The following is a 144,179-nucleotide window of genomic DNA, read 5'->3' as shown; positions in this document are numbered from 1 at the left end:
TTGGAGACATTTAACTTTGACAATGATTCCATTTTCCCTATACCCTCTGGAAGTTCTTTGAGCACATTGTGAGACAAATCTATTTTCTCTAGCTTTACATGATGAACAAATGACTGTGGCAAGGAGTGAAGTTTGTTATGTTTCAGCAATAGTGTCTTTAAATGGAAGAGAAGTCCAAAGCTATCAGGTAGGGTTTCGATCTGATTATGACTTAAGTCCAGAAAGTTAAGGTGGGGCAACCGCAGAGGAAGTTCAGGTGGTAGTTCTGTTAAAGCATTGAACGACACATTCATCCTTTCGTAAAGGCAAATTGAGTCCCGTATACTCCAAGGTATCTCTGAAAGACATGCTTCATGACAATCTCCATCTAAATGCTGAAAAAAAAAATAAAAAAATTTAAGTAATAATTGATAAAGCTCTTTTCTGTACATATCACATATTACAAAAGCATAAAAAGAAATGTTCATTTTCTGAATTTAAGTAATAAATATAATATTATGAATTTGTGATGCTCCATGTTTTTTCATAACTTGGTCATGTAACAAAAAATTGTAACAAATTTATGATATTTTTGTTCTCTAAAACATCAACATAATGATTTATAGAATGGATGTTAATCAAATTCACATAAATGAAGATATGGACATTCCTAAAATTGAATCAGTTTTAATATTATCAAATATAAGATCCTTATATTGAACCTACATTTTTTTTAAACTTAAAATAGCGTGCACAATAATCAACTTACATCAAAACTAATACATAGTCATATTATTTTTATTATGAGGAATTATTCTATTTTAACAAACCTTCAAATACTGCTTGTATGTTATTCTCCTACTCAAGTTGAGTTCTTTCCGCTCATCATCCCGAACTGGGGCAAAATCATGGGACTCTATAGCTCCCATATTGTAACAGGAAGGAACTTTCTGGTAGGTTTAAATAATTACTTCTAATCCCATAATTATTAAATGTTATTTTCTTGATCTAAAATGAAACAGAAACAACATCATCAATTTATGTAATAGTGACGATAATTAGTTTAAAATATTACATGAACATTTTCGTTATTTATCATTTTACGCTTATCTTAGTTTCCGTTATTTTAGTGGACTGTTTAGCACAGGAAAATACCATGCACTGTTATTATTGTAGGAGTATTGAATTGTTATCCCTGTAGAATATAGTTCTCTGTCAACACAGTTGACCTTTTTACATTGTTATAGCTTGTTTCCATCTACCTCGATCTCTAACCCAAAATTTTAATAAAAGCATTTGAAATTTTAAGTGGATAAAGTAAATGCCTATTTACCAATGTTTTTTAGAGACAAAAATATAATCGATCTGTAAATATGTCTATTTGCATCCTTGTTCCTTCACGGGTACTATACTATATCCATTCGCCTTGGACTATCTGATAGTAAAACTGTGTGGCTTTGAAGGTGCATCTCTCTCTCTCTGTAGTCTTCAAATGAAGTCTTTGCAGTCTTATGAATTGGTAAGATTTTTTCTCTTGAATGCCTATAGTTTTACTTTGAGATAGTCCAGGGGTGGGTATATCTGTAACACATATAGTCTGATGCTAACCCTTGCTCACTTGGAGTATCGAGGATGATTTATTTTATAATTAAGGGCCTTAATTACAAACTGGCTACTAAAATGAGTGAACACCAGTTCTTACAATCAATTAAATCTAACACATACAAAAGAGAAGAACATGACAAGATCACGATGGCCGAGTGTACATGTATCCACAGGTATGTGCTTATCGACATCGACTTGTGTTTTGGGGCGCAAAAATCAAATCTACACGAAGATGTTGACATGGATTAACGGTCCAGTGTACACTTCAATGAAACATCATTCAATTAACATATGTCACCTTTTCTATTGTACTCTGTCATCACATCTGTCCAAATATTGATAAAAGCATGTTGACAATCTGACAGCTTCCACGAGTGCACCTGTGGACTACGTCATCATATTGTGTGTACACAGCCGGAAGTAAAGTTTCAGCATAAATGATTTAGCAGACAGCCTCCTCATCTTGATAATGTGCATAATTCCATGGTATAGTGAATTCAAATATGTTTATAGAAAGCATAGAGAAAGCATGAGTATGCATTATTACCATACGATGTTAAACATTTCATTTCATGTTTCAGAAAATTGGACCTAGCATAGGGTTCAATATTACCGGTCGGTGCTATATACTATGCACTATGGTGCTATATACTATGCACTATGGCAGAAAGTGTATTAATTTCTCTGATTGCTTTTGTCCATTTCATCTAGAAATCAAGATTATTAATATTGCAAAATAAATGTGTTTAGGCCTCAAAATTAGAGTGGCCTGTATTATTTGATAAATATGAATGCAGTTCACAGACTAGAAGGGTTCTGTGACTAGCAAATTAGACAGAAACCTTTAGATTTTATTCAAGGTAATTTAATAATAGTTTTGTAACAGGAGAGGAGAAAATGTAGCGGCCAGACCAGGATTCAAACCCGGGACCCTCCGAACACTAGCGGAGTGCTCTACCAACTGAGCTACCTGGTCACCGATGATCGACCCACTCCCATCCCGCTACACTTTAAAGGTCCACTACCTTTCCAAATCGACTTTTAATTTTTTAAATGAGAATGTAAAACGAGATTGATAATTTTGTTGGGTCACAAAAGTTATAAACTTACTGTTAATACTTCATGTATCATCACCTTCTGAACAATTTAATTAAAATTAATAAAATGATGATTTTCATAACGCGGGCTGTCTTATATTTCCTGCCGTCGTCCTAAATACCGCGTGGTAGTTAACAATTACTGCACCAGACGGCAAAAATTCAGCAAAATGACTCTCCACTATTATCATATGTTACGCAAGAAATCTTGCATATGGTTGGTATTGTAACCTCATCTTAGGCCATCGGATTATATTTTCTGATGTTATTAATGTTTTTGAGAAACCTTTATGTTTTGCTCTGGAAAGGTAGTGGGCCTTTATTAAGAGCAATTTTACATTATTCCCTGACCCTTACACATATAGCTGAGCTTAGATAATTAAGGTCTTAATTGCATAAGGTTTATAAGGTCATTTGTGCTATTCTGACAGGGGAATTTTGGGTGGACCAGTAAGTTTGACGTTGAAGGTTCAATCATGGCTGTTTGCAATTAGATGTACAGTAACATTCTTGGTGGTCTAACATTTATTATTTGGTATGTAATGAGACCACTCCAAGTGCAACTCTCATTATATGTGATATTACTGGTTAGCCGGTTTATTATCGGGCATATAATTATTCGGCTAACTAGACAAGACATAATGTTTCATAAGTGTCTTGTCGTGCTATACAATCACTAACTTGGTAGGAGTGTTCAAGTGCATGCAATAGGAGACTGGTAGATACTGGCTTTGTTAGAGATTATACCCCAGTAATAAGAACCTTGGTTGGTATGTTCGAGGAAGAACATGTGTAGCAGATTTTGATTGTACTTATCTTCACACTATAAGGACCAACATTTGAATTCCCCTTTTACATAATGTTTAACTGACACATCTATTTATCATCACAATATCTTTGTGAAAATTGTTTGTTTTAAAATAAAACTTGAAAACATGCATACACATATCCAATTTTTCAGAAGACTCCATTATGAATATTTACAAAGTGGAGGTGTTGGCTGCCATGGTGATGCTATTTCACCTGGCTGTATGTCCATTCACTAAGGTGGAGGAAAGCTTCAACATACAAGCCATGCATGATATACTGTACCATGGTCTGGATATCAAATCTGTAAGTGCTATGGATGTGTTTTCTAACTTTACATTTCATATATATTTATATATTTAGCTTACATAATTCTTTCAAATAATAGATATTAATTAATTTTAATTGGTCTAAATTTAAATTTTCTCTTTGTGTATATAATTACAAACGTTTAATTCGTTAGTCTATTTTATAGTTTATTGTTTTTAAAACTATTTAGCTATTTAAAGTTATATAACACTTATGGAACATCCATTCACTTAAAAATGAAAAGATAGTTGCACTTTTTCAATGAAGAAGAGTTTTTTGTTGTTGTAGAGATTTTTCTTTGTTTCTCTTCTCAGTATGACCACCTGGTATTTCCTGGTGTAGTACCGAGGACATTCCTGGGACCGATGGCAGTGTCTATCACAGTGGCACCATTGGTCTCTATTACAAACTTCCTACAGATCAGCAAATTCTTCACTCAATTTATTGGTAATAAATAAATAACAATTTGATTCACATGGATCTTTTAGGACTTTCACATAGAGCTACCTTTCTGTCACTGTCATTATTTCAGAGAATGATATACATATTTCAAATTTGATTTGACAGAAACATTTTAAAGCATTTTGATCCTCTAAACACTTGTAACTTCTATCTAGAATCATAAGCTTTGATCTTGATCAATTGATTGTCTTTATCATGGTTAATGTAACAATCCTTTCCGGTTGATGCATGGAAGAATTATAATAAATAAATATTCAGTTTTGTAATCCTCAAGTTACACCTTTTAGATGAAGTTATTGAAAATTTATCTCCTGCTTTGTTGAATTTTCAATGTCAATATGTTTCTGATAAACGTTAATTTATTGTATTGTAGTGAGGTGCTGCTTAGGAGCCTTTGTGTTATTTGGAGTGAGTCGATTTGCTGATGGTGTGTTTAAGAAGTTTGGTAGCAGTGTAAAGAATTGGTTTTATATTACAATGATGTCTCAGTTTCACTTCATGTTCTACATAACTAGACCTTTACCCAATGTGTTCGCTCTCTCTCTAGGTGAGTGGAAGTTCGTTAACAGAATTTAATTACAGGTACATGTAAATGATTTATGAATAAGTGTGCTCTCCATTGAGAGAAAGATATTTCACATAATTAAGATTCTGCATTCAGAATATTGATTTGATAAAAATCAATTTCCATGTATCACTTTATTTTCAGATATTAAATATTTGGTATGTCTGTAATGTGATTATTTTTCCAGTTATATCTGACTCAATAGTCAGCTAGAAATTAAATTACATTTTGTATTATCATTGCATAGGTAAACTTCAACAATGTTACATTGTAAATATGTATTTATTTCACATGTTATACAATCTAGGAAAAAACACCTGTCTATAAAGACCATCAAGAAGACAAAGAAAATGGTTTTTATAGTTAAATGGATAATATAGATAAAATTGTGTTGAATATTGCCATTTGGGAACCCAAGAAAGTGGTCTAATTAATCATGTGTTTATTATACAGAAAATGTTGCTAAGGCAGTTTGACATTGTGTGAATTACCTTTACAGTAATGATGGCGTTAGGATCTTGGCTTAAACAACAACATGGCCGTTTTATCTGGTACTCCGCTGCTGCCTGTTTGATATTCCGTGCTGAACTTGCTCTCTACCTCGGCTTGGTAGTACTGATGGAGCTGGCAGTTGGGAGGCTGTCACTCATCAAGTTGTTGAAACATGCCATCCCATCTGCCATCCTTTTTATTGGTAAGTTTCTTATTTTGAAAAAAACTTTGTCAAAAAGAGACAATTTTTAGCTACATTTTTTTCAATAACAATGGTCACAGTGGCAGTGTGGTTAAAATGTCTTGATAAACTTGTATTACCAAAACCCTCCACCTCTTTGTTGTGAAATTGAGTATCATGTAGGGCAGTTGCTAGATACTGACCACTAGTCAGTCGCTTTTCTCCAGGTACTCTGGCTTTCCTCCACCAATAAATCTGGCACATCCTGATTGACCCTGTCTGTTAATAGAATGTTAAAATGAATCAAACCAAACCAAAATCATTGATCAATATCTTTAAAAGATGTAGTTCAGCTTTGCATATTAATTACTTTTTGTAGGAGCTATTCATTATTTGGAATACATGTATTTAGAAACAGAAGTAAAGATATGAGAAATTGTAAACTGTATGTAATTTATTGTCCTCTATCTTAGAAACAAATATTTTAAAACCCAGAAAAATGGAATGAGGATGTGGTATCTTGGGTAGATACCTATTATCGGTATATTGTCTGTGAATAAAGACAGAAAAGATTATTTATGGTCCATTGCTCGCTGTCACTGATGGCTAAGAAACAAACTGGTCTGTGCTAAGTGTCTGGAATTATTTTGTCTTTAAACAAGACAGTATCCTTTGTTGTCTATGGCATATAATTGTTCATATTTTGTTCTATATAGTTGTCACAAGTTACTACTATAAGGAGATCCAGTCTGGAATAGCATATACATGTAACTGTTAAATGGAGCATAAACTATGCTAATAAAACAAACTGAAAGATTCAAACTCAAAAGTATGTATGTATGAAGACATTATGTAACATCTAATTAAGTTATATAATATAGCTTTTAATTTTGTTGACTTTAGGTTCAACGGTTCTGGTGGACTCGTTTTTCTGGCAGAGATGGTTGTGGCCAGAAGGAGAAGTACTTTGGTACAATATCATTCTCAACAAGAGTTCTGCCTGGGGTGTATCCTTACATGGGTTATAAGCTTGTCAATACTGCAAAAACAAATTATGGAAATACATACCAAGGGGGAAAAGATTTTAAATGATTATTGATTAAAACTTTTATCATAAAATTGTTTTGTCATCAAAAGTAGCACATTTAAGCCAATTTCAATCTGGTTCTTTGATGTTTGATCAAAGCCTGTAGCAGTTATTTTATCTGTGATCAACTAATACTTATTTCGGTCTTTTTTGTAGCTCACATTGTTTAGATCTTAAAAAAAGAAACATATCATCAATCAAAAAGCTGTATTATCCATGAATAGGAAATTAAGATGTCATAATGTCAAAGTGACAAATCTGTTATTTTTCATCAACAATTAATATTCCAAAAAGAATGAAAACTACTATTTGCAGAAATTACCTTGAGACTCTTTTCCGGAAATTTGATAGAAATCTCTCTTCAAATGTCCAAATATAAACGAGTCTTTAAGAAGAAGTTCCGATAGAGATTACTCACAAACTTTCATAAGTGGGGACGTAAGGATGATATATAAGTGTGATGTGATATCATCGTAGGTTCATCATAGAAAACATACATTTTTATATGTGAATACTATTAGTACCAGCTATTGAATGCTACTGACCTTAACTTACTATCAGACTGAGCCTTTCCTGTGGTATTTTTACTCTGCCATACCAAGGGCTATGGTCTTTAGCATATTCCTAGTCCCCTTGGGGCTGTATTTCTCCCCTAGACTACGACCGCTCATCTTTCCAGCCGTTGGCTTTGTCTTCCTGTACTCTATATTGCCTCATAAGGAGCTGCGCTTCATCATTTATGTTTTCCCAGTGTTCAATGTTGCTGTGGGGTTAGCTTTGTCACGTCTGTGAGTATTTATTTCAATGTCAAGGATGAATGGGACTAATGCAGGTACCACTTGATACCGATAATTGACCGATCGCCAGCTGTCAATCAAACTGCACATAACTTTGCATTTTGTATTGTGTGTGCTACAATGTTTGCTCTGACATTGAATAGAAACATGTGCGTTAACAAGCATGAGGCGTGGTTATATTTCACCTGGTGATCAGTCAATGTTTGTGCGGGACTAGCATCTCTGGTGGTTATGGAAGGTAAATAATCGCAATCTTCCTGCTGAAATGACGTTAGCGCTGGATATAATCTTTTAACATGATTCCATCACCAATAGATAAAACAGTTCTGCACAAACGTTTTCAGGTATCACATGGTACATAAATTAATCGCATTGTATTCGTTTCAAATATTCAGAGATGTTTACAATTGGTCATCAGACTTTCAAAGGGGAGACAATTTTCTCTATTGCAAGAAGTATATTAGATATTAATTTACTGGGTAAGCAGTTCTTTTTAAAGATTTATGTACCTCATTTATGTGAATGTCTCAAAATTACAGAACTGTCAGTGGGACTTGTCTAATAAACTATACCCCATTACTATAGTGTATCTTTAACACTTTATATTTACCAGATTATAATAGGGTAGCATATTTATGAATTAAAGTTATTGCTGAAACATTTTTTGTCAAAACATACCTTTGAAATTCTTTTCCAGATGGATGAATAGCTCCAAGTCAAAAATGCAGAAGTTAGTTGCTGTTGGTGCTGTGCTCCACCTGTTGGGTAACCTTTCCATGTCGGCAGGCTTCCTTTACATCTCGCGACACAATTACCCTGGTGGTGTGGCTATGAGATACTTTCATCAACTTACACCACCTCACAGCAGTGAGTAACATGTCATATCTATATGTAGTAAATCTGTTTGATTCACACAAACCAGCTTAAGGTGTCCATAACTAGGATTACATCATTAATGTTCCAAGACTCACATTTGGCAGTTGCAAAAAATACTTGCATTAGGTTTAGATTTTCTTGATGTACCAGTTTTTCTCCACAATCAAAACCTTGCATTTAATCATTGGTTTTAATAATCTAAAAGCAAAGTTGTTGTAAAGTTTTGTCTAGTAACCCGGACAAAACTACAGGTAAAATTCTAATTAGCTTTTTGAATGCAATATTCCAATGAGTCCTGAAAGTCTTTTTATTTTCTGTATGGTATCTTTATTTCATAAATGGAATAAAAGGCTCCTATAATCAACTGTTGGTGATGTTAGGCTAAGTGCATTTTTGTGCGATGAAAGTTAAAGTATTTTCATCTGTTATACAGAGGTTCATGTTCACATTGATGTGGCTACAGCCCAGACCGGTGTGTCCAGATTTACTCAGCTTAACAACAACTGGATGTAAGTATCTCTAGTCTCTCTCTAGTCTGTTAGGGAAAGGAAATCGGGGGAGCCAAATTGATGCCCGAGTCGGGAGTCAGGGGGAGAAAACTTCAGTATTCTATTGTTGGTGTCGGAGTCAGGGGGAGACAACTTCAGTATTCTATTATTGGTGTCGGGAGTCAGGGGGAGACAACTTCAGTATTCTGTTATTGGTGTCAGAGTCAGGGGGAGACAACTTTAGTATTCTGTTATTGGTGTCAGGAGTCAGGGGGAGACAACTTCAGTATTCTGTTATTGGTGTCGAAGTCATGGGGAGACAATTTCAGTTTTCTGAAAGTAAATTTAAAAGGTGTGTAGATACATGTATGTGATTTGTTGTTGCAGTTACAACAAGACAGAAGACTTGAGCCCTGGGGGCCCTGATATGATGTCATATTCCCATCTGTTGATAGGAGCTAACAGTGTAAAGGACAAAGCTCTCTACCCCTACAAAAGTACACACACAGTGGAACTGGAGATTCATGGATTTGACGGGTTTAAGATCACCAGAAATCCATCTGCACCATTCAGCTTAAAAATGTCACCAAAGATTTATATCTTGAAAAAGAAAATAAAGTAGAGACTTTTTTTTCTCCATTTTTTTTGTTATTCATATTGAATATTGACATTTAACTAACTTTTTTATATTTGGAATAAATTTACAATGCAATATCAAAGTGTGTTTTAATTTTGACTGAAGAATAATTTAAGTTTGAACTTCAAGTAAAATATAAAGCAACAAAAAAAGTTTGTAAAAAATTACTTTATAAATAGACAATTGCATCACAATCTACGTAATGTACACATTAAATAATCAGATCTAACAAAATCATTTGCAATGATACAGAAACAAGGTTCAACATTTACATAAATATTAATATACAGTCTAATAAAAAAATTATTTTACATCTTAACAAATATGAAAGTCTCATTCACAACCAGAACCAATTCATTCTGTAAGCTATCATATATAAAATACTTTATTGGACGGTTTAATACATGTAAGTTTATATTATACACAAACACCATGCATCAAAATATCACTTATTTAAACCAGGCATGAGCTATTCTAGTTCACTTAAGTTTTGACAGGTTTTGCTAACACAATTTTATAAATAGTTTCCATTGAGAAGTTTCTTGTGGATTCATAAGGATCCTGTATACTAAAGCAACCATGGAGAGAAGTGCTATATTTTGAAGTCTTGGTGTCTGAAAGTTTCTTTACATAAATAGCACTCAACCAAGTTTTTGAATTAAATGTTCAAACGAGGTGTACTAAAAGAAAATCAAGCATATTTGATTTTATGGTGCAATCTGAATTCCATTACTAACTTGGTGGTTCAAAAAAATCCACAGTGCTCCTAGTCAGTGAATATTTAAAATAAAAAGGCTGTATCACACTTTTGGTATATAAATTTCCATATATAGGACGGTATTTAATCTCATTATATATATAAAGCACTACAATGACTTTGTGTGTATAGTTTGCTGTTCGAGGATATACTGTATATCCGATAATTTTTAAAAGCAATACATGCAGGACATATCACAAGGATTTTATCATTGAAATAAAAGAGGTGGGTTAATTATATACATGTATATGCTAGTATAGTTAGCTTGCAAATTTTCCGATTCATTAAAATTTGAATCATGAAAATTTCAAACCATGAAAACAACTGTTTATACCTTCATCGATCTTTTACAGCTTTGATAGGTAAAATTTGTCATTTTCCATTTGCACTTAGGATCACAGAAATATGATATGAGGCAATTATACAAAAACATCACAGTACAGCAAGCCTGTTTTACATATCACTGGATTCATATATCATTAGCTTTCAGTGTACTATGAAAATTTTATTCTATCAGTCATTTTGATTCCTGCTATATATAGGTCCCAACTTCTTCACTTCACAAATGTGAACATATTCACTAACATTTTTTTCATTCATAAACCTAACAGACAAAATTTAACCACATTAAAAAGTTCCTTGGACGGATGAGATATAGAGAGGAATGTGTAAAGTTTGAACACTAGCTAGGAAAAAACCAACATGATGGATTTCTTTCATGATAGATGGTGAGATTTTGTCATTGAATCTCAGTTAAAGCACTAGAACACCGAGTTACAGAAGGGAGAGTTTCCATTCCTTGGTCACAATGGAGAACACTGTTGTATGTTTTAATGTCTCCAGAGAAAAATTCTTCAATTACAAGGCGTGATATTTTTTTTTTCTTTGTTCAGTCTTCCGTAGTTCCTCGGCAGAACGGACAGCTTCCTTTCTGAAGGTATTGTAGCTCAAAGTCATCAGTGTGGAAAAGCTGAAAGGATGAAAAGTAGAAAAAATATAATAAATTTCTAGAAATATATTAATACCAATAATGCAATTGGTATTTCCTCTTTTAAATAACAATTAATTCATGTTACAGCATATGTGTAAAATTTTCAGTCTTTCACATAAGAATCCAAACATAATTATGCATGTTTACTGTGACAGAGATTAATGTGCCATGAGTATGGAAAAAAATAAACTAAGGCTAACTTGTATACAAAATACATCTTGGTTCCCTAATGCGCACCCCTATTTGATACAGTGTTTAAATGCCCTGGCTACGGCGAATATGGTACATGTATATGAATCAATATCAGTTTTGTTATGTATCAAATTATAATGCTAAAGTCAGTTAAGCAACTAGTGACAAAATGTGAAATCAATTATTCACTTTAAAAAAAACTCTTGTCTAGTATGTTTTGTCCTACCCATAAATAGCAATGGTTAATTATGTCACACTAGTCAGTGGAGGTAAGCTCACAACAGCTTCTTCCAAGAAAAACCATCAACTGGCCATGGGCATGCTTTGTAATGAGCAAATGTCAAATTTTATTTTAGAATGAATACTTAGACATATAAGTTATAGTTTTTTGTTACTCTCACTAACCTTCTGACAGGAATGACACTGTGTGATGGTGACGTCGGGCAGTAGGGAGCGGAAAAACTGGTACCTTAGTGGTTTGGGCCACTTAAGTATGTATACTTCTGAGCGTGACATTGACTGTAGAACTGACTTTGTCACTACCACAGGTGAAAAATCGGTTCCTCCTTGCTGTAACACACCATAACAATATTATATCATTCTTCTCTGAAAACATAATTGGATTCTTCTTATTCTAAAAGATAGCAATACAAAAATGTAGTTTATGAGATTGCAATACAGCAATGTAATTCAATATGAAAATGCGGATGTGCTTGAGTAAATTCTTTTTCACACACACCACAATGTGTCACTTGCATGATTCCATATAATAAACACATAGTTTCACTCCCATGACTGTTCTTCTGTAAAACAGTTATACATATCCGATTGTGAAGTATTAACTCACCTCAAACGACATAAGTTTAGCTGTGAAGGGATCGTCATCTTCTTCTTCCGGAGGATCATCCCCTAGTCGTAGAGTTTGTGCAGCTAAGCATCGGTTAGGGAATTAATATATAGTTCATATAGCTATGAAAGAAGTAATTTTTACCATAATAGTAGATATTTTTTTGTACATGTACTTATAACTAGATTGACAGATATCCAAAACCTCCAATGAAATGAGTTTGAAGTTTATACTAACCAAAATACTTCAAATTAGAATTGTCTTAGATAAGAGCTCAAGTCAACAACTTAAACAAATGAAGGTTTGACTATGAAGGTTTAACTAGTGGGTTAGATTTAATATGAATTCCACCACACAAATTCATGCAATACATGTACATATCTTCACAAATATGTAGAATGTTATCAATGGATCTGCCTGAATATGTCTGATCATGTTCATAAGTTTAAGGATACGTCCCATCCTCTTCTCCTGCCAGTTCTTTTCTTCCTTCTTCTGTTTGGGTATAGAAAGGTCAAGGACAAGTACAGCCTCCTCATCAGTGAGTCCTGGTTCTAGTACAAACTCTACTAAAGGCAGCACCTCTGTAACCAGACAAAGGTCAAGGTCAACTAATCTGTTATCCATATATTACTACAAGACACCCACAGTGCTTTATCGCTCACCTGGTCTAATTCAGCAATAACAAACATTTATGTGACTTAGAACCCAACACAACAGTGTCAAGTTTTGCAAATATAGATTAAATCTATATGAACTAAATAGCTGTCTCATTTAAAAGAAAATTCAAAGCATATCAAGTTGATATACATATAATATACATGATATCAATTCATATTGTTCAGAGATCTAGCCATATTAACACCTTTTGGCTCTTTCCATCAGGATCCCCTAACCATATGTACAATTATCAATCCACAACCCATAAGGATGCTACCAGGCAAATTTGGTAAATTTCCATCCTGTGGTTTTCAAGAAGTTGATTATATGTATTGTAGACGGATGCAATGCTATGGTCTTAGACCAGGTGAGCTTATAAACACAAAACCATATCATAACAGAAAAGTTGGAGCTTTTTCTAGGAAAGACAAGTCACACCACAATTGTCGGAGAATCACAACTGACTTACGATAGCTTAATGTGCAATCACCAATGGGTTTTGTGGCAATGCTAGATCTTCACCAGAGGCTAAATAATGGCTGAACAAATATATACCATTATCTATTGATTTATTGGCTGAAACATAATATTACTGAGTAGTTTTAGTTTTGATATTGATCACTCACCAAATGACACAAAGGAATGTATGAAAGGTTGTCGACAGTTGATACAGCAGTCACCATTATTATTAAGGAGTGGATTGGTGGTAGAACATCTGTAGCACATTGGTAGTAGGTCCTGTCAAATATACACCATTATCATAACAAGCTGTTTGGGACTAACAAATTTAAAATTAATTTGTTACAAGCGTAATTCATTATACATATACACACATTGTAAATTTCCTTGGTGGGGAATGTTCATTATCAAAAACAAATGTTTGATAAATTACACCAAAACAATGCATTTGTTGAAAGCATGTTTGAATGTAATGACTTTCTTAAAATCCATCAAAATTCACGGATTGGAAAACTATGTAGATGTATACATAAGTGAACAAATAAATCTATCAAAAGATAATTTATGATCACATAATTGGCAATAACAGCATTAGACTCAGTTTTTATCCTATGATTTATTTATCATGTGATTCCTGCTGTATATATACTATATTGTCTATACATAATAATAACTTAGATATGAGGTGTATACATTCACACTTACATCACCGTCATGGAATGGTTTGGATCTGATCATGATACTGCCCAGATCTACAGTTTCCAGGAAGCGGGATGGAACACGTAGGGATTGGAGTTTCTCGTAGGCATATCGAGCTAGCTTGTAGGCTCCAAGGTTCTTACTCTGCTTGGCTAGGGCGTACAGTGTACCACTTGTTATCGTTAAGGGATATAATTTTTTCTTTTGTCCTGTATTTCTTCCATGTATCGTCACATTATCAAATGCTCATAGATTGACCCATTTCTTACTGTGTCAACTTTTTGATTCTGAGACTGAATAACAAGTACGCAATATATTTAAGAATGCAAACTGTTTGGTGCTTAAAATACATGAAGACATTAATTTAAAAGTAAAATACAACATGGAAATTTAAGAAGATATTGAAAATTAAATCCAACAGTGACTGTTATGTTGTTGCAAATAACGTTGATACAAGATCAACACCTGTTGTATGATTGTCTAGTTAGATATAGTTGGGAGATGAATACAAATATGCTAGATAATGAAAACAAATATGATCTCACCACCTGCTAAGATTTAACTCAATTACCCCCGAAATGTCATAATGGACTAGCCTAGTCTTTGATTTAGAAGAGTCTAAATGTGTCTTCAGGGGCGAATGAGGTAATTATTGTGTATTGAACAGTAAAGGATACACTTTGGAGATGCCGTGAGGAACGTTGGCCTGCATCATATGCAGCAGATATCTAGATATGTTAAATAACGCCTCAGGGAGATGGGATGTGAAGGGCTCATCCTGCAAAAGATAACAGCAAGCATGGGTTACAACTAACACTAGATAAAACAGTTATATCTCTCAATTGTACAACTTCTGTACAAGATAAAAACAGATATACCTTTCAATTATACAACTTCTATACAAGATAAAAACAGTTATACCTCTCAAATTTACAACTTAAAAGTCTTTTGTACAAGATTACAACTGTATAAATGTACCAGTAATTTTCGGAGGTTTAATTTTGGTTAAAGTTTGTTTAATGTCCTATCAACATCCATCATAATTTAATCTATTAGGGCAATGCCATGATTTGGTGCTAACAGCAAGAGCCTAGAAATAGATCCAAATTGCGTTGTTGGCTTCAACATGGTGACCATGCAAGAAGGTCTAGTGGGAAAATATGGGACAGTTTTACTATTGATAGCTTACTGTATATCTCTGAATGGAATGATAGGCGTAATACATGTCAGCTTTCCGTTGGTAGTCGTGGAATTTATTCAACATCTCCTCCTTCTTATCAGGGTCGTCAATTACTGCAAAGAGAATAAAATCAAGTCAAGGCACTTAATAAATAATCTTCAAACTCTGATTAGTTCAAGATTAACTTTCTCATTTAAATAGGTTAACCTAAGTATCATTTAACATTAGTAACAAAGTGTGGTAAAATTCCTCGTCATCAGAATTGGATAAAATCGAATCACATGCTTTTGGCCTAGATCAACAAATCATTCCAACTTAGTCCATGGGCTGATTTCTTAAAACATACTAAAGTAAAAAAAAAAATGACTTAACTCAAACTTTTTCACATACGTTACATATTAGGTGAAAAACAAAGCAGGGTCTTTGAGTTACAGATGTATACAATGTATACAATTTTGTTTTATATGGTTCATTTAACAAAATACAGAATTTACAGACTCATATGAATGGAAACATCTATTGTTGACAATTTTCTTAACATTTCTACTGTTTCACGCATCAGTAACTAATTTTGTCCTGCCATATCTGGTGAACTAATATAACAGTTAGCAAACTAGTCATCATAATCCCTTAAAGTTATACATTGTATGTGTCGTAAGTGGTCGAAACATGTGACTTAATATTTTTTTTTCTTCTATGAACCAGAAATGTATAAAAAAACCAACTAATTTGGTCCTGCCATATCTGGTGAACTAATATAACAGTAACTGATTTTGTCCTGCCATATCAGGTGAACTAATATAACAGTAACTGATTTTGTCCTGCCATATCTGGTGAACTAATATAACAGTAACTAATTTTGTCCTGCCATATCTGGTGAACTAATATAACAGTAACTGATTTTGTCCTGCCATATCAGGTGAACTAATATAACAGTAACTGATTTTGTCCTGCCATATCTGGTGAACTAATGTAACAGTAACTAATTTCTTCCTGCCATATCTTGTGAACTAATATAACAGTAACTGATTTTGTCCTGCCATATCTGGTGAACTAATATAACAGTAACTGATTTTGTCATGCCATATCTTGTGAACTAATATAACAGTAACTAATTTCTTTCTGCCATATCTGGTGAACTAATATAACAGTAACTAATTTCTTTCTGCCATATCTTGTGAACTAATATAACAGTAACTGATTTTGTCCTGCCATATCTGGTGAACTAATATAACAGTAACTAATTTCTTCCTGCCATATCTTGTGAACTAATATAACAGTAACTGATTTTGTCCTGCCATATCTGGTGAACTAATATAACAGTAACTAATTTCTTTCTGCCATATCTTGTGAACTAATATAACAGTAACTGATTTTGTCCTGCCATATCTGGTGAACTAATATAACAGTAACTGATTTTGTCCTGCCATATCTGGTGAACTAATATAACAGTAACTGATTTTGTCATGCCATATCTTGTGAACTAATATAACAGTAACTAATTTCTTTCTGCCATATCTTGTGAACTAATATAACAGTAACTGATTTTGTCCTGCCATATCTGGTGAACTAATATAACAGTAACTAATTTCTTCCTGCCATATCTTGTGAACTAATATAACAGTAACTGATTTTGTCCTGCCATATCTGGTGAACTAATATAACAGTAACTACAGAGATATATAAGCAAACCACAGCAATCACACACCCATCACCCTACTCTATAATTATAGTTCTGGTTACCGATTTATTGAAATGTAAAAAAATATAACTCATAATTCATAACTCATGATTCATAACTTATAAGTTATTTGATGTTAAGACAAGGCTATTCCATCAAGATATCAATATGAGCCAGTGATTCCAAAATACTTAACTTATCTAATTTACATGTTTAGATTTCATTCCTCATGTGTGTGTTCCACCCCATGTGGGATTCAAACTGAAAACCCACAAGTGGACGGTTACTGGTAATATGCCGAAACACCTTAGCCACTACGGACCACTATTACCTCAGACTTAGCTACACAAGCTCTTTACGTGGTATCCTTGGTTAGACACTGACTACTGAAATAGCCTTGAACAGACATTCAATGATATTGATCATAAAGAATTCATTTATTCCTTGAAAGAATAGAGTTGTGACACTTCAAATTTAGACACGCTTTTGGATATATACTGTACAACTTCAGAACGTGTTCAGATAATAATGGTTAAATAAAACACACAATTTCAACAAAAATAACTATTAATGGTAAAACAAATAAAACTGTGATTATAAAGAACAGTGTCTGCATATGAACAGAGAGTAAAACTAATACTAAAGCAGTTATATACAACTCTTCTTACCTTCATCATCTGAATGAAGAAATAATTTGACAACATGTATAAGTAAACTAATATCCATCTACTTAGTAACAAACACCATAGAGCAATGTATTCTGGTGATTTATCTTTGTGTTATAGAGTCACATGACTCTATGATATTTTACACATTTTTGCGATTATTTATTTTGATATCATATCTCTGGTAAATTATGCAAAATTTAATCACACACAAAAACAGGTCTGTTTATAGTATCTATAAATTGTTAATTTATTTCTTCTCTCATAATATTGAGAAGGTTTGGATTTGGATCAAAATTGAAAGATTGTATTTAAATTACTGAATCAGATGTGAAAAATTATAAACTACCACTATTACAGTACTAGTCTATTAGAAACTAGGTTACTGTAAAAATGACAAAACTTCAACGATTTAAAATTCGGGAAAATCTTTATATTTAGGTTGTTCGTTTATCAGTTGAGTTACAGACTATGGTTTCTCAAAGACTATGCTCAGTGTTCTGTAGATTATTTATGTGACTGTCTACATTGGTCTGCTGATATTTTGTGTCAATGACGATGTAAAGCCAAGAATGGTACAATTCAGTTTCATTAGATGTTCTTTATGCCCTGCATATATGTGGCGTATTTGTGTGTTCTGAGAGACTGTGGTAAAAATTGTCATGATGTCGTTTATATAATCACTAGTCTTCATGGTGATGTCAACGAGTTTTAGATGTAAAGCACAAACCATTAGAAATTAGTCTGAAGAAAATTGAAAATGGAGAAGAGAAGCGACCATCACATATGAATACAAAATGCGAAATAAGGTACATTGCCTATATAAATAGCTAAATCTTAATTCAAACTAAATAAATATTAAAAGGAATATGTTTAAGAAATAAATAAAACAAATTTAGACTACATAAAACTTAAAATTAGATACTTCATTTACCTTTGGCTATATCTAGACATTGCATAGACAGCTTCCAGAAGTAGTAGCCAGCGTCATTGAACCGACTCTCCAGCACAGCATTGTGGGTAAGCTGTTCCAGTACCTTAACAGCCTCGGTCTGAAGTCCAGCCTTGTGGAAAGCTGATGGGACAAGATCATTTCATTATTCAATTTAACTAAATAAGATCTAATCCACACACGTAATATTCAGGATATTATTGGTAAACATTGTTTATTAAGTCAATTAATCAACAGTTTGGTTGGTAATGGTAAATCAGTATTTTTCTTTTAGGTGTCTCTTATAAAACGGACTTGCTTTAATAATAATTTTGAAACTCTCCTATTTGTAAATATTTGTCTTTGTAGTCGTACCTTGTTGTGCCTCTTCAAACTTGTCGTTCTCAGCCAGCCATTGAGCGTAAGGTACATACACTTCTTCCTTGTATTCTGGATGTTTCTCCACCAGTGTGAAGGCCTGATAACATATACACAGACCGTATTAAAGACATATACAGAAAAATGTCACACACAAACCGTATTAGACACAGAGGAGTTAAGAAAGTCTCTAAACACATAGATAAAATAGTAAACACAAATTAACTCTATGTTTATCTTACTACAAACTCCGATTAATCCTGAATAAACTAACTATGTAAAGACTTTAAGCATAGATATAATTTCATTTTAGAAAATTAAAAAAAAATGATTTAGTTTGTAGCTAAAAATATAAAAACAGTGATCAATAACATCACTCTAGCATTTTGACTTTTAAAAGTTTTATTCAAATAAGCTTTTAATAAAATAATAATTTGTTGTTTAACCTGACACTGTCCCAGTGAGATTATCAATCTATAATCAATTTAAAGATGCCAGTACATGTATATCACAATTTTTTATGAAGGCATCTTGTTAGTAATAAAACAATAATATGATCAACATTAACTGTTAGAATAACAAGAGGTACTCACATCGTCCCAGTGTTTAGCCTCTACATGTAGATTAATCAGGGACTTGATGTCGCCCATCTTGCTGTACACCTCAGCAGCATACGGGTATTGTTCCATCTTGGCCAAATGGGCTGCCGCTCGGGACAGCGCCTCTCGGTCAGCTTTGTCCAGTTTACGTGCAACATCAATCATCCTGAAAAAAAGTTTTACCAAAGTTTTCAAAAGTTTTATAAAAAAGTTATGGTAACGATTGCACAGACAATACAAACAAAGCAAATTATTTTATATATAGCTTTCCATTAATTACAAATATACATGAAATAAACATCAATTAATGTCCAAATGACGTATGTGGTCAGTCAGCACTATGGAGGAAATTTTCATTACCATATTCACCTAATAAGAGCCCATTACCTTATAAATGCCTCTCCTCCTTTTGAGGCCTCAATTTCAATTGTAATGACAAAAATAAAAATCACAACTGTAAAGGTTTGAATTTTTTTTTTGTCTTAATAAGCACCTTTTCATTTTTTTCAAATTTTTAAACACCCTTGGTGCATATTGGGTCGAATACAGTATCTAAATCTTGATAATACACCTGGATCAACATAAACACTGGATGTCAGTCTGAATACAATACAAAGTGTACAATCTAGGTAATTTATATAATGAGGTTTCTTGTTGCACCACTTCTTGCCATTTTGACCACACCTCATATTGATAAAGACATGGACAGTACTACCGAGACCTGATCACACTTACATGTCAGCCCATCCATGGTCACCAATAATGTCTATGGCCTTACAGAACTCTCCAGCAGATATGTACATCTCGGCCGCGGCCTTGGGTTCATTGCTGCTCTTTGCCCAGTCTGCCTGTTTAGTGATCAGCATCTTCTTGTCGAGTGGATCACCAGATCCGATGTATTCCTAGTAACATTACATTATTGACCATGATTATTCTAACAAGAATTATGCATATTTATAAATATCGCCCGTACCGCATTGCTGATTTATTACATAACTATAATGGAATATTTAAAAACATCTAAAAGTAAAACAAAATGAAGGAAAAGTAAAAGTTAAAAGTGATGTCCTTCAGTTATGTTTAAAGTTTGGTTAAGATTGGACTTAAAATTTTTGAGATACAGAGCTCAATACAAAACTTTATAGTGAAATGTTTACGACAACGCTGACGCCGGCGGAAAAGTAACATCATAGTATCGTCTTCGCAAATCATCAGTGCAGGCGATACAAGAAATAGGCAAAAGGATCCAAATGACCCTGAAAATGTCTTAACTTTGATTCATGTTTATCATTATTTGTATCTTATTTGAGTTTTATCTCAATACAACTATGCTGTGAAATGCATATAGTTATGAAATCATGGATTTAATAACAAATTATTTCTTCATTCCCCATAGAACAGGAAATATGGAACTGTTGCTCACTTTCTAGATTGATTTCATAATATGAATGAATGAATAACATGTTTATATATATATACCTTTGCATATTCAAACATCCTGAGATCTGTGTACATGTTCATGGCCTTGTGTTCATGATTTGCTTTCTTGTAGAGTTTAGCCCCCTCATGGAACTTGCCTTGGTAACCATACACATCTCCTAGGAACACCATGGTGTCTTGTTCTCCTCGTTTCTTCCTTTCCTGTAAAAATTAATTAGTTTGATCAATATTATTTTAATCCTTAAATGCTATGTTAACCAAAATCATGCTTCCATTGAAAGATCTTTCTCTTTACTTTGACTTTTGTTTCTGATTCCACCTCCAGAACTTCATCAATAATTTGCGTTTTTACTCTCCCTGAAATTCCTGACTTAATTCTCACCAGTCATCTCACCGAGACTTGAAATTCTGTGTTTGAGATTAACATTAAACTTGGTCATTCCTAATAACATTTCATCAATAACGACTCTCGTCATACCAATCTTATCGTCCGGCCCTGACTACCTACCTCTATGTTGTGGATGAGCTCTAGATATCTCAGGTCCCTGATGCGGATGAAAGCTTTCTTGGCTGTATCAAAGTCGAGACCTTCCAGAGCCTCGTGGGCGAGCACCTCCCAGTCTCCGTCTGTGACTCCTAGACAGGCAACCTTGTATGCATCCCTATATACAACAAGGAGTTATAAACAAACTCACCATCAACATGGTAATTAACATCACATGTTGGTTTGGTAAAATGTTTTAAAGGGAGTGCTAATTACAATATCAACATTAGTTTTAATATACAGTAGATCTTGTTCAACTGGCCCTTGTCTAATGTGGACATGTGTATATCTGCCTATTCCAGCATAGTTGAATGGAATATCCTTCATAATTTATAGTAATTTAAACCTATGTAATCCAGAAACCTGGCTTTACCGATCAAATATGCTGATCCCAGAGACATCGGATCAGACAAGTTAAATTGTATACAGTATCCGCCTCATTTCATAATGAGAGCGTTTAAAAACTTTGTTAAAAATCTGTTTCATTGAATACAATCCTGACTGTTAATTTTAATCCTACAACAATGAAATGTAATAACTGTCATGGTAACTGAAGGAATAATTAAGCCGTGTTACGGTTCTTGACAGGTTTCTAGAGAAATCTATCAAAGATATTGTTTAGGAAAAAGATATTGTTTCACAGAACAATTACATAAGATAGCCTAGTTGTTGATACCTACTTGAAAAACTTTTTCTCCAGATACTGGTACATGGATGCTGACTGTGGTACATCTACTGAGGACATGGAGTACACATGTAGACAGAAGATCTTAGATCCACTGAATCCAACCACAAAACCCTGCAAAAAATTGACTCAAAATCATGCAAAACTTCTTCAAAATTATCTTACCATGAATAAACTAGATTCTTTTACTTCTTCAAAATTATCTTACCATGAATAAAAATAAATTATAACTGCACCATATGGAAATTGTTTACCACCAATCTAAAACAGCTGATATCTGTTGATTACCTGTAGTTTCTGTTGGTGGACAGGGAAGTTGCTGGCCTTGATATTGAGGAGACCATTCCCCGAGAAGCACAACATGTCCTCATAGTGGGTGTTCCAGGCCACACTGTTGGCATTTGGCTCCTGTAACAGATTACATTCAATAAGTAATGAAACCATCACACTCTGCGACCAGGCAGAACCCTCATATAAAACTTGATAACAGCCTACACAGGGCTTGTATGTTAGAAGATGTTGAGCTGACCAACCCACTATACACAGGTAGAGAAATGCCTGTTTGTGAAATACATCTGTGTTAAATCATTTTTCTCACTGAAGTATATCAACTAAATACATGTAGAAGTTATTATCAAAGTGAACTTTTTGCATTATGTAAACACTAATTAGTTAGTCTACTAACGAAAATGTTCAACAAAGTTGATGACTACATGTATATCATTTGAGACATAATATCAGAGCAACACAATGCCATTATAATTTTTATTTCCCTAGAAACTTGAAATGTCTACAAGAGGCCCATGGGCCTTAACGGTTACCTGAGTTGGATACAGAATGAAACAAAGACATATAAACACTACATATTGGCCCATCAGGCCCTTGATATCCGTCAGTGATCTTATAAATTTGACTTTTTTCAAATCTATGAAGAGTATTCATTTCCATAAAATCTGTGAACTCAAAAGAAAATGGTTTGAAATTTTAGTCATTTTGGCCGCGTTTGGCCCCATCCTACTAGGCCCAGGGGGTGCGAGGACCGATATGGATATGTTAACATGCAGTCAGGGTAATAATTCCAATATTGGATTTCCTATGAAAATTGAGCAAACAATGCTCATCTCAGGCCAATAATTCTAACAGGGGAAAATTTGAGATCATATTTCCTTTGTAAAAAAGACTTTTCAACCTATGAGCAAATAAAGCTCATCAAATGTGTTTTCCTTAGATAAAAAAGATTTTTAAATTTTAGCCATTTTAGTAAACTTGGCTACGCCCCTCCCCTCAGGGGTCCCCAAATGGATCATGACTTCCACAACTATTTCGTAAAACAAAGACCTTGAAAAATGAGCAAATAAAGCCTTAATGTGTTTTCTTATATAAACTAACTGAAGAGTAAACTTTGATTCCCTACCAATTGTGGAATTTCAGAAGAAGATTTTTGAAGCTTTAGCCTATTTGATCCCTTTTGGCCCCACCCCTCAGGCCCCTGGGGGGCTGAGACCATATAATTAACAATTTTGGTTGAACTTTGGCCATGGAAGGTATCTGCAAAATTTTAACAAATTTGGTTCACCAGTTTTGGAGAAGAAGTCCAAAATGTAAATTGTTTATCACCATACAACGCACGACAACGGATAAAAGGCGATTAGAATAGGTCACTTGAGACTTCGTCTCCCCTAATTCACAGCTGGTTATAACAAGAATTAATTAATACAGGCAAATACTAGATAAAGAACCTCAGGTATCAGACAACTCATAGTACATGCTGTGATACCAATGTAATCCTTTCTGCCACAGGATTAAGTGTCCTTGTTGTGTTACCTGTACAGCAATATTACCTGGAACAATAGTTCCTTTGTGTTGATGTCGTACACTAGACAGGTGCTGTGTTCGTCCACCACAGCCAGTTTGGTACGAGAGGCAGAAACGTCCAGACATCTGACAGATGTGGCCTGCTTAAGCAGCATGATCGGGAATGGATTGTCCACAAATATCTTCATAATCTGTTAAAACAAGGAGTCAAATGGTTGAGGAGTAAAAGTAAGAGCATTTCTAAAGTTAACAATACCTGACTTTCTGGGTTATATGTTCCAAGCAGTTCTCATTATTTCAAAAATCAACTTTTTCGCGATCATAGCAATATTCCACAAAATTGCAAAAATAGCAGCATATTAATAATTACAATAATGAATATGAATGATCATATTCCCATGTCTTTAGTATGACATCAATCCGACATGACTAATATGTAATTCTTTATATCTAATTAAAGGGCGATTTTAGATTTAACAATGCAAAATTGTAATGAGTCATTCATAAATAAATTGCATTAAAATGTTTCAATTTTTCAACAAAACATGTATCGGTGATTAGATTTATATAAAATTGTTAGCTAAATGAATTAAAATTAAATCTCATTTCTAAGCTCAATCAAGCTGTAGTATACAAAGCCTTTGTGATGTGCTCACAGCAACTCCTGTGAAGTGAGTTATCTCAATCAGTGAAAAACGGTAAATTCCAAGTTCCGTGAAATTTATAAGAATGATCAACTACCTAATGTATGAGCCATTATAACATTATCTCAACTTGATCTTTAAGCTAACTACAATAAACTGTGACCTTTATTAAATCCAGAATAAAGATGATGCATAATTTATTTTCCATATACCTGTGTATTTTATTTTACATCCTACAGTGTAACTTCTCAAAACCGAACCTTCTTAAAACCGATCACCTCTAGAAACCGAACACGGATGTCATGTACGGAATGAATTCCTCTTTATTAGTAGTATATAAAACTTCCCAAAACCGATCCCTCCCAATTCCGAATACCGGACCGATTTCGAGATCGAAATTGTCAAATGTAACTAAAATACACTTCTGAAAACCGGCCTTACCTGAGCGACACCGATAGATTGCATTGAGGTCTGATCAACCGACCGTGAAATACACACGTACCTGTACCATAGTTGTCGCACGCCATGTCCTGGGGCATGTATACAGATGTAGATATAGGTACACGGTAATTATACCTGAGATGGTGGTGTAATTATTTAATCATGTCTATTGTTTAGATATTTAACAAAGGTCTACCGCGTGCACGCGGTTTGTTTTACTGTGGGAAAACAAACAGAGCTAGTAATAAAGAGAAAGTTTCGTATTCAAATCACACGGGTTTTTTATTTACATTATGTAGTTGTCGGATAACGTAAATTATCTGTATGAAGAAGCCGAAGCCATGTATTGTTTTAGAAAATGACTATGTCATATAATGACCGGCATCGACTGATCATCGTGTAATTAGACCATATAATTTGATTCTTGACGTAACCGGAAGCGATCGGCCGTATGTAGGTTAGTGCAGACGAGAACATCCCAAGAACATTCACGCAACTAACTAACTAAACTACGTTTACAAGCGGTAACAAAGTCAAGATTGTTGTAATCCATTCCTTTTAAACGTATGATTCTCTCTTTTGTGATAACATTTACATTAACAATCAATATCAGTCGGTTTAACGAACACTAGCCATACATGCAGTACACTAGTGTGAAAAACGACTTCCGATCGATTAAATCCGGATCGTAATGATAGGTATTCGGTTCACTTCTCCAAACCGAACCCTCTCTAAACCGGCCAAAATTATATGCACCGACCATGATCGGTTTCGGGAGGTTCCACTGTATTAACAGTCAGGGTCATTAAAGGATGTGCCAGGTTTAGAATAAGGAGGAAAGCCGGATGACAAAGCCCAAAGACAACTTATGATCAGTACCTGGTAACTGCTAAATGCTGCTGTAAAATTTGCAATCCAGAGGTGTAACGTAATAATATGTCAAAACACCTGAACCACTTAACCACCATGGCTCATAATTAATGAAATATGATTACCTTCATGATTAAACTGGTTAGGGAAAATTTTTTCAAATAACACTACAACCTAACGCATTTTCCATTACAACTGCAGGTGACATGTCAATGAGCTGGTGACAAAATTAAAATCGGCAGGTGAGAGATTCCTGGAGAACTCAGGCTGCACTTCAAGCATGTGTGAAGTCTCTGACCAGGCCAATATGACCAATGTTGTGCAGTGATGAAAACTCAACAGAATCAACTCAACCAGTGGAAGTCAAACAAAATGTGCTATAATCATAGGCAGCAATCATTCAGGCAAAATAGATTTCTTTTATAGAAACTTCAAGTGATAGCAGGCAATTGCTGATCGAGGTTTGAAAATTTCTAATTTATCTCACAGCAATATTATATTTGTCTAAATGTTTTCATAGTAAACCCCAATATATCCACAAAAATATCGCTTTAATTATTTTTGGTATCACCTAAAAGTTTACATAAAATCATTTAATGAATTGTTAATTGTTGAATTTTCTTATCGCCATTCAACATCAGTAATTTAATGGCCTGACCTTTGCCCATACCAGGCCTACATTTACCTGTCCATTTTGTAGCCCAACCAGTAGTCCCTCTTTACCTTGTGGCATAAGGCCCCTTTCACAACTAACCTGTCCATTCTTGAGCCCCACAAGGAGCCCCTCGCGACCTGGAGGTCCACCTATGACCTTGATGTACCTAATTAAGGATTCCATGACCCATTCCTTCTCCTTAATACCCTGGAAGGAAAAGCTCTGTAGGCGCTTGTCCTGTAAATAACAAATCTTTAAGCTAAATTCTGTACACATTTGACATTAAACTCATTTTGTCAAAATCAATTATATGTCTAAATCAATTTATATTAAATCATTTCAAACATTTCTTTTCATTTAATTGATTCCTTTTCAATTTATCAGTATGAAATATGTAATAAATACCTCTAGAGATTATGTGATACATATTGAAACATTATAAAATACTTTTTACTTGAATTACTAAAGGAAAATTTCACCAATACTAATACAAAAGTACAAAAGTTCCAAATTTTTAAACTCAATTAACATAAAGACCCTATTTACAGTAGACCTCAATTATCTGTGACCTTGCGTCTCTATACCAACCTGTCCTAATTACCAATTCTAAAATCTACTTGGTCATTAAGCAAATCTGTTCCCTGATAGTTCCATTCCAGTTTGTGAGTATTCTGGACTATTATAGTTCTACTGTATACAAGATATTGATCCTGATCAAATTTTTCGTTCTACAATTTTCATGAAAGCTGATCTTATACACTCGGATGTGTTACCATGGCCAAGTGGACATAGAATTACTGAGATATGGTGACTGTAGACGTACAGTGACACAGTAACTGGAATTCAGACAATATGATAAACACAAACCTGACACAGAATGATGTTTTGTGAACAGACAACCAATAAATTACAGTCAAACTTCCTGTTGATCTTCTCCTTCACTTTATAATGCATATCAGCAGCGTCGTCAGAGTATAATTCGTATACCACAATCTTGTCTGGCAGTTGTACCTACAGAAGAATAGAGAAACAAAATGAAACAAATTACACTGTATACCATTTTTAAGTAAAACATATTCGAAGTTTATTTGTATCTTATTACCATATAAATAATGCTTGTTAACTTCATAATTCTTAACATATCTGTATTAAACAGATAAAATACAACTCAAACAAACCTAAATGTAAAACTGGAATAGCTTTAAACTTAACAACAGTCTAACTAAGCTATATGTTAACAAGGTCTGAGTGTACATTAATGTCATTTAGAAACCTTATATGTACATCTGTTAACTTTGATAGATTTAAATGTGTCTAATAATGTAACAATACTTACAGCTAACCTGTGTCTGTATATAGCGATCTTTTTCACAAGATCTCTACACTTGATTCTCACTGGAAATATACAGTAAATGCTGTCAGTAAATCATTTATCACATGTTATGATTCTATTTACTACATCATCAAATTAACTTTAAACTTATATCCATGTTGTAAATGCATTACAATAGTTTCCTAATAGAAATACTTTAAAGTACATGTACTTTTTTCTTATCATTTTTTTTAAGTTAGAATGTATTGCTTATGTATTAATATATACTTATCAGCAAGTATTTCATGTGTAACATGAATTGTCCCTTTAATAATACGATGTGTACCCTGTCACATGCTATAGCAGTGTTGTAACATTTACTTCAGCAGTGCTGAAATCGACATTGAGCATCAAGCTTCGACGTTCATTTCGAGGACAACTAGTACATTTTTAACAGCTTTTGCGCACTTATGCTGCTTCAATGCTTGGTCATTTGTCACATTGCACTAGTCATCTAGGAAACAATAAACCTACTGTAAATGTACTTTTAAACTCTGGCACATATGAGAATTTTCAAAATTATAATGGATTTGAAGAACTACGGACTGGTTCACTTTCATTACTTGGTACATTCGTTTAAATTACATTTTCAGCAATCAAAAAGAAACACGTTAAGTTAACAAGAACGAAACTTCAGTAAACAAGAACAAGATAAATCCAAACAGGACGAAATTTTAAAACAGTGTAACAGTGAGAACCTATATCTGGGACAGCGGGAGGGGTGAAAGCCCCTACTCTTTGTTTCATTTCTTTCGCTGCAAGGGTGAACATGCTTGGCCAACCACGCTGGTTTACTAGAAATATTTGACAAATACAATCGTAGTATTAATAATACAAGATATTTTAATAAAACACTTTGTAGTTAATTGACCACATCATTATGCCTTACTTGTATAATGCTATACTTTCAAGTATATTCAATTTGTAAGAATTACTCTGTATACTTTAAAACAAAAACAAAGCTAAGAACAATATATACCATATTTGACCAAAGAAGAGTCAGGGCGCATAAAAATTGAAAAAAAAATAAGAGGCCGCTTAATAGAACCTAATTTGGATAGCCTTTCATAATATTATTGCACAAAAGTAAGCTTTAAATCACCAATACGCATAAGAAATCAAATAAATAATCAGACACAAGTGTCATATTTTCAGTTTGCATTCGTGGTAAAAGAAATAGGTTTCAAAACAGGAAGAGTGCTCATTGGATTAAATATGGTAAGTAACAAGACATTGTGTGATAACTCTGTCTTTACTGGGTAAGCAAAAGACAGCTCACACATGCTTGAAAATAACGCCATCGATACATACAGAGATTATTGTTGTCGATATCATTAATTTTCAGGATGTATTGGGACATAGCTGAAATATTGGCACTACAAAAATAATTCTAAATAACTTATCAATTATCCCTCCTGTCATTTTGCTGGACATATCTCTGACTTATGTTTTATACCTTTCTGATCCGTGATGAGATGCTGAATGATAACGTCAGTCATGTTGTCTCTGTATGCATATCTGTCCTTATACAGGCCGTGTACGGTGCTAAAGATCAGCTGGTAGTAACCTATTGTTCCATCCTGGCAGCCAACAGCCTTTAGAAAGATAACATTAATTTGCATGATATGTTTTAATAAGTTCAATATCTCAAAATTTAATGAAACACAAATGGCAACCAAATTTTTGTTAGAAAACTCAAACCACATCTACAAACCATCAGCTATTGCCACATATAATTTCAGACAGTCACAGTGTGACAGTGATAACTGCAGTGATGTTATTTAGATATATTTGTTAACTGACATCATAGGTAATGATTGAATTAAAATATGATGAATTTTAATACATTCTGCTTGTGGGTCAGCCATAAAAAATATCAAGTGATTTCCACACTTGATAGTTTCAGGGGCCTGCAGTTTTATCAAAAAAGGAAAGGACATATTCCTCTTCCTTCCTTCCTTCATACATGTATATTTTAGAGATTATTTTTTCTTATATTCATATCGCATTGTGAAAATACAGCTACAACATAAATTTCTCTTGGGGAAGGGACTTTTACATAGTCCAAATGTACTAAAAACATTACTAGACTTACATTGCATGAATTATGTAATGTCTATTTCATAAAATGAAATTGAATTTTCAACTTGAAGGAAACTGGTTTTTTATCAAATATTATTAATGAAGACATAATGAAACATCACACTACAAAAATATGTATAGAATCGCCCTGTATACACATACCACATAGTTTGAGTCTGGCTTCACTGCTGCTCCCCAGACCCACGATGACTGTTCGCCGATGACACCTAATTTGACCCCCCTCCTTGGTGTGGAGGGTGCACTGTTTGTTGGCTCCCCCTATAACTACATACTCGCCCTTAGAGAACCAGCTAACTGTACAGGGATCGTATCCAAGGTTTCTATCCTTTCCAATCTATAAGAAAACACATTGTTTTTCCTAAATCAACACATTATAAAAATTTCCAAGGGAAATATAAATTATACCTAGATTTATTCCATACATGAAAACATTTTGGTCAATCTCTTTGATAGAAAGCTGTGCATGTAGTTAGGTGACATAAATACTGGTATGCATCAATTTCCATCATGATATTTTAAGGAACATGGCCAGACCTATAATCTTAAATCTGATTAGTATTTGATAAAAGGTCGACTGTTTCATCATTTTTTTAAGAATGGTAGGTATATTCAGTGGAATATTGGATTTCCACACTTGATAGTTTCAGGGGGCCTGCAGTTTTATTAAAAAAGGAAAAGACATATTCCTCCTTCCTTGATACATGTCTATTTTAGAGATTATTTTTTCTTATATTCATATCGCAATAATTAATTTTTCTTTGTTTTCATACCAAATCTGGCTTTCTGATTGGCAAATATTTTTTTTGCATACCACTATGAAAAAAAAATCCGAGAATGGCGCAAAACCCAAAATTAAAAAATAGTGACATCAATGCTTAATTGTGAAAATACAGCTACAACATAAATTTCTCTTGGGGAAGGGACGTTTACATAGTCCAAATGTACTAAAAACATTACTAGACTTACATTGCATGAATTATGTAATGTCTATTACATAAAATGAAATTGAATTTTCAACTTGAAGGAAACTGGTTTTTTATCAAATGTTATTAATTAAGACATTATAATGAAATCATCACACTACAAAAATATGTATAGATTCGCCCTGTTTACACATACCACATAGTTTGAGTCTGGCTTCACTGCTGCTCCCCAGACCCACGATGACTGTTCGCCGATGACACCTAATTTGACCCCCTCCTTGGTGTGCAGGGTGCACTGTTTGTTGGCTCCCCCTATAACTACATACTCGCCCTTAGAGAACCAGCTAACTGTACAGGGATCGTATCCAAGGTTTCTATCCTTTCCAATCTATAAGAAAACACATTGTTTTTCCTAAATCAACACATTATAATAATTCCAAGGGAAATATAAATTATACCTAGATTTATTCCATACATGAAAACATTTTGGTCAATCTTTTTGATAGAAAGCTGTGCATGTAGTTAGGTGACATAAATACTGGTATGCATCAATTTCCATCCGACATTTTAAGGAACATGGCCAGACCTATAATCTTAAATCTGATTAGTATTTGATAAAAGGTCGACTGTTTCATAATTTTTTTAAGAATGGTAGGAATATTCAGTGGAAATATTGTTTCCAAATGGTTACCTGTTTTCCTGACAACTGATAAAAGGAAAGTCTCTGGCCCCAGTCAGCAACAGCTAATACATCATAGGTTTCATCTCTATAAACAGACATTCTTTTAATTGTAAAATAATTGATATCAATCAAAAATTTAGTCGAATAAGTCGAAGTACTAGGTTACACAGGTAATGGTGTTTTCAGGTTGACGGAGCATGCAATGACTGGACTGACATAACATGACTGGATAACTTATCCAGACGTATATGTTCATATTAGTCTGACCTTTTAGTTATTGAATTGATACTTATGTAGTCAAATTTTGGTGTGTTAAATTTTGGCGCTTTCATATCGAACCCCAAACAAACCAAAATATGACTTCATCCAAAATACCCAAATTTACTGTATAGCAAAGTGGCATGTTCAAATTTATAACACAAGTTTTTAATTGCACAAGTATTACAATCTGTTATTATGATGTAAAGAATACTTTCATTTTCATTAAAGATATGAAATTTTCGGTCATATGTAAAATGTAGCCTGCTAAAACTAAGTTAAAAAATTAAAGACGTGATTATAACTTCTGTTAATAAAAGTGACACAACAGATTTGATATTTTGTGAAAACCAAACTCCAAGCAAAAACCCTCATGGCAAATTTAAGCTTACAATTCTAATCATCATTTATTTTCAACACTTTTTGTACTATTCTTTCTTTTTGAGTAGCAGCAATCTATTGAAAGCAACAATATTTTGTAGATAATTTAAATTCAGCAAGCTACTGAAAGCAATAAAATAAATTGGAGAGTTATCTCCCTTCCATCACACAGTCACCAACACCTTTAGCCAATACTACACACTTACTTTCGAAAATGTGAATAATTGTTAGTAGAATGAGGCCTGTCAAACAAATGTTTCCTTTTAATTTAAAAACTTATCTTATATAACATTGTAAATCAACAATAACTGCATGTCAAGAAAAAATAAATGTTAATTATCCAGTAAAACAGCTGTTTTGTTAAAAAAAAAATAGTTCTTTTTGCATTTAAATACATAATAGATTAAGGATGTGCCAGGATAAGATGGTAGAGGAATGTGGAGTACCTGAAAAAGAAACCCACAGGCGGTTAGAGGTTTTTCTCTGGATACTCTAGTTTTCCTTCCATCATCTAAACCTGGCACATCCTTAAATGACCTTGGCTGTTAATAGAACATTAAAGTATCAAACCAAATCCATTGAATTAATACTTATCATTGAAAGTGTCATATCGAGTAACAACTTTAAAGATTGGTTGATATACCTGCTGGGGTTCCACTGTAGAGACCAAACTGGGGACGTGGCTGCATTAGGACGCTCAATTTTTACTTTCTCCTCTCCACCCTTTAGTAACAACAATAAACTATGGAAATTTCTATTTCGACTTTTTGTAGCGATAATTAATAGGCAGCAGTCATACTGTGATGTCATAATTCAAAAACATACAAAATAACACATTTAAAAAATATTTTATATTAATATTTAAGTCTTCTTTAATATTATCTTCAAGTAAATCAGTGGCGTAGGAAGATGAAACGTAATGGGGGGCAAAGGTTCTCAATATTTTGTAATCCCCTTCCCCCTCCCAAAGGAGATACTTTATATACTTTTTCCATATATCATTGCATACAATCCTTGTACACATGTATAGACAGTTGCGTTGCTAACAGGAAATTAATGAAAATGCAAATTTTCTATCTCACTTGGGAAAAAAATATTACAATTTATGATGCTTTAGAAGAATTTGCGAGCGCCGAAGGCAAAAGATTTTGATGTTTAATGGGTCTGGAGGTCTCCCCCCCCCTGGGAAAATATTACGATTTAGAATGACTGAGATAAATTTTACGATGTATTTTTATGATTTCACAAGCACCTAAGGCAAAAGATTTTGGTGTTTGGGGGTGTCCGAGTGTCTCCCCAGAGAAAAATTATTACGTTCTACCATGGCTGAGATGAGTTTTACGATGTATTTTGATGAATTTGCAAGCGACGATTTTGAAATAGTATAATCCCTTGACGGATATTTTTGGTCTAGGTCGTGTATTAAATTTTCATCATTAAAGGTTTGAACATAACCTGCTTGAAAGTTTTAGAAGACGCCCCGCGCAGCAGAAAATTTAATAAAATGAAGTACGAAAAATGTGCAGGAGGACCATTTTTTCTATCAAATGTGCATTTTTAAAATATTTCACTTTGCAAAAATGGGGGGGGGGGAAAGACATGTTTGCCTCCCCCCCCCCCCCTGCTTCCTACGAAATTTAATTTGTGTTGTCTAATGAACAATTTACCATTTGTTTACATCGTACAACAGTAGATTAAAGATTTATTGACCTGTGACATCATCAGTTTTTAGGCTACATATTTGATATAACTGACCTTGTTGCGGATGCTGACTAGACCATTGTAGAGACCCAGAGCCAGGTACTGTCCATCATTGGTCCAACTGCAGCAGGTGATACGACTGTTCACTTTATGTTTGGACACATTCTTCTGTTCAGCTGTCCATAACCCTGATAAAAAATTGTTACCAACATTCAAATACAACAAAAATCATCACACAATGACATGTGTCGCAAAAACTGCATACTGGAAATCCAATAATAGTATAATTATTGTTTTATATTTAAGAAACAAATCATATTATTTAGCTAATTCATTCACTCCCAGAGACACATATGGACTCTGATACTATTTCAAGGACGGGACCATTCCATTATAAAGTTTCAGGGGTGATAGGTTAATAACTAAACCTGTCAGAGAAACACAGACCTGGACAGATAATATATGCTTCCTAATGCATGTACCTTTTTAACAAAAATAATAGAATTTTATATTCAACCAAATGTGTATTATTGTATATTATAGTTATCTTACCAAAGTCACTGACAGCACAACTGGCTAGCTGATGAGTTAACGGGTTGTATGACAAACACTGTATAGCATCATTATGTCTGAAACAAGGCACACACGACATTTCTTTAACAGATTGACAAATGGATTTTCACATATCTCAATCACAACTAGTAACCAGACCTCAGAGTTCTTCTTTAACAGAAGGATCTTATTATATAATGTTAACTTAAATATTATCTGTTCATTAATCAATACACCAGGATTCCTAAAAAGTCTTAACTAAACTTGATATCTAACTATGAAATGAGTCTTGATTAATCTGGTACAGTCAAAATTGCCTTAGCGACCTTCTGAATTCAGCGACCTTCTGTCTTAAACGACCTAAATTATTCCTCAAAAGGCGACCATAATTTTAGGATCCATGACACTCGATGTTCTGTATTTAACGACCCAAATCACACATGCATTTGTCTTCTATTCATATATAAAGCCAAGCCAGTTAACTATCCTGTAGGGCTTCCAACCCAGCCCCATTAAGGCAAGACAAAAGAGCTATCCATATGGCTTGGTTATATATACACGAGGTGTTCACTTTGACATAAATTAGCACTTCGGTACTGATGGCCGAAGCCGTCTGCATGTCTGAGCTGGATATTGCAAGGAAAATGTGCTATTTATTCACGATGTTTGTGATAAAAATCAAGAATAATCACTTCCAAAACCAACTAAAATAATGATGAAGAATGATTTAATCACATATGAACGACATGAATGTAGAAATATGGTACTGAAAATGTATCGGCGTAGCTAAGCATGATGGCAGCCATTTTGGGAGATAGCAACAGAGGAGTCGGAAATAGCTGATTTCCGGATTTTTTTTAAATTATTTTTTTTCACACTATTTTTTTTCCATTTTTTTATCTATAAAATAAATGAATAAAATGATAAAAAAAAAAATTAAAAAAAAATTAAAAATTATTTTTATTTTTTTCTGCTTTTAAATACATTGTAATTTTGTAGCTAATTATGATATATAAGTGGTAGGCCTTAACAAATATTTGTTTTAGAAATTTTTAATCTTATTCACGAATAAAAACAGAAAGATAAATAAAAAATAAATAGATAATTGAAAAATAAAAGTGCCTAAAATTAAATACATAATTAAAAGATGTATTAGATTATGTGATATATTATATATTTAATAATTTCCTATTATTGTGACTATTTTTTACAGTACAACAAGAGGCCCAGAGGGCCTGTATCGCTCACCTGGTTTGTAATGCCAAGTAATGTTCTGAATACAGGTTCATTGTTTCTTTTCTGAAGGAATTTTAATATTAACCTCTAAATCCCCTATTGGGCCCCACCCCTCCCGCCCCCAGGGGGTCAGAGCCAAAATTTATACAAGGTCTGTTCCATCTCCCCCAAGGATGTTTGTGGCCAAATTTGGTTACATTCCATTCAGAACTCTATGACTAGTAGCGATTTAAAGGATTTACCTCTATTTCCCCTATTGGGCCCCGCCCCTCCTGCCCTCGGGGATCAGAGCCAAAATTTATACAAGTTCTGTTCCCCCTCCCGCAAGGATGTTTGTGGCCAAATTTAGTTACATTCCATTCAGAACTCTATGACTAGTAGTGATTTAAAGGATTTACTTCTATTACCCCTATTGGGCCCCGCCCCTCCTGCCCCCCGGGGACCAGAGCCAAAATTTATACAAGGTCTGTTCCCCTTCCCTCAAGGATGTTTGTGGCCAAATTTGGTTAAATTCCATTCAGAACTCTATGACTAGTAGCGATTTAAAGGATTTACCTCTATTTCCCCTATTAGGCCCCGCCCCTCCTTCCCCCTGGGGACCAGAGTCAAAATTTATACAAGTTCTGTTCCCCTTCCCCCAAGGATGTTTGTGGCAGAATTTGGTTACAATTCATGTAGAACTCTATGACTAGAAGCGATTTAAAGGATTTACCTCTATTTCCCCTATTGGGCCCCGCCCCTCCTGCCCCCGGGGGACCAGAGCCAAAATTTATACAAGTTCTGTTCCCCTTCCCCAAAGGATGTTTGTGGCCAAATTTGGTTACATTCCATTCAGAGCTCTATGACAAGTAGCGATTTAAAGGATTTACCTCTATTTCCCCTATTGGGCCCCGCCCCTCCTGCCCCCGGGGGGTCAGAGCCAAAATTTATACAAGTTCTGTTCCCCTTCCCCCAAGGATGTTTGTGGCCAAATTTAGTTACATTCCATTCAGAACTCTAGGACAAGTAGCGATTTAAAGGATTTACCTCTATCACCCCTATTGGGCCCCGCCCCTCCTGCCCCTGGGGGACCAGAGCCAAAATTTATACAAGTTCTGTTCCCCCTCCCCCAAGGATGTTTGTGGTCAAATTTGGTTACAATCCATGAAGAACTCTAGGACAAGTAGCGATTTATAGGATTTACCTCTATTTTCCATATTGGGCCCCGCCCCTCCTGCCCCGGGGGGGACAGAGCCAAAATTTATACAAGTTCTGTTTCCCCTCCCCCAAGGATGTTTGTGGCCAAATTTGGTTACAATCCATACAGAACTCTATGACTAGTAGCGATTTAAAGGAAATGTTGACGGACGGACAACGGACGGACGGACGGACGGACGGACGACGGACGCCGCGCCATGACATAAGCTCACCGGCCCTTCGGGCCAGGTGAGCTAACAAAACTGTCAAAACATGTCCCACAATATACATTGATACATGTATTTAATTGTTTCGAAAGGGGTGATTCAATTAAGAGACCAACTGTCATACGTGACCTATTTTTCAATCTCCTTTGGAAGGTCTCTTAAAACAATTTTGACTGTATGTTAAACAACAACTTTCATTCTTTATAAATATTAAACAAGCTTACAATACATTAATAAGCTGCACAATGCAATTGTTCAAATAGATACTATTAAAAATGTCAGGTTTTATGGAGTTAACTTTTGTTTTAGAAAACAAAGGTAAATTATACTAACGTGTATTTCAAAATGCCTTCTAATTTACTGGTCCAAATGATGACACTTTTATCAGCAGATCCGGAGGCAAATCTTTTTCCATCCCTTGCATATGTTACACAATACACAGTGTCCTTGTGACCTTTGAGAGGTTGAATAAGGGTGCCATCATTGGTATCATACACCAACACTCGGTTACCAGCTGCTACGATCAACTGACTGCCATCAGGTCTAAAGCACAAGTCCCATATACTGAAAAGAAAAATGAATTTACATTACATCAAAAAACTTTACAACTGAAAGAAATTTTGTATTGCATAGTAGAATAATTGAATGGACAAAAAAAATATATCACAACTCTGAAAATAAAGTTAGAGATAAAGCAAAGAAAATTAAAGAATACAAAAAAAAAAAAAAAAAACACAAATAAAATGTAGCAGGATTGGCCAGAGTCAATCATTGGTGATACAAGCTTAGCTGTAGAGCATTTGGCTAGTGTCCGTGAGTCCCGGGATTGAATCCTGCTGCTACATTTTACCTCTTCTGTTACAAAGCTAATGCCAAACTGAAATACCCAAGGTAGTCGTATAAGGGTCTCGTATGTCTTTGATGGAAAAGACTTAAAAAGGGAAGAGTGAAGCGGGATGTTGTTTCAAAGGGGAAGTAGGCCACCTTACCCTTAATGATGCCATCTTTACTAACTTCTTCATATATAACACAAGATAATAAGGGCGCACTTCTAAGGTACGGTAACACATACACAAAAATATAAGAAAAAAACACAATTTTAAAAATTCAATCCTATACACTGACAGCTTCAGTTATTATTATTATTTCAAAAATAATAAAAAATGTTTAACTACTCCTGCATAACTAAGTTAAATATATATTTACTGGAGAGAGCAGTACCGGAGCAACGCACAAACCGGAACAGGTTAAACCGGAAGTACGAAAAAAAAATTTAGCCATTCATGTATGCTGGTCATTGATCTCAATAATATGTACTTTTGCTTACGTACATGTTACTTGAACAGAGCTTCGGTTTTTGATGCGCTTTGCACGTCGAAAGAGCTTCGCTCTTATTACATCATATACTTCTATAGTTTAAAGTGCGTCCTTTTTTTTCTAAATTATGTTTTCTACATGAAATATAAAATAAACAAGTAAAGCTTCACTCTTCCCATGCCGTGCATGATTCATATAAAAACTTCTGGCTGCACCTTTTAAGGCCTTGCCTTCAGTCATATTCGAACACTGAGCAATTTTTTTAAGCATTTTTCTTAATATCTTTTGGGTTTATGAAGTCATAGGCACAAAAATAGAAGGACATTATCCATGTATCCATAGGTATTAATTATTAAACTCGTCAGACGAGTTTAATACCTATGCATCTACCCACTTAGTTACTCCCATAACACGAGAGTCGACTGGTCAGCCGTTTTTTTTAATCGGATGTTACTTTGCTGACTGTCGACTCTCATTTCCGAAGGCCTATTTCTTTGATGCAGCTTCCGACGTCAGATGAAGGCGGAATGAAAAGCGCAATAATATCATTATTTCTTGCTCTAACAGTGATAACATTGACGTGTACTTACAGTTCATGTATTAATTATCCCATTTGTCTAGGAAAACCATAACTTGGGGCCTCATAAAATAGTATTTTTTTTTAGCAGATTAGATGATGAATCCCTTCCGTAACATTTTGACCTAGTTTTAAATATGGCGGCTGGTTACTACAAAAAACGGAACGTGAATTCAAGCGAGCAGCATGCAAGTAAAAGTAAAGGCAGATCAAGCGTTTTGGGGACTTTGCAATTCGTTTTTTCTATTTACCGGCCGGATCGCTTTCATCATGAAGTTTTGTCTGGGTCATGAAAGTTTACGTTAGGAGATGTAAATATTTGTTTTAGATGGATTTTACTGCTGATTTTGTCAAAATACTTGTTGATTTATGAAAAAGAGGTTGGTATTTGACATTGATGACGATAGCAATGCTCAACCATATTTTTTTTATGACTTTATGCAGTCAAACTGTATCTAATATTGTTTGCCTTGTCTTTCTGATCACAACACAGCAAAACAGATTGAAAATTGGATGAAAAAACAAATTTTTTATACATTTTTGAAAAAAACGAAAATCCAACCTCCCAAAACTGCTTTTTTGTTAAATTTGAAAAAAACATGTACCTCGCTCATTCTCGGAAGTAAAATAGAATTTTGCTATTACTTTTTGCATATATATATGCCAACTGTAATGTTCTACTAAAAAGCAGATCATTCTTTCATTTTTTTCTGCAAGATATTACAGCTTATATTATTTAATAAGTCCAGTAACAGTGCAGGGCAAGGGCTTGGTGGGAGTGTGACATCACTGTCGCTCTCAAATAGGTCTTGTGAAAATGGATTCCTACCAGGCATAACATAACCATAATCCATAATCATTTCTGTATACATGAATCATACATTTGGAGATTTTTTATAAGATATTTCATTGCTGAATGCTATAACAACAATGTATGTAATACTTGGCTGTCTTTCATATCAATCAAAAGGAAAGCAATGTTGGTATTAAAAGCATAAATTGCACAAAGTACATGTATATAAAAACATAGTGGTTTTAGGGACATCCATACAGATAAAATAACCAGGAAAACTAATCACCTGCTTTCTAAAATCATTTACCTTCGTGTTGTTTTACGTTCCTACCGACCCTCTTTTTTTGCAAGTTAATGGAAACACAGGTTTTTTTTTTATTAGGCCTAAAAATATACAAAACAACAATCTAAATGGACAACTATAACCCCTTCCCTTGTTTTACATTCCCCCCATATACACTCTTTCAAAAGGGTTGTTGTTGTTGCAAATTTTCTGAAAAGAAATTACTTTATAACTATTTGTTTACGTCCAGCACTTTTTCATTTACATGTACTTCATTAACCCCTGCTCTGGCTCTGGCACTGCTTCCAAAAGGGGTTTCTCTGGTTAAAAAAATGCTATGGTAAACGTTAAATTTGTTAAAATAGTGTTAAAATAACTTAGATTTATGTATTTGTAAACTCAAACGGACGGTTTCCATATAAAACTGTCGAGAAAATAGAAATTATGTGTGCCTGGGGTTTGAACGAGCTCTTGACACTTCGAAAGGCCGCCATTTTGGAATTAAGCGCGCCTACTGTCATTGACCCCATCTCGAAAAAATATACATTTTCGTATGTTTCCCGGGATTGTCAAATGTATTATTATATACTAAAAAATACAGAAATGGTTAAATATTACAACTAGAACAGTAAGGGCATTTGACTCGGCTGAATTCAAGGAAGTAACAGTATTTCAATTTTTCAATAAATCGCCGTATCTTACCCCTCTGCCATTTCTAACATATAAAGTGAGGTTAAACCACAAGGATTCCGAATGAACAGATTGGTGTCACTTTTGCGTTTGTAAAGAACAGTTAGGACACATTAATCTCCGGATAGTAAACCCATTATTTAGGGTACGTGTTTTCAAGCGTTTCGGAGATACCAAGACGAGTTACCTGCCCTTTGGTTGAGCATCGCTAATGACGATTTATATATGATTTAAACGTTTTATATTGCCACAATCCAAACTTTGAAAATGTTACCCTCAGCATCGGGTAAATGGCCTATCGGAAGTTAGAGGTTAGACACGACGTAATGTTCCAAAAGTGTCTCGTTGTTATATCTCTCTAACATTGTTGGAGTACCCACTTGGTCACATCGCCCCATTCATATATAACGAACTTTACAAATGGTATAAAGTGGTCGTTGTTGTTTTAGTTTAAAGAACGCAAGCGACTATGAAAGGCATACAGCAATTATCCTAAGATTAAGCATCTCATGAATATAGATATATGGTATCGAAATGTATTTTCGATACGTCCGAAACGACTTGGATGCATTTGTTTTGCTTGACCACGGACTGACGGTAATGCAAGCTGAACGTTAATTAAACTTTGTTTGCTCATTCTTCAACTAAATAGCTTCAACAACTAAGAAAAAACAACCTACCATTGTTCAAGTTTGTCTCTATCTTGAACTTTGTCAACCCAAGTTGGAACAGCCCTCATGTTTACTACAAATGAAGTCTGTTTTGGAATCCGGCGACAAAGTGCTCGTCATGCGCACTATTTATTTCCGGTTAACTATCGAAATCTCGTTTTTTATCGCATCTCAAATTAGATTTTTTTTACTTATTCGTCTCGTATCTCGATAATATGATTGTTTGAAATTTATTTTATTAACAGCTTATAAATTTTATGTACAGATATCATTAAAATTCAAGCTTTAATGAAACCGGTTAAATATTCTCAGGGGCCCACGAAAGGATATTCAAATATTTGAGGGACCGAGAGGGAGTAAATGTCATTTATTATGAATTCACAACAACAATATTTCCAATTGAATAGTACCGTAGCATAATCGACAACAATAATGTTGATGATCAGAATATGTTTTCGCTGACTTTCGCCTAATCGCATATCGATTAATTCAATCCGCCTGTGTAAACAAGTTCGGTGCGCTGCAACCGGAAGTACCATTGAATGCAAGTTGATGAAAGTGGGATATTCCCGATCGACACTGGGAGCTAAAATTGAAGTTTAACTCACAGGTATTATTGTTTTTCGTAGATGATAATGTATAAACAAGTCTCTTTTCTGTTGTGATATCAGACATACCATTCTGTATCATTGGAATTATTGCTCGTATTGCCTTGACTTGATAGATCCAATGTGAACTGGCTTTGTGACAAGTGATCTTTTATATAAGAAGAATGGGATATTGACCAGCAATTTTCCTCCAATCAACTGTGATAAAAATCAATCTGATTTAATATTACCATTTATTTGTTTCAGATTTTCACAAGTATTCTACACATGTTATAATGATATCGACTGATTCAGTCTTTGGTAGTCCTTCCGGTCAATAATTAGGTACATGATACCTAAAATAGATCTTCAATCAGAATTTTGTCATAATGCTATTCTCAACATAATGTTTTTACCCCTTTGCCATTTATGTTGAAAGCATTTACTTCTCAGTCACATAAAGCTTTCCCATTGATCCAAATTTCCAATGTGTACTGTATGGTGATGTATTATATATTGGACTAGTTTAGCATAATAGAATTAAACTGTTATCATGATCCTTGTATTACAATAATATTAGGTAAGCAATTTAAATTTGCTTCAAAACATTAGTGCGCATGGACAAAAAATATTATTTAATTTTCAAGGCGATTTGTCCCTTTATATTTATCAAGACACAAAAAGAACAAATAAAATTGCATTTTAAAGCCAAAGGATCAATTGAAAAACATAATTTCTTTACATGCATAGACATTCAGTGTAGCAAAGGTGTGAAACGCCAGGCGTACCAAACAGAAATAATGGTGTGCATGTTGGTCCGTTTGTTTACATACAAGAGATTTTGTTTTATAGACAAGAGATTTAACATTACGTCACTTCCCTCTAGTGGAGATCTTGGTAAGGGTACTCAGACCAAAAAGAAAGCACAGCAGCAGCATCCCATACTGTGTAATATAGACATACCTTCAGTATAATTTAGATCTAGCTAATCTTACATCAGCTGGGTATTATGGGAGACTCCTGCAGACACTTGGGACATCCTCAGAAGGTTCAGCTTTTGATTTTATGATTCTCTAGAGGAGTTCAAATTCTTGGTAAACTAAACTATTAAAAATAAAACACAAAAGTTGTACATGCATGTGCACCATGTAATGACTTATCAAATGGAACTTATGATGTTACATGTATTTTTATTGTCACCATATAATGATAGGAATGAAGTATAAAAAAAACTCAGGTTTTGTATTAATGTGTTGTGTAATATTGTAACATTTAATTGTCTGTGCATTTATAATCAAATGTAAGGGTTTGTCGTAGTGATTTTAGGGTACATATTCAGTCTAGTTGGAAAAGATTGTATTTAAAAAATAACCCCAAAAATCAAATGGTACAAGTGCACCTACATTTGATATAAAGATTTTATAATATCAAAATATAAGAAATTATATTTCAAAAGTAGTCAATTTAACTATATAAATTAACAGATATGTTTTATATTTCAGATAAATGCACCAATGGAGACATTTTCCTATATTTGTATTATCCATGAGAAGAAAGATCCAACTTAAAGTAATGAGTGTTTGACTGTGAAACATTTTGGTTGAAAGTTCATAACCAAATATCATGTCCTTGGAATCATTGCTGGGTGGGGAGTCAATGCCCCCAGAACAGGAAGCAGCAAATGGTGCTCCAAGCTTTCCTGACTTTAAATTATCTGTGGGATTAGCTTCCACTGGTACAAATCCTCTGATAAATCAAATGTTTTCTGATGAGGAAGATGAAGAGAGTATGGATGAAAGTTCAGAAGATTTAGATAAAATAGACCATGATGACTTTGAGGAAGATGAAGAGAAGGAACATGATGTAGAGGATGATGAGGAAGAGGAGGATGACGATGATGAAGAGGAAGATGGAAATGAAAATGAAAATGGTGATGAAAGCAGTGAGGGGAATAGTGTTGATAATCAGGTAGATAATGATGGTAAGATTAACAGTGTGTCAAAGGATTTAGTTTCTGATAGCGTGACAGATGACATTTCAAGTATTATAAATGATCTTGATAAAGATTTTGGTATGCCAGAGGACAATGCATCTAATTCAGTGGAAACTTCTAGTCCAACAGTAGAAAATGTACAGAATAAGGATGATAAACAGAAACCAGATGATGAAAAGCCAGACAGTAGCAAACCAAAGAAAAGGAAGCGTAAGAAGAAGGAAAAAGGGGACGGTGCACCAGCAAAGAAAAAAACTAAAAAAGTTAAAACCAAAAAACAAGGCAATATGAGGAAAAACATCAGGTAGATATCTGATTGTTTTTATATTGATTTTGAATACTAAATTAATTGTATTGACAAACTTGTAAAGACCTACTTGAGTTACATTATAACTAAAGGTCCATTTATATATTACCATATATGTTTTTGGATAATATAAACTGCTCTGAAAATTAACAATATATTCTAATTTGACATAACTACCTTTAAATGTCAAAATATTTCGTTGGTCCACACCAGGCTTCAAATTTAAAATATTTGATGTTGAGATAATGTAAGGTTTCTTTGTATTCTGACATCAAATTGAGATTAGTAAAACCTGGTAGTGGTAGTCTCAGAATTTCGGTATTAAGTACAAAAAATGTGTAATATGTCCAAATGTGTATAATATATATATAAGATTACAGTTTTCAATACATTGCTTACTAAAGAGTGCTAATTTATATTATTTCACAAATGTAAGATGTGACATGGCATAAATTCATGGTAAGAACATTTCATTAATTAGATGGTAAAACGTGCAATACTTTTCATGTTCATAACAGGGAAATCATTAAGGAGAACGAGCTTGAGACTACAACACTAGCAGCACAGAATGAAGAAATGGAAAGAAAGCGTCGACTTCAGGAGCAGCAGAAGATATTGGCAGCAACAGTTCCAGCTGTTCCTACCCAGGTGGCAGATGCTACAGATGCTGAGGAGAAGGACTCTCAACTTAAGTCTTTGTTGCAGAGCATGCGTAAGTCGTGGTTCTGTGTCTATATCTATTATTGATAGATCAAAATCATTATTTCATGCTCAGAAATATGAATATTATCTGGTCATGATTATGATATTGTAATTAATTGCGACTTTATAAAACTATATTAATTATACACTGTCATTGATAGTGACTTTTTGAAACTATATTGAGTATACACTAATTAATAGTGATATTAAAAAAAAAAAATTAGGCTAGTGCATTTGAATGTCATAAGCACAGACTTCTAATTTGATATCATATTCCTACTAAGATTTCCACGGTTAATCAAATCCAGTAGACTACATAACCTTTACCTCATTGTTAATGACTTCAAGTCCACAATGTTTGACACAATATTTTATCATGAATGACAATTGGCCACTTTTAAACATGTACCCTGGATGCTTACAATTTCAAAATTAAAAAGTTAATATCACATTAATCTTTAACTTTTGTTCAGCTGATGAAATGCCCTCAGAAACAAAGAAACAGGAGAAAGATGATGATCTGATTCTGGTTGATAGTGGGGATGATACAAAGAAAAAAGAAAAGAGTAAGTTAGCAATCTGTCAATAAGAATGATCATGAACTTACATAGAAATTTGTTTATGGATCGTTTGTTTTTAAACGAGTAGTGAGAGTTAGCCATTGGCTGACAGTTTAAGTTATATTTGGAAAAGATAAAATGACAATGAAATAAATCTTTCTTTGGTAATATTTGAACTTAAGTTTGAGTTTTTTACAGTGGAGGTAATTGACATCAGTAGTGATGATGACGATGACGCTGTCCAGATCACTAAAGACGAAGACAGCGATATTGATCCTGAGGATCCAAACAACGGAGGCAACCACATTAATGATGATCTCAACGTCGCTGACCTCGACGGCCGTGTCCAGGTCAACATTGGCCATCCTGCTGAAGATGACGACATTTTCCTCGCCCCACAGATCGCACGAGTGATCAAACCTCATCAAGTAAGTCATTGTTCACAGATAGTTACTGTCCATGTATTGCTAGATTAATTTTCTGGTGCTTTCTTTCAGTTATTGTAAGATCACACTTATAAGGATATTAAAGGGACAATTCAGTCTAAGAGAACATTAAAATTTGTAAATATATCGGAAAAGAACCAGTTCTAATGGAAATTAGATTAGTCTGTTTTACTGTGATATGCCTGAAAAGCCCATGGTTGTGACATGTGTGTAGATGTTCAAACTCGCTCGCTGTCCGCCATTACACATTGTGGTCGAACATTCTTGTATGCCGAACCCTGTCCCTTGCTCGTAGAGTAATGCAACTTTTGTCTAGAACTGCTCAAATCGCTCTGACAGTAGTTTGTTTACCTTATTAGGTGAATTGTCTTGCCTAAAAATCACTTTATCACCTTTTCAGTGGTTATGTAGTTTATTTGTTTAACGTGCGTGACTTTGGCTCGGGTATGGGTACAGCGTCCATATTGTACCTGCTTAATCTTATTGATCAACGATTTGATACTTCAACGATATTAATTAAAATACTAAACAATGACGAGGAATTTGTCAATATTTTATGTTATATGTTTCATAAGAAATGTAGAACAATACATTTATGCCATAGTTTGCTTCTTGGTTATGTAAAAGAATTAGCCTGAGTGAATTGTCCCTTTAATGATACAGTTTATTGCTGTCTTCAATAGGTAATTGTCTTATCCATTTTGAATTTTTGGTTTAATGGTATTGTGTATCCTATTAGAATATCTTTATCTGTCTTTTCCAAATTGTCTGTAAAGAAATTTTACCAGGTAATCACAAATTTTTCAGTCATTGATCACAAGTGGAAGAATGAATTTGGTAATTAATTTCTCATGATGTCATCTTGTTTTTCTAGATTGATGGTGAAATTAGTTTAGTTATAGTAACTTGGCTCTCATAAACATGATGGTGAATTTGATTAGACTTTAAAGTAACTTGTCTCTCATAAAATATGTTGGTGAAATTAGTTTATATAGGGCAAAGAAGTAATTCTAACAGTGTGGACAAAAGATTGTTGAATTATGAGGCGATCTGCCCCTTTGTCAAGACACAAGAAGAATAAATAAAATTCATGTTAAGGACGGTCACGGACGTACACAAAAACATAAACAATGAACACATATAGAATATACAGATAAACTAAAGGGACAATATCTAGGCGTATTGTCTTGAATGATCCCTTCGGTCAGTCGCTATAATTGGTTGCGATCGTCGAAGGCTTATTTAGTTCATCTATAGAAGGGCATATTATTTAGTTCATCTATAGAAGGGCATGTTATTTAGTTCATCTATAGAAGGGCATATTATTTAGTTCATCTATAGAAGGGCATATTATTAAGTTCATCTATAGAAGGGCATATTATTAAGTTCATCTATAGAAGGGCATATTATTAAGTTCATCTATAGAAGGGCATATTATTAAGTTCATCTATAGAAGGGCATATTATTTAGTTCATCTATAGAAGGGCATATTATTTAGTTCATCTATAGAAGGGCATATTATTAAGTTCATCTATAGAAGGGCATATTATTAAGTTCATCTATAGAAGGGCATATTATTAAGTTCATCTATAGAAGGGCATATTATTTGGTTCATCTATAGAAGGGCATATTATTTGGTTCATCTATAGAAGGGCATATGGTGAAATTAGCTTAGTTATATTAACTTGGCTCACATATATGATGGTGAAATTAGTTTAGTGTTTAAACAGTAACTTGTCTCTCATTAAGTAATATTTTCAATGTTAATGATTTCACCCTTGTATTTCAGATTGGTGGTGTTCGGTTCCTGTATGACAATTTAATTGAGTCCATGGAGCGTTGTAGGAGCAGCGCTGGATTTGGTTGTATATTAGCCCACAGTATGGGACTAGGAAAGACAATTCAAATGATATCATTCATTGATGTATTCCTACGCCACACTCAATTAAAAAGTGTTCTACTCATTGTGCCAATTAACACACTACAAAACTGGGTGGCAGAGTTCAATATATGGTTGCCGACACACGCTGTTGTCGGCGATGATCCCAACTTTATACCTCGAGCCTTCGAAATTTATCTGCTGAATGATATACTTAATTCTAGTCACGTAGGGCCTTTCATCGTTACGCTAGGAATTGGGAAGTTTGCAATGGGATAACTAATATTGGTAAAATCGTCAACATATTCAACACAAGTTTACAAACATAACAATTACATGAATGAATTTTAGCTGTTCTATGTTATCCAATTGCTGCGACAGAGATCTAGATGTGTAAATTACCACTCATCGTCATAAGTTATATTTACATAATTACAAGTTCACACAGCTAGACTTTCGGCAAGTAACACAGACCAATGTCTTCAGAGGGAATTGTGGATGGTCTTAGTAGACCAAATCAAATGCACTATAATGCCAACTCCCAGCTCAATGTCAGCTGTAAAAATATTTTTTAAAAATGTTACCAAAAAGGATACAGACGTTTTAGGGCTTTCTGAAAAGACTGTCTTCTGTGAGGAACGGCGTCATTGGACCAACTGTCACCGATAATATCATATATTGAGAAGTGCAATGATAAATTACTAGTCCTTCTCGTTAAAACGTCATTCCCCTTGACCTAACCACTAACGATTCAGGCTACATAGTTTAAGTGAAATACAATTACACAATGCAAAAAAAAAGTCTTTTAAACTTTAGGTAAAAAGTATTATTTTGTTAAAACGGCTCACCACACACGAGGCTTTGGCCTTTATTAATATAGATTTACTAGTGACAAATATCTGTAGGACTCGTTCGCACTCCCGCAGGTAAAAGTGGCGAAAAAATCAAGCTGTGAAAAAAAAAGTTAGATCAAAATGTTCGTGACCCATCATTTTCCGCCCTCGGTTACTTTACAACCGACTATATATGCAATTTCCGTGGTCCGAGTCAATGATCTTCTTTGTATTTTGCCTTACATGACTTCAGTTAATAAAATGCACTTACACTATCAATACGATCTGCTGTACATTATCGAAATAGAAAATATTCACAAGTATTACCCATCAATTACTCTGTTCTAATGGATATATCCAGACGCTAGCTAAATGATCCATCTTTCATGGGACTACATTGACCACCACACGTACGCACGTGTTTGCGTTTAGCTCAGTTATATTGATTCATTTATGCCCTATATAATGGACTACGAACATAATATGTACATTAGTACACATTTTTATACGATCATACTGACATCTGTACTTTTTTTGCAAATCATACTGCAACTGCCGTCTCTGTTGCTTCGTATTTCAGTTATAAAATTTATAGCAGCCATTTGCATTTACTACAATAGGCTCCTGCGATATTTGCTGGCCGATTTTGCCAAACAAACTGTTGGAGTACCTGGCATATTCACAACTGAACACGATGGCATGATTATTTGGTTCCATCAATGCAATTCACACGAGTTCTATGTCTTCTCCAGAAATATACATTTTTTCTAAAATTTTACTGAATTATACAAGCAGCTTCACAAATATCATATCCACAGTAAGACTGACAGTTAGCCAGGGTATATACCAACAATTAATGAAATTAGTTCTGTTCAATTGCAGCACAGTAATGAGTTTTAGGCTTGCAAAATATCACTGTTTAAAGCCTTTACATGAACCTTAAGATATAATCGTGCCAGGATTTCAAAGGGGTTTTCCCCGCCGGTTTATCAGAGAACATGACCCACAGGATATGAATCATGGGGTTTCCCCACGTAGTCAATGACCTAGATTTCGTAGCAAACTTCAAATAATGACATAATTAACGAATAACGTAATGGTTTCTGTTTCGAATACCGATATGTATACTGTAATTTAACTAGTATTACCTCACTCGCAAATGACCAAGGATTTGTAAATAGCTACATCTGTCGCCCTGGTATGACAAACAAACATATATATATACACGCTAAATATGGATTCTACTTAAGATTTCTAATCAATATGAACAAATAGGAGCAGCAATTTTATATATTTTTGTAAATTTTATATTCACGAATAAATAATTCACAACCTCTATCAGATCACAGAAATGAAAATAGAACACCGGTGTAACGTTGAAAATGGACCCCCGTTGAAAAATGACCTCGGGTCATTTCAACGTTGAAAAATGAACCCGTTGAAAACTGAACTTTAGCGCACTTTTCACACCGACCCGTTGAAAATAGACCCCGTTGAAAAGTGACTCTTCTCAGGAGAAGACTAAGATAGGCTATGCCTGATGTCTAATCCTATTGACATATGAGATCTTTTGTACAACAACATCACACAACACAACATCACACAGCAACACACAACACAACAACACAGAACAAAACACCACAACATCACACAACATAACATCACACACACACAACACAATAACAAACAACACATCACACGCAACACAACATCACATTACACACAACACACAACCACGCAACAACAACACAACACCACCTTACAACAACACAACAAACACAACCACACAACACACGAAAACACCACACAACAACACAACATCACACAACAACACATCATACAACACAACAACACACAACACAACCACACCACACAACACAACCACACCACAACACACAACCACGCAACAACATTAATTACAACACCACCCAACACAACAAAGCACAACAACACAACACACGACACCACCACACAACACGTACAACATCACATCACACAACACTACAATACACAACACAACCACAACACAACACACGACAACACACACATAACCACATGTACACACCTCACAAAACCACAATACAACACCACACAACACAACACCACACAACACATCACACAACAACACGACACACAACAACACAACACACATCACAACACACAACAAAAACACACCACAACACCACACAAAACACAGCCACATAGCATCCAACAGCACACAACACAACACACCAATAACACACAACATAACACCATTACACAACAACACAAAACACAACGATGATAACAATACAAAATTTCAATTCAAATCACGGTGATTACGTAATTTAGATACCAGCACAGAAGGGGGGGGGTGCTTACATTAGGAATGGCGATAACAGCTACATATGTGAATGCACTATGGTCATTTTCAAGAGAACATATCCGTTGAGAATTGACCCTAGACGCTGTCAATTTTCAACGGTATGTTCAATTTTCAACGGCATTCGGGGTCCATTTTCAACGTTGAAAAATGACCCGAGGTCGATTTTCAGCGGAGGTCCATTTTCAACGTTACACCGGTATTTCCATACGATACGTGGGCCGTTTTCGATTATGCGGTTTAACTGGTTGGATCTAGTTGCTCGTTTATTTATTAAAGACGGACCTGGTGATTTTATATTGCTTTCAGACGAGCTTTAACAAAACCCTCACAGGCCTGTATCAAAACCTGCAGGTCCGTCTGGATTTTTACTCGAAATAATGACATTAACAAACGGTCGCACCGGTTGTTCCGCATAAACGAAAACGGCCATGGAAAAACGTATGGGAATACCAGCTATAGATTGTTAGTTTCGTTTTCTATATATTTTCCATGTAGTGTAACAGATGGCATTGTACGTTGGCTATTGTGGTCACTGTACAGGTAATTGGGTACTAGCTGGAAACCTATTATTTTCTCTTTTTTTTTTTTTTTTCTAAACGATGTATATATAATATCGAATCTCCAGGGATGTAAACGATCTTTACCACACAGCAGTTCCATCGATTTGTGGAGTTCAATGTGGTTACCGAGGGTGAACAGAGTATGTTGCCATAGCATTGATGGACAGATTGGCGTAAAATATAGAATGTTCTCTAGATATAGCACCATCAGTTTTTGGACGAACATCGTAAAAGGCTATGACTGAGTATATAACAAGGTACGTTAAAATCAATCTTTATCGCCTTGTAATATATTAACATAATATAATATCATTGCAAAGTCTTTCTATGTAAACATATGGGTATCATATTGAAAAGTATACAATTGTACATCTGATTACAATATAAAATCTGTCTAAACATTGTTCTAGTCTGAGTCTATAATAAAACCATGTACACAAGGAAATTTAATAAACGAGAACATACAATAATAAGCAGTATCGATCGATTTTGAATAAAATATAATTTTCGATTATGTTACGGATTTCCCCTTCCTTCAACGAAGCACACGCGTAGCGTATTCGAATTTCATACATGTGAGGCAGTTACCAGGTACACAGAATCCTGACCTGAGAATATTCGATTTTTTTTCATTCCTTTGACACCCCATTATAACATCGACGATTACGCCAAAAAATACATGTTTGCTGAGGGTTAGTTACCCGACCGACCCTAATTTTTTACCCCCGACCCTAATTTTTTCCACTTTTCTACGAAAAAATTAAAAGTCGGGATTTCGATCTCCAGTTCCGGCCACCACTTCAGAGTGAAAGACAAGAAAAAAAAACCGACCTATTTTTTGCCAATGTAACCCTATATAGACATTTTTGGGGTATTTAGGGGGATTATAGGACGTTAAATTATTTAAACAAATAAATGAAACACGGTGGCAAGGCTATAAAGAGAAGTTGTATATGTATACTCGGTTTGACACATGATCCTATAATTACAAAAATAAAGTTGTAACAAGGAAGATAATTAACAATGAAAAGTTCCTAATGTATTTCCTAATGATTTGGAATAGCCAGCATAATTTAAGACGTGGCAGATTATAGAACGTAAAGAAAACGAAAGTCCCGAAAAAAACCAAAACACACACAAACTGGCCAGTGGTTAGTATATACCTGACAGGGATATGATATTTAGTTACAGTTTATATATATATTAACCCCCCAGATCGCATATATACCATTTTTGGATGTTTTACGGATCTAGATAAAAAAATCGGTAAAATCATACTCTAAACGGTGTATAGTAGGAACCACTATAGAAGTTTTGAGATGTATAGGACATTTATAAAAGTTAATGTTATGACTAGTGTAGCTGTTTATCAATGTGTATGATGGTAGTTTTCCGCTTGTAAATATATCGCTGAACCCTAATTAAGAGTGAATTTTGAAAGCGTACATGTATTTGCAAAATGAAAGAAAATATCATTGACCTGGAGTCATTATTTCTACGTCCTTGTTTTTGTTCTTTTTCACTAGGCTACAGAAATAACATACATCGCAGCCAGTCAATTAACCACCAGAGAAATATGTCATATTTTCATCGTGTGATACTCGCATTACTGTTGACTGAAACAACTTCAGGTAAGTTAAAATGATAAAAAGGTTTATATCATTAATATTAGTGATACAACGTTCAATCGTGTTCACAAAATGAACTAGAGATCTCAGTGTATGGGCCTTAACGGTCATCTAACTGATGGCACAATACGACACTGTCCTGTGACCTTAAAGTGCCACTACCTTTCCGAAACGGCTTTTAATTTGTAAAATGGGAATGTAAAACGAAATTGATTATGTTATAGAGTCACAAAAGTTATTAACTTACTGTTAATACTACACTTATCAACACCTTCTTAACAATTTAATTTAAACAAATATAATGCTAATTTTCATAACGCGGGTCGTTTTATGTTTCCCGCCGTCGTCCTAATTACCGCGCGTCAGTTGATTATCACTGCACCTTCACTGTTAACATAGTTTACGCAGGGAATACTTCATTTGGTTGGTGTTATAACATCTTCTTAGGCTATTAATATACTTTTTCGTATATTATTATTGTTTTAAAGAAACTTTTATTTTTTTCCCCAAAGGTAGTGGGCCTTTAAATAAAGGTCATTTATTTGAATAAACTTTGTATCTCTTAATTCATTACAGCATACTACAGTTCCATATCACGTCTGTAGGCTTTGTAGTTATTTAGGTATTGAAAAGACGTCGTTTAAAGATTTTAGCCTTTTTGAACAATGTATTCTGAATTAATGTCAAGGTCATGAATTTGAACAAACTTGGTAGCCCTTCCTTCCAGCTACAGGTCCAATATTAGGTCTCAAGACATTTTAGTTATTGAAAAGAAGTCTTTAACGACTTTAGCCTTTATGACTCCGTGACCTTGTATAGAGGTCAAGTCATTTTTTGACAAACTTGGAAGTCCTTTATTCCAGTATGCTACAGACCCAATATCAGTTCTCTAGACCTCTTAAGTTATTGACAAGAAGTCGTTTAAAGAATTTAGGCTTTTTGACCCATGTAGCATTGAATGAATGTCAAGGTCACTCATTTGAACATACTTGGTTTCAGGTCAGATGACCTAAACCCATAAAAATAACATTTAACATATAAAAAGAAGAACAAGGGAAGGAAACTAGCAAACACCTCTACATTCAATTCCACAGCATTGTTTTCATACGCCCCCAAAATAGGTATTGCTTTTTGACATGAATCTTCAACAGATGGAAAAAAAATATGTTATTTATTACACCACACTCCTACATGTATAGTCTAATACATAATTAGTAATATTGAATTTTATTTTTAACAAGTTTTATTCCTGCTTGGTGATATATAAATTGCGTTTCCAATACATTTACACTTATTTAAATATTTTCTGTCATTATAGGTAAACTGATAGACATACACGCCTCCGACAAATGTGGACAATATCTTGGGTTCAGTCAGGATTCAGAATATATCGTGAAATGGAACAATGATAAGGCAATATGTGAGGTTAAATTTGAAAACTCGCATAAAGACAATATAATATGCACTACAGCTTACACTTTTTCAGTCGATTGTGATTTTGAGCTGAGACTTACTGAAGGTCTTGGAATTTTCCCAGTCAGGGTAAGTCTCTAAATTAAAGATGCTCCAATGCCGACAGAGCATAAATGATACTCATCATTTGATCAATAATTGGTGTTTAATCGTCTATATACATGCATAATTAACACAAAGAATATTAAATAATTCATTTTGCTTTTGGTGCATGCGCAATCAGTACATCATCCCCATATAGGAGGACATAGTGCTACTGATTTTTTTTCGGGACGCAAATAACTATTTTTTTTCTAAATTACCTAAATTTTCTAAATAAAGAATATGTTTTAGAAACCTACCCCATGACTATGATATTAAAACTTTACTCTATGGCCCCCTAATATGCCCGATCAGTACAATGTAAATATTTTCGATACGGTTCAAAATTTTATCAGTCGCTCAAACCGTTTCAAGTATATATAAATACATATGTATCCATCAGTACTACTTTACTGTCTATCTCTCAAAATCAATCTTGTCTTTTTCGTATATTGGTATATATATACTCATGACCCGTGTTCCTCGTTTTACTGATGATCAAACTATGGCCGATTTCTTAACAAATCTCTGGTTTTGTATGGTTGAAAAATAAACACATTTTTTTCTTTCCTGAATCCCTGCACGCTTCCCTTTTCCTACCAAAGTACTGTATAATTAGCACTGATAACTCTTAGAAATCAGTACTGTCCTATTGCTTATGAGTTATTTATATGGAGGCGGATTAACATAAGTACATTGTACTTGTTTCTGTATCCAACCTTTTTGATATTGTACTGTATCGTTATTGAATTGAATAAGATATTGTTTAAACCAACTATTTTTAAATTTTCATCTTGAAGTAAAATTAGAAGCTCTAACTTTTCAATGGTGATAATGGTGTAAAGTAAGTAACTTTTGTAACTGAAGAAAAATACTTAATCGTTGCTTCTGTTTTTGACAGAGAAAAAATACCATATTTCAGCGGTGCAATGGAGCATCTTTAACATAATAAAGAGTAAACATTGAATTAATTTATTATGCAAGGAATGAAAATAACTCGGTTACAGTTTGTTTATAACTTGAAAAATTTTGTGATTGTAAATCAATAAAAATTGGAAATAATATGACAAAGAGTTTGGAATTGATATAAGGAATATTATTTATAGTAACAAACCCGTAATCCGTGCTAAAATCGCGGTTTAGCACACATAAGAACCTCGTGAAGAGTTGAACCATGTGTTTCCGAGAATCAAGCGTTCTCTACTCCATCAGCGATACCCGCCATACACATTTTGGACACAATCTCATATGAGGAACTGGTGGTATCAATATGGGACCACGACGCACATTTGAACAGGCATTAAACTATTGATAGGATTTTAACCAAATTTTATCAGAAACATCCTATGAGAAAGGAAACTTCATCTAAATGGAGTCTTTTTTAAATAGGAATTAAATTTCCAGGTGGGCGATGCAGGTTACAGGTTTGTGTTTTGAAGTGATTAATTTTCCGGATTTCTGATCGTCCGCGGAATACACAAAATTATATAAGTTAGTTTACAGCCTGTTTATAATAGTCTCTAATTTTACAGACGTTCACATGTCTCCACAACATCAGTAGTGTCCAATACTGCTCCAAGAAAGGCTTGAACATCAACATAGAGTTTTACACAAGCACAGCATCCTCTTCCGAGGTAGCGTCTTTCCCATCGTTTTCCGAGGTAGCGCTATTTGTCAACCAGACGACGCCTGTGGCGCGACGTAAGCAAAGTATCAAGGAAGCGTATCAGGCTCACACAGGAATATGACTGTATTTTGTGGCCGCTAGATAATTATTTTCTGACATCCTTCTTATAATAATATGGCGGCCGCCAGATGATTACAAAAAATATCATTGAAAAATATGTCCTATGTGAACTTTATACGCTTCCTATATGCATTGATGTAAAAATGTGTATTCCGTTCAGACTTCATTTCCGCATAATACCATGTGGATTTGAAAGAAATGCAGAGGAAATAGTTCTTTCAAGAAGAAATTATGCCAATACATGTACTAATTCAGTGTCCCTCTGTGGTATCTTTTCATGTGGACCTGTAATTGATTAGACTGGGAGACGTCACTAAAGAGATAAATTGCGTGCTAGCTTCTAAGAATAACGTATGTTTTTAATTCTTATCCATAACAGATAACTTAACATAGGGAAAGACTATCAAAATAGTTCCCAGATCGTTGTATTTTATAATACTATATTTTCATTCTGTTTTACAGCAAATCCGTTTTTGGTCCCTGTCGTTGGTAAAGTGGTCGTATCGTTCAGCATTTTGATGATACTATGTGTTTCCTCTGTATTGGTGTGGCGTAAACGACGTAAAGCAATAATATCCCGTACTGGAGGATATCAAGGATGTACGTCTCCCGACAGCAAGGAATGTAAACCTCAGAATGTCAAAACATCAACGATCTCGGTCGATATGACGTCAGAAACGTCAAAGATGATTTCTTCAGCATGATTACTAGACCATTAAGAATTCTGTCTTGACTGAAGATCGATATTACATTGCATTTTGCCATAAAATAAAGAATTCTATCTAAATTCCAAACTATCTTAAGCATTGTTAATTGTTGTGAGCATCAATCATTTTATAGAATTATGTTTGCGATCTCTTGGTAACATGTAATTTTAGATATGCTCTAATTTTTCTCATTGGCTAATAGACGCCACGTGAGATTCGATATACATGTATATTGCATAACAACTCAGTGTAATTGATGAAGTTATTGCAGGGTGGCGTCATATGGCCTTCGCTTTTCCTGTATTTGACATTTGTCAAAGAAACTACATATCTAATATAGAAATTAAGTACCTTTGATTCGGTTCATATGGTGTTATACCAACCTGGTAGACTTTAAAATAATGGGTTCATTCTCGATACTTCAGTGGTTACTATAACTGACGTTATATTCACCCATGGACTATCTCGAAGTAAAAACTGAAGGCATCTTAGCAGAAAAAAATCTGAACCAATCACGAGCCTGCAAAGATTTCCTTTGAAGACTACAGAGAGATCGACACCAAGCTTCAAAGTCACACAGTCAACCACAGTGCACCGTTATACGGATCTTTTGTACACCCAAAGACTGGGGTCTTCCCCGAACACCAACTCTGGGTAGGGTGGGGTGTTTACATAGGGATTAAGGTGTGTTGATAGGGAGTTATAGTCTATCTCAGAATTGTTCTCATTGCAAGATCACAGGTAAAAAATCAAGTCATCTGATAGGTGATAAGTAAATCAGTAACAGTTAATTATTGCCAAGCTGCTGTAGAATAGTGTTTAAAACAGTGGCATATTTCAGAAAAAAATCATACTTGCTCTGATATTTGAATTGTCAACATTGTACATTGAAATATCAACTTGTCTTTGTATTAGTAGACTTTGTCTGAGTCTATACATTTTTGTGCAATTTTTCAGCTTTATAAGTGTAAATATTTGATAGAACTACTGTACTAGATTTTTTAATTTCTCATCATTTCCTTAGAATTTCTGACTTGTTTTAGTTTTCAGTTTTAGGTAATATAGCTTTTGTAAAACATCCTACTAGAAATTTCTAATTTACTGTTCCTTATTGATTTATAATTGTGTTTCTTTTCAGTTTTAGTGTAAATATTCGATAGAACTACTGTACTAGATTTTTTAATTTTTCATCATTTTCCTAGAATTTCTGACTTGTTTTAGTTTTCAGTTATCACACACGGAATGGCAAACGCACAGATCAACGTTAAGTTCATCTTCAACAGAAGAGGCGGACGTAACCTATCCCATGACGGCTTCATCTACAGACTCGTAAAAATGGCGACAGGACCTTCTAGAGATGCTCTACTTCCGGCTGTTCAGCCTCCCTCTCAACACTGAACGACATACCAGTCAATTTCGGAAGACATCCTCACACACATGCCTCCGACCCAGCCAACGTTGTTGCCAAGCAGATCATGAACCAGGTTAGCAACCGGTGTGCAGAGTCCGTGCGACCCATACCATCTACCTTCGACGAGGAACTCAACCAACTTCGAGACAACGACTGGGATGACTCTTCCAAAGCTGTGGTCCAGCATCTGCCAACCTTCTACAGTGCCAAGTCATCACTTTACAGAGCTCGTCGTAAGCAGACTCCACCACTACCAAAAACCATGACCGACCTCAACCTGGATGGGAGATGGACAGAGACATCGACTGGTGATTTATGCACTACTTCCCGGAAAGAGCCAGACCATCTACGCCCGCTTCTTCACGTTACTTCAGGAGCATATGACCAACTTCAACATTCCCTTCCACCCGACTACTGCATTCGTCGACTTTGAGATCGCCACACACAAAGCTATCCGAAGTGTCTTCCCTGGAATAGATGTCAAAGGATGTTTTTTCACTTCACTCAGTGCATATGGAAAGGCTCAGTCAACAGGACTTCAGACACTGTACCGCGACAACGACGACGTGAGACTCCTTGTGCGCCGAGCTGCTGTTTTGCCCCTCATTCCCATGGAGCGTGTAGAGGACGTCTGGTTCCAGGCCCTGGAGGATGCCAGTGATGCCGACATCCCTCATCCACTCCTACCATTCACCGACTACGTGACAGAACAGTGGGTAGATGGAGACAAAACGACATGGAACCACTTCCTGACTGAGGGTCCACGCACTACAAACCACCTGGAAGCATGGCATGGGAAACTGAAGAGACGAGTTATGCACTCACATCCCAACATATACACCATTATACAGATGTTCAAAGACATGCAGAACATGAACGACATCAGCCGGATACAGAGAGATGCTGGAGCTCCAACCAAACCCCGCAAGAAGAAGTATATAAACATCGACAGACGCCTGGCAACCCTGAAAGACCGCTACCAGACTGGAACCATCGACTTGATGACATACGCCGACTCAGCATCACAGCTGCTGCATCTTGGTTAAATTGGCTAGAAATGAAATATTTTGCATACCATATGTACATCCAAATGTATACGAGACACTTTGATAACATATCTTACCATTATAGATTATTTTGGAAACCATTGAATTACCTTAGTGCTTAAATGATATAATAAAATATATGAGGATTTAATAAAACTTTAAATTTTGTTGATTTATGATTTTTTCAAAAATAGGCTTTGTGTAAAATAGTGCTTAAATTAATTGCTATTGAAAAATATAGATATTGTGCAGTGTGTATTATCATATGATTATTCTGGGGAAAAATAGTAATAATTGATACAAATACTTAAACTAATACGTGCAATTAACAAAATTGTACATTTATTGTATCTTATTATGTATCTTATCATATTAGTTAAAAATTACCCAGTTCAAAAGTTACCTGAGTTGGTGTTAGATTTTGAAACAGACTATAACTAAACTTCAAAGGGTTCCCTACATAAACACCTCCCTTTCTCTTTACCAGAGTTGGTGTTCGGGGAATTCCAAAGACTAAATTACCTGTTCTGTTGCCTCCAGTTTTGCTATGAAATAGCCCTCGGGTGGATATAACGGCAGTTAGTAACCCCTGGAGTATCGAGGATGCTTTGAGCTAAACCCTCGCTTATCATTTAATGCTACCAGAGCGTTACATATGAATCACAGGGACCTGGCACGAAATGTTTTAACCAACAGTATACATATATATAGTATAGTATCGATACTATAATATATATATATATATATATGTATAAGCTTACTTTTTGGTTAAAAAATTCCGTGCCAAGTCCCTGTGATATGAACCTCAAGAAAGGTCCATAGACAAATAATAATTAAGCATTGATGTCACTATTTTTTAATTTTATCGGGGTATGAAAAAAAAATTATTTGCAAACTGTGTGAATCCGCGTAGCGGATTCTCACAAAAGTTTGCAAACAATTTTTCTTTTCATAACCCGATAAAATTAAAAAATAGTGACATCAATACTTATAATTAATTTTATACTCTATTTGATAAAATGAAGTATGTTTAAATGTAACATTACAGTTAGCAATAGTTATCACGTCTAATTATGACTATTCTTACTATTTGTATGTGTAGTAAATTGATTGGGTTCATTGTGTATATATACATACTGAAGTGTTAATTTTTCCCCTGATTTTTATTTTTATTATTGTTATTCTTTTTTATTTATTTACTATTATTATTATCATTATATTATTGTCTATTAATTATTTTGCACCACTATACTGCACTGTAGATAGTACTGAATAGTTGTATGTACATCTACTCAACTAGTTGTCACATCACTTACATTATTCTTTGTACAGATTAAGCCATGTTGAATATTGTATTAAATGTATGTTATTCTATTTATGTAATCTTCAAATTGGAGGAAATAAAGAGAATAATAATATTAAGTCTGCAATAAGCTATAAACAATAGGTGTTATGAGAATGCCTTATGTTTGCAGATATACTATTTAAATCTCTGATGTATGGCTTGCATATGATTTGTGGAAGGCGTGGATACTTTTGTTTAAATTAACGTCCTATTACTAGTAACAGCCAGGGTCATGTACATATTCATGTGAACACAGGCCCCTTCAAAAGCACTTGGCACAAATCTTCAACTGTCCCTCTCTACACGTTTTAGTAACCAATTTCTGCCTTCACAGGCGTCTTCAGGTCGTTTTTTTCCATTTAAATCTGCCTTTGCAAGGAACCATTACGTTTTTTTTCTCTACAAATGTTTACATGTTGTTTGAAATTTGTCCCTGTAGGCCTTTTTCTAGGTCATCAGAGACTTCGTCTCAAGAGACATATTCAAATCATCTTTTGTCCATCGTTGTCCCTCATGTGTTGGGTATCATAAACAATTTACAATTTCGAATTCTTCTCCAAAACTGTTGAAGCAAATTCAATGAATTTTTGCACAAATCTTCTAATGCATAAGATCAATCAAAATTGTGAAGTAGATGACCTCAACCCCCGGGGCCTGTGAGAGTTAAAGATGACTTAAGTTTCAAACTCACAGGTTGAATCAAATACTCTTCATAGATTGAAAGGTCTTACAAATTTACTATAGTTTATATAAAGAAACATATTTATGAGCATTATTTCCTAAATTTTCGTAGGAAATGAGTAAAACTTGGTTATAATTATTAGTCAAAGATAGCATTTTAACATCATATCCATATATGTTAATTCTGAACTCACAACCTAGAGGTGGAAACTGGTAATAGTACTATAAATCACAAAGAAGGATCTCTCTTCTTATTACAAATACAGGATTATTCACATTCCGTAATAAAACCAACCTTCTTTAGCATGTACTTTAATTTCACAAATACAATGCAAGTAAATTTGCATATTTTCAATATCTACAATTCTACATCGCATATATTGATAGGTATTTTCACTGTATTTTTAATTTTGTGAATATTGATCTTTGCGAACTAGATTTTTAAATGGGAATCATGAAATTTAGTAGCGGTGAAAGAAATTTGGTTTACATTATACAAATGAGAAGGACGGACTAAGATGAAAAGTGAGTAGCCAGTCGCCTTATGACAGTGAGCTAAAAATCAAAGGAGACACACAGGAATTCATCTATAAATTTATTGTGATGAAATGAGGACAACATGCACACTAGCATAATGAATTGATAATGTAAAACAGTTTTAACAAATTTAAAAGCGCTCTTTCAGGGTTCTATCTGGACACAAGGTATTGGTCCATCATATGCTGTAAAGCTTATGTGACGCCTGATGGACGATAAGATCAGGTGTCCTAATCTATAGGACAAGACTTAACAGTTTTCAGTTATTATTGCATTATTTAAACGCACCATATATTGGTGTCATTTTAGTAGAGAAATTCGTCCTTGAAATGCGACACCAAAAAGTTGTTCTGGAAAATAACATTTGGTCCTCACTCCCTTCTATGGTAAGCAATCATAAACCATTTTTAATTTCTTCAAAGTTATGACCATAACATAATTAAAGTTGCATGGCAATCAACTTCATCTACAGAAACTTGGCATAAATTCCCTACCAAGGATATATGATAGTGGGTATAAATGTATTATATGGGTTAGAAATTGATTTTTGTCAGAACACTATCAAGATTACAACATTGCTGTATATCCTCTGCGTTTTTCTCAAGCGATTTTCTCAAGCATATTCTTTAGACAAAGGAAAATTGGTTACCTGCAAAATATTTTGATTTTACACTTAATTTTACAGTTTTTCAATTAGATAGTTAAATTTAAAAAAAATAATTTCTCCAGAATATTTCAATTGATTTAATCTGTTATGGCATTTTCCCATCTTAATTTGGGTCAATGTCAGGAAGTAGGTCACAGGAACCTACTTTAACTGATCTGCACCACAAATATGGAGTTCCAGTAATAACAAGTGATCTAGTTATACCCAGGACAAGTTTTTCCTTTGATGCAGGTCAATGGTCATAATGTAGGTCACAGTAACCTAGTTTTGGTACACACTACCTGACCTGTCACAGGTTATTAGTTACCGTTACATATAGCATAAGAGACAGAAACAAGATAATGTCTAAAAAGGACAGACGGAAATAAAACTTTTTCTTTCCTAGATTTATCATGTCCAAAATATATCTTTATATAAAATTTCAGGTATTAATGGTAGAAAACCAGAAGCAAATCATCAGGTTTACTACTTTTCTACTACTGAATACGACAGGACGGACGGAGAAACAGAAAGAAACAAAGACAGAATCTGCACACATTTACAGACGTTTATCAATAAAAAATGTCATAACTTTAAAATGACAAAATAGTATCTATCTAAATGACCACAATATTCACAATGAATAATAATTTACATGGTACAGACATAAACATGGTTATCAAAAGTGCATGACATGTACATACTGAGACTATTCACATTGTATAAGCATGTGCAAGGAACCCTGTTCTGTGTTTTAGAAAATGAACTTATCAATCAGTAACACTTTCAATAGAAAGTGTATAATATTCATGAAAGATGCACATGAAATGATGATACATATTATCAGCAAGCTATAATCAATTATAAATGACTATCTTGATAAAATATGGATCGTCATCCATCAATCAAAACATCAATATGATATTTAACTTACAAAACTAGTAAACTTTGGAGTCTTTCTCTCTTCAGAATATAGTATATAATTCCAACACAACAAAGAGTGAAAATGACGTGTAAAAAAACCCATCTATAAGTAGTCTAATAAATATATGGGTGATGCTGTTCATCAATACTTCATATAATATCTTTTTGATATCATAATTCACAACATTTATGAATAATTCATTAGTTTATGAATAATTCATTATTTTATGGCATAAAACATGTGCAGCACATTCTGAACATATTATAACACTATGTCATCAACCTTGATATCCTTAGTCATTATCTCACAGACACAACATGATCATGGATAGACATAACTCCAATTGGATTGGAATGATATATATTTTCATGTCATTATTTTATTTATATATTTTCTACCATTTCTGTAAAATAAACACAACAAGCACTGAGGTAATTTTGTTGTCACAGTGCAACAAACCATTGATGGGACTTGTCGAGAGCAGTGTCTCTTACATACTTTGTCATTAACCAGTTCATATTGGATATGATCGATTATAATTCTGTTAGAATGTCACCCAAGATGACGCTTGTGAAGAAATATCCATGTAGAGGGTTCCGACATGTTAGTTTATCTAGTCAGAGTAGATTTGATTCACAAGGATTATAATTCACTTCAATCACACACAGTGTTAACCTGGGTTTGGGGTACTCAAAGCATGGACAAATCAGAATCACAACACTGTGTAACAGTTAAAATACATTTTCAGAATAAATATTTGAGAAGGATGGAAGACATGTAATTATTTTTAAAGAAAAATTTGATAAAATAATAACCCAATTTTTTTGTTACCTACAACAATTAGTATTTTTATTGTAATTAAAAGTGGGGTCTATAGTACAGAAATCTACCTGTCACCCTTTTACCAAATGTAATTTTTGAACAGACAAAATTAGAATTTAACTAAATGAAAAAAAAATCATTTTAGGTGACATATTTTCCCTGGTATTTCATTTTTCTCTTTCTCTCTCTCTTTAAATGGGGGTTTATGATAAATATACTTCAAAAGACATTTTCAAGTTTTGAATGATCCAAATGATAAATAACTGTTGATAGATACTGACAAATCTGTTGAACATATTTAAGTATTACCCTGTGTATGCTCTGTACCATGCTGGGCGTACCCTAACCCAGACAGAAATCCCCTCTAACATTGGGGAGTATTGCCACTCTGGTCCAGGTTTGAACTATGGTCCCAGCTACCACTTTGGTTGTTAGCTGCCATATTCATGTTCCCACTTGGGTTATAATTGGGCATGTTATAGTTGCCCCCCATCTGTCCATAGTCATACTGGCCCTGCATGTGCATATACGGTGAGTTTCCGGTCATGCCGTTCTGCATGAGATACGGTGATGGCATAGGGAATGGGTAGGGTGCGAATGGAAATCCTTGCATCATGTTGGAGGGCATTGAAGACATCATCGGCGAGGAGGAAGTAGACATTGAGGAGCCAAAGTTAGATTTATCCATGTTAGATAACATATCTGAACTTTGACCTGATCCCATCGATCCCAGTGATGAAGAAGAAGACGGCATATTGAAATATTGCTGGTTTTGTTGCTGAGATTGAGAAGATATACCACTATCATTTGACATGGGGTTGGCATGTGGCATGAGCATTTGATTGTTCATATAGGGGTTCATGCCCATTCCCATACCCTGAGACATTCCCCCCTGGCCCATGTTGTAGGGCTGGTAAGGGATCTGTGGGGGTAGGTAAAAGTTTGACATGGGGTTCTGCTGGGTGCGTGTCTGTGACATCCCTGACATATTGGGAGCGATTTTTGCAAGTTTAGACTGCTTGTGTGTCCTTGTGTTATTTTCACTACCAATTTCAGTAAGCTGTGGACTGTGATCTTGTTGATTCTGCTGCGACGCAACCTGATGTTGTTGCTGGGATTGATTTTGTTGTTGTGGCTGAATTTGTTGAACTTGTGGTTGTATTGGCTGAACCTGTGGCTGTATCGGTTGAACCTGTGGTTGTATCGGCTGAACCTGTGATTGTCCAGATGACATCTGTGTATGTCTCTGTGGTAGAATTGGTTGCACATGTGGTCGATTATGTTGTGACTGCGGCTGAAGTGGTTGTACCTGGGCTGGACTTAACACCCCAGGAGATGACATATTGCCCCCTGAGGACATACTACCAGGCGACGATGATGCACTGTTATCTCCAAACGGGTCGGAGAGATCAGGCAAGAAACCCTTGTCCTTCATTGACGGTAAAAACTTGCTTTTTGTAGGTGGTAGATAACCCTTGTCATGCGACATGGGTAAAAAGTCCTTTTTCTGTGAGGTAGGCAAGAAACTGTTTTCATGTGATGGAAGTAAAAAGCCCTTTTCCTGTGATGTTGGTAAAAAGCTCTGTTCTTGTGAAGTTGGTAGAAATCCTTGGTCTTGTGAGGTGGGAGGGAAGTCTTTGTCCTGTGACATTGACATATAGCTTTGTTCCTTTGAGTTCGGAAAAAAGCCTTTTTCTTGAGAGGGCATGAAGCTTTCCTCTTGTGAGGTTGGCAAGAAGCCTTTTCTCATAGACGGAGATCCAAAATCCATGTCTTGTGTTTGATGGAAATTGTCGTCATTTGAAGAACCTAAGAAACTGTTCTCATTCGAATTTGACAAGAAACTCTTATCCTGTGAATTAGCCAAAAACGTTTTTTCTTGTGAGCTTGTTAGAAAGCTCTCTTTCTGGCTGCGGTTTGTTAGGAAGTCTTCTTCCTGCGTGGTTGGTAAGTATATATTGTCACGTTTTTTAGATATGACTATCTTGTCGGGTTTGGTGCTATCAGACGACGCTGGCACCACTTCCTTGGTCTGAGTTTTAGGTTTAGAGGTCGCACTAGAGTCCAATGTCTGTTGTTTAAGTAGAGAGTTGACTTGTTGAGACTGGGAGTAGATGGACGCCAGCATGTTTGTCGGTGTGTCTGGTGCTGAAGCTATAGTGGTTGTTTTGTATATGTTAACACTGCGCTGACCACCTCCTGACGTAGCCACGGTACTAGGCGTCACGATCACAGCCTTAGTCAGTGGTCGTGAACCTGTCAAAGAGAACACAAATTATTAAACGTCAAGAAACGAAAATTACCATCCTGCTAATAAAATATCTTCTTTTCAATTGTTTACCCTTTAAATTTTCAATAATCAAATCTAAACGATTGCTCCAAGGACATATAACACCACAAGGCCCTACAAAGGTACTTCTCACATGTAAGAAACTTGAACTAAGATTTTTACCATTCAGTGAATTATAGCATTACAATGGATGAGAAATCAAACACACACAAGTTTATTTTGATGTATGTCAAAGATCGATACCGGTAGATAAATTGAATTTACATATATATATATATACATCATAGAACAGCTGTCCTTTAGATGAACCATGACAAAATATGACCAAAAACACAACAAAAATCTATACTAAAACCATTTCCCTTCCTCCATTTCCACCACTTAGGGGAGGTATAAAAATAAATAATTTGGGAGGTATGAAAATAAATAATTTGTAACTGATGTTTAATAATAGGCTGTTTTAAGGTTATTGTAATATTTCCTTGCATTATGACAAGATAATTACCTGCAGAAGTTGGTGTGATGATGCTTGTACTTATTGCGGAGGTCACAGTAGATGTTGAAGAAGAACTAACGATGATTTTGGTAGCATTTGATATTTCTGGCATTTTGGTCCGTACTGAAAATATTTTCCCAGAACTGGTGCGGATGTAGACTCCTTTGGGAGTTTTAATGATAAATATCTGCTGACCAGCAGTGATCTTGTTTCCTGAAGCTCCTGCCCCTGCATCCGAACTGGTGTTGGAACCAGGCAACATGATATCTATAAAAGTCCAAATGATTTAAATTAAGTCATCATAGATATAACCATTATGGTGATTGCACAAATTCATCATTACTCTAACCTGTATCAGAGCAATGTACCAAAATATGAAATGTACATTTACCAAACAACATTTGCGACATACATACCTGTGGTTGTGATGACTTTGTGGACTGATACACCTGCCTTGTTGACCCTCTCTGGTCCCATTCCTTTAGGTCTCATCGGTACAGGTGTCGTGATGATGGGCTTGACACTCGCAATAGGTCTATTGGGGTAGACCCTAAAATTGACAAGAACACATGACCAAATCACAAATCTGACTAATAGAATCTTTCCCAATCTAGACAACAAAGTCACAACCTGAGGGGTAATCCATGAACGTCCAACCTGAGGCTTGCCGAGGGTTGGACACGCAGGAATTCCCTAGAGGGCTGTGATTTTGTTGTCACACCCTCATAGGTAGGGGATGATTCTTTTTCTCCAATATACAAAAGAAAAAGAAGAGATAACATTCTAAAAAGAAGCATTTTCACTGTGACATTAAAATGGTTCCATTGTTTGCACCACAATATTGATAACGTCATCGACAATGCATGCCACGGTCACACTGCATGAAGTCATGAAGTCACTTAATTGTCTTCAGGTTCAAAAGGTTAGCGCGCGCAATCTATCATACCCTAAGGATTAACAAAAAAATCTCCCACGGTTAAAACCGGTGATAAATCAGTGAATGGTGGGAGAATGCCATGTCTAAAAACATTGAAAGAGGATTATTATTTGGATTTTTTACTGCTAAGAACACCACGGAAAATTTCATCCAATTGCTTGTAAAGCAAGTATCAAAATATATAGGAAAATATTTGTTTGGTTATAAAATATTGGGTCTCATTCAAAATGATCAATGTAATACCCATAACAAGGCAAACAGTATCCCCCCCCCCTCCCGTCTAAAAACAGTATCCCCCCCCCCTCCCGTCTAAAAAGTACTATTTAATATAAAACATTTATGAGCTCAAATAGTTTTTCCTTAGCCCTTTTGAATGGCTACCTATAAGTCCTTTATTAACTGATTATCTCCCCTCTTGCTAGCTGACCGTTATTGCGAGCCAACCCCTTAGTGGTTACTATAGTTCAGTAATTATCTCCCTTTTATTTAGTAAACCATTACCGTGTGATTGCTGGCCCCTGCTGAGGGCCTCCTCCTGGCCCTTTCGGGTAAAATGCTGTGTATGATGGACGTGAGTAGCTGATATTCTGACGTTTTTGATTCACATAGTTTTGCTTGGCTATTCTCTTCTCCTTCTTGGAGAGTCTTAGCTCCTTCTTGTCGATTAGCAAAGACTCATGACTGAACGGCAACTGAAGTGATAAAGACATCATATAATTATCTAGAGTAATAGAAGTCTTATCAGTAAATATTGCTCCAAAAATTATTTCAGCGGTTTTGAGACCAAATCTTTTTATTCAAATCCACACAAGATAAGTCATATGGTATTGACTCAGTGTAATGTATAATACTTATCACAGCCTTTCTCATAAGTCAATATTTGATTCTATTGGGTCAGTACAACATTATATCAACCTCACTGAAAAGTGATAAATATATTTACCTTTGTAATCCAATGACCATTTTTCTTTAACATATTGACCATAACAGGATCAGTAAATTTCTCTGCGCAGTCACTACAATCTATTTCTGGAAAGTCTGTATCCTGTAGAAGGAAGTAAAATCAGGAGTTATTCATATGAAATTATCACAAAGTCAACATAAAATAAACATCATTCCACTACTTGGTTTCATATACAGAGTATAAATGATAATTTCGCTATTTCACAGGATATTGTTTTGCGAGAAAATTAAATATAGATAAATCATATACAGTAAAACACAGTTATAACAAACCTCTGAGGACCAACGAAATCACTTCATTATAAGCATAATTTGTTATACACACAATACAGATATCTTATAGGAATCATGATGGGGAATGGAAATTACTTTGTTATAACCATGATTTTGTTGTAAGCATGTTCATTATAAATATGTTTTACTGTAATAACAAATAAAATTTTGAATGAATTCAAATAAAATTTCCACATTAACATTTGATAATGTTACACCTGAAGAATAAATCAGCCACATAGTATTTAAAAGTCTCTTTTACTCTTAGTGTATTTACAGTATCGTCTCATTAAAGAGGGGAATTTACATAAATACAGTTAAACATTATCAATATCTGAAAGATTGCAGGAGTGTCTGGTTATCTTAGGCTAATCAGCTAAAATTCTATAAGTAAAGTTCGGGAGGAATTTAAGAATTTTTTCTAATTTAACAAGCTTTTAGCAATTTACTCATATCACTACAGATCTCACCTCATAATGGAGCAGATTGTCAACATGGCGTCTAGAGAAATGGTTTTGTGGGTTCAGTTCGTCCACCACACGATCTGAAAACAGATTATAAATAATGCTTATAAAACCAATTAAAAGGGACATTAGCATCCTTAGTTGTGTGATGGGGTTTTAAACATGGTTTCACTATGTTACTCTGTACTTCACATAAATTTCTGACACACTCCAGGATCAAATAAAATTGGAATTACACTCAAAGAATAAAATGGAGGTTTCTACTTTGTCTGCAATTGTTGTAAAACTAGAAATGTGTGTTGGGAAAATGACACGGAGACATAGCATGACAGGACAGATATTGGTGACACTTATACTTGCCCTAATTACAAGCACTGCCTTACCTGACATGCCCTGTTTGTTGATCTGGCGGTCATAGATCTTCTTCTCCATTGTGTTGTCGGTGACAAATCTGTAGATGTAACATTTCTTAGTCTGACCAAATCTATACACTCGACACACCGCCTGACAGTCATGGCAAGGGTTCCAAGAGGCATCCATCACCACCACACGGTTAGCTCCCACTAAGTTCACTCCCAAGGATCCAGCCCTGTATAATCACATCTCATATTAATCGTATAGTACACAACAAAATATTTGCTACTATTATACCTTACTGTTGTTTAGAATGTTCTGATTGGATTAAACTTGATCACATGACATTGAATAAGTTAGATATTTCACAGGAAGGCGAGGGTAATAACCCCGGGGAAAAAAACCCTTGAAAGCTCCACATGTGACCGGAAGTTGACGTTATCTGCAACGTCAACCAACAATGGCTATGCTGTCGCTTAATTTTTTGCAGCTCGACGAATTTAGAAACATTGTTAGGAAATATCTTTATGAGTTCTTTTACTAGATTTTTTTTCTTTTTAATTTTGTTGGGTATAATGAAATAATTTTGTCCCTATGTGTCGGGATACATCTAGAATCAATGACTTCGCCCTTGAGAAAAAAACTCTTTCCAGGGAGACAATTCTAGATGTATCCCTCCACAAGAGGGGCAAAATTGTATAGTATTAACCTCAATGTTGTACAGCTATCATTCATATTCAAAAGTCACTATTTTGTAAAGAAATCGTTTCGTTAGGATTAATTACAGAATACTTATTACTTATCTAACATCTTTTTTTAATTTCTATTATTGCTTGAACATCAATATATACTTCTCATTGTTGAACTATATACAAGCATGTGTGATATGTCCCCACTGTGAGGTGATGCCCAGTGATATGACGTCATTGGAGTATTAAAGATGTCGACAAAGTGGTGATGACATACCAGAAACCCATATTACGTTAAGGTAAGAATTACCTTGTTGAGAGTAGGAAAACCCAGGCCTGACCATCAGGTCTGTTGAATGCATTGATCATTTTTTCTCTTTCTGTTGCTCCAGTACTCCCATCTAGTCCTGCAATAGAGCAATTATGTTGATCATATACAGTCAGACAGATTTTTCTGCCTCTCCTGACAGAGATTTTAGAAGATTTATACAAACTCTGTTCCCTTACCCAAAGGATGTTACTTACAAAATCTGGTTACATTCCATGAAGAACTCTAAAATTAGAAGCAATTTAATGGAAACGTTGATGGTCAAATGCTATCTGGGTCAGGTAAGCTAATAAAATCCTGTGATACAGTTGAGAAGTGATACATGAGAAAAGAATACCACTGGTACATACTGTAATAGGAGGTGTTCTTGGTCCAGTTACAATCGACGTCTGGTCTTGGTACTTTAGATTTTGACAGGAAGTCCTCTATGAGGTTGAGTGTAAATAAACTTTGACTGGAAAAACAAAATAGTCAAATTAGTATAAATCTCATAAGATATGTAGTAAATCAAATATTCAATTAATATATTCAGTCTTTGTATATTACAGAGTTATCTACCTTGTGTAAAAATGATATTGAAAATGTTGCCTACATTTCCATCAATACTAGTAACTGTTATATGATAAATAGGATCTCACATTCAGCTGTCTACGTAATATACAATAAATAAAACTCATTAGATAATTTGATTGAAATTGTTTAATAAATTTTGTATTATATAGCCACTGGTGTAAGCTACTCTAAATATCAAACAATACAATGTCATTCCAACTGAGCAATAGTTACCTGAATACAAGCACTTTTTCTCCTAACGGGATAGCTTCCTCTAGTACATTAAAAAGCAGCACCATCTTGCCCCCTGTCTCTAGTAGACCGGCCATGTGGTTCTCCATCAAGGGCTCCGCCTAAAGGTTAAACAAAACTTATTGAGGTACAAGTCTACATGTTAATTATTGTGATGTGTTAATACCTGGAAGAATTCAGCTGTTAACATTACAGGAACAACAGGTCATTTAAGGATTATTTTCATAGTCTGGGATACTGTAAACCTGTTAAATTATTTTTGAGGCAACTTCATTTTTTTCGACCACTAAAATACATTTTCATTGTGATTTAATTTTGTGGTTTATAGTTTAAAAGCTATTGTTCTTGTTGAAAAGAAGCTACTGTTTATGTCTTCGCAGCGATTTATTTTTTCGGGAATTCTCATTATTCGTAAAATACACAGGATTTAGTTGTATGCAAAAACAACTTGGTTTACAGTATGCGTACATGTGTTAACAACTTTCTGTTTTAAAGACATGCCATATACTTGGATATGGTAAATACTGTCCTAATGTAATAGACAGTTTAGTAGTAAATATATTGATTTTAAGTTATTTAATAAACAAGTCATCTATATAAATACCCATTCATAGGAGACTACATCATCTTTCTTATCACTTGCAGGCTGTTTCTCAACAGCCTTCTTGGATTTCTGTGAGCCTTTCTTGGCCCGACCTTCACTGCCAGGGTCAATGTCAAGGTCATCTTCAACTCCCGCCACCTTTCTCTGAACCAGCAGTTTGTGTAAGACATCAGGGTGATTCCAGATCTGTCAAAGTAAAATGAGTGTGTGTGTAAATATCCTTTGAAATCGTTTTATGTAATACTGTTTATATTTTCCATAATCTAACTTTTTAACCTTGAAGTTTTAAAGTCAAATGTAGAGAACTATACTTGTACAAAAATTAGTTATGATGTTATACTAGTCTAGAGTGAAACATCTGACCTATAGAAGGAATTGTTTCAATTTTAGTTTGATTATGTTCAAATCATCAACAGTTCTAGAGTGAAACATCTGACCTATAGAAGGAATTGTTTCAATTTTAGTTTGATTATGTTCAAATCATCAACAGTTCTAGAGTGAAACATCTGACCTATAGAAGGAATTGTTTCAATTTTAGTTTGATTATGTTCAAATCATCAACAGTTCTAGAGTGAAACATCTGACCTATAGAAGGAATTGTTTCAATTTTAGTTTGATTATGTTCAAATCATCAACAGTTAAACACTGAATACAGATTTGACTTCAACCTAAGATAGAGATATGTTATGTTGTACATCTATCTTACCTTGCAACATGTGGCGAAGGCCTTTAGAGGATTATGGTTGGACCAAGCACTAGTTGTTGTGAAGTTTTCTACCACCGACTCCAGGAAGGTTTTGTACAGTGCTCTCTGTATGGGAGACATGCGTATGAGGAACACAAACTCCTGCTTCTGTGGCAAGGCCTGCTGTAAAACTGTATGTCCTCGTCTATAAACATAGAGGTGTAAAATCAAAACTAGGTCCCATTTATTTCCAATAATGTTGTGAATTTTACATGAAAGCAAACTCAGGTTAAGTCCTTCTCAATGAAGAATGAAAAAGAATTTTAATAATAAGTCAAAAATATCATTACAAATATGAGGATTAGTAAGCGATGGCAATTCAATTTTCTGCAATCAAAATATGATTTTTTACATATATATATATATATACAATCAAGAGCATGAAATGCTTGATTTTTACACCCGGTCCACCCCAACTGCGAATGATAAATATTATGAAGTTCCTTACCGTCAATCGATTGATTTGTAACACAGCGAGAAATTCTGTACCGTGTAGCGATAAACGCTAACACTCTACCGACACAACGTGGCTATTTTTAGACTCGAGTACTGTCGCCAAATCCACAGGTAAACTGGTACTGGATGCTACGCTCGGGCCTCTCATCCAGCTTAACGAAACTGAATGGCTAGTTAGCTTAACCGATCTATATATCATCAACAATGCGTCTGTATCTACTTAAAAACAAAACAAATATTCTTCAAATTGCATAAAAATTCACTTGACTAGTATTTCTTTATTTTAGATATTTTAACAAATCTTCATATTTCTAGTAAAACTGCATATGAAACTCCTTATAGATCTAGCTATGCTCATTACGTAGGGAACCGCCATAACATGTCCCGGCTGCAGGCGTGAACAAAAAGTCAAAACACACGTGGGATTTATAAGACGAGTCCTAAACTGTCCTATATTTAGGATTTTCAATAAGTGGTTTGTAATATTATTACAGCAAAACTGACAAGCTAGAAGGTTAGTGGCATTTTAACCGTACTGTTATATATAATTAGCCATCAGCTTGGATCTGGTGCCGTACAGATAGTGAGTTCACTCACGATGTGATTATTGCAAGCCAACGTAAATGCTATCGGAATGCTCTTTAAAGTTTGTTAATGATCTCAAACACACTTAAAACTTATTGTGGCAATATTAAAGTAACTAAATTATAATATTTTCAAATAGTTCTGATAACTATTCATGTGTAATATCTCCAGACATTGACATGTGTACGGATCGAATACGGCGGACTGCCAATGTTTTTGACATGTTCTGCAAGATATATTTCACTGTTTCAGTTACGGTGGCCAATAAAAGAAAACAAACACAGTGCAATTATATTATGTTATTTCTTCTAAATACAACACTTTTTGTGCAAGTTGTCAAGCATTTATTGTGAATGTTTTGCAATGAAATTACCACCTTTATAACACTGAATTTGTGGTTCCCCGGACATCGTTTTCCCCAAAATTTGAATGCGCAAAATATACCGATAGTAGATTTTTTTCAGTATTTAAAGCCATAAGAAAAAATACATAAGCAAAGTACACTGGTGTGTAAGTAACACAAGATTTTACGGTATTTGTAACATTTACGATTGTGTTTGGTATAGCTGATGTAGCCAGAGCGCCCCGCGATTTACCTGTGGATTTGGCGACAGTACTCGAGTCTAAAAATAGCCACGTTGTGTCGGTAGAGTGTTAGCGTTTATCGCTACACGGTACAGAATTTCTCGCTGTGTTACAAATCAATCGATTGACGGTAAGGAACTTCATAATATTTATCATTCGCAGTTGGGGTGGACCGGGTGTAATGGGCCTCAGAAGTTATTTGGACAAAAATCAATTATTCTTGTTGTTGAAAATTTTGTGATTTTCACATAAAGCATGTAATCTTGATATAAAAGCATCCATAATTGATCCATCTCTTGCTTTTCAATGGATCAAATTATCACTGTCATGCCAATGTCCCAAGGGATAGTCATGATCACTAAAAAAATGAACAGCAGTCTAGATCAAGTGAGAGATTTTACCTTTGGACAAAGCCCTCTAAGAGACTATGAAGTACATGAGCTCGATGTCGCATAGTCTTCACATCTTCATCAGTACTGTCCATACACTGCCCATTCATCACTGGTCGTTAGGTCGTACATAGTCCACCATACACCAGTACTCCATCAGATTGTTCTGTAGGGGGTAGCCCGTCAACACCACTCGCCGTCTGTTAATCACCAGAAATACGTGTACTATACTTATTCTCTAGTTTATTTATATATTGTGTTTATCTTTGAATATGTATTATGTACCATCCATTCCCCCTCTAGTGGAAATTACAAAGAGGAATTAGGTGACCCAGACTGCCTACCTTAACATTGCAAAAAGATTAGTTCAATCATTTGCCAAAGTAACATTAATCTGTATTAGCTTATTAGAGTTATCTACCCTTCAGAGTCCGTATCAATTGCCACGTCATGTTGATAAACGTAACATCATACTTTTCTGAGAATATAGTGTGAATTTCACTCAAAAAATAATGACGTCCCAATGGATACTACCTGCAGCAGAGGTAATTCTGTGATATGTAAAGACGGTATCGATCTAAAATCTTCTTTAAGAACAAAGTTTCTGACACAAAATGCGCTAAATTATGACCACTGGTAAAATATGTACAGTCACACATTACAGTAGTTCAATTGTCTGAGGATATGTATATACTATAATGGAATAGGTCTTACCTGGTTCGGATATTTTTCAGGGCCATAGAGATTCCAGCATGACTGTTTTTGATACGATGTCCCTCGTCACACACCACTAAGTCTGGACCGGGACTGACTAATGCTTCATGCATATCTACAATGTTTGTGGATACTTTTAACACAACAGATAAAATGATAATTTCACAAAATAATTGTATCACATAATAATGGTACAATTTGCTTTACATAAATACAACTTTCCAAGAAAAAACACTGAGCTTCAGTATAGAATGTTAAAACAGTTTGTGGTGTATATGCTATGCTCTTTAATTTACTGGTGGAAAAGAAATCCAAGAATATCAGATATGTTTGATGCCTTAGAAATTAGCCTACATGAAAATTTGCCTGTTACATGACAGTACTTACTGAGAAGATGAGTTTTGTTTCGATCCTCTTCCTCCAAATCTATGACTACTGGAGAAGAGGGCTTGCGACCAGGTTTCTTAACGTTTCCCATGTAACCACGGCGACTAGACAGCAGACGATACATCTCATATCCCATCACAAGTACTCCACCACTTTTATGCCATTCCGCTGAAATATTTAAGTTGCATTGTGTTCAATGCTGGCTGTCTTGTTATTGGCATTCATTCATCCTTGTAGATTCTTGAAAAACAGTTCCATAATTTAAATTTATAAAACAGTTCCATTGTGTCTGCCTATGCAGTTACTGATTTAAAATAATGTTAAATGAACCTTTAAAATACACATAACACAGCAATACATACCAATAACCTTTGCCCTGGCTGCTGTAGTTTTGTATCCATCATTCAGCAGATAAATTTCGAAGGCTCGGTTGTTCAGAATAAACCAAAACGGCCTAGACCTAAGGCCGATACTGTCTCTTTACATTACTAAACACCACGCGATACGCCTATGAACTGGGAATAAAAACCATTTTTCTCAACAAATACTTGTCTTATCGAGTAAAACGAAACACCAATGTAAAGTTTATTAAATTTCACAACGTTTATTACATGCTTTAAGAACGGAATATTTAAAGGATATGTCTTTAATTTGTGTTAAAAATACGACAGCTCATGAAATGACAGCCCGCTTCAGAAAGTAATACGGTGACCCTCGCACCCGCAAGCTACATCAAAGGCTGCGCCGGCGGATATCAAAGGAAAATCAGTCGTCACCCAACGTCACGGTCAGTGCCCAAACACAAAAGTTCCTGCCTTGTATTTCCCCCAAAACCCAGTGTGACTTATCCTTCTCATATACGTCCTTGCAGAAACATATATATATACATTAATTAATTAAGTCATTATTTTAAGTGTAAATCTTGACGGACTAGCATTTTTACACATACCTATGAGGGATTTGTCAAGATTCGTCTGAAACAATATTTATTCACCATACCTGTCTTTAATTCATAAACGAACAAATACATGTACACTGTATGTAGGTGCAACCAATCAACAGGTACTTTTACTTTCAGTTTCGTAATGTAGACTGAAAACGAGGCGACAAGAAATCTACGTCTCAAAGATGCTTTGATTTAACAGACCTCCCCATTCTTTGTCAAGCGTGCGATTGACACGAGTGCATTAAAAGCCACGTACAAGATATTTACCTAGCATGGCGAACACCGGCAGGCAGGGGTCCTCTCGGACTGTATTATCCATAAGTGTACTTACAATCTTGTTTGCGTTTTGTTTGATCAATCTTGTACGTAGCCATGAACATGGTCATAGTCACGAACAACCTGAGGAAAACCCGTCATTTAAATATTCGAAGCAAGCAAACGTAGATGATCATGACCACACACATGGAGGCGATCGTGGACATGGTCACGCTCATTCAGATCATGGACACGGACATGCTCATGGCCACGCCCACGACTCCCCACCAGCATCCAACAAGAACAGAGAGACTGGCCTCATGCTGTGGGTACAGGCCATTGGGGCCACTTTCATCATTAGTATATCGCCCGTCTTCATCCTCTTGTTTATTCCATTAGAAAACACAAAGGAGAGTTCCCCGTTGTTAAAGGTTTTGTTGAGTTTTGCCTCTGGTGGTCTCCTTGGTGATGCATTCCTCCATCTTATCCCTCACGCTGTGTCGCCACACAGCCACGGTGATGACCATTCTCACAGCCACAGTCATGGCCACTCCCACGGCGAGGATGGTGGACACTCACACGACATGTCAATCGGTTTATGGGTACTTGCTGGAATTGTGGCTTTCCTCATTGTGGAGAAATTTGTACGGTATGTCAAAGGTGGACACTCACATTCCCATAGCCATGTAACTGTTGCCAAAAAAGAAACAAAAAAAGATGATTCCAAAACAGCTGATAGTGGAAAATCAAACAAGAAAGATGATAGTGTCAGCAAAAAAGACGACAAAAATTCAGGTATAAACATGTTTTAAAAAACGTTTAATGCAACAATTTATGCATATTTCATGGTATAATTTCTTAGGGTGTTCCGATTAATTGGGTTCGTCGAGTATTATTGGTTTGGGATGTTTGACCCATTTATCAAGTAAGAAATCTGTAATCAAGTTTCATCGGAAATTTCCAACATCATGATATACGAAAGTGTATAAATAACCGATCAGTAACACATGCAAGAAATGTCATAGAAAGCTTGGCGCAATCAATCGCTTGTGTGTGTTGTTACCTATATCATTTCAAATATCAAGCGTCTAAACGGATTGAAGAGTGCATACGCACTATGTAGTAATATAACATTCAGAGGAGTATGATTTTATTTCTCCTTTAACTTGATACGTACTGCACAAATAAGACTTGTTTATACACCAAATAAAAAAATAATCAATTTTAATTGATCATCGATTGGTTACACAAACTGATGATCGATATAAAAAAAATCTGCCAATTCCCAACACTAATGATTTCAGAATCTTTCAAATGCACTAAAAATCAAAAGAGTGTACAAATATAGTTTGGTCATGCTCTTGGGAAAGAAGATGACACATGTTGACCCATGTTGTGAAAACAAACATTCGATTTATTTTAATTAAAGATGCTCCACCACCAACAAAGCATAAATGATTCTCATTATTTGAACAATAATTAGTGTTTAATCATGTTTTATATGTGTCTAATTAACACAAAAAATAATATAAAATAATTTAGTTTGCTTTTGGTGCATGCACAATCAGTACTTCATTCCATATAGGACAAAGTGCCACAGATTTTTTTTTGGAAACAAATAATTATTTTGAGCTCACCTGCCCAAAGGGCAAGTGAGCTTATGCTATGGTGCAGCGTCCGTCGTCCGTCCGCCGTCCGGCCGTCCGGCATCAACTTTTCCATTTAAACAACTTCTTCTCCAAAACTTGGAGACCTAGACTCAGGAACTTTGACTTATAGCATGCTGGGATGAAGGGCTACAAAGTTTGTTCAAATGAATGACCTTGACCTTCTTTCAAGGCCACAGGGGTCAAATAGGTGAAAATCTTTAACAGACTTCTTCTTAATAACCAAGAGGCCTAGGGACCTGATATTGGGCCTGTGGCATGCTGGGATGAATGGCTACCAAGTTTGTTCAAATGAATGACCTTGACCCTCATTCAAGGTCACAGGGGTCAAATAGGCTAAAATCTTTAAATGACTTCTTCTTAATAAGCAAGAGGCCTAGGGACCTGATATTGGGCCTGTGGCATGCTGGGATCAAGGGCTACCAAGTTTGTTCAGATAAATGAGCTTGACCATCATTCAAGGTCACAGGGGTCAAATAGGCTAAAATCATTAAAAGACTTCTTCTTAATAACCAAGAGGGCTAGAGACCTGATATTGAGCATGTGGCATGCTGGGATAGAGGGCTACCAAGTTTGTTTGAATGAATGACCTTGACCTTCATTCAAGGTCAAAGGGGTCAGATAGGCTAAAATCTTTAAACAACTTCTTCTTAATAACCATGAAGGCTAGAGACCTGATATTGGACATGTGACATGTTGGGATGAAGCGCTACAAAGTTTGTTCAAATGAATGACCTTGACTTTCATTCAAGGTCACAGGGGTCAAATAGGCTAAAATCTTTAAACAACTTCTTCTTAATAACCATGAAGGCTAGAGACCTGATATTGGACATGTGACATGTTGGGATGAAGCGCTACAAAGTTGTTCAAATGAATGACCTTGACTTTCATTCAAGGTCACAGGGGTCAAATAGGCTAAAATCTTTAAACAACTTCTTCTTAAAACCAAAGGCTTCCTTATTAATGTGACATATGAAGCGCTACAAGTTTGTTCAAGAATGACCTAGAGACAAGTCACAGGGTCAAGGCTGATATTGGCTAGAGACCTGTGGACATGTGACATGTTGGGATGAAGCGCTACAAAGTTGTTCAAATGAATGACCTTGACTTCATTCAAGGTCACAGGGTCAAATAGGCTAAAATCTTTAAACAACTTCTTCTTAATAACATGAAGCTAGAGACCTGATATTGGACATGTGACATGTTGGGATGAAGCGCTACAAAGTTTGTTCAAATGAATGACCTTGACTTTCATTCAAGGTCACAGGGGTCAAATAGGCTAAAATCTTTAAACAACTTCTTCTTAATAACCATGAAGGCTAGAGACCTGATATTGGACATGTGACATGTTGGGATGAAGCGCTACAAAGTTTGTTCAAATGAATGACCTTGACTTTCATTCAAGGTCACAGGGGTCAAATAGGCTAAAATCTTTAAACAACTTCTTCTTAATAACCATGAAGGCTAGAGACCTGATATTGGACATGTGACATGTTGGGATGAAGCGCTACAAAGTTTGTTCAAATGAATGACCTTGACTTTCATTCAAGGTCACAGGGGTCAAATAGGCTAAAATCTTTAAAAGACTTCTTTTTAATAACCAAGAGGCAAAGAGGCCTCTAATGTGCTTAGGGATGATATAAATTCTTATTTACTCTATTTGTTTAGTATGAACCATGTATGATTACCAGATTGCAGAGAGCGATTCGGGCCCATTGGGGCCTTGTTTATATTTTTATCTTGAAGTAAAATTAGAAGCTCACACTTTTCAATGGTGGTAATGGTTTAAAGTAAGTTACTTTTGTATCTGAAGAAAAATACTAATTCGTCTTTAATAGAGAAAAAATACCATTTGTCAGCGGTGGAGCATCTTTGAATTATTTTAAAGATGTTTATAAGTGTAGTATTACAGGTAAGCTGATAACTTTTGTAGCTCACAAAAATGATCAAAACTCATTTTATATTCCCATTTTAAAAATCAAAAGCTGTTTCGGTTTAGGGAACCTTTAAAATCATAGTTTCTGTAATCAATATTCAAATTTTTATATCTGATATTTAAGTACAAGTACAAATGTTTTTAATGATTTTTTTTCCATCAGCACCTGAACCAGTTGAGGATATAAAGGTAGCTGGCTACCTCAACCTTGCTGCAGACTTTGCCCACAATTTTACTGACGGACTAGCTATTGGAGCTTCCTTTCTGATGGGCCGTAATCTTGGCATCATTACCACTATAACAATATTTTTACATGAAATTCCTCATGAAATAGGAGACTTTGCTATTCTTGTCCAGTCTGGCTGCACAAAGAGAAAGGTAACACTCATTAATTTGTAAAAAAAAAATATAATTTACTTTCTTGTTTCTTTTACCAGTAAAGAGTGTTTTATCTGTTGATTCAAGGTAATCAATGAGCTTCTATTACCTAATAAGTCTTTATCTTCGGCTTAGGAGGATGACCTTTGAACTTTAATAGATAATAGTCAGAAAACTTGTTTGATGTATATATTCATTTTTGTTTGGTCTACAGAATAACTGTTCCAATGGTCAATATACTTTGTGAATTCTATAAACCCTTTACCTCAGAGTTTTCATTATTTACTGATGTGGTACACTGGTTTTGGTCCAGTTTGCGCACTTTGCGGTACATAAAAGATCATGAGTTGTTTACTTTTAAGATTTATGTATAGCATCTTGGCTTTAGCTTCATAATATTGCAATAGGCACTCGTTGAAAAGGGGGAAGTTTGTTTACTGTATATGTGTCATTGATTGTTACACTGGGATTGTTTACCTGATTAATGATGTTTTGTTTACATGTATTTGTTATACATTCATGTCATTGATTTGTTTACCTGTATCAATGATATTTGTTTACATTCATGTCATTGATTTGTTTACCTGTATCAATGATGTTTGTTTACATTCATGTCATTGATTTGTTTACCTGTATCAATGATGTTTATTAACACGCATGTCATTGATTTGTTTACCTGTATCAATGATGTTTGTTGTTTACATTCATGTGATTGATTTGTTTACCTGTATAAATATTTGTTTACAGGCAATGATGCTGCAGTTCTCTACAGCTATTGGAGCCATGTTGGGGACAGTGTCCAGTCTGTTGGCCGAGGGCGTTGGAGAAGCTGCGACGGTCTGGATCCTCCCGTTCACAGCTGGTGGTTTTATTTACATCGCTACAGTCTCAGTTATACCAGAGCTTTTAGAGGACTCGTCTCTAGGCCAGTCTGTAAAGGAGATTATAGCTCTTCTAGTCGGTATATATATGATGGTTCTCATAGGCCAGTTTGAGTAAAGGGGAAAAGGCAGTGCAATAGTTATCACTGATGGATACAGTAACATGATTCCTGTCAAAATTAAATACTTTACGGTTGAAGGTCATTTTTGCTAAGGTATGATATTCTCCTAATTTCATGGGACATTGTCACATCATGAAAATTTAGTAATCAATTAGTGATAAGTGAAAAAATAAGAAATGAGTGACATAGGTCTTATGAACAGTGTATACCTCTGCCATGTAACAAAAAAAAATAATTTGTTTAATTGTGTTGTTAATAAAAATCCTGAAATTCTTGATCCATGGATATATCTTGCTGTATACATATGAAAATTAAACCTTATCAATCTTTTGATCAGCTATTTGTCTCTTGTTAATAACATTTAATTAACTAATCCTAGCAATTTAATTCATAGAGGAATTACAAATCCAAATTCAACAGTTGGTGACCTTTGCGCTGTTTGTTCATGAACTCAAGGCAAAGCTTTCAGTGGTCCAGAAATAAGTTTGTATTTCATAAGTTTAATTTTTCAAATTTCAAGATTTCAACAAGGACCAATGTTTTCATTATTGTTTTGTGCCATTGTTGCAGTATGTTTGGTATTATAGAGAGGGAGAGAGAGGGGGAGGCTCAGGGGAGAGACTGAGGGAGAGGGAATGGGGGGGGGGGGAGAGAGAGAGTTCTTGAATTAGTATTAATTAACAGATTTATTGTTGTGTGATGTTACTTTCTATAGTGTAAAGAAAGAGAATGGAATGTATGCTAATAGTTATAATGTATACACTGTAATATGTATTGAAGTATACATATCATGTGTGAGTGAAGTATAAAGAGGCTTAATTATCTTTGTTGTTAGTAGCCTCAGGTGAGGTATGACAATTCACATTCTTATTTGACTGAACTTCTCATTACACAGCTAAAGGCAACTACTCTGAAAATAAATTTGGTTCAAAGATGTTTGACCTTCAATAATAGTTAAATTTAGATGTTTAAAAGTTGTATCTTAATTGTTTAATTTATTTTTCATGTATAAATTTTTGACCTCTGTTACTCCTAGTGTTTGTCTACTGACAGTTTATATCAAAGTGGTAATCACCAAGCTGACTGATTCGGAATACTTAATTAATTGGATTATATTTCAGTTGGGTGGTTATGTGGTTGAATACAGTGATAATGTATAGCCTGATGACGAACACTCTCCACTTTTCCTGAATCTCTTTAAGTGATGGTATATCTCTGCATGGGGTACGATACCAAGTAATAAATAGATTACATGCTTTGTAAAATGTGAAGAGTACAACCACAGGGACTTGGCACAAATTTTTAACCAACAGTTTTTGTATATATGACATAGTATACTGTTGGTTAGAAATTCGTGCCAGGTCCCTGTGAGTACAACCTGCTGTATATCACTACTAGATGGACAACATCAGCCTAATTTACATCTGATAGCACTGGTATATAGTAGTCAGATTCACACACAAATCATTTTAAATTTGGTTTTAACTGTTCTTAAGTGTTAATTTGTATGGTGTTGTAGAGTGCATAAATAAATATGTTTTGGATGTGTGATGGTATTGATAAATGAATTTATCTCTGGTTGTGGGAAATAAAACGCTTTAATCTACTGTTATTTAAGTTATGTACTGGTGAAAGGGGAGAGATGTAAAGCATTAAATAGTCTTTCAGCCTTGTGCTGCTTGTGGAGAATTTGAAACAATATTGACTTCTTCTCAACACTACTGAATCAAATTCATTGTTCAGAACCACGATTTGGCCAATAGTCAACTAAAGTTGTTCTTTATATAATACCAACCTTCCAGAAACCTGAGGGGTAGGTCCAAAAGGGATAATATTTACTGAAAAAATCTTCTCAAGTTCCAGATAGGGTAAAACCTACCTACTGGGGTAATACTTTTCCTTGATGGCAGGTCATTCTGATTGATCAGAGTTACTTCCCTTTGTATGAGTCCACCAGCACTGCAGAGTTACTTCCCTTTGTATGAGTCCACCAGCACTGCAGAGTTACTTCCCTTTGTATGAGTCCACCAGCACTGCAGAGTTACTTCCCTTTGTATGAGTCCACCAGTACTGCAGAGTTACTTCCCTTTGTATGAGTCCACCAGCACCTCAGAGTTACTTTCCTTTGTATGAGTCCACCAGCACTGTAGAGTTACTTCCCTTTGTATGAGTCCACCAGCACTGCAGAGTTACTTCCCTTTGTATGAGTCCACCAGCACTGCAGAGTTACTTCCCTTTGTATGAGTCCACCAGCACTGCAGAGTTACTTCCCTTTGTATGAGTCCACCAGCACTGCAGAGTTACTTCCCTTTGTATGAGTCCACCAGCACTGCAGAGTTACTTCCCTTTGTATGAGTCCACCAGCACTGCAGAGTTACTTCCCTTTGTATGAGTCCACCACAGATGCAGAGTTACTTCCCTTTGTATGAGTCCACCAGCACTGCAGAGTTACTTCCCTTTGTATGAGTCCACCAGCACTGCAGTTACTTCCCTTTGTATGAGTCCACCAGCACTGCAGAGTTACTTCCCTTTGTATGAGTCCACCAGCACTGCAGAGTTACTTCCCTTTGTATGAGTCCACCGGCACTGCAGAGTTACTTCCCTTTGTATGAGTCCACCAGCACTGCAGAGTTACTTCCCTTTGTATGAGTCCACCAGCACTGCAGAGTTACTTCCCTTTGTATGAGTCCACCAGCACTGCAGAGTTACTTCCCTTTGTATGAGTCCACCAGCACTGCAGAGTTACTTCCCTTTGTATGAGTCCACCAGCACTGCAGAGTTACTTCCCTTTGTATGAGTCCACCAGCACTGCAGAGTTACTTCCCTTTGTATGAGTCCACCAGCACTGTAGAGTTACTTCCCTTTGTATGAGTCCACCAGCACTGCAGAGTTACCCTGATAGATCAGAATAGGTCATACCAACAAAAGTGTGAACAGCAGGACCCTGGGTATCGGGTGTCCCTCGAGGGAGGGGTAAAGGCTTATTGTACATTTATATAGAGAAGACATTGTTGGTTCCTCTATTGATAGTAGTTTGATTTGAAACAATTTGTATCAAATGTCCCACTGCCAAAACAAGTCACAATTAATAAGGACTTTGTAACTGAAAGGCCCTTGTTATCTTTATAGTGATTTCACACTATCTGAAATCTCATATGTAGACATGTCATCAAGCCCGTGTAAAATGCAAATTTCCAACATCAGCATCACTTTCTGATAGCGTGAGAAGTTTTGATGACACTAAATTGGGTACAGCACTTCTTGTATAGTCTATATACATTAACACATAAAACAATAATAGTGTGACAATAAAAATATAAAGAACGTGAAACCAAAGAAGCATTTTAAAGAATGTGTCATATTAATTTATATAAGGTTCATTATCATTGTAACAAACAAAGTAACATGTGTTACTACATCCTTGATATCCAGGGGTTACTATCACTGACATTATATACACCCCTGAACTATCACATAGTAAAACCGGATGTTCAGTTCAGGAGAAAAAAACTGAATTGTTACATATATTCTGCTGTACTACAAGTCTTGGTAATAAATGAAGTTACATAAAGGTACATACATTGAATAAATGATGAAGAAAAAATACTATTGTGTTGTTTTTATATGACGAATTCTCCGTCTTGTTATCCCACCATCATCAGATGGTGGCTATTCGTGTCGCCTTTTGTCCATAATTTGTTGTACGTCCATCCTTCGTCCGTTGACAATTCTTGTTAGCGCTATTTCTCAGAAAGCACTGAAGGGATCTTTCTCAAATTTCATATGTACTCTATAGGTTTCCCTAGGGTCCTATTTGTGCATATTTCATTTTGGGGCCGATCAGTCAACAAGATGCCCGATAGGTAGCCATCTTTGATTTTGATATTTTAAGTTTGTTACTGCTATTTCTCAAAAAGTACTAAAGGGATCCAAATGCCCGCCATCTTGGATTTTGGTTGGTCAAAATCCGTCAATAATTGCAAGTGTTACAGGACTTCATTCAAAATTTGCTATTTAAAATTCCCGGTAAAATCAAAGTTGTTGAATACACTGCCACTAGGAGCGCTAGTATCTGCGAGCAATTTTTAAGCCAATCATATTGAGGAAGTTGACTGAAAGAGAATTTTGCAACCACGATCACAATGGCGAGGTGACCCTTGCCAAAAATCCATGGTTTCCGTTCGATAACTTTAGTGTTTATTGTCCAATTTCAACCAAATTTGGTATATTGCCTTATATCAATGAGATCTTAGATGGGTTCGATACTGGTCAAAATCCATTAATATTTGCAAGAGTTAGGGACTTGATAACTTCACCTACTTATTAACAATATTTTCAACCACAGGGACCTGGCACGAAATTTTTTAACCAATACTGTAATATACATATATATATTATAGTATCAAGGGTATGAACTCGGCGGTCGAGAAAAACAGACCTATTTTTTTAAACCCGTACTTTGTAGAAACTCCATTTAAACATCGTTTAGCTCACATACTTTAACCGTCACCGCCATGTTCATTTGTTCTTCGGAACGCTTCTTGAGTTTACACACAAGCACAACATAACGTAATTTGCATAATGTAGTCACGATATGTGTAGTTGAGAAGCGTTCCGAGAGAAAAATGAACATGGCGGTGACGGTTATTTGTTCTTCGGAACGCTTCTTGAGTTTACACACAAGCACAACATAACGTAATTTGCATAATGTAGTCACGATATGTGTAGTCGAGAAGCGTTCCGAGAGAAAAATGAACATGGCGGTGACGGTTAAAGTAAGTGAGCTACACGATGTTTAAATGGAGTTTCTACAAAGTACGGGTAATGACACCTCCAAAGGAGATTGTGGATGAACACAGTTCTGGGTACTGTTTACCACCTCAAGCGTAGATTTTGTGATTTTGGCTTGGTTTTTGAGGTACCCATTAGAGCCGAGACGACATTTCGACCGGACAGGGTTGCATATTTTTCGTAAATTTCCCAATTCATCAAGCCATAACTTCGTCAATACTTGGCAAATTTTGTTCATCAAGCACTCAATGGAAAGATAAATTATTTCTCTTTAAGGTAAGAAATCCGTCAATGTTGTATATCATATTTATTAAAATGATCACGGTTTTAAAAAAATAGGTGCGTTTTTCTCGACCGCCGAGTTTATACCCTTGATACTATAATATATATATATATATACTATTGGATAAAAATTTTCGTGCCAGGTCCCTGTGTTTTCAACTGTAAATAACTATTTTTTGTGATGCGTTCAGGCAACACATCCACTTCCGTGGAATTCTTGTTTAGTTACATGTATGAAGTTCTCAATGTCCGAAAAATATCATAAGTGCAAAGGGCAATAACTCTGTCAGTTACACTGAAATCAATCTGATTTTCAATCTCGTTGAGATCTTTCCACTGTGAGTCTACATTCAAAGTTTCATTAAGCTCTGTTTATATTAACTCACGATGTTCACAAGGATTTATATTAACCGATGACGTACAGCACATGTCACACCACGACGTACAAAAGACTATAGCAATAGGTCACCATAACCTGTTTATATAAAACAAACTGATAAGAATTTACTGTTGTTGATGATTTATTAAAAAATTGTGATTTATGAAAAAATAGAGATCAGACATAGTGTAGACATGAATTTCTGTATAAACGTGTAAAACACTCCTCAGCTACAACCAAATCAAACAGGAATGTCAAGTAGTAAGGTTCTGGTAAACAATGCATATAGTAATTACATACATCATATCATATACATATTTGATATGAGAATTTCATCCTGACCTTTCATTCACTCCTGGTATAAAACAATATTAAAGAAACGTGGTCTTTTTTTAATTTATAAACAATAGATAGCTGTACAGACTAATTAGGTAATTATAAAATAGAACTGTCTTTGAGCAGGCCAATTTAAATTCAGATCATTTATCTAAAACAAAGAAATGATGGTTAATCATTTCCAGAGAAAGGGGCATAACTCTGAAAATATTGGAAGTAAAGTATATCTTTATAACACTGATCTACACTGTGTATAAGCATTATTGCCACCAAGTTCCGTTGAAATTCCTCCAGTTAGTTAGGAGAGTTAGTTGGACGATCATTTTGTAACCAAGGGGCATAACTCTAAATTAAGTGGCAGTATTTTGTTCTGATATTGATCACACACTTCTACACTGTATGAGTAGTTTGTCAATCATTGTATACATGCAGTATACCCTCCTAACTTCATTGCAAGGATGTGGAACTACACTCAATATACGACTGAACACTTAAAGATGCTCCACCGCTGACAAATGGTATTTTTTCACTATCAGAAACAGGAGCAGACGATTTAGTATTTTTCTTCAGTTACAAAAGTTACTTACTTTACACCATTACCACCATTGAAAAGTTTGAGCTTCCAATTTTACTTAAGTTAAAAATATGAAAAATAATTAATTGTATCCCAAAATCCGTGTCACTATAGCCTATATAGAATGAAGTACTGATTGCGCATGCAGCAAAGGTGAAACAAATTATTTTATATTATTTTTTGTGTTAATTAGACACATATCTATACGAATAAACACCAATTATTGTTCAAATGATGAATATCATTTATACTCTGTCGGCGGTGGAGCATCTTCAACAGGAGGATCTGCACCATACCACACTGTCCTCATATCCTGTTCTCCCTGGCTACACGTCATCTCTGGTACAATTTGAGTAAGATGACCAAGCAATGCAAAGCCAGGTTATTTCTAACAGTGTACAGCTATATACTTTACAAATCATTTTGACATGGAAATCTCATCAAACTAGTAAATATATTTTTTTTTACAATTTTATCATAAACTTCAATGCAAATAAAAATCTTTGTCGACTATCTACATAATAATAATAATTTATAATGAGTTTACATATTATCTATGGACTTACCCTGGACATGTGTACACATATTCACATAAATAATTCTAGGCAGTAGAGTTAAACAAGAGGCCCATGAGGCCTTTGAAGGTCACCTGAGTATTGCTTTACCTTGGTATTAAAAAATGTCAAGTCAGGACCATCATGAACGTTTACATGTAGTATCTAATTACTATCCAATAAAATGGTTTGTGGACTAAATAAAGTTTACCATCTCCCCAAGGGTGAGACATCCAGAACCCCAGATTTATTTAAATCAATTTTGTTTGAAAAGACTTGTGAGTTTTCTATATGTGAAGGGAATTATTTATTGACTTTGAGAAGAGGATTTTTGAAGCTTAAATGGTTACATAATGTAAAACCTATTTGGCCCTGCCCCTCAGACCCCTGGGTGCACATGTCAGTCAGGGAAATTTTGTCAACAAAGTTCCACCACCAACCCATAATAATAATTATGACAATATTTGACTCATTTCCTATTACAAATGAACAAATAATGCTCAAAAATGCGTTTTCCCTATATAAACTATAGTAAACTTGCCCCCCTACCCAGGGGGAACGGGAGACCCCAGGGTCATATCATTCACAATTTTTGTAAAGTACCTTAAGACCTTTCCATCTATGAAAAGTCCTTGATTCTACCATTTCTAGATTTTCAGAAGATTTTTGAAGTTTTAGCCTATTTGAGCCCTTTTGGCCCCACCCGGAAGGCCCCTGGGGGTCAGTCATAGATAAAAATTGTTAATAGGATTCAATGGCCATCTGATAGTGATAATTATGACAACCTTTGACTCATTTCCTATAACAAATGACCACTGTACATGTATATAATGCTCACAATTAGTACCTTACAAGACATGCAAGACCTTTCCATCTATGAAGAGTACTTGATTCTACCATTTCTAGAATTTCAGGAGAAGATTTTTGAAGTTTTAGCCTATTTGACTCCTTTTGGTCCCATCCATCAGGTCCCTGTGGGGCTGGCCCTGACCATATAATTCACAATTTTGCTTGACCTTTAGTCATGGAAGGTTTCTGCAAAATTTCAATGAATTTGGTTCAGTGGTATTGGAGAAGAAGTTGAAAATGTAAATTGTTTATTGTCATACAACGGACGATGCAAGATGACGGACAAAAGACGATTAGAATATATAGGTCACTTGAGACTTATTCTCAGGTGACCTAAAAACAATTTCTAAACTATCATATATTATGATAGTGTCATAAAATTTACTAGAAAGATATGTCAGTCACATCATTCATACACAAATAAGTTTGGTGTTGAGAAAAATATACTTTCAACCTTGTCAATGACATATAACATTCATACCTGACCTCACCCACAACCGTGAACTAGTATTTTTCCTCAATAACAAAAACTACACTTACTTGACACTCATCATCTTTATCAGTGGGTAACTTATAAGGTTGACATGGTTTTTTCTAGGGTCAAATATTGAAGTCGGAAGTCCATTGCATCATATGCAATTTATTGATGTTGATAAAAACCACATTTGTATGGTAAATTTTGTGATTGTTGAGTGATATTTCAAATTCTTTCATTACAAATTAACATACACCCATACATGAACATCTATATATTAAATTTTGTTGGAAGTTAATTGTACATCAGTTGTAAAATAATTCTCATATTAACAGAGATCCCAGAAGGATCGTGGCGCCCACCAATGAATGATCTATGTCTGACATATAACAGAAGGATCGTGGTGCCCACCAATGAATGATCTATGTCTGACATATAACAGAACCAATGATGATCTATGTCTGACATATAACGAGGGATCTGGCGCCCACCAATGAATGATCTATGTCTGACATATAACAGAGGGATCGTGGCGCCCACCAATGAATGATCTATGTCTGACATATAACAGAGGGATCGTGGCGCCCACCAATGAATGATCTATGTCTGACATATAACAGAGGGATCGTGGCGCCCACCAATGAATGATCTATGTCTGACATATAACAGAGGGATCGTGGCGCCCACCAATGAATGATCTATGTCTGACATATAACAGAGGGATCGTGGCGCCCACCAATGAATGATCTATGTCTGACATATAACAGAGGGATCGTGGCGCCCACCAATGAATGATCTATGTCTGACATATAAACAGAAGGATCGTGGCGCCCACCAATGAATGATCTATGTCTGACATATAACAGAGGGATCGTGGCGCCCACCAATGAATGATCTATGTCTGACATATAACAGAGGGATCGTGGTGCCCACCAATGAATGATCTATGTCTGACATATAACAGAGGGATCGTGGTGCCCACCAATGAATGATCTATGTCTGACATATAACAGAGGGATCGTGGTGCCCACCAATGAATGATCTATGTCTGACATATAACTGAAGGGATCGTGGCGCCCACCAATGAATGATCTATGTCTGACATATAACAGAGGGATCGTGGCGCCCACCAATGAATGATCTATGTCTGACATATAACAGAAGGATCGTGGCGCCCACCAATGAATGATCTATGTCTGACATATAACAGAGGGATCGTGGCGCCCACCAATGAATGATCTATGTCTGACATATAACAGAGGGATCGTGGCGCCCACCAATGAATGATCTATGTCTGACATATAACAGAGGGATCGTGGCGCCCACCAATGAATGATCTATGTCTGACATATAAACAGAAGGATCGTGGCACCCACCAATGAATGATCTATGTCTGACATATAACAGAGGGATCGTGGCGCCCACCAATGAATGATCTATGTCTGACATATAACAGAGGGATCGTGGCGCCCACCAATGAATGATCTATGTCTGACATATAACAGAAGGATCGTGGCGCCCACCAATGAATGATCTATGTCTGACATATAACAGAGGGATCGTGGTGCCCACCAATGAATGATCTATGTCTGACATATAACAGAGGGATCGTGGCGCCCACCAATGAATGATCTATGTCTGACATATAACAGAGGGATCGTGGCGCCCACCAATGAATGATCTATGTCTGACATATAACAGAAGGATCGTGGCGCCCACCAATGAATGATCTATGTCTGACATATAACAGAGGGATCGTGGCGCCCACCAATGAATGATCTATGTCTGACATATAACAGAAGGATCGTGGCGCCCACCAATGAATGATCTATGTCTGACATATAACAGAGGGATCGTGGCGCCCACCAATGAATGATCTATGTCTGACATATAACAGAGGGATCGTGGCGCCCACCAATGAATGATCTATGTCTGACATATAACAGAGGGATCGTGGCGCCCACCAATGAATGATCTATGTCTGACATATAACAGAGGGATCGTGGCGCCCACCAATGAATGATCTATGTCTGACATATAACAGAGGGATCGTGGCGCCCACCAATGAATGATCTATGTCTGACATATAACAGAGGGATCGTGGCGCCCACCAATGAATGATCTATGTCTGACATATAACAGAGGGATCGTGGTGCCCACCAATGAATGATCTATGTCTGACATATAACAGAGGGATCGTGGCGCCCACCAATGAATGATCTATGTCTGACATATAACAGAGGGATCGTGGCGCCCACAATGAATGATCTATGTGACTATAACAGAGGGATCGTGGCGCCACCAATCTATGTCTGACATATAACAGAGGGATCGTGGCGCCCACCAATGAATGATCTATGTCTGACATATAACAGAGGGATCGTGGCGCCCACCAATGAATGATCTATGTCTGACATATAACAGAGGGATCGTGGCGCCCACCAATGAATGATCTATGTCTGACATATAACAGAGGGATCGTGGCGCCCACCAATGAATGATCTATGTCTGACATATAACAGAAGGATCGTGGCGCCCACCAATGAATGATCTATGTCTGACATATAACAGAAGGATCGTGGCGCCCACCAATGAATGATCTATGTCTGACATATAACAGAGGGATCGTGGCGCCCACCAATGAATGATCTATGTCTGACATATAACAGAAGGGATCGTGGCGCCCACCAATGAATGATCTATGTCTGACATATAACAGAGGATCGTGGCGCCCACCAATGAATGATCTATGTCTGACATATAACAGAGGGATCGTGGCGCCCACCAATGAATGATCTATGTCTGACATATAACAGAGGGATCGTGGCGCCCACCAATGAATGATCTATGTCTGACATATAACAGAGGATCGTGGCGCCCACCAATGAATGATCTATGTCTGACATATAACAGAGGGATCGTGGCACCCACCAATGAATGATCTATGTCTGACATATAACAGAGGGATCGTGGCGCCCACCAATGAATGATCTATGTCTGACATATAACAGAGGGATCGTGGCGCCCACCAATGAATGATCTATGTCTGACATATAACAGAGGGATCGTGGCGCCCACCAATGAATGATCTATGTCTGACATATAACAGAGGGATCGTGGCGCCCACCAATGAATGATCTATGTCTGACATATAACAGAGGGATCGTGGCGCCCACCAATGAATGATCTATGTCTGACATATAACAGAGAGGATCGTGGCGCCCACCAATGAATGATCTATGTCTGACATATAACAGAGGGATCGTGGCGCCCACCAATGAATGATCTATGTCTGACATATAACAGAGGGATCGTGGCACCCACCAATGAATGATCTATGTCTGACATATAACAGAGGGATCGTGGCGCCCACCAATGAATGATCTATGTCTGACATATAACAGAGGGATCGTGGCGCCCACCAATGAATGATCTATGTCTGACATATAACAGAGGGATCGTGGCGCCCACCAATGAATGATCTATGTCTGACATATAACAGAGGGATCGTGGCGCCCACCAATGAATGATCTATGTCTGACATATAACAGAGGGATCGTGGCGCCCACCAATGAATGATCTATGTCTGACATATAACAGAGGGATCTTGGCGCCCACCATGAATGATCTATGTCTGACATATAACAGAGGGATCGTGGCGCCCACCAATGAATGATCTATGTCTGACATATAACAGAGGGATCGTGGCGCCCACCAATGAATGATCTATGTCTGACATATAACAGAGGGATCGTGGCGCCCACCAATGAATGATCTATGTCTGACATATAACAGAGGGATCGTGGCGCCCACCAATGAATGATCTATGTCTGACATATAACAGAAGGATCGTGGCGCCCACCAATGAATGATCTATGTCTGACATATAACAGAGGGATCGTGGCGCCCACCAATGAATGATCTATGTCTGACATATAACAGAGGGATCTTGGCGCCCACCATTGAATGATCTATGTCTGACATATAACAGAGGGATCGTGGCGCCCACCACCAATGAATGATCTATGTCTGACATATAACAGAGGGATCGTGGCGCCCACCAATGAATGATCTATGTCTGACATATAACAGAGGGATCGTGGCGCCCACCAATGAATGATCTATGTCTGACATATAACAGAGGGATCGTGGCGCCCACCAATGAATGATCTATGTCTGACATATAACAGAGGGATCGTGGCGCCCACCAATGAATGATCTATGTCTGACATATAACAGAGGGATCTTGGCGCCCACCAATGAATGATCTATGTCTGACATATAACAGAGGGATCGTGGCGCCCACCAATGAATGATCTATGTCTGACATATAACAGAGGATCGTGGCGCCCACCAATGAATGATCTATGTCTGACATATAACAGAGGGATCGTGGCGCCCACCAATGAATGATCTATGTCTGACATATAACAGAGGGATCGTGGCGCCCACCAATGAATGATCTATGTCTGACATATAACAGAGGGATCGTGGCGCCCACCAATGAATGATCTATGTCTGACATATAACAGAGGGATCGTGGCGCCCACCAATGAATGATCTATGTCTGACATATAACAGAAGGATCGTGGCGCCCACCAATGAATGATCTATGTCTGACATATAACAGAGGGATCGTGGCGCCCACCAATGAATGATCTATGTCTGACATATAACAGAAGGATCGTGGCGCCCACCAATGAATGATCTATGTCTGACATATAACAGAGGGATCGTGGCGCCCACCAATGAATGATCTATGTCTGACATATAACAGAGGGATCTTGGCGCCCACCAATGAATGATCTATGTCTGACATATAACAGAGGGATCGTGGCGCCCACCAATGAATGATCTATGTCTGACATATAACAGAGGGATCGTGGCGCCCCACCAATGAATGATCTATGTCTGACATATAACAGAGGGATCGTGGCGCCCACCAATGAATGATCTATGTCTGACATATAACAGAGGGATCGTGGCGCCCACCAATGAATGATCTATGTCTGACATATAACAGAGGGATCGTGGCGCCCACCAATGAATGATCTATGTCTGACATATAACAGAGGGATCGTGGGCGCCCACCAATGAATGATCTATGTCTGACATATAACAGAGGGATCGTGGCGCCCACCAATGAATGATCTATGTCTGACATATAACAGAGGGATCGTGGCGCCCACCAATGAATGATCTATGTCTGACATATAACAGAGGGATCGTGGCGCCCACCAATGAATGATCTATGTCTGACATATAACAGAAGGATCGTGGCGCCCACCAATGAATGATCTATGTCTGACATATAACAGAGGGATCGTGGCGCCCACCAATGAATGATCTATGTCTGACATATAACTGAGGGATCGTGGCGCCCACCAATGAATGATCTATGTCTGACATATAACAGAGGATCGTGGCGCCCACCATGAATGATCTATGTCTGACATATAACAAGGATCGTGGCGCCCACCAATGAATGATCTATGTCTGACATATAACAGAGGATCGTGGCGCCCACCAATGAATGATCTATGTCTGACATATAACAGAAGGATCGTGGCGCCCACCAATGAATGATCTATGTCTGACATATAACAGAGGGATCGTGGCGCCCACCAATGAATGATCTATGTCTGACATATAACAGAGGGATCGTGGCGCCCACCAATGAATGATCTATGTCTGACATATAACAGAGGGATCGTGGCGCCCACCAATGAATGATCTATGTCTGACATATAACAGAGGGATCTTGGCGCCCACCAATGAATGATCTATGTCTGACATATAACAGAGGGATCGTGGCGCCCACCAATGAATGATCTATGTCTGACATATAACAGAGGGATCGTGGCGCCCACCAATGAATGATCTATGATCTAAGTCTGACATATGACATCAGAGGGATCGTGGCGCCCACCAATGAATGATCTATGTCTGACATATAAGAGGATCGTGACCATGAATGATCTATGTCTGACATATAACAGAGGATCGTGGCGCCCACCAATGAATGATCTATGTCTGACATATAACAGAAGGATCGTGGCGCCCACCAATGAATGATCTATGTCTGACATATAACAGAAGGATCGTGGCGCCCACCAATGAATGATCTATGTCTGACATATAACTGAAGGATCGTGGCGCCCACCATTGAATGATCTATGTCTGACATATAACAGAGGGATCGTGGCGCCCACCAATGAATGATCTATGTCTGACATATAACAGAGGAATCATGGCGCCCACCAATGAATGATCTATGTCTGACATAAAACAGAAGGATCGTGGCGCCCACCAATGAATGATCTATGTCTGAAAAATGACAGAGGGATCTTTTCTCTGCTTTTCAAATATTTTGAATATTGTCGACCTATCAGTCCCAAAATGCAATATGCACAACCAGGGCTTTAGGAGAACCTACATATCAAATTTGAAAAAGATCCATTTGGGACTTTCTGAAAATTGAGGTAACAAGAATTGTTAAAGGACAAACCATATACCATGGATGAAAGGCGATTTGAATCGCCCACCATCTGATGATGTTGGGCTAAAAATTCACAAATAAACTGTGTTGAGACGACATATATATATATATGGTACATACATGTTGTGGTAACAGCATTGATAAATACATCCGAGATGAACTAACAATAATATGGTACTGTGATGAACTTACATCCGAGATGAATTAACAATAATATGGTACTGTGATGAACTTACATCCGAGATGAACTAACAATAATATGGTACTGTGATGAACTTACATCCGAGATGAATTAACAATAATATGGTACTGTGATGAACTTACATCCGAGATGAATTAACAATAATATGGTACTGTGATGAACTTACATCCGAGATGAACTAACAATAATATGGTACTGTGATGAACTTACATCCGAGATGAACTAACAATAATATGGTACTGTGATGAACTTACATCCGAGATGAACTAATTAATAACAATAATATGGTACTGTGATGAACTTACATCCGAGATGAACTAACAATAATATGGTACTGTACAGATGAACTTACATCCGAGATGAACTAACAATAATATGGTACTGTGATGAACTTACATCCGAGATGAACTAACAATAATATGGTACTGTGATGAACTTACATCCGAGATGAACTAACAATAATATGGTACTGTGATGAACTTACATCCGAGATGAACTAACAATAATATGGTACTGTGATGAACTTACATCCGAGATGAACTAACAATAATATGGTACTGTGATGAACTTACATCCGAGATGAACTAACAATAATATGGTACTGTGATGAACTTCTGCTCTAGTATAATTAATTATGTTAATCAGTAGTTGGTTACTTTAAAGTTAATATCATCAAAGATTTATACCCAGTAAATGTCACACTCGTCAATCACAGATCTTACCACAGAAACATTCACAGGAAATTATAGGAAGCTTTAAAGGTACACGCCTTAACCAAAATGGCTTTTTATTTTAAAATGTAACCGTAAAATCAGGTTGATAATTTTGTCGAGTCCCAAAAAGTAATGGCTTCCTGAGTATACTTAATTATTATAAGTTCCATTACAATATCAAATGGACAAATTAAATGTTAATTTTCACAACTCCGGGTGTCTGATATTTCCTGCCATTGCCTTAATTACCGCACAGTAGTTAACTGTCATTACGCCACGTGGCAAACTAGCCATATGAACATTCTTTGTTATCATAGCTGATTTACACAGGGATTCTTGTATGAATTTGTTTGGTATTGTAACTTCACCTCAGGTCATAAAGTTAGATGTTTGAAGTGTTATTGATACATTTTTGATTTCTGTTTTTGATATGTGGTGAGCCTTTAAAGGGACAATTCAGTGAGGTTCTGTTACATAACCACGAAACAAAATATGACATAAATGTATTGTTCTACATTCCCTCTGAGAAATATAACAAGAAATATTGACAAAGTTCAAAACATTGTTAAGTATTTTGATTGATGCTGTTGAAATTCCAAAACGTTGATCATTACGATTAAACAGGTACAACATGTACGCACACGCATTAAACAAATACAATACATAACCACTGAGGAGGTGATGAAATTATTTTTAGAAAAGAACATGCATCTAATAAGGTATAAACACACTACTGTAGGAGCGATTTGAGAAGTTCTAGACAAACATTTCTTTACTACACTGGCAAGAGCCAGGGTTCGGCATACAAGACATCCGCGGTGGCCGAGTGGTTAAGATGTCTCGACATATTACCACAAGCCCTCCACCTCTGGGATGCGGGTTCGAATCCCATGTGGGGCAGTTGCCATGTACTGACCGCTGGTCGGTGGTTTTTCTCCGGGTACTCCGGCTTTCCTCCACCAACAAACCTGGCACGTCCTTACATGACCCTGGCTGTTAATAGGACGTAAAAATAAACAAACCAAACCAAACAAGACATCCGACCACTATGTGTAATGGCAGACAGTAAGCGAGTTTGAACATTTCACATACATTTCACTACAGTGGGCTTTTCTGGCATATCACAATAAAACCAACTTAAATGTAATTTCTATTAGAACTGGTTTGTTTCCGATATATGTGCAAATTTTAATGTACTTTAATGAACCCTAGACTGAATTGTCCCTATAAGAAATGTACTTTAATGAACCCTAGACTGAATTGTCCCTATAAGAAATGTACTTTAATGAACCCTAGACTGAATTGTCCCTATAAGAAATTTTGAAAAAATCTTTATTGTATATCATCAATAATCTTGATTTCCTTAGAAATAGGAAGCCACGATATGGAAACAATTCTTCAAGTAATTTTTTTATAAAATATCAATAAAACATTGTTAAAAGATGTGCCATAGTTAATGTATTACTGGTTTTTTTTCATCAGTGTATAATTTACGCTATACCATAGCTTGGCAAAATATAAACTGGTGAATATGAGTTATATAGGAATTATATCCCATTATGCATATATACGTATATATACGTAATCTGATAACAAGTAAGACTTGTAAATATTTTCATTAATGTATAATCTAAACATGCCGGTTCACCTGCGACTAATCTGAACATCGGTAATTGAATTAATTAAATAAAAGAAAATATATACTTCAATTACACAAGTTGTTTTACGTTATACATTGTTCGATACAGTGGTTAAATCTCTGCTATGATACATCATTGCTTAACTGTTACCCACTATACATGTAACACCTACCAAAGACCCCAATATATTGACACAGCTCATGGTTTTAACTTAAACACTTGATCTCCAATGGCGAAAATATCAAGTGGCAAAAATTAAATTTCAATTTCTCAGGTAAAAATGACGAAATCAGCGAGTGGCAAAAATAACCTGTTATACAGTACAGTATGGTAGCTTATATAGCCTTCCTCATAATTAGGGATGGACAGTCACCAAGTCTCATCATTGTCAGACATCGTAACATGTCCATCACAACTGTACATTTACACATACTATATGGTTCACATATAAACACAAAATATATCACAATTTTTACACATACAGTTTTTTGTTCATTGTGAAAAAATTATATATACATACGGTGTAATTCACATAAATATCACAAGATTTGGTTAAAACAATAATAACTATATTTACACTATGAAACAACTTAAAAACACAAAAAAAAACTCAGCACAAACATATGGAATTCTGTAAACTCTACATTACTCTAAATTCAATGATATTTTTTTCCTATCAATAAGCATCATTAAAAAGGCTATAAAAACCAGCCTTTTTCATTAATGACTATTCTAGTTCTCTCTCTCCTCTCTGTCTCTCTATCTCTCTACATAGCTTATTCCTTAAAAATACATATGTTATAAGTAAATCTGTTCAAGTTCATTAGATTTTGAGTACCGGTATACTTTCTTCTTCTCTTTACATAATTTTGTACAACATAGCCATGGGTTGATGCTATTTTTTCACATGTATATAGTACAACAATTTAAACCAATTACAACATTGTTTTTTATCATTAAAACAAGTGAAAGCTGCCTATAGTATGTAAATTATAATTTCGTTTGTATTTGTAATTGCTTTTTTTCACTTTGGCTTTTTGTTGTTTTCGTTTTTTTTTAATTATGCATCGAACTGCTGTTTAATGACTACAGATGTACCTACACCTGTACATATAACTTAAAACTATAAGCACACACTCAAATATTCTATTGTCTAATTTGCATAACACATATTTGCTATTCTATCAATTGTTAAGCTTCAGGACTAGAATAAAATAAAGATTTTTTTTCATCTTTTAATCTGAAGTCAACTCACCAAAAAAATCTGTAGGAAATGACTTTTTTCTATGAAGTATAAAGATCCAATTTCAAATACATTTAAAGTTATAAATTTTTATCCAGTTTAAACAGATTTCTATATCTACATGACCTATATAAACACAAATTTACAACTACCACTTCATTTCTGAAGTTTTGCATAATAACACCAATAGTTTAAAGCTATAATGCCGACTAACATTCCGATCTTTAAGAGTTACCTTCCTTTGTTTCACTGTATCACTCCATCAGTTAAATCCCTTCCTCTTTCACCAGGGCTCGAATTTCAAGCTGTTTAACTTGCTTTTTGCTAGTAGATATACCAGAATAGTAAGTGAAAAAAATATGCACTTGCTTATTTCAGCAAGTGGTTTTTATCAGGGACAACTGTAAAAATGGCATGATGATTGTGAAAAATTATTTTAATGGAAAAGATGGGGACCCAGTTCTTACTATAATGTTGTTGATATACATCATGTACTTTATATATACACTTCACATCATCATGCAAAAATAAAGGATTTCATATATAACAAAACTGTAATTTGAATACGGATATTAATTATAAGTAAATATATATTTTAGCAAGTAAAAATTTAGGGCACTTGCTATTTTTAGCAAGTGACAAAAATGTAAAATTCGAGCCCTGTCTTTCACTCCAGTATATATCAATGTGTGTCAGTACGTAGTAAAATCAAGGGAAGTAACTCTAAGTACTGACAGAGTAAAAACCAAGGGAAGTAACTCTAAGAACAGAATACAAATCCTGACTAGTATAACAACATAAGTTTAAGCGAGTTTAATTATGCTAGTACGTGAGAGCGAGTGAAGTAAGCCACTTCTGTGAGTTTGACCTTGTGTGCCTTAAGCCACTGCTTCCCTTGCTCATGTTGATCGTGGATCTGGTCATGCCAGTCTCCTTCTGGCAGGTAGATGTCTCTTTCTTTGGCACCTTTCTCCAATATTGGGGCCACCAAGAGGGAGTCTCCTACCATAAACTCAGAATCCACCAAAAGTGCATTTTCATCCCTTGGAGAGCCCCACCAGATTGGACGGATGATTGGGGCACCTGAATTAAAATTTATATATGCAGTACATAACAATCAGCAAAAGTAACAATTTTACATACGTACAATGATATAAACTCTGCATAAATTGATCATTAATATGTAATTATTTAAATGGATAACACAATTTTCATTCAGATCTAAATTAATTGAACTTGGATATGAACTTTGGTGCAGTAAGCTATTCTACTGAAGTATCACTTTACTCCTGTTGTTGTAAATGTATGGTACTAATTATTAGAAATAAAATACAAATGTTCCGTATAACTTTGCCAAGATGTACATTGTTAAAAAGATGCCCAGATATTGTTACAGAGATGCCCAGACATGGTTACAGAATTATCACTAACCTGTCATCTCAGCCTCTCTCATTGCCTTCAGCAGTAATGGAATCACTTTCTCTTTTCTTATCTTCATCATGTTATTAAATATCTCCACAACATCTTTATCATAGTCCCATGGTGTGAAGGCAAATTTCATGACAGGCATGAAAGCTGTTAGCTGCATCCAACGAATGTATAATTCTGGTTCAGGTTTGGACATGGTTAGTGTTCTATTTACACTATATGTCGTTCCACCGATGATGTCAGGCACAACAAACTGGTAGCCAAGAATTCCAAGAGTCAATATCGAAGGAATAACACTCCGCAGTCCGTTTTTATGGGACCAATGAGATTCTTTTCGCGATGATTTTGTGTACACAGGAAACTGTTGGCTGCGATAGCCACAGCTTACCTGTACTAGACCCCCAGCTGTCGGACTCACTTGTGATACAAACTCTGTAGTGAATGTTCCTGGATTTGCTAGCAGTCTGTGTGTTTTATGAATCTTAGGTAAAAAGTTTGATTCACAACCATGGAAATTGAATGACTTGATGCCAAAGTCTTTGACCATATTGGCCAGTTGTGTGGTGTACCAGGTGGAAGCGGCCTCCTTTGTGATGTCCACCATGCTCATTAGTCCGCTGTACCACCTCAGTAGTGAAGGGCTGCGCTCCTCAACATCACATATTAATAAATCAGCTTTACTTTTAAATGATTTCGACTCTACACTTACAAACGGGGTCATAGACACAATGACATCAAATTTATATTCCTTCAGATAACTTATCATTTGATGTGAGTTTCTAAATGCAGATTCATCAAAGTTAAAATCCCCAAATCTTGTAGAATACTTGTCATCAATTTCTATGAAATTGCTTTGAAGTTGAAGTGGTGCCACCTTATCACTAACATTTTTGGCATGTGCCAACAGCAGTGCCTGAGTGAGGTTTGGTTTAAATCTGCCCCACGTCGACCACACAATTCCTTCCATCAAACTTTTGTCAGGCAGGCCTAATGGCACATGGAAATATTTCTTCTGTAGCAGTTTGTGTATTTTACTAATACTGTCTTCTTTACAGACACTGTACTCCAGTACCGGAGTTTTGCCATCTGGATTTGGGTAGGGCGAGTTTGTATAGTCTGCACTTAGACAGAGCAAGTTACTTTTACTTTCATTTATGCTAACAAACAGGGGAACTTCACTGTTCACAACAATTCCAACACCGATGGAGTTTATCCAGAATCGATCAACAACATTCCCAAACATATTTCTGTCTGCATTTTTCTCTGTGTTTGATCTGAACAGAATGTCGTTTGATAGATAAGGCTGTTTGGGAACATCTGCAGTTTCAAGAGGCCATGTTTGATCATAAAGTTCAGCACCTCCGTACCAATGAGCACTCCTCAGAGAAAAGCAATCATGTGGAATGAAGTCGCGACTAGTTGGAGTCCATTTCACATGATGACAATTGTCTGTTTTTGATATCTGAAACAGAAAACAATTTTTTTAATGTCATTATTGAATCTAACAAAATTTTAACTTTATTTTAATCATAGACCTCATAGTTTGTTCTGTGACATGAAAACCAAATCTAGATCATCAGGTTGCTGTTGATAATGTGTAAAAGGAAAACCACGATTGATTAATTATAAAAGAATCACATATCCATTCTGATCTGTCAGAGTTACTTTAATTTCCCTCCACTTCACTCCATCTGTACAATCACAACGTTACGTTAATAACATCTCAAGAGAAATTTCCGACAATATTTAGAAATATTCCGAAAATGTCAAAATTCCCATGTCGAATGAGATGTTGCATTTGTCCATCAGAAGCATACTTTTACCCAAGACATTGATAATTTATTACTGACCGAATAAAAACAAAGGGAAATAACTCTGATAGATCAGGATGGATCTGTGAGTCTCCTATAGGGGTCAGATATTAGATGTCGGTAATGCCCATCAGAAGTTCCTCAATCAGGTCCGGTAGCACGCTAAATCTGGCTATATAGCTAGATTTGACTATATAGCCAAATCTGACAACACGTTACAGTGGACAAAAGTAAACAAACAGGTGAGGTCTGGTCACATTTTTCTCGTGGAGTATGAAAGCATGGATGACGAAACATGTAAATCGGTGATATGAATAATGTTTGACTACTTGTTCATTTGCAGGCAACTTTTTAAAATTCCATCGTTGCAATTATTTAGTATCCATTATCACTATTCTTTGGTAAGAAAACTATAGCGAGGCGAACCAATATGGCGTCGTTGTGTCGTCTGCAGATAAGCATCCACATGATGAAGATTCGGGCCACAGGTGCGCTTGGAGCATGCAGATCCCGTGCAAATAGCTGACCATGTGCAAAAAGTGCCATAGTAGGCTCATAAACAACAAGATATGTGGCATATTTCAAATGGGAAATTTGGATTTTATATCTTTTTCATCAGAACATGAGGATGAATGGATGCGAGTACCAAAAAATGCAACAACGGATTTTTAAAAGTTCACCGGAAATTATTTTGAATGACAAAAATATTTTGTTTTGCCAATTCTCAAGATTCGTCATTCAATTTTCGATGTGTACACTAATTTTGTGACCAGGTATGTCACTTTTGTTTAAATTTGTCCACTATACGTGTTGTCAGATTTGGCTATATAGTCAAATCTAGCTATATAGCCAGATTTAGCGTGCTACCGGACCTGTCAATATCAACGTCTAATATTATTGGATTACCAGATGGCTATATACACTGTAGTCTATGGAGAGCACCTAAATTGTCACTTTATGACAAAGTGAGATTATAGAATTCAATAGTTTATACACAAAAACATACAATCTTCAATCAGTTATATATTGTATATGGTTATTTGTAAATTATGAAGCCTTTTTCATACATTTTTTTAAAACAACTTAGTCCATTTTCATTTCACAGAATCATGCATTTGAGTAACATAATAATGCCTTGAAATTCAGGTTACTCAAATGCAAGACTATCCTGCATATACGGACCGGAGTTCCGAGTATCCCCAACCTGTATGTACAGTAATGGTATCATTTAGGGGGTTTTGAATTTACCTCTAGTTTTGCGTATCTAACCCAGTTAAGACACATGCTTGTCGCTTTGTTCTGGTCCGATTTACATGCTACTGTAAAAGTCGATCTGAGGGTCTCGGACACAATCCCTTGGAGATATGTACTCCGACCACTGTTGTACACGAAAATTCCTGTGGAAAAATCGTATTGGAGATCTCCGACTCTCTGCTCCACTACTCCGCTGGCGTAAAGAGGGGTTACTTTCTTCTTCAGGGCGCTCACTGTGTACCAAATGAGGAACACCATGAACAAAAGAAAGCATGCCACCTTCAAATATCTCAGCGTTCTGCCACGAAGTTGTCTCATAGTAAAACTTGTATCACAGTTCATCACAAAACACCATTCCTCATGTGCTTCCGGGGGTTTTACGTCACTTCCGGTTACACTTGCATGCTTTCATTTTCGTGAGCAAATCGGAACGATTGTATCAGTAAACTTAAAAGATGCTCCACCGCTGACAATTGGTATTTTTTCACTATCTAAATCAGGAGCAGACGATTTAGTTATTTTCTTCGGTTAAAAAAACCACTTACTTTACACCATTACCACCATTGAAAAGTTTGAGCTTCTAATTTTACTTTAAAGTTACTAAATCATTAGATTTACATAGATTTCTTAGAGTTTTTGACTTCCTACAAACGTTCTTATACCTGAAATTAGAAAGTTTTCAAAATTACAACATTTAATTTTAACTATTGGCAATGTTTATCAACGTTAAAATATCGCCAAACACAACAAGAAATTGTATCTGTCGGCATTGAATGTTTACAACGGAAAGAACCGAGTGCATCTTTGAGTTCGGAATCGAGGTCGCTGAAAATCTCATCCGGCTAATGGATATAGATGTAATAACACCACTAAAAGGCAACTTATATTTTATCGGTTACATTGGCCTGATTAAGCGTAATAGCCGATACAAAGAAACGTAATGGGGGGGGGGGGGGGGGTGCAAAGGTCCTCAATATTTGGACCCCCCTCCTCGCCCCGCACCCACAGGAGGAGATTGATTCTTTAATTCAACACACAACCATGTATACTTTATAAACTTTTTTTTCATATATCGTCGAATAGAATCCTTGTACACATTTATAGACAGTGGCGTCGATAAACGGAAACTAATGAATACGCAAATTGCCATGCTAGCGCCAAAGGTGCGATATTTTGGTGTTTGGGGGGGGGGGGGGGGGGGGTTGTTCGACAATCTCCTACGAGAAAAAAACATTACGATTTAGAATGGCTACGATGAGTTTAACGATGCATTTTGATGAATTTGCGAGCGCCGAAACCGCGAGAATTTGGTGTTTGAGGGGTCCAGGGGGTCTCCCCCGGGAAATACATTACGATTTAGCATTTTACGATGCATTTTGATGAATGTGGGAGCGCCTGAAGGCGCGAGATTTGGGTGTTTGAGGAGGTCCGAGGGTCTCCCCCCGGGTAAAAATATTAGATTTAGAATGGTTGTGATGAGTTTTACAATATATCTTAAAGATTTTAAAGCATTCTTAACATAATACTTTTTGTTTTATTTAAAGTTACCTGCATTAATAATTGGTAATTGTGAATGCCGTCATATCTATGCAACTCGATCTGAACATACTGGCTTCACACCATCGGTACATTGTTGTTTAACACAAAATAATAATGAATTAATTGTTTTGCTAAGTCATATAAAACAGATGAATCTTTTAAGAGACATTTTTTTTAAAATAGTACGTAGAATCCCCTGATTGACATTTTAAGTCTAGTTCACGAAAATGTGCAGGAGGACCTTTTTTTTCTTTCAAATGTGCAATTTTAGAACATTTCAGTCGGCGAAAACAAGAAATGTTTGCCCTCGTCCTGGGAAACGGGGAGGCAATTGCCCCCCCCCCCCGACCCCCCTCCAACCCCGCCCCCACCTCCCACACCCGCTTCCTACGCCCCTGTATCTACATTGTCAAGTAAAACAGCATAGTTCTATGAAGCTTTAGAGTATTTGATGGAAATATGACAAGAAGTGAGAGGTATTTTCACCCGTTAATTATGTATATATTATACATGAATACAGGTGTGTACATGTACATTATTAAGCAAACATATATATGTACATAGGTCTACAATGTATATGTAAGGTATATTTTGCTTTGAATACATAAAAGTACACATAAAATTTAGATATATAGTTAGGCTGATTTTTTTAAAAGTAAATCAGATGTAAAAAAGTTATATAAACTAGTGACATATAGTGGAATGTCCATTAGACCAATAGACACTATAACTAAGGATATATAGGGAATTTCCATTAGAAGGATATATATTATAGCTAGGGCTATATAAGGAAAGTCCATTTAGACGGACAAAGACTATAACTAGAGATATATAGGGAATGCCCATTAGACGGATAGACATTATAACTAAGGATATACAATGTATACGGAATATCAAATATTGATATAATGATAAAAGAAATACACGTACTTACTTAGTCCGCTAAACATGCCTATATTATTAGTTTTTCGTCATTTTTTCCTTGTTATAAAGTCTATATATTAGGCCATTTTTTTAAAAGCCTAATAATATTGGTAGGTTTAGCGGAATAGTACATAATATCATGACAAATGAAAATAAAATAATGGCAGAAGCAAGTATAAAACCATATAATATAATGAAAACCCTTCTTTATGGCTACAAAAACCTGTACAGTATAGGATTATTTACACTTAGAAACTCTTCACAAAACTTTTGCATACGTTTCAACGTTTATTAGATTAACACAGTAATCAGGAACCTGTAGTCGATAAATTTGTGTTTTCAGTCGATAGTAGATATGTCCATTAGACAGATGAGATTTCCTTCGATCGGATGTTTGGAATGTTCACGCGTCGCGCATGCACATAGGGGTTGTTTACACTCGCCGAAAGATAATAATATGAAATAGTGACTAGGTCGGTCCTATTTATTTTCAGTTTTTCTCCATTTTGAACAAAATTGTTATACAAACTTTTAAATATTGTTATTAACACAAAGTACACAACTTTTACAATTAATTTTAGTCCTATAATTCTTTTTATCTTTTATTACATGATTTTTTTAGCGATTTAGTCCCTTTAAATTATAAGTAAGAAAAATAAGTAATTGCATCCCGAAAAAACCCGTGGCACTATATCCTATATTGAATGAAGTACTGATTGTGCATGCACCAAAGGCAAATTATATATAAATTATTTTATATTATTTTCTGTGTTAATTAGACATATGAATACACGATTTGAACACCTATTATTGTTCAAATGATGAATATCATTTATGCTCTGTCGGCGGTGGAGCACTTGTATGAATATCTTTAGGATAATAACCTCAGAACGACATTAAAACTGTTTAAACTTGTAGTCCGATCAATGATTTTCATTAAAGGATTTGTGCAGCCCCAAAATTTTTTTTGATAATACGTCAGGATATTGCTTTGAATGAATGAAAAATTAAGTCCCACCCAACGATTCGCCTAGCTGTTAGGCGGTTGGTTTTTGGTCGTGATTTACGGGTATTGTCAACTACGGTTCAGAGATAATGAGCTAGGCGGTCACGTGGTCTTCAGGACTGGGCTGATAAAATGGGGTTTTAAAATCTCTAAGGATAAAACAGTAGCTATGTCTTTCTCTAGGAAAACTAGAAAACCAGATCTATATCTAGGCGACAAGCGCATTGAGTACGTTAACAAAGTGAAAATATTTAGGAATGATTTTAGATCAAAAACTATCATGGAGACCACATATACAATGCATTAAGGAAAAATGTAAAAGGGTCCTTAACACACTTCTATATGTTTCTGGCAACAATCTAGGCTCTAATAAAATCACACTTTTGAATATTTACAGAGCCCTGATAAGATCCAAATTAGATTATGGTTGTCAAGTACATTGTATATCATTCGGCCTCAGATAACGTACTCAGTGAGCTAGACGTAAATACAGCATAGGGCACTTAGAATAGCACTAGGGGCCATTAAAAACACTCGTCAGTTAGTTTATTAGCTGAATCCGGCGCATTGCCACTAAATCTCAGGAGAGAAACTCATTCTTAAGTATTGGATAGGCGCTAAGGTAATATCAATGGCAACTATAGAGGATAAATATAGTGATAGCATAAAATACTATACTGACGGGTCCAAAAACCCAACAACAGGTAGAGTAGGTCTAGGTGTTTTTCCTCTGACGACAACACAAACATATCGGTTAGGATCTCGGACAACTGCTCTGTGTACTCCAGTGAACTTATAGCTATAGCTATAGGCCTAGCATTACGTTTATTAGATCAGACCAAACCAGATAAGGCATTTATTCTATCAGATAGTCTTTCGGCCCTTCAATCTATTGAAACCGGAAACACTACTCGACCAGTTACCCTCAACTCTATTCTTTGTTCCCTACAACTCATATCAGATCAGGGTAGAACAGTAGAATTTGTTTATGTACCATCTCATGTAGATATTCCAGGTAACGAAGCTGCTGATAGGTTAGCTAGGGAAGCTCTTGGTCATAACGTAACTGATGTAGATGTCAGACTTACCAAAACTGAAGCCTACTCTCTCTCTCAATGTAGCTATAGATCAGAAGTGGGACAAAATTTGGGAAGACAGTTCTAATAATTTAAGGCAGATTTTAGACAAACCAGTTAGGAAACCTAGACTATTCGGACACTCCAAAACCGAGGATAGAATTATCACACGGCTTAGATTAGGCAAAACTAAGTTAAGATCAAACATAAGTATTATGGTAAGACACATGTCACCCAATTGTGAATTTTGTGGTAATCTAGAGACTATTGATCATGTTTTTTTCTTTTGTTCTAAACATTTTTCGGCAAGACTAGAACTTCTCAGGGAACTCAATAAGCATCATATTCCCATAAGGTCCATCAACCATTGTCTAGCTTCACTGGATAAACAGAGCATAGTCCACACACTTTTACTCAACTTTCTCAGAACAATAGATTTTTATGACAAGATATAACACGCATTATCCCTAATATACAACACTCACACAAATAGGAACATGGCATGTAACCAATTCAGTAGACCGTCACCATTTCCTTACTATGGGTTGCCTAGAAATAGGTCGGGCGGTGGACCTAATTGGCCAACATACCATCTCTCTCTCTCTCTCTCTCTCTCTCTTCTCGGTTTCCTTATACAACAAACACATACCTGGAACTAAGTACGTACCCCATTCAATAAGCCGTCACCATTTCCTTACTATGGGATGCCTAGAAATAGGTCGGGGCGGGGGATCTGAATGACCATCATACTTCGTCCAACCCCTCTCAGCTATCTTCATACTATCCAAGAGTGAAATCCATTCAATAAACCATCGCCATATCCTTACTATGGGTTGCCCAGAAATAGGTCGGGGTGGTGAACCTGATTGGCCTTCACACTCTGTTCTTTATTCCCTCTATATCTTCTACGTCCTCACTCACTACCTAAAATTCTATCTTTTTCCACCACCCTCCTTCCACTCTATCTTTTTCTCTCTCAACCACCCCCTCCCCCACACACACCCCCCTCTTGACCACCAATATCACAACAGGCATTCACCTACGATAGGAAATGGTGTTGATTGTATGGCTTCCTCCCTCGTCAGGGACAATTTAGCTATTGAACGATCCATATCAATCGCACTATAAAACATACCAAAATAATCAAATATATCACATCAAGCATACACTTACGGTAGGAAATTATGTTGATTGTATGGCTTCTTCCCTCGTCAGGGACAATTTAGCCATTGAACGATCCATATCAATCGCATAATGAACATAGCACTAAATTCCTCCCCATTACCTTCTGTCTATTCCTTTTCTCCACAAACATACATCAATACTGACACCACGTCACAAAACATATATAGGGATAATTCAAACATCACAAGTTCACAACAAATGGCATCGGGAGTTCACACACCACACATACAAATGTATCCATCGACAACCACCCACCCCCCCCCCCCCCCCCCCCCCCCCGAGCCCCATATACAATCCCCATTCCTGTCCTCATGTTTCTATCTCCCACTCTGTTGTCCACTATCGTAGAAATATTTATCTATTTATTTATATATCCATTTTTTTTTCATCTTTATCTATTTATTCTCCAAATTATCCATACATGCACTTTCGGCTCAACTTCCTCTTTAATTTCTATAATAACCCCCCATAGTCGTCCTACTAAAATTCTCTACTCCCTCACAAAACTAATGTCACAATATGCACAATTATATTTTTAAAAAAAACCGTCGGAATGTACAGTATTATGTGTCGAAAGAAAGGTATGGCTAGACAGAAAGAAGAGACATTGGCAAGATGAATAGTTTTCGTAAGGAGTAAGTCTTGGTTTGTGTTTTAATGTAGGGACACCATAAAAATTTCACGAGCATGCGCACGACAACCACTAACTACTAACACTTAGTCCGTCGGATGGAACTTAAAGACGGTGTCCCGTGTGAGGATGCCCAGCCTTGCACGATAAAAACCCTTCTGCGGTCTTTCGATGAAGAGTAGGTGTGATAACGCCGGCCCAGAGGTTAGGTATAGGTACAGGTTATAGTTTAGATATTTTTACATAGATAAATTAGAAGGGCTTCCAAATTATAGAATCTATATACCAAATTGATAGGCTACATGTAGGTTCCTTCCTTTCCCCCTGCTCTTGATGGGTAGGGCTAGTTACTGCTAGACGATGCCATGATAGGACATTTTAGGATCTAGGAGTCGTCTTCCAAATTAATAGATATATAGATATAGCAGACGACTCCTCACTCTATGCTTTCTCTATATACTTTGCTCTTCCTACTCCATTTCCTATCTTTTCTCGTGCCCCGAAACGTTATATTTAGCGTCACGGTACGTAAAACTATTCATTCACGGTATTCTGAAACGTCTTTTGTCTCATCATTGTATGACCCTACACTAGAATTAAGTGGTATCCTAAAACGTCTTCTGTCTCATCATTGTAAAGCCCTACACTAGAATTAAGTGGTATTCTGAAACGTCTCTTGTCTCACCCTACACTAGAATTAAGTGGTAATCTAAAACGTCTTTTGTCTCATCATTGTAAAGCCCTACAATAGAATTAAGTGGTATCCTAAAACGTCTTCTGTCTCATCATTGTATGACCCTACACTAGAATTAAGTGGTATCCTAAAACGTCTTTGTCTCATCATTGTATGACCCTACACTAGAATTACGTGGTATTCTAAAACGTCCTTTGTCTCATCATTGTAAAGCCCTACACTAGAATTAAGTGGTAATCTAAAACGTCTTCTGTCCCATCATTGTAAGGCCTACACTAGAATTAAGTGGTATCCTAAAACGTCTTTTGTCTCATCATTGTAAGGCCCAACACTAGAATTAAATGGTATTCTAAAACGTCTTTTGTCTCATCATTGTAAGACACTACACTAGAAGAATTGACAGTTTTCGACCAATATTGAACTCATCCGAGATCTCATTGATATAAAGCAATTCATAAAATTTTGTTGAAATTGGACAATAAATATTTAAGTTATCGAACGGAAACCATTGATTTATCTGTTTTGACGATTTTAAATCCCATAACTCTTGCAAATATTGACGGATTTTGACCAGTATCGAACTCATCCGAGATCTCATTGATATAAAGCAGTATACCAAATTTGGTTGAAATCGGACAATGAATAATTAAGTTATCGCACGGAAACCGTTTCCCGGACGCCAACGCCGACACCGACGCCGACATAGTGATACCTAAGTGTCGCCCTTGCGTTGCAGGCGACACAAAAATAATGTCTCGCTATAAATTTGATATTTTATAAGATTCAGTTTTATTGCCTAGTAGTTAGGCGATATAAAACAAGTAGGATAAAATACATACAGACATTTTAATAATGATTTGCACGATCATTATTTTGCTCCATTAGCAGTAATAGGCACCAATTGTAGCTCTAAAGAAGTCTTTTGAGCTACAATATTGCAGCTATTTAAGACACTACACTACAATTAAGCAGAGTTTTATTATGGAAACAAACAAGTCATAAATATAATTTGCAGATTTTTATTTAAAAACTTATTTTTAATTTCATTAAAATAAAATGGTTGAGAACTAACTTTCAGATATGAATAAACAGCATGCATACAATCAGGTGAAATAAAGAATATACTTTACATGAGCATGCAAGTTATTAAAACAATAAGTACCATCAATAGTCTACATAACATCAGCTTATACATCTGTATGTTACATGTATTCAGCATTTGTAATTACAGTTGTCTGCCCTTGTGGATAGGTATCGGATTGTGAGGTCATGTGTCAATGGATATATACAGTCATATTTTCCACTGAATATGAGGCAAGATTCACTCACAAAAAATGACGTCACAATCAATACACCGGGTATAGGTACCACATGTAGCACAATAATGGCAGATCGGACAGTATCCGAGATAATTCTATCATACATTTAAACTTAACCTTGTATAATATGACCAAATTTCTAAACGAATTTTATCTGATGATTTTTATAATAAGTAGAAGGTAAAAATATTGCTCATACTCTGCAATAGAATATTATTTTAGATCCTGTCTGATTTTGCATTATCTTGCTTCGAGTTGTACCTATCTTCAGATTCGATCCTATACAGTGTGAACTTTGAACTGTACACATCAACAACACTGTGCACCTTAGCATAATACAATATTGTCCAAAATGTATCTGAATGTCAAAATGATGAGAAAACAATTAAAACATTATTAAATAATAATTAAGACCAGGTAGGTTGATGTCAATATATTACATGAACACTCTGGTCAATTTAAGTCCCTATCTGATTTACAGAATAAATACTGTAAATGTGAGGGTCACTTGAATAATTTTGTCTGTGTATGTTTTTTTTCACATCATATAGTAGGAACTATGTTGTTAAAAGTCTGAAAGTGTATCTATCATGAAAATGCATGTAAAAAACACTGAAAAAGATTTTAAAATGCACATCACTTGTGGAAATATCTACCGTATTCAACTAAAATTAGACCCCCACCCACCTATTCTCTGGGAGGGGGTTCTTAGTTGCGGGCGAATACGGTAAGTTTATAGTACCGTAACATGTAAAATATAAACTCACATTTATATACTTTACATGGCAGTTTCTAAGTATCAATATTTAACCAGCTTGATAAGAACTGGAACAAAACCTACAGATTTATATACAAGTTCATTAAAACTATTTATTGAGTTGCTTAAAATTTGAAATAAAAAATCTCAGATGGCAATAAATTTTTATCACATATCATTCAATTAAAAGTACATTATACAATTAAATTTTCCTCCTCAAACATTGTTTTCTTTTAAAATATATGTAATAGTTTTGCTTAAAAATGTGAAAATATATATTTCTATTAAAATTAGGTAATGAAATGAGGTATTGGTATATGTATTATGATGGTAAAGAAAAAAAAAATATTTATTTCATAACAGCCCTTATTGAAATACCTCTATTAACATAGAAATTTGGTAGAAATTAAAATAAAACTGATTTAGTATAATTTCCAGATAAGACATTCCCTTTCCTATTTAAAATGAAATAGTTTTAAGAACAAAACACTGAGATATCAATGTGTTTCTGAGGACATCCATATAAAATGGTAAAGTAAAACATAATGTGATTAAAGTTAATTACAAAACTAAATTGAATAGAGTAATGTAAAACCAATATTTAATATTAAAGGATATGTTATCCTTAAAGATGCTCCACCGCTGACAAATGGTTTTTTTTCACTATCATAAACTGAAGCAGACGATTTAGTATTTTTCTTCAGTTACAAAAGTTACTTATTTTACACCATTACCACCATTGAAAAGTTTGAGCATCTGATTTTACTTCAAGTTAAAAATATGAAAAATAATTAATTGCATCCCGAAAAAATTCTGTGTCATTATATCCTATATGGAATGAAGTACTGATTGCGCGTGCACCAAAGGCAAAATAAATTGTTTGATATTATTTTTTGTGTTAATTAGACAGATATATACACGATTACACACCGATTATTGTTCAAATGATGAATATCACGTATGCTTTGTTGGCGACGGAGCATCTTTAAATATAATATTTATGGAAACAATTCTATAGTACATCTGGTGTAGGTGCCTACAGTATAAGCAGATCATGCGTACCTCAGTCTTTGTAAAGACACAATCATATCATTTATATAACAGAAATCACTTACAAAATAACACAAAAATGTACACCCCAACAAATATCACTATGTACCTGGCAAGATTAATCTGTTTTGTTTTATCATTTGACTGAGTTATCTGCTCTTGTCGGTCTGTTTTATCATTTGACAGAGTTATCTCCTCTTGTCGGTCTGTTTTATCATTTGACAAATCATTTGACAGATTTGTCTCCTCTTGACAGTAGGAACGGATTGTTAGCTTCATAACTTTATGTTGTTTTCTATGACTTTGCACTAAAAAACACATGATGTAACAATCAATACTGTTCTAAAAATACAGGATAGAAAAAAATAGATTAATTCATTCCATTCTTTTGATCTTTATGCTAAGATAAGCCAAAGATAAACTAATAATTTCAGCTCATAAAAAGATTAAATCAACAACTGGATAGTAATAAAATTAAGCTATATATATATATATCTTATATCCGTGCCCATCACATGGCATAGGAAATACTTATCACTTATACATATCTTATCATTAACAGAATTTTAGTCACAATCTATGAATGCTGGAAAATCCCAGAAATATCTTCACATACATATACATTTTAAACAAAAAACAAATTCATTCAAAGCATATATGAACATAATAACAGTTTCTGTGTATTATATTAAAGATATACATAAAGAGATTTATTATGACTTCACATTTCTTTGAATGCCCAAAATAATGTTTTCACAATTTCAATAAAAAATATATGCTATGAAGCAATTGTCAAGGTTATTGTTTTTGTGACTGACCTTGCTGCGTATCAATTTTATGCTACCTGTAATTAAATTTTAATCACATTTTATTTCCTTTTAATGAATTCCAATCAAAGAAAAGGTAGTGTAAACATTAAATTCTGACCAATTTGTTTTTTTTTGAGAATACCACTTAAAAAAAAAACAACAACAAAAAATCACTTGCAAATGAAAATACAGTAGAACAATTTCACATTATGACTTAACAATTTGAAAAAAAATAAACGTATCTTTAGAAAGTAAACAAGACACATGTCATAACATTTTGTGTACCTAACATACCTTCATTCCAACAATCCCGATTATATGGTGTAGAAAAAATACTTTTTATAACATATAAAAATACCGGTATGACTTAAAGTTATGTAACTATCAAGATATTTGGTCGGGTATGACGACAAATTCATCTTCATCATCAAAACTGTTGTCGGCGTAGAGGGGAACTCGCTGTAATCCCCCAAACCAGGAACACACATAGTTCTTTTTAATGTCCTTCACTTCTCTAATAAACAGTGGAAATATACACACACCGGTCAGGAATGTCTGTAATAGAATGTAAATCTGTTAAATACATTGTACAGTGATGGTGGGTAATAATGATCCAATACAGAGCAAATTATCCCATTCACCCCTGAAACTTCATTATGGATTGTTCTAGTCCTTGAACTAGGACAGTCCAATGTGTCTTTAGGGGTGGATTAGTTAAAGCTGAAACTTGCTGTCCTGAATTCAGTTTTCCTCGTCATTACATGAACTTTGTATGTTTCATTACACCTGCTTGTCAGAATACTGTCAATCATGTGTATGAAGTCAATCCCAATGGACATGGAAAAAGGGTCTTTATCATCAAGTAGTCTTAACAGATAAACTCGTTTCTGAAATTGGCCATTGATGACCCAGGAAGGTGGTCTTATTAAAATAAGCAGGTGTTTTTTCAAAAGAGGTGATTACCTCGTCAGGTTTTACTGTACACAATATATGCTTACCATTATCATGAAGAAGACAAAAACTGGGACCCAGTTACCATCAGCCACCTTCTGTATAGCTGGTACAAGTAACTGTGGATGAAACAGGTAAAATCATAATGTACAATTATAGTTAAAAGGATTTTTAAATGGCTGTTAATTCTGAAATAGCTTTTATTATATATCTTAATTTCTGATAGTATTCAAGATAAAGGTACATCCATATTCGCCGTAATAAGTGCCCCTCCCCCTAGAGTTGAAGATGTATAAAAGCTCTCATCCCAGAGGTGTACTTATGTTTTAAAACATGTGATGCCTCTAACATCAGCATTGTTTCCCAGATTACATGAACATGCCAGTCTTTTACATGTGAATCACGACATGATAATGCGTCTCAAAGGATAAAAGACATATACATGTTTACTGTAACAGATTAATGTACCACGAGTACAGAAAGATTTAACATATGGCTGACATTTTTCGTCCACAAATTAAATTTCATTTTTGTTATAATTATTTAAAGATGCTCCACCGCCGACACAGCATAAATGATATTCATCATTCGAACAATAATTTGTGTTTAATCGTGTATATATATGCCTAATTAACACAAAAAATAATATAAAATAATTTATTTTGCCTTTGGTGCATGCGCAATCAGTGCTTCATTCCATATAGAATATAGTGCCATGGAATTTTTTCGGGATGCAATTTATAATTTTTCATATTTTTAACTTGAAGTAAAATTAGAAGCTCAAACTTTTCAATGGTGGTAATGGTGTAAATTAAGTAACTTTTGCAACGGAAGAAAAATATTACATCGTCTGCTCCTGTTTTTGATAGTGAAAAAATACCATTTGTCAGCGGTGGAGCATCTTTACGCGCACTAGGTGCTTATTATGGCAAATACAGTATTAAAGGTGAATATATCTCAATAACATGTTATTTTACACCTTTTATTGATCATAATTACAACCGTTAAAGAGGAAACCAAAGGTATAGGTGGTGCTACAAACCTGGCCAATGGCTGCCCCAACACTTCCTGTTCCGTCAATGATACCAGTTACTGTAGCCAGGGCCTTCTGATTCCCAGCCACTGGACCCTGTCGCCCTGGTAACACAAATCATACACTCAAACCTCAACACTTAAACCAACAGTTTTGGGTATAAAACTGCACATAATATCAAGTCTGTTTTAACATTAAGTACATTTTTGTCGGGTTCTCAGCATGACGACTTTTACTGATGGAGTAATATAACATTCATTTTTCTTAAGTGAAAACAGTTTTAGTTTGCTGAAATCTAAATACTCCATTGTATTTTGATTATTTCTAATAGCATTAGTATTATATGTATAATTAAGGTGCATTTTAAAATAGAGATGATGAAACGGTACCTAAGTCTGCCGCTATAGCTGCACTGATAAGATTCGACACTCCTCCGACAAATAATCCCACAATAGTCATCAGCAAACCATTAATGGTCAGATTATTGGGCGATTCTGGAAAGTAAACATGAAATGAGAGTTTAATATAACCGAAACTTCAAAATCTTATATGTGTTTGTTTAAACAGACATTTTTTTCCAATAGAAATTTGGATGGACATGTTTCATTCACCAATAACACTAAGACTTGTGCAACATTTGCACTGCACCAATAAGAAAACCTATGATGGTACATATGTAAACATATTTTCAGTTTTCAAATGACAAGCTATGATGATCAGGCATTTGATAATATTGGTATTATATACTCTTTGACAAAAAAATGATAAAATGTTATTCATCTAGAACTAATTTGTATATTGTCTAAATGTTGGATATGACAACAATCTATTCAAGTTTTCTTATATTTCTAACAATATTTATTTTTTACTAAATGAATGTTTTTTGTTTTGTTTTCTTATACCAGGTACATGTATTAACTTAAAATAAAAATAATTTCAAGAGGCACTTTAACTGTAAAACGTTCTGTAAAAAGTTTTTTGTCTAGAACTACTCAAAATCGCTCTTACAGTAATGTGATTACCATATTAGGTGTTACTGCATGTTCTTATCTAATATATTTTCACCAACTCCTCAATGGTTATGTATTGCATTTGATTAACTACGTTACTTTAGCTCAGGTATGGGTACAGCATACTTGTTACACTTGCTCAATCGTATGGATCAACAATTTGAAATTTCAATGGTATCAATCAAAATATTTTTCAATATTTCTTGTTTCATAAGGAAAATATGCATTTATGCCATATTTTGCTTTTTTGTTATGTAAAAGAATTAGCCTCATTGAATTGTCCCTTTAACTTAAAGAAAATATTCAAGGGCACTTTAAGTTAAAATATGGTGAAGAAACACTTACGACTGTATATAAACAAAGATGGTATAGCCAGTACAAGCATTGGTATTACAATTATCGTCCTCTTCTCAAACCGATCCTGTAAACAACAGGTTCATGTGATACACTCCTACATAAAATTAAATATATTTTAAAAATGAAAATTAGAATCTGGAATAATCTTAAATCATTCCGTAGCAGTTGTTAAGCTCAATGACCTATTTATAAATCAATATGAAAATTATTTCAAATTAATAAATCAGTTTTCCTGTACATCTTTATTGTATTAAATCAATTTGGAAAAGTACCTTAAAAACCATATATTTTCCAAAATTCAACTTATCAACATTCATTGTAAGTGAAGGTGATTTAAGCCATGAAAAAGTCTTAATTAGAGTTTACTTACTGAAATGATTCCTGCTACAGTCCCACCTATATGGAGGAAAAGAAAACAATGGTTAGTCTATGTATACTACATATATATAGAAATGGAGAAATTATTTCACAGCTTACTCAACTCAATATTTTTGTGGGTCAATCGAATGATAGCGAAGCAGAATTTCAGAAATACCTTATCATTTCTGTAAAATAACTGGCTATATGGTATTATAATAGAAAAGAGCAGTTAACTTTTATGGAACATAGTGAGAACTAATTCAAAATGTATCATATAAATATGAACTTGTAATGAGAAGGTTTTTAAGGCTATAATCGCAGTAGCATTAAATTGACATTTAACATAGTCGTTACCATGTCTAGTTCATTAAAGACCATAAGCTTAATATAATGATTTCTTATAATACATCAGGCCAAAAAATAATATGTCTGTTTAGGGTTACCCGGCCGACCCTAATTTTTTTCCCCCCATTTTTCTAGGTTTTTTTTTTTTTTTTTTAAATTGGGATTTTGATCTCAGACTCCAGTTCTGCCCATTTTTTTAGAGTGAAAGAAAACTAAAGATTTTATTTTTAAATCCTCCTGACCTACCGACCCAATTTTTTTTGCCAATGTAATCCTAAACAGACATATTTTTTTTGTTTGGCCTAATTGAGATGAATACAAGCTGTACTACATCTAGAATGTTAAATTTTTCATTTTTCTTTAGATACACACAACCAAATCCTTACCTATGATGCCTCCGATGTCGTACCATATAGACACCTTGTCTGCCGTGGATTCTAACCAGTTAAATGAGTTAGCGAGGTAGAACGGCAGCCAGAAAAAGAATGAGTAGTTGACAAGCTTTAAACAAGCATAGGCCAAGGAATACTGTAAGTAAATAAAGCTATGTATAAATATCATTTGAAAATACAACAACACTTTTCCTATTATGAAACTTGGAACTGCACATTTAAACTAGGTCAATATTTTGTTATCCTATCCTAGGGTAGGTAAGAAAGCTACACATTCTCTATGATTACATGATAGGGCTCTTGAAAAAATGACGGGTGTATAATGAAACCTATACAACATTATTACACAAGGTTCACCACAAATCAATTTGCGAAAAGAAGTAAAATTAAGAAAATATGAACCTAGGTATACGGTATTCATATTTTTACTATGCATTTTATAAAAAAAATTTAAATTCAAGGAAAGTGAATTTTCGGCGTGGAAAAAGGGGATGGGCCCTTATAAGGTAGAATACAGTATGTATTGGACTGTACATACCAAAGCTACTCCCGGTAAACATATAGCCTCTCGTAACGTCACCGCCTTCTCTGAGTCGGCCTTGCTTATCTTGTCATTGGAACTTGAGCCTAAAAGAGGTTCTGTAAGAAACAACATCAAAATAATCATTACCATTAGACAGCACTGCAGCTAAAGTGTTCGTGTTTAATACCGTTCCTTTTTTAAAAGACAAGTAGAAAATGCACTGAATGCGTATTTACCCACAAAATAGGATTTTCATGCTCAAAGTGCAAAATTTGATTAGCTTCACATTTGCCATGGTGATGTCCAAATGGTATTGTTCTTATATCGTTGAATTTCTTCAACATTTCTTCATGAAACTTAACCAGTTTGATTGCATCTTAAAGTAATATGTAGTTAGCGTTCAAAATCAAATGACAATTAAGATTAGGTGTATTTTGTTAAGCATATTCATTAATAGAAAATATTTAACTATTAGTCCTGGTGTAGCAGAAGCAACCTAAGATACTAACACATGTGTACATATCATTGGTGCTATAACAGAAATAAACATAGAATGGGATATGGCTGTCTGCAATATATATTTTGAAAGAATATCGAGTAGACTTAGCGTGTAAGCTTCTACGGTATAGAATTACGATTGTGGTGTAAGGGAGGTAACTCTTTATTTTAGAGTATAAATATATTATTGTTATAGAAAGTGCAGTTATATAATTTAGATACTTCATAGGTGCACATAGTAATTCAGAACAGTGATTATGTAGTATTACATAACTGTTCTACTAATGTCTGGTTTAGATAATCATAGATTATAACACAACATTCTGTGTGGATTTATCAATTGCCTGTAAGTGCATACTTTGGTACATTTCTAATTCTGGGAGAAGAAATTAGAAATAGAAATTTCCTTTGGTGCTGAATTAATTCTATACTATTATGATGATTATAAATTATCTCTGTAGCCTCTAACTGTTTTTTGTACAGATTATAAAAACTTTTTCAATCATGTTACTGATTTCATCTTTTATGTGATGAGCACCTAACAGTCCAGCTAATTCAGAAAAGTACTGGTAAATGAATGTTTTTACACACAGAAACCCAACAGTAATAATTAGCAAATGAACAATTTTCAAAAATAAATAATCAAAATAATAATAAACAAAGATATGGAATACTCATGCTCGTATCACATGATCAAATGATCACCATTTTCAGCCTGTCTAAATTATACAATTGTAGGAAAAGCAAAATTTAAAGTACAATACTGGTAATTTGATCAGTAATGGTATCAAATCCGAAAGCCATTCTCCAACATGCATATAATATACTCCATACAAATTTAGCATGCAACAATCAAAGCCACATTTGCATTTTGCTGGATTGAAAAAATGCATGTATGATCAGGCTTATTACCAGACAAGGGTTTATGACAATGGTAAATGTCAAAATTACAGACACCATTTTTTTTTTTCATTTGTACTATTGATAGATTTAAAATATTAATAATATTGCATATTGTATCTAAAATTTCATTAACAAATTTATTTATTTAATATGTAGTTTGAAAAATAAAAATAAAAAAGAACAATTGATATGATGTAGTTTGAAAAATAAAAATAAAAAGAACAATTGATATGAAATTATACAAATACATCATACCTGGGTAATCAGGTAAAAAATATAAATAAATGAACAAACAGCTAAAAATTATATGAAGGTGACTATTAGTAACTAATATCTGATATTAAGAAAAACAAAAGATAATTTCATAAATATTTTAGTTTATTAACTGCAGTTTTTCTACTTATGATAATCAGGTATTTTATTTTAACAGATTCAAAGATGATTTTTGAGTTTAAAAAGAAAACACTGAACAAACAAAAGGTTGAAATAATCTAAAGCAAGCACATGGTTAGGTAGCAAGGAGATATATATACTATATATCTACTGTAACATTCATATCCAACATAACGTGTACCTTCAGACTCAGCTTCTAAGTCATGCAAATCGTCTGAAAGTAGGAAATTTATCTGAAAATGTCTCTTTTGTCAGTGAAAATAAATGGTTTATTATGTTATAACTGGAAACTTACGTTGTTGATCTTTGCTGATTATCTTTTATAGATTAGCAAATATATTTTTATACATAATGTGCTTTATTTTGGCAATATAAATTACATAATAAAATCAATAGAATCTTTCATTCTGACTCACACAGTGTGTTAAATATTAAAGATCAAAGATCATCGCTTACCTGGTTAATTAAGTAAATATCACAAAAACTCAGGCTTACAATTACAATTTTTACTATTTAAATTCCCATCCTATAGGGATGCTACCAGTCAAATATGAATGATATCCCTTGCTTAGTTTCAGAAAAGATGTGGTTTATATGAATGCAGTCAAATTGACCCTTTTGGTCCTGCTACTGGGGGCCGTAAGGAAATTAGCCCAACAATTGTACTATTTTGGATCTCCATTTTCCTTTGGTCATGTGAATCAGAATTTTATACATTGCAGCTAATGACATTTTACCTGAGATAACTGTTTATGATGTTATACACACCTGTTTCCACCTGGCTAGTGTTTATACTGCCCGTACTGTCATACACTTTCTCCTCTGCTGGGCAAAGTTTGTCTTCATCAGCCATCGGTAAGCCTGTAGCAGGATAACAAAACTGACTGTAGGTTTAGAACAAAAATCACACATTTTTGATCTGACTGAAGATTTATTCTTTAAAAAAGCTCAATTCAAAATAAAACTTAAAACATTCATTGCATAGATGTTCCTTACGTACATAATTATTTTTTTTGAAGTTAGTTTCATGTTAATCATCATTTAAATCTTAAGTGACACATCTAACCCAGAATATATGTTTTACACTGTAATATGGAATAACAATATCTAGAAGTTAACAATTTAACGTTTTTTAAATCCAAATTGCAGTTAATTTTGATACAAAATTATTCTTCAGATTTGATTATAGCATTCAAATTTAAGATCATTGGTATCAATATTTATAATATTAAACATATGATATTATATAATTATGATAGTAAACTTACCGACATCTTTTGGTGAAGGCACTAAAGCGAAGAAATTGAGGATGCCGCCAGCAAATAAGACTGTGGATGGAACAAGGAATGCATACTGGAAATAGAGAAATCAAATATTATTAGGAGATAGGACATGTAATAAAAATCAAATATTATCAAACACGTTTTTAGGATCTGTCTTCAATATATGTTCCGCTTTGTTAGTTATGTTAAAACATAGCATCTTATCTCAGGGAAAAAAAAAGAACTAAAAATAAAACTCTTAAATATTTGAATATTGGAGCGTGCGATTGGTGAAATATATTCAATTTAGAAAGTTTTTGCTAGAAAACAGATCACAGTCTGTGATATTAAATTTTTTCGCTGCTAGTCATTTGGACTAACAAAACCCAAAAATTTAGTAGTCCGGTTATTTAATCACTGGTCAAAATTAAATATACATGTATACAGCCGTTTTGCTTCAGTCATCATCACTTTACGATTTTTGATCCAAAGTACAGTCTAAATAGATGAGTTCATGAATGCAAATTCTCACAAAATGATGCATTCAGAATGAAATAATCGCATACAGAATACATTGAAAATGTGTTGAAAATGCAATTGACCATCCTTATTGAGAATAGAGCATTTTACACTGATTTTAATTGGGTGCAGAACCACTACGTAGTCCAATTGGACTAGTTCATTACACTTGTCACTAGTCCGGCCGTAAAATCACTAGTCATGGGCATCGGACTAGTGCTTAAAGTCGCAGACTGAGATCTGAGGCTAAACCTTTGAAATCATTTCAATATATATGTACACATATGTATGATGCTTTGATACTAATAGTTCAAAATATTAAAATATTAAATTTGGGGAATTTATGGCAAAGTTAAATTCAAACATCCATCTCTTATGGAGGGCTTAACATACTTACATCATAGCCGTAATCCAGGACGGACGATACCATGAGAGCACCGATGATGTTTCCTACAGAGGCACAAGCGCTCCACAAACCCAGTATAAATCCTCGACTGTTCAAACATTTTATTGTTTAATAATTATGAATACCAGTGTCCCAACTCGATAAAGAGACTGAGACATATAATATCTTACAAGAATTCTGCTTGATCGTAAACCAAAATAAAGTCAAATCAGCAAATGATCTTTCCTGAGGATATCTAAAGCTATTATTGTATTGGATCGAGACAAGATCAGAGATGCTACAGTGCTTGACTTTACAGATGTGAGCAACGCAGTTAGGCTATAAACTTGTCAAGGGCATAATTGGAATTTTTTTGAAATTTTAATGTTAAAATACTGTATGTAATAATAGTAACAACTTTGATACTGACCTTGACCTTCCAAACCAGTTCCCCATCACAGCGACCACTGTGGGCCAACCAGTGGACTGTAGCAGGCCATTCAGTATCCATAGCAACACATACATGTACTTATTATAGAAATGCAGCCACTCAAACAGACATCCGAAGATAAATACCTGAAGGAGGAGAAATATTACATTCAAATCTCAAGTTTGGGTGAATCATTTTGTGCTAAATACATGCTTGTTATAGAGGTGTAGGTGAATCGTGAAGAGTCCCCCAGAAGAAACTCTGTCTGTCTATGGATCAGATGTAGCAACTACCACCCTGTCCTCCCTCCCCCCAAATACTTAACCAATGTGGGTTCAAACTTGTAACACAGAGGTAAGAGACTATAGGTTTTAACATATTCCAAACAATCATATTACCTATTTCAAACATTACTTATACACAACACCAATGTCATGTTACGAGATATATCTTATGTTCATTTAGATCAATATTAAATATTACTTATTTTATTTTTTTTTCATTTCAGACTATAAACAGGTCAGCACAAATTTGCCTGCTTTATAAGACTTACACATATTGCAGAGGTACACATTCCAAAGGACAGCACATATCTCAAATTGAACCTTAGAAAGGAAAAAACAATGGTCATATAAAACAAAGTATATACCAGTAAGTAATTGTTCTTCAACATACCAGGTAGATATATAATAGTCTTACAGAGAAAATCAACAATTTATATATATGTGTTGTATCTAGTGATGTACCAATATCTGTGGCTGATATCTTTATCAGTTATTGTCTAAGGTAGGTGTAAGAGACCAGCAGGAAGATGTCACAGGTTGTGTAACCATAGAACCTAATCTTGACAAAATATTTATCAAATGATCTCCCCTGGACTGAAGCTAAAATTAACTTAATTATCTCAGATAGGGTAAAACTATCTGCAATTTTCAGGTAGGGGTGTTATATGGTTTTTGAGTTATGATTCTTTACTGTTGCAATATTCACAATAGCAAAATTATGTGACGTCATAAAAATGTGAAAGAAATTTGGCACTTCGCTGTATATTAAGTAGTTATGGGACAGATGGAGTTTTGAACTGTTTTTGTCTTAAAAAGTATATGCCACATAAAATCAAGATTTTTTTTTTTAAATACCTGTCTCCAAGCATGCCACTGATATATAGACCCTGAAATAAAACCGAGCCAATCAATAAGTCATTGTCACTGCATAAAACAATATATTTTTTACATAAAGAATTGTAATACATATAATAACACCAGAACTATAATAAGTATATTTATCTATCATTAAGAACATGGGTATAATTTATAAAAAAAAAAAAAAAAAATCTAGACCAATCACATTTTTCATAATCAGAATAATTATTCTACTTGTGACATTATCAAAATCACTGTATTACAAATATGAGCTATTGATTTACTTAATTCTATCTTGACTTACCATAAGTATTTTTTGCTTTCAAATATCAGTATTAAGTTTTAAAATATCTTATATTATATACAATGTACATGTATAATGCATTGTATTGTTCTGAAATAACACAAAATGATTTGAAGACGTACAAGAGCATAGGAGATCATAAAGGCAGCATCCAGAACTCCCAGGAATTCTGTGTCCTCTCCTTTCTTCTTAAACAGATTATGGGAGTTCCATACCTGGAAATATAAGCCATACATAGCTGTGACATAATTTAAAGTGAATAGTCGGGCAAAGAAAATCAGTCTAAATGCGTTCATTGGCCTTCCAAAAGTTCTCAGATATTAATACGACGGTCAAGTTCTGCTTACGTTTCCCAGTTCTGACCATTGAAATAAAGAAATGTTGAAATCATTGAAAGCGAGGCTGCGTGGAAATGTAACCACGGACATAGTCAGCAGGGAGGACGATTTAGGATTCCTATACTTTAAATTTATTTCTTCGTACGCAGACAGATTTTGACGAGAGAATTTATTTTTCTATTTCATATGAAATTATATTGGATACATTCACACCATTTTTACCGACTTTAGCCATCCTTGCCCGACTGTTCACTTTAATACAATGTAGAGCAAATGAATTTTGTGAATATTGTTTATTATAGGTAAGAATATCTTATAAAGCAAAATGAGAGTTCCACACCTGGAAAAAATAGCCAAACAAATTAAATGTAATGTTTTTGAATTTTGTGAAATACTGGTATAGGCAGGAATATCTTAGTTATCTAATATAAAATAAAAAGGGAGGTCTGTACCTGAAAAATGAGCTACTACGGTTTATATAATTTACCCTTGACATTCGATCATTTATTCCCCCTTCCATCAACATTTTCAGTATTTAAAAAGATAATTCATTGAGGCTAAATCTGTGACTTATCCACAAAGCAAATTATGAAATAAATGTTTTGTAATTAATTCCTTATAAAAACATTGACAAATTTCATGACATTGTTAAGTGTTTTGATTGATACCATTGAAATTCAAATTGTGTATCAATATGATTAAGCAGGTACATCATGTACGCTGTACCCACACTGGTGAGCCAAAGTCATGCACGTTAAACAAATGCAATACATAATCACTGAGGAGTTGATGTCTCAATGAAATATTTTTGACAAGAACATGCATGGTAAACACATGTACACTACTGTAAGAGCGGTTTGAGTAGTTCAAGACAAAAAATTTCTTTGCTACGTTGGCAAGGGCCAGAGTTTGGCATACAGAACATCTAACCACTATGTGTAATGGTGGACGTATGCGATTTTGAACATTTCACCACAGTGGGTTTTTCTGGCATATCACAGTAAAACCAACTACTAAAAGAATTGGTTTGTTTCCAAAATATATGCAAATTTTAATGTACTCTAGATTGAATTGACACTTTAAAGAAGAAAATCCATCCTCAGGGTGAAATAGCTATAGGTTATTATTAGTTAAGGTCTTACATCGTATGGTTGACAGGTTTCATTGTTACACTGTGACACATTGTAGGGTGAAGGGGTCCATTCTTCTGAAACTGTTGTCTTCACATTACTAAACGTTTTTCTGGTTGCATGGAAAAATGCATAGCTGTGCAATTAAACAATTAAAACATTAAAAAAATACTTGAATTGAAATTTAAAAATTAACTCTAACACAGTTAATTTAATTCTGAAAATATATAAAAGAAATTTTAATGAATAAACAATAGGTTTATACCAAGTAATTATACATTTGTCTCGATTATTTTCTAATACACATTTACATACATATTATACAGTGCTATCTAAATCTCTGATGCATTCGTTGTCATAATGTAAACATTGAAATTTTAATTAGTTAAAAAATCAACCCCTAGACTATTTGTTAATTATATACAGTAGCCTACTGTAATTAATTTGTTTATTTGGAATCATGAGCTGCCTATAAGACAAAGAAAACAAGAGCATTTAATTTACATGCCTCTAAATTACATAATTTGAGTTAAACTTTATTATAAGCTGGTCTGTATATGGCCAGACTCTCCTAACCAAGTCTGCATTTTTCAAATTTTGTTTACATCTGTCTTACCTCATGAATGTGAGAACAAAGGTAATAGCGTGATATATCGTCCACGCCATTGTGATTCCTTAGGTAGCCAAGGTAATTTATTACCAGATCTTCAAACTTCCAGACAGCCGGGGGTTCCAAGTCACAAAATCGCTTGTCTGTTGAGCCTTAAGTTGACGACGTGTTATGAGACAATTACACCCAAATTACCGTGCAAAATTGAGTGTGTCTGCGGCAAATCGAATACTTTGATTAAAGTCACAAAGTTGTCTTTCATCTTCTTACTCTATTTTTCCATTGTTGGGAAAATACATGTAATAACTTAAGCTTATTAAGGCCACTGTGCAGCACACATTCGTGTAGCCTTAATCACATGATTGTCATCAAAACACCCGCGTATGGGTCAGAGAAACGCTTGTATGAAATGTCGCGCTGTACGTGATTCAAACAGGTGCGCGATGTCGTTTGTAGACCGGATGTTTATTGATTGTGAGGTGTCATTTTTGACAAAAAACAAAAGGGCCAAAGGCGGGTTATCCTAAACAAAACCTTCCGGGTTAATATGGAGGAAAATGGGTGACGAAAATGTAATACAGTACGAAAGATCACTAGGGAAAGGAGCATATGGAACCGTATTTCTCATCAGGAACGAACTAAACGACGAAAGGGTAAACTTGAATAAACATGACCTAACACCACCTGTTATTTGAACATTTTCCAACTTTCGTTTTGTTCAAAATTGATTTCATACTTTTTATAGCTCTCTTATAGAATATATTTCTGATATATTTCTGAACTTTGACTTCAACTACTTCCTTAACTATAAAAAAAACCCACATGATGAAATGTGATTTCAATATCAATACATGACTTTAGCAGTTTAGTATGAGTCTTGAATGCATTATGTATACAGTAAAGTTTTTTTTTTTAATTTTTATTTTTTTTTTAAAAGAGATGTTTTATGAATTTGTTTTGAAAAATAGCTAGGTGATGTCAGCTAGATAATAAGGTAATTATATACATTAATGATTATATTTCAGGTAAAATACATGTTTTTTTTTAATCTTCAATATCATCATCCCGAGATTAAAAGAGTCCTCCCTCCCCTCCTCCATGGCTGGGGGGCCGGGGGATCCTTATTGAATTTTGATTTTGTTTAAGGAGCCTTGGTCAGTGATAAACATATATTTGGTGTGGAATTTTGCTACGTGTAGTTACTATTAAACAAGAAAATAAATAATACTACCATATTCGACCCAATAAGCGCCAATGTCCCTATAAATAAAGCGCCCCTCCTCCTTTTTAAAACATCAATTTCAAATGCATGGACATAAGATAAAGTAAAAAACAAAACTACACAAAACTGCATAGGTTTGCAATCATTTTGTACATCTTATTAAGCACCTTTTCCTTCTTTTTAAAATTTTTTAAAACCCTTTGGGCGCTTATTTGGTCAAATTATATATAAGTTACAAACATAGCTATTATCATTTCATATTAATATCTGAATCACTAAACATTAATATAAATATTTTTGCTTTGCAGTATGCACTGAAACGAATTGACTTCAAAGGTAATGAAGATGAGTGTATACAAGCTAGGAAAGAGGCGGAGATTCTATCAAAACTAAACCATATCAATGTACTCAAGTACATAGAGTCCTTTGAAGATGAGGACACACTCAACATTGTTACAGAATTCTGTGAGGGTGGCGACTTGGAAGACTATTTACGGGAGAGGAAGGGGAGGCAATTAGCCGAGCAACATATTATTTTGTGGATTCACCAGGTTTTATCAGGGCTAGAGGTCTGTTTTGACATATTTATGTTGAGTTCACTTGATTTTAAAGATTTCTTTTTCTTTTTCTCAATATAAAAAAAAAATTAACAAAAGGAAAAAGAAATGGTCTTTGTAAACAGGTTTTACTGTACATGATATTAAGATCTAAATCTTTATGATCAAAATGAAACTCTATTTGAAATCATAGAACTGTTGTTATCAAATGAATAATATATTTGTTTTGGTTATATATGGTGCCATTGTACATGTATGTATAAAATATCCCACTTAAAATTTTACTGTTACAGTACATCCATGAGAAAAACATTCTGCATAGAGACTTAAAGACCAAGAATCTGTTTTTGACAGAATGTCTGAACATCAAAGTTGGGGATTTAGGAATCGCCAAGTGAGTGTGAAAATCAAATCTTTTAATTTGAAAGTTGTTTAAGATATGAACACATATTTTATTTTTTGCTATTCTACAATACTGAAAATAATGTGTATTAATCTATGAATTAAGATAGACATTTTAGATAGTTATAAATTATTACTCAACTTTTCATATAATTTCAGAGTTTTGGAAGGTGATGCAGCGAAGGCTATGACATTTGTGGGAACTCTGACTTACATGAGCCCAGAACAGTTTCAGCATCAACCTTACAACCATAAGGTAGGTAAAAAATATTGTTAACCTCTCATCAAGTAACTGACATGTATAATGGAAAAGTCAAACATATTCATCTAACATCTCATCAAGTAACTGACATGTATAACGGAAAAGTCAAACATATTCATCCAATATTTATAAACCTTTTACAGGACACACAAATCAACTACAAAACCACTACAAAACCATAAGTCATGTGGAAACTTTAACCTGCAGACAACCGTAAAAACATAGAATAAGTTCAATTTGAAACATACAAACTGGTTTACTTAAAACAATATAACTATAGTCCCTACAAACAGGTATTTTTTAATGCTTTTATACTGTTACATTCACGAAAATACCGCAGTCTCACACAACACACACTTCTCACTTCACACACACAAGACACCACATACATGGGAGGCCATCCTAAAATGACTCTGGCTGTTGAGATGACGTTAATATCATGAACCAAACCAATTATATTGAATTAATTTCTGTATCAGGCTGACATATGGAGTTTCGGATGCTGTACCTACGAGATGGTTGCTCTGCGCCGAGCCTTCAATAAAAAGTCCTTGTTTCACAATGTACAGGATATTCAGAACGGAAAGGTGAGTTCAGAAATAGTCCATATTTTAATGTTAGATGTTTATAAAACTGAAATATTAAAAAAAAAAATTCAAAGCCATTTGGATGTTATTAAAAAAATTATGAGTAAAAACAGGATTATACAATACTTTGTATTTAATCTGTGGAAAACTGTGATGGTGAATTGAATATTTTAAATATATTTTGCTTAAATTTCTGACAGAATGAATATCAATAAATAGCTTGTAATTGAAATGTGCTTTTAAAGCTGTATACAATGTAATTGCAATCTGTTGTTAAGCTGTATACAATGTATTCTATGAACAGCTGCCAGAGTTTCCCCAAGGGTATACAGAATCATTGAAAGAGTTGGTGTTTTCTATGTTGAGGACAGATCCAAAACATCGACCCGGTGCGACCAAGTTATTAAAGGACAGTCTACTACAAGTAAGTTGTGATTTGCAAATTAGTTAGAAAATTAAACATTTTTTCTCTCCATCAGTCCATCAAAAGTATTAACCAATGTACAAGACTAAATTGATTAATTGATTTTATCATATGACTTTTATGTTTTCTCATTCAATAAAGCCATTTCATAAATTTTATTTATTACACATAATATCTGCATCGTGTTGGGTTGATTCCCATGAATGGTACATATTTTTACCCGTGAGAAACAGCCTTCTCTTTTACTACAAAATTTTTCTATGAAACAGTGAATTGAATGAAGACAACCCACTTGTCAATAGGTTTATAAACTTGTGTAAAATCTGTAAAAAATTGCACCTTCTCACGCCTGTTTGAACATGATAATCAAGAAAACATCTTTCAAATCTCCTAAATCAAAAAGTAAAAGTAAAATAAAACCATAATGTGATCATGAGATATATGTTATCAGAATCCCTGCAATATCAAGATTTTTAAAACAGTAATCGTGCAATTCTAGAAAGGTAGTTGAAAATTGCAAATCTTGTCAAGAAATTTTAAGTCTAATTAGAGAGATCCTGTATTTACATACATTAATTTTAAAATCATTTGAATAAGAACAGGAATTTCTAAACAGATTTTTTGTCAAATTTAAGGATGCTCCAAGTTGGAAAATACAAGATGTTGTGGTATTGTCAGAAATGGAGACAAAAGGAAAGCCAAACAAATCAGCAAGGTTGCGACGGAGGAAAGGCGTTGCTCAGGGAAAATATGCCAAGCCTGAGATTAGAATGTCGATGTCCTGGAGAGATATCAAAATGGAAATAGATAAACACGAGCATGAGATGTTGAGTAACGTTATAGATAAATTAGCTGAGGTTACGCTACGAAACAGGGCCAATGAAAGCTGTGATGATACTATGAGAGTGAACGAAACTGAAGAGGATGATGGAACTATGAGAGTGAAACGGACGTATACTGGTACAGGTGACTACGACTCGATGAGGATCAAAGATACTATGGATTACAATGATACCATGAGAGTCAATCAGACGTATACCGATGGTTATGACAATACCATGAGAGTCAATGATACATATTCTAGTGATTATGACGCTACAATGAAAGTTAATTATACAGGTACAAGTGATTACAATGGTACAATGAGAGTTAATCGGACGTATAAAAGTGACAACAATGATTCATTGAGAGTAAAAAATACAGGTACGAGTGAATACGATGAAAGTCTGGGAGAAAACGAAAGTAATGATTATGGTGATACATTTGTTACTGCTCGTTCGGGGAATGACACAATGAGAACTTATCTAAGTGATGATACCGAGGAATACTATGATGCTTCACAAAGTTTATCGTCAACTGTAGCGACAGAACTAGAAACTCTTCTGAGTACAAGTCCTCAATCATTATCCTCACTGAGAATCAGTATGGTATCCAAGGATTCGCTTGATGCTCAGGGAACTAGTGGCAGTACATCAGAAAGTGTGGAAGATAGAGTGTTAGCTAACCTAGAGGCTACAGTTGACTTCTCTAAAAATCCCATAGCAGCTGCCAGAACTATTGTTGAAGGGTTGAAGAAAAATCTTACTCCTTTTGATGGTTGTGATGAGAATGTGGAACCAGTTCATGATCAGGTATAGTTAGTACAGTATAAACTGTCAAAACCGATCCTTGTTTAATCAGAATCCCCGTAACCTGTCAAAACCAGCCCTTGTCTTATCAGAATCCCTGTAACCTGTCAAAACCAACCCTTGTCTAATCAGAATCCCTGTAACCTGTCAAAACCAGCCCTTGTCTTATCAGAATCCCTGTAACCTGTCAAAACCGGCCCTTGTTTAATCAGAATCCCTGTAACCTGTCAAAACCGGCCCTTGTTTAATCAGAATCCCAGCAGCCGGTCAAAAACGGCTCTTGTCTAATCGGAATCCAAGTAACTGTCAATCCGACCCTTCTTTCATTAGAATCCCTGTCTATTCCTGCATACCTGTATATAATTCTACAGTATTTTCCTTCCTTCTTTATCATATATGTATAACCTACAGAACCTGTCTATATAAACATGTAGTCAAATATGCCGGTCCAGGTCACATTTGGCCATGGTTTAGACAATATATGTTTTGTAAAAAAATTACATGTTTTTTATATCCCAACACCCGACAAGTGAACACTTGACATTTGATATGCTGATAACAAGTTGATTTTCTTTCTAGAAATTTTCATAATGAATGTGTTTATTTGACAATTTTGAAGGAGATAAATTTACTTAAATATGAAAAAAATCAGCTCATTTTCAATAGGAAGAAATGAATGAATTGAGATACGTACAGACTTGGAATATTTTTTTTTCTAAATGTCTAAATATATTTTTATTTTTAAATCGAGGATATTATAAATTCAGCCCTTTCATTTTTTTGTATCACTGTTAAATTGTTTGTATAGATGCTCTCTACGAGTCCTGATGGGAAAAAGAAAAAGAAAAAAACAACTTTTCTAGCCAAGCAAGCAGGTAAGTCCATTATCATGTCTAACCATTTTCTGAAAGGAAAAATATTGTATTTTAAGAATAATGAGAGTTCTGGTTCTTTTTGTTTTCTAATACTAGTATATGTATATTATTTTATGTTAAAGGCTCACTACCTTTCCAAAACAAAAAATAAAAATTTCTTAAAAACAGTTATATAGCCATAGTCGTGCACATTTTGTGTTTACATAAGCTAGGATATAAATTTGGAGATTCTAATATAAAATGCATCATAATATAGCTGCTAATTTCACCACAAAGTTTACATTGTGTTGCTTCATTTACACATGTTATAGAGTATTTACTTAACTCTAGTATATCCCATACATCTTTGTCGACTATATTGTTTGGTAATTGAATATTGTTATTATTATAGATCATATATAAAATGTTATTTTAACCTTGACTCAGTCGTCATTAAAAAGGTTCTCCACTTTTTAATTTGTTAGTGGTAGTGAGAAAGTGTATTTTTTAAGTGATTAAATTGTCTATAATGTAATTATGATTTCTTTCATGTTTCTGTCAGAGAGGAAGAAAAGTGAGACAACTTCTCCAGTTGGTAGTTTGACATTTTCAGACTCGGAGGTAAGTTATTTTATATCCTGATCATTAGAAGTTCAGATGTGTTTACAGTAGTATGTCTTAGCTTTCTTAGGGTTGGATACCGGTATTCGATACTGATATAGTATATTGTTACCCGTTTTAACAAATACCGGTACATACCCGTTTTAAAAAAAGTACCGATACTCATATCAGGTATTTCAAAAAATAAACACACATGATTTTCTAAGGAAATCCACATGTAAATAGTGATTAAATGAAGGAGACAGGTGGTGTATGTAAGAACATGGTCTTCAAATTAAAAGTCTTGCAGTTTTGGTTTATAATAAAAATCCATTTTTTGCACAACAACTTGTGCATAATATCAATGTTCAAGTCAATGAAATCTACATTTAGTATGTTGGATAACCAGTGTATTTCTTCAAAAATATCAGTATCGGTATTGTTAAAATAGCGTTAGTGTTTCATTGATACTGGAATGGTATTGTACTGTTTCAGTCTTAACGGCGCGGTATCCAACCCAAGACTGTTTGTCTATTTGCCTCTGTATACTGTATAGTTGCTTTCATTCATGAGGGATTAACTTTTGCTATATTCGACGATCGATTAACAGTCGTTAAATAAGCAACTATGCTAATAATTTGATGCAAAAAATAAAATGAAGATAGCACACATTGCTGATCTCAGCCAATATCAAATAATCGTTACAGAATACTGTCACGACAGGTCTATATATAGATTTAACTGATATGATCTCTTTTGGTTGCTACAGAATCAGGAATGTTAAAAACATCAAAATTACTGTTACATATTATGATGATTATTTCTTGGTTATTAAACTACAAATATTTCTGAAATAATTTGAAAGCACCAAGCAACTAAAGAAAGTACATATATTCCACAAACATTTCATGCTGTGTTGTATGTTCACATCTTATCCAATTGTTATACTAATCCATTATAGCTGAAATATGTACAGTAAAACATTGTTAGAACTTAATCTTTTGCATTCCTTGTCAAAAGTTGTTTGTAATATTTGTATGAGAAATTATGTATATTTTGCATTCCTTGTCAAAAGTTGTTTGTAATATTTGTATGACAAATTATGCATATTTTTCATTCCCTGTCAAAAGTTGTTTGTAATATTTGTATGACAAATTATGCATATTTTTCATTCCCTGTCAAAAGTTGTTTGTAATATTTGTATGAGAAATTATGCATATTTTTCATTCCCTGTCAAAAAGTTGTTTGTAATATTTGTATGACAAATTATGCATATTTTTCATTCCCTGTCAAAAGTTGTTTGTAATATTTGTATGAGAAATTATGCATATTTTTCATTCCCTGTCAAAAGTTGTTTGTAATATTTATATGACAAATTATGCATATTTTTCATTCCCTGTCAAAAGTTGTTTGTAATATTTATATGACAAATTATGCATATTTTTCATTCCCAGTCAAAAGTTGTTTGTAATATTTATATGAGAAATCATGTTTATAGAAAAGTAATTTTGTTGGTCCCCAAAGGTTGTTTTAACCATGATTTGTTTTAACCATGATTTTTTTTAACCATGATTTACTGTACTACTCATTTCTATATTCTCCTTCCTATATACATTTCCATATACAGTTGAATCTCATTATCTCAAATTCTTATATAGTGGTAATATACCCTAGAAATTCTATTCATTCAAAATTTTCTTTTGGTCATATCCAAACATCACTCTAACATTTCAAATGCTCTTAACTCAATTAATCTATTATCTTAAGTGTTAAGAAATTCCTATTAACATGTAGTCGTACCAAATTCCTATTAACCTGTAGTGTTAGCCACGACTTTGAGATAACCAGGTTTGATTGTTATTCATCTTCACAGGATATCAGGTAGAAGGGGAAATTTTAAATCCCAGACTATAACTGTACAACTGGAAAGCATTAAAAAAAAAAGATTTGAACCACATTCATTGACAATTTCAATATTGTTAATTTGTTTTCTCTGTAGACACCTATGTGTCGTTTTTATTGTCAAAAAAAATCAAAACCTGCATGAAATTCCACTCTGTGTTGTTTGTGAAATTTGCATGAAAATAGCGAAAATTGGTGGCTGTTGATCCTGTGACCTTGAACTTGGAATTTTGTATATTTAATTTGACCTTGGATAGAAATATACAGCACCTGTTGAACTTGTGACCTTGTACACACATGCTCAGAAAGCCACATACAAGAAGGACGGCCGTGACATCCCTGTCCCTGGTACAGTCCAGAAGGATGGAACGGAAGAGGAAGAACCAGTAGTGATGAGGTAAGGGATGTTAAATACAACATTTACTTCACAAACTATTAAATACTTTTTCATCCCATTAAATTGTTACATACTACCATTAAATTTGATAAAAGAAATTCCATTTCTACAAAACACATTTCTGGATAAAGTTCTTTTTTTTCAACTCATATTCCAATTCTATTTCAAATGACAAATGTTAAGAGGCCCAGACATATTACCACAAGCTCTCCACCTTTAGGTCATGAGTCCAAATCCCATATGGAGCAATTGCTTGGTACTGACCGCTGGTCAATGGTTTTTCTCTGGGTACCCTGGCTTTCTTCCACCTATGAACCTGGCACACAATTCCTTAAATGACCCTGGCTGTTAAACAAACAACCAAAGAAGGAAACATATTAAGGCTACAATGTAGTTCATCTGGTTATTTCAGTGAATTATTTGGGCCTAAAACCAGAATATACCTTGAATAATTGAATAAAAGCAAAAGAAATATACAGTGCAATGTAAAGGTCACTGAGACATTTACCTCAAGGTGAAAGGTTAAACAAATTTTTGTATTTCCTGCAAATTTTCTTGGTGATAAGTGTACTTTCATCATGCACCGTTCGTTGTCGTGCGCCGTGTGCTCCGTTTGCCATGCATAAACTTTTCATTCAAACGACTACATCTCAATAAATGAAAGGCCCAGGGTACTGATATTTGGCCTGTAGCATGCTGGGATGAAGGGCTACCAAGGTTGTTCAAATGAATGATCTTGACCTTCATTCAAGCTCACAGGGGTCAAAAAAGCTAAAAATTTTTAAACAACTTCTTCTCAAGAACCAGAAGGCCTAGGGTACTGATATTGGGCCTGTAGCATGCTGCGATGAAGGGCTACCAAGTTTGTTCAAACGAATGACCTTGACCTTCATTCAAGGTCACAGGGGTCAAATAGGCTAAAATCCCTAAAACAACTTCTTGTCAATACCTAAGAGGCCTAGAGACCTGATATTGGGCCTATGACATGCTTGGATGAAGGGCTTTCAAGTTTGTTCAAATGAATGACCTTGACCATCATTCAAGGTCACAGGGGTTAAATACGCTAAAATCTTTAAACAAATTCTTCTCAAGAACCATAAAGCCCAGGATATTCATATTTGGCCTGCTGCATGCTTGGATGAACGGCTACCAAGTTTGTTCAAATGAATAACCTTGACCTTCATTCAAGGTCACAGGTCAAATAGGCTAAAATCCTTTAAACAATTTCTTGTGAATAACGAAGAGGCCTAGAGAGACCTGATATTGGGCCCTTGACATGCTTGGATGAAGGGCTACCTTGTTCAAATGAATAACCTTGATCTTCAATCAAGATCAAAGAGGTCAAATAGGCTAAAATCTTTTAACGACTATGTTGTATTGTAGTAATAGTCAAATGACCGTTAAGGCCCATGGGCCTCTTGTTAAAATAATAATTAGGATAAATCTGAAGTAAACAGTCATGTACTCATTAAGTCTTAATAAGTGTATGACATTGTAATTAGGTCATTTTGGTCTGGCCTACTCAAAGGTTAAAGTTCAATAGTGTTTGGAATTGTCAGCAGGAATAAGCATGTTTTAGTTCACATAGAAACGTTTTTTAGAAGATTATGTTATTGATAATTGGATAATAGTTGTCATTCTCATGGAAGAGAAAGTAAACAAATTATAACTTTAATATAAGGTTTCTTTTAACACTGAGCGGCCATTAACCAACCAATATATTGAGAACCAGGTTAGTGTTTTCCTAGCACATGTATTGTATTTCATATTTTTGTATTATATGTCCTTTTATTATAAGGATAGGGATATTCTACCTTCGAAGCCACTTGGAGGTCACTTGGAAGAGCCTCTGATTTAATCGAATTCAGTGGCATCTCTCATATCTTTCATACCCAGTTTATGAAAATATATTTCTCTCTCATATGACACAATTTAGTTGCTTAAAATGTAACTTTTTCTGCTCTTATGCCCTGCCATTGAGTTGTTTTAATAACGTCATAATATACAAACGTCATTTAAAGTATAACTATTGTGACATCAAAAAAAAGCTGACCTACCCAGGCACTTGTGCAATAAAGTGTACCACCAGTATGTACAGGTTTATAACCTTTGACAGACTTGCATGTAACAGGAAGATATGGAAAGGAATAAATACTTCCCCCAGATACAGTGTATCAATTTATGTTTTATGTTAATGATTATTTAAATCAACCACTTTTAAAGATATATCAACTGAATGTTAATTTTCTACTTTTAAAAATTCAGGAATTCATTGTGCTGATGTAGGTATGCTTTTTGTTTGTAGATCAAAACGTGCCCGTGTACGCTCACGTCGTACAGGATATGTTCCGTTTGATAGAAGAAAGACAACAGATTCCATCAGAGGAATTTTAGGTAAATACAACACCATATGTTACTAAAACGAAAGTGTTGAGTTTAAAGTTATTAATTTATAACTAATGGTGTGAATTTGAAAATTAGAAAACCTGAGGTCATGATAGCAAACCTCTTGTTACCTTTGAACTAAGCCCTGCAAACTTTCAAAACAAAGAGCTTCTTAAAAAATTGTCTGAATGATTTTCATAAATGTTGATTTAATTGAAAGTGTGATATTTTGTCTTACAGCCATTATGAGCGTACCAGAAAATAAGGAAATCTGTGACGACCAAGCTGCCTTTCTCAGAGGGTAGGTATATATATGAAGTAACAATACATTTACTTATGTAAAAGGAGCGGGCTGGTGTGGTTTGTACATAGTGTTAAATACGGTCTCTGTCACTCAGCTGACGGAGCATGCTTCTTTGGCTCAGTCGTAGAGCTGTGATTTTTCACACCGGTTTGTTTACTTGTATATTTTCCCTGGTCTTCTACAATTACAAGGATTGTCAACAAAACTTAAACTGCTTACATAATAAATACTCCTCTAACCTATGCGTAGGTATCACAATGCTAAAATCATGGGTGATATATATATAGTATATGTGAAAGTTTCTTTAAATTCTTGAAATTTTTATTGCATTAATGTAGTACATGTCTGTGTGTATCAATTGGGTAATCATTTCAAATGATGTCTTTTTTTTTTCCAGGGAAATTATCAATGACCTTGGGAAGGATATGCTGGATAAATGCTTTGATCTAATGTCAAGTATACAAGATGACAATATTCTACAGGTATGGAATTAGTGTTTGTCTGTCATTAGCTCATGTATGGTAATAAAAAGAGTTTGTCTTCATTATAGCTGTGAATAATCACAGTGGTGTTTTAAGTGTCTTGTGTGTCTTTGAGGACAAAAACTTTGGGAAAGAAGGGAGAAGTGTAGTAGGACTGAACTGGGCCGATCATGGAAGACCAGTTAGCTCAACCGATAGAGCATTGAGCTAGTGCTTGGGGGTCACGAGTTTGAGCCCAAGTCTGATTGCAACATTTCTCCACTCCTGATACATATTTAATTGCTGAAGATCTAGATTTTGTTCCACAAATGATTAAGCCTTTAATGGTACAGTGAGAGCCACTTAATTTAAAATAAGTTCTATTGAAATACTGCTTAATAATTTCAAACGAATTCTAATCCCTGCTCACACACATCGTTAGTCTTTCTCCTTGCTAATATTGAAATCTAGATAATTTGAAGAGACATCCTGTCCCCAAAGACTTCAATATAACCAGGTTCCACTTTAGTTATAGAAATAAGTATTGATACCAGTAAAAAATAATTTTTGTAAAACTAAAACTGTTGACAATTTTTTTAAAAGTACAATGTATGTATTGCAGTGTGTCTGTTCCTGCTTATCACCAGTTATAAGCATGTGCCTGATTTTTAACAAACAATTAGCCCAGATGGCGCTTTAGATAAAATTGGTTCATTCAAGACTGAATTATTTCAATGGTTTTTTCCTCAATTATTAACTAATTTAATTGTTTCAGGTGGTGCTACAAGATTTAATTGGACCCAGGAAATATGAAGAATACAGAATGCACCTGTTTCTGCTGAGGATGTTTGAATTGAATTCTATTGCTTCATATTAATTCTCTGCAAGTGATTTTAACCGTCCCCCATATCCTTTAAAAACAAATAATCTTGCCATTTAAAATAACCTGGGCTTAGATACAGTATCTTGCTTACCATCAAAAGTTGAGCTTTCAATTGAAGTTTAACTAGATTTTATTTTTAACATATATTTAAGTTTAGAATCTGGCATTGAGGGAATATTATATCATTGTATCTGATGATATCATGGTCCAAGATTATTGCACTTCTATGTCATTGGACCATGAAACAGCCTCATTATCAAACAACTGACAATATCAAACTCTGTGGTTTGACAGGTTCCCAGAAGAATATTATAGAAACTGTTGGCAGCTCATTAAAACTTAATTTATAAGCTTTGATCAATGCTGAGCTCAAGTCGCTACAGCTTAATACTAGGATTAATTTCTTAACCCTTTGTAAATTATAGGTTGTGAATGTACGCCTATGATGTTCTCAGATGTCCAAATTATGTTTCTATAGCTAATTTACTTATCAGTGCCAAAATTGCTGATGCCAGTCATTGTAGTGTATAAGTTGATTAGTGGATGTCCAACCCCAACCCCTCTCCCCCTGCCCAACCCAACCCCTCTCCCCATGCCCCAACCCCAACCCCTTTCCCCCTGCCCCAACCCCTCTCCCCCTGCCCCCAACCCCTCCCCCCCTTGCCCCAACCCCTCTCCCCTGCCCAACCCCAACCCCTCTCCCCCTGCCTAAACCCCAACCCCTATCCCCTTGCCCCAACCCCAACCCCTCCCCCTGCCTCAACCCACCCCCCCAACCCAACCCCAACCCCTCTCCCCTTGCCCCAACCCCAATCCCTCTCCCCCTGCCTAAACCCCAACCCCAACCCCTCTCCCCCTGCCCCAACCCCAACTCCTCTCCCCTTGCTCCAACCCCAACCCTCCCCCCTGCCCCAACCCTCAACCCCTCTTGCCCCCTCCCCAACCCCAACTCCTCTCCCTTGCCCAACCCCCCCAACCCAACCCCCCTGCCCCAACCTCAACCCCTCTCCCCCTGCCCCAACCGCAACTCCTCTCCCCCTTGCTCCAACCCCAACCCTCCCCCCTGCCCCAACCCCAACCCCTCTCCCCCTGCCCCAACCCCAACTCCTCTCCCCTTGCCCCAACCCCAACCCTCCCCCTGCCCCAACCCCAACTCCTCTCCCCCCTGCTCCAACCCCAACCCCTCTCCCCCTGCCTCGACCCCAACCTCAATACCCACCTTACTAATGCAACTTCTATTTTTACTACATTTTTACACTTGGGTGCTTCTTAATAGATGTCATGACATTCCTGAAATGTATATTTTTGTCATATTCTCATTATTTGCTTTGTAGCATTGACAATATTACAGTATGTGAAATAGGATTCAGGTTGGTTGTTAACATATTCTACAAACAAAAGGTGCCCAGATTAATCTCTA

At 35.2% G+C, this 144,179-nt stretch overlaps 10 protein-coding genes and 1 pseudogene across 17 annotated transcripts in view; 6 read left to right on the top strand and 5 right to left on the bottom strand.

Moving 5' to 3' along the window:
- The window catches only part of LOC138336954 (uncharacterized), an 11,439-nt gene extending 9,458 nt beyond the window's left edge, over window positions 1-1,981 (bottom strand). The window contains exons 1-3 of the mRNA XM_069286595.1: window positions 1,883-1,981; window positions 810-987; window positions 1-374 (exon numbers count right to left, since the gene is read on the bottom strand). The exon at window positions 1-374 is cut by the window's left edge and continues 380 nt beyond it. Coding sequence (XP_069142696.1) covers window positions 1-374; window positions 810-908 — 473 coding nt within the window. The 5' untranslated portion in view covers window positions 909-987; window positions 1,883-1,981. The remainder of the gene's footprint in view (window positions 375-809; window positions 988-1,882) is intronic.
- Window positions 1,965-9,375, top strand: LOC138336956 (dol-P-Man:Man(7)GlcNAc(2)-PP-Dol alpha-1,6-mannosyltransferase-like). 2 transcript variants are annotated; one of them, XM_069286596.1, is made up of 10 exons: window positions 1,965-2,070; window positions 3,643-3,794; window positions 4,112-4,244; window positions 4,633-4,806; window positions 5,324-5,518; window positions 6,401-6,504; window positions 7,146-7,372; window positions 8,079-8,248; window positions 8,691-8,766; window positions 9,133-9,375. In XM_069286596.1, exons 2-10 carry the CDS (start codon window positions 3,654-3,656, stop codon window positions 9,365-9,367), a joined length of 1,455 nt encoding a protein of 484 aa, XP_069142697.1. In that variant the 5' UTR covers window positions 1,965-2,070; window positions 3,643-3,653; the 3' UTR covers window positions 9,368-9,375. The 2 variants fall into 2 exon arrangements, with proteins under 2 accessions (XP_069142697.1, XP_069142698.1); XM_069286597.1 differs by having other exon boundaries at window positions 1,993-2,070; window positions 3,646-3,794.
- Window positions 9,376-9,535: 160 nt separating this feature from the next.
- Window positions 9,536-41,588, bottom strand: LOC138336953 (intraflagellar transport protein 122 homolog). 4 transcript variants are annotated; one of them, XM_069286591.1, is made up of 29 exons: window positions 41,467-41,588; window positions 37,460-37,690; window positions 34,488-34,564; window positions 33,990-34,123; window positions 32,878-32,957; window positions 31,605-31,680; window positions 31,110-31,301; window positions 29,344-29,482; window positions 28,586-28,681; window positions 27,852-27,910; window positions 27,383-27,526; window positions 26,546-26,752; window positions 23,932-24,096; window positions 22,379-22,498; window positions 22,086-22,204; window positions 21,370-21,523; window positions 20,901-21,062; window positions 20,157-20,323; window positions 19,416-19,587; window positions 18,820-18,922; window positions 18,448-18,588; window positions 15,177-15,280; window positions 14,665-14,765; window positions 13,994-14,159; window positions 13,456-13,567; window positions 12,625-12,753; window positions 12,170-12,252; window positions 11,728-11,892; window positions 9,536-11,109 (listed from the first exon to the last, which is right to left on the bottom strand). In XM_069286591.1, the coding sequence occupies exons 1-29, from the start codon at window positions 41,523-41,525 to the stop codon at window positions 11,029-11,031; spliced, it is 3,738 nt and encodes a 1,245-aa protein (XP_069142692.1). In that variant the 5' UTR covers window positions 41,526-41,588; the 3' UTR covers window positions 9,536-11,028. The 4 variants fall into 4 exon arrangements, with proteins under 4 accessions (XP_069142692.1, XP_069142693.1, XP_069142694.1 ...); XM_069286592.1 differs by having other exon boundaries at window positions 26,615-26,752; XM_069286593.1 differs by lacking the exon at window positions 28,586-28,681.
- A 224-nt stretch (window positions 41,589-41,812) lies between these two features.
- LOC138304956 (helicase ARIP4-like) lies at window positions 41,813-48,210 on the top strand. The gene is made up of 6 exons (XM_069245374.1): window positions 41,813-42,067; window positions 43,547-44,341; window positions 44,863-45,056; window positions 45,520-45,612; window positions 45,805-46,034; window positions 47,842-48,210. The coding sequence occupies exons 2-6, from the start codon at window positions 43,668-43,670 to the stop codon at window positions 48,208-48,210; spliced, it is 1,560 nt and encodes a 519-aa protein (XP_069101475.1). The 5' UTR covers window positions 41,813-42,067; window positions 43,547-43,667.
- Window positions 48,211-51,345: 3,135 nt separating this feature from the next.
- Window positions 51,346-57,412, top strand: LOC138305186 (uncharacterized). Of its 2 annotated transcripts, XM_069245620.1 has the most exons (6): window positions 51,346-51,669; window positions 51,781-51,946; window positions 53,216-53,320; window positions 54,636-54,859; window positions 56,404-56,572; window positions 57,081-57,412. In XM_069245620.1, exons 3-6 carry the CDS (start codon window positions 53,266-53,268, stop codon window positions 57,320-57,322), a joined length of 690 nt encoding a protein of 229 aa, XP_069101721.1. In that variant the 5' UTR covers window positions 51,346-51,669; window positions 51,781-51,946; window positions 53,216-53,265; the 3' UTR covers window positions 57,323-57,412. The 2 variants fall into 2 exon arrangements, with proteins under 2 accessions (XP_069101721.1, XP_069101720.1); XM_069245619.1 differs by having other exon boundaries at window positions 51,346-51,946.
- Window positions 57,413-57,548: 136 nt separating this feature from the next.
- Window positions 57,549-61,022, top strand: LOC138305185 (uncharacterized; annotated as a pseudogene).
- A 1,364-nt stretch (window positions 61,023-62,386) lies between these two features.
- Window positions 62,387-77,956, bottom strand: LOC138304955 (helicase ARIP4-like). Its single transcript, XM_069245373.1, is given in 18 exon segments — window positions 62,387-66,994; window positions 67,534-67,791; window positions 67,941-68,074; window positions 68,963-69,153; window positions 69,405-69,506; window positions 70,168-70,241; window positions 70,545-70,750; window positions 71,515-71,611; window positions 71,883-71,986; window positions 72,319-72,437; window positions 72,941-73,126; window positions 73,647-73,830; window positions 75,713-75,821; window positions 75,824-75,900; window positions 76,415-76,529; window positions 76,802-76,969; window positions 77,164-77,279; window positions 77,949-77,956. Coding segments are annotated over 18 exon segments (4,140 nt in total). The 3' UTR covers window positions 62,387-65,102.
- A 7-nt stretch (window positions 77,957-77,963) lies between these two features.
- On the top strand, window positions 77,964-86,592 carry LOC138335970 (zinc transporter Slc39a7-like). The gene is made up of 3 exons (XM_069285197.1): window positions 77,964-78,797; window positions 81,769-81,983; window positions 82,731-86,592. Exons 1-3 carry the CDS (start codon window positions 78,020-78,022, stop codon window positions 82,980-82,982), a joined length of 1,245 nt encoding a protein of 414 aa, XP_069141298.1. The 5' UTR covers window positions 77,964-78,019; the 3' UTR covers window positions 82,983-86,592.
- A 10,644-nt stretch (window positions 86,593-97,236) lies between these two features.
- Window positions 97,237-106,379, bottom strand: LOC138336163 (myogenesis-regulating glycosidase-like). Its single transcript, XM_069285503.1, has 3 exons — window positions 106,011-106,379; window positions 102,955-104,413; window positions 97,237-102,606 (listed from the first exon to the last, which is right to left on the bottom strand). Exons 1-3 carry the CDS (start codon window positions 106,356-106,358, stop codon window positions 102,341-102,343), a joined length of 2,073 nt encoding a protein of 690 aa, XP_069141604.1. The 5' UTR covers window positions 106,359-106,379; the 3' UTR covers window positions 97,237-102,340.
- A 7,695-nt stretch (window positions 106,380-114,074) lies between these two features.
- On the bottom strand, window positions 114,075-130,260 carry LOC138304712 (sugar phosphate exchanger 3-like). 2 transcript variants are annotated; one of them, XM_069244947.1, is made up of 18 exons: window positions 129,898-130,260; window positions 129,294-129,417; window positions 127,936-128,028; window positions 127,507-127,538; window positions 126,921-126,972; window positions 126,368-126,513; window positions 125,950-126,046; window positions 125,040-125,124; window positions 124,540-124,632; window positions 123,953-123,985; window positions 121,993-122,093; window positions 121,449-121,590; window positions 120,728-120,753; window positions 120,346-120,421; window positions 119,380-119,484; window positions 119,000-119,094; window positions 118,005-118,076; window positions 114,075-117,561 (listed from the first exon to the last, which is right to left on the bottom strand). In XM_069244947.1, the coding sequence occupies exons 1-18, from the start codon at window positions 129,945-129,947 to the stop codon at window positions 117,391-117,393; spliced, it is 1,593 nt and encodes a 530-aa protein (XP_069101048.1). In that variant the 5' UTR covers window positions 129,948-130,260; the 3' UTR covers window positions 114,075-117,390. The 2 variants fall into 2 exon arrangements, with proteins under 2 accessions (XP_069101048.1, XP_069101049.1); XM_069244948.1 differs by lacking the exon at window positions 123,953-123,985.
- Window positions 130,261-130,337: 77 nt separating this feature from the next.
- Window positions 130,338-143,369, top strand: LOC138304711 (uncharacterized). Of its 2 annotated transcripts, none has more exons than XM_069244946.1 (14): window positions 130,338-130,544; window positions 131,422-131,682; window positions 131,964-132,064; window positions 132,232-132,328; window positions 132,814-132,921; window positions 133,226-133,345; window positions 133,981-134,976; window positions 135,782-135,848; window positions 136,390-136,448; window positions 138,635-138,726; window positions 141,032-141,120; window positions 141,352-141,412; window positions 141,813-141,897; window positions 142,652-143,369. In XM_069244946.1, exons 1-14 carry the CDS (start codon window positions 130,449-130,451, stop codon window positions 142,751-142,753), a joined length of 2,334 nt encoding a protein of 777 aa, XP_069101047.1. In that variant the 5' UTR covers window positions 130,338-130,448; the 3' UTR covers window positions 142,754-143,369. The 2 variants fall into 2 exon arrangements, with proteins under 2 accessions (XP_069101047.1, XP_069101046.1); XM_069244945.1 differs by having other exon boundaries at window positions 138,587-138,726.
- The last annotated feature ends 810 nt before the right edge of the window (window positions 143,370-144,179 follow it).

Source organism: Argopecten irradians, chromosome 12, assembly GCF_041381155.1.
Source record: "Argopecten irradians isolate NY chromosome 12, Ai_NY, whole genome shotgun sequence".
Classification (NCBI taxonomy): domain Eukaryota; kingdom Metazoa; phylum Mollusca; class Bivalvia; order Pectinida; family Pectinidae; genus Argopecten; species Argopecten irradians.
This window is presented reverse-complemented; position numbering and strand designations above follow the sequence as displayed.

Coding starts and splice junctions, on each gene's coding strand:
- LOC138336956 (XM_069286596.1), top strand. CDS start 3,654: ATGAATATTTACAAAGTGGAGGTGTTGGCTGCCATGGTGATGCTATTT. Junction 3,795..4,111: donor ATGGTCTGGATATCAAATCT/GTAAGTGCTATG, acceptor TTCTCTTCTCAG/TATGACCACCTGGTATTTCC. Junction 5,519..6,400: donor ATCTGCCATCCTTTTTATTG/GTAAGTTTCTTA, acceptor TGTTGACTTTAG/GTTCAACGGTTCTGGTGGAC.
- LOC138336953 (XM_069286591.1), bottom strand. CDS start 41,525: ATGAGGGCTGTTCCAACTTGGGTTGACAAAGTTCAAGATAGAGACAAA. Junction 31,681..32,877: donor CTACAGTGGAACCCCAGCAG/GTATATCAACCA, acceptor GTCTGTTTATAG/AGATGAAACCTATGATGTAT. Junction 31,302..31,604: donor ATCAGTTGTCAGGAAAACAG/GTAACCATTTGG, acceptor GTTTTCTTATAG/ATTGGAAAGGATAGAAACCT.
- LOC138304956 (XM_069245374.1), top strand. CDS start 43,668: ATGTCCTTGGAATCATTGCTGGGTGGGGAGTCAATGCCCCCAGAACAG. Junction 45,613..45,804: donor TACAAAGAAAAAAGAAAAGA/GTAAGTTAGCAA, acceptor AGTTTTTTACAG/TGGAGGTAATTGACATCAGT. Junction 46,035..47,841: donor GAGTGATCAAACCTCATCAA/GTAAGTCATTGT, acceptor CTTGTATTTCAG/ATTGGTGGTGTTCGGTTCCT.
- LOC138305186 (XM_069245620.1), top strand. CDS start 53,266: ATGTCATATTTTCATCGTGTGATACTCGCATTACTGTTGACTGAAACA. Junction 53,321..54,635: donor GTTGACTGAAACAACTTCAG/GTAAGTTAAAAT, acceptor CTGTCATTATAG/GTAAACTGATAGACATACAC. Junction 54,860..56,403: donor TTGGAATTTTCCCAGTCAGG/GTAAGTCTCTAA, acceptor CTAATTTTACAG/ACGTTCACATGTCTCCACAA.
- LOC138335970 (XM_069285197.1), top strand. CDS start 78,020: ATGGCGAACACCGGCAGGCAGGGGTCCTCTCGGACTGTATTATCCATA. Junction 78,798..81,768: donor AAAAGACGACAAAAATTCAG/GTATAAACATGT, acceptor TTTTTCCATCAG/CACCTGAACCAGTTGAGGAT. Junction 81,984..82,730: donor CTGGCTGCACAAAGAGAAAG/GTAACACTCATT, acceptor ATTTGTTTACAG/GCAATGATGCTGCAGTTCTC.
- LOC138336163 (XM_069285503.1), bottom strand. CDS start 106,358: ATGAACTGTGATACAAGTTTTACTATGAGACAACTTCGTGGCAGAACG. Junction 104,414..106,010: donor TTAGATACGCAAAACTAGAG/GTAAATTCAAAA, acceptor TTTCTGTTTCAG/ATATCAAAAACAGACAATTG. Junction 102,607..102,954: donor GAGAGAGGCTGAGATGACAG/GTTAGTGATAAT, acceptor ATTTTAATTCAG/GTGCCCCAATCATCCGTCCA.
- LOC138304712 (XM_069244947.1), bottom strand. CDS start 129,947: ATGGCGTGGACGATATATCACGCTATTACCTTTGTTCTCACATTCATG. Junction 127,539..127,935: donor TTATGATCTCCTATGCTCTT/GTACGTCTTCAA, acceptor GTTTTATTTCAG/GGTCTATATATCAGTGGCAT. Junction 123,986..124,539: donor CACTAGCCAGGTGGAAACAG/GTGTGTATAACA, acceptor TCCTACTTTCAG/ACGATTTGCATGACTTAGAA.
- LOC138304711 (XM_069244945.1), top strand. CDS start 130,449: ATGGGTGACGAAAATGTAATACAGTACGAAAGATCACTAGGGAAAGGA. Junction 134,977..135,781: donor TGGAACCAGTTCATGATCAG/GTATAGTTAGTA, acceptor TTGTTTGTATAG/ATGCTCTCTACGAGTCCTGA. Junction 136,449..138,586: donor TGACATTTTCAGACTCGGAG/GTAAGTTATTTT, acceptor GACCTTGGATAG/AAATATACAGCACCTGTTGA.